The sequence below is a fragment of the Diaphorina citri genome, unplaced genomic scaffold (genome assembly GCF_000475195.1).
Source record: "Diaphorina citri unplaced genomic scaffold, Diaci psyllid genome assembly version 1.1 scaffold760, whole genome shotgun sequence".
Taxonomy (NCBI): Eukaryota; Metazoa; Arthropoda; class Insecta; order Hemiptera; family Psyllidae; genus Diaphorina; species Diaphorina citri.
The window spans coordinates 1-141,573 of NW_007378193.1; the positions used below are offsets into that span (position 1 = coordinate 1).

Sequence of the window (141,573 nt, forward strand, 5' to 3'; positions counted from 1 at the left end):
CTCATCAGGTCCGCCTGTCAGGTCTACCAGATACCTAATGAGCACACACACTGTTTACACTATCAGGTAGACCTGACAGGCGGACCTGATCAGGTGTACCTGTCAGGTCTGCCTGATAGTGAGTGGCTGGCCTTAGACTCGAGCCACCAACCACTAGGTATACTATTGAGGTTGATAAGCTAAGAAGCTGTAGTATGTAGTTATGTACTTGGTAATGTTTCTATACTCAGGATTTCCTTAAATCACCGATTTGTAGCTACAGAAGAATAAAATTAGGAGGTCACCCATTTGTGGCTTTTAGTGTCTGACCCGTGACCGCTACTCAGAAACCTACTTATTGAGGAGCACAGTGGATTTTGGTACATTTACAGATTTTACAGACAGCACCAAAGTTATCTAATACATAATTTCTGGTATACCTACCCACAACCGCAAACATAGCCTGCACAAATAGAGTAAACAGTACTAAATATCGGACTTCAAATGATGTCAAACTAAACATGGGTAGATAGAGCTATCTGTGGGTACTCAATACTCATATACATATTACAAAAAAAAATCATTTTAGCAACACTAAAACGGATAAATTCCATGGTCTAAAATCATATACCTAAACCAGTTTTTCAAAATCAATTCACTAAACAGACATGGAATTTAGTACCTATGTACTTTGGTTCTTAACTATACATATTATTATTATGGGTACTCACTACTCATATCATATGCAGCTCTCCTCATAATTCACAATATACATACACTACACATAAATACATAGGTATATGATTAAGCAAAATACCTATACTTGAATATCTTTCTTGTATATCAAATCACAGCACATGAGTGCAGTCAGAACAGAGCTAATATTGAATTACATATGCAGTCAAACAATACCAGGAGATGCAAAATTTCAGCTGAACACAAGCAAGCACTTGGTGTAGATGCAAAATTCAGTGGACTCTTGTTTACAGTTTGATGGTCACTTTCAAGATATCAAATTTATGTGAAAGCTCCTTCTAAGGCCGAAGCTTACCACGTTGGATTAAAGCGGGATTGCTTAAATGTATCTAGACTGGATTTGGAGATCGGTTGAATTCAACCAAAAGTTATCTCGACTTGGTAAGCCCTAGCCAGCCTAAAAATACTGGGCCACTAGGGAAATAATTAAGAAAGAAAGAGTACTTTATTTTCGATTGGATAGACCTTTCTTTGAACAAGGAAGCTTCCAAGTCAACCCTACTTACTTGAAGTAAGTTAAATAGTTCTTCAAATATCACCCAGCTACTACAGTAACTTTGAGTAAGATAGGTACCTCAAAATAAAAGGAAAGTAAAATAATAATCAGGGATCACTTTGCGATTCACAAAAAGTTACGAATGACAAACAATTCGAATTCTCTACCGCACAACCACTATCTCTCTATTCAACTATCTAGAACAGATAACAGCTAACAATATACATTCTGCTGGCTGGATCAGCTGTTTTGATTTCCTGCCATTCCACACAGGGACTAGAGTTAGGTCAAGGTCGAATCACTTGAACATGACTAATATTGTTCTGTGTGTTCAATGATTGATATTAATTCACTCCCTGGTACGTATATTCTGATAACAATAATAAGGTAGGTAAATTTGACGTGTATTAATATCGCTTAATTGCTTCGATAGAATGGACCATTTCATCAATCTTGGTGAGTTTGGACCGCATTTGGCTTCTTGTTAGCATAAAAGGTAAAATAATTCTTATATGATCCTGGGGATGAAAATAAAAAGAAAGAAAAAATGCTCCTCAAACAAAGCGAAAAACGACCAAAAACCTGGGTGCCCCTGAAATAACTTGAGAACACCAAAGAAATTTTCCAACCATTCTCTCCTCCAAGATCAAATTGCATCCATTGCATATAGACATTCTAAAGCCCTACAGCTTTTGCTGATGATATTGTTAACACCGGAGAGAGAGGGGTTCAAGAATTCCATCGGCAGACACATTACTAACATAACTGCTAAGAGATGTTGCTTCTACATGAGTATTATTATGACTAGCAGCAATATGTTGCGCGTACCTATGTATGCATCACGTCAGTAACCTTCCCCCAAGGCATTAAATTCGAGTTCAAGCTATCCAAGTCTTAATAAAGGAACAATGTACACCATATAGTATACAGGGTTCACCAGACAATTTGGTCAGTCAATGTCCACAGAAGATTCCCTGTTTTGGTGGTGTGGTGGTCAGTACGTTCGCCTAGTAATACAGGAGGGCGTGGCGTGGGTTCAATCCCAGCCGAGGAATGGAATTTTGTCCTTATAATTTGAGAATTTAACCACAATAATATTTAGTACATATGTATAAGATTCACCCCTTCTGCAGGTAAAAAGGGATTTCTGAACTCGAAGCGAAAGCACAGGCGATAAAAGAGGTTAGAGACTACCTCAGGTTCAAACTTTACGAGATTAACCAAACTGCAGACATCACAAAATACTTGTAGTTATAGTAAGATGCCTTTGAATATGCTCCCACTCAAAAGAGAAGAAGAAGGATAGACGATTTCTGAACTCCCTTCTAAATATTATTTGAATTAACTTATAGAACCCATCGATTGAGTGGTCCAGTATGAATGTACTCCAGTCGAGAATCAGAGTTATCTTGTCATAATAGACAAGCTCAGGGGCAAAATGGGGGGTTCGTGATAGTGGTTTGGGTTTGGACTACACACATCAACTCAGATTATGTCTCGTTACTTGAAGTACTGACGAAAACTACATTTATTACATACATAGGTCTAAACTAACTTCGTTTTTGATTGCTACAAGGGTGTACAAAAATGTTGACATCAAGGAAGGTTGGGTACAACTATCAGAAAAAGCGAAATTATTGTCAAAGGCAATCACTACCTCTACCATTCAATGAATTCGAGGTAGGCAGAAGTGTCAGACTGTCAGAGTATACGAAAGACCAAAAATGTCCCTTTGAGCCTTGTCTAAATCACAAAGCTAGGAAAATGACCTAATAATCAATTCCTTTGCATTGGTAAACATTTAAACAACAACAAATCACCTAGTCCCTTCTAGCTTTTTCAGAATTACCATACTTCTTGTGTTTTTAAGTCATCTGAGAGTCTATTAGAATGTGACGTTTTGTTATTTTTGTAGATGTACCTACCCGTACACGCAAAAGGTCGACAATGTTTTGTGAAATTCCATGACTTTCATAGGGAGAGGTCCCCCTGATTAATTTTCTCCATGAAGTCCTATATTAATAGTGAAGTTCCCGGACACGCATCCCAGGGTAAACCCAGGCCTGAATAAATTCCCCCTTACACCCTTTAGGAAAAGGAGAGGTGAAGGATATAGGATAGTGTCCAACTAAAAGCATTGATAAGAACAGTTAGCTGAAGAAAAGTTAGCTGATGCCTCAAGATAAGAAAACTTAAATTGACATGGAAAAAAGGTTTCCTAGTTCATTTAAGCATGAAGGGAGTACCCCCTCTTCCACACATGTATTGGAAAATAAACTAGGTCTCAAGGTTTTCACTGCTTTCTTTAAAGCAACCATGATAATTATACATTGCTATACAGAACTACCTACATATCGCATATTTCAAGTCAATGGAGGGGGTGATATCGAGTGAAGGCAAAAAAATGAAAGTGTCAGAAATGATATCCGTTCCACCAATGAGCATTGGCTTGTGAAATGAAATATAGTTATCTAATGGGACTAGTTACTACTATAATGACACTACTGTGATTCACTAGTGTCTCTATTCAAGCAAAGAGACCTCTTCTGTTCCCTAGGCCAAAGAACCAAGACGTTCATGAATCGTGACAAATACAAATAGGTATCCAAATTGTGCATCAAGGGACCGATTGTGACACACATGGATTTCTCATATAGAACAATGCAGGATACGCAGGAGTACAAGATCGAGTTGAAATCAGGGCCACACCTCGAAAATCTCGAGATCGGAACAAAATCACTTCAAAATAGCACAAACGAAGTTTTTAAACCAAGGGGATGTTTCATGGTCTAACTTTAAAGGTCTTATTGCAATGTTGTGGTCTAACAAGCAAAAAGTGTGGTCAAAAGGTAATACTGGGAATGAAATTTCTATCTGGAAAGGGATTCGAGCCTAGTCGAGAAATCCCATGATTTGCAGAAGTGTTCACTCTACAATATTTGGAAGAGGACAATTAAGTCGGGTAAAAGTATCATCAGAACTCCGAGCTCTTATCATAACGATAATTACCTCTATAATATGACAAGACCTACTACAGGACCTCAGTAACAGTACAGTTTACGTAACAATTCCTTGTCCTATCTCTCTATGCATTGAAATACTAATGCCATATTATATTTCAATATACACGACTCTGAGACTGGGGTTATTATTGTTGTTATCTTGCCCATTGTTTACATTTACCTAATGTATTCGAGTCAACAATGGTTTATAGAGCCGGAGCTGAGGTACATTTTTTCTACCTCATAAGGTACAAAATTTTCTTCCTATGGATCTGATGGGGGTTGCCCTGATTCAGATTCAGGGTCATATAACGAAGCTTTTGGCGAAGAGAAACCTTTGTTACTAATTTGTCCGAAGCATAGGTCCAATTTTCCTGAATCTCGTATTGATTGTCTACATTTTAGGTTACGAAGTATAGTTTTACCTTTGGTAGAATGCTGGACTACACTACATTTTACGGAACAAGGAACAGGCAAACCACTGGCTTCACAATACAGAGGTGTTGGTTAGGTTTTCAATATCAACTGTTCGGAGAGATACAGAATGTAGATAAATGTGCAAGTGCAATGTGGAACAACCGTCAGCAAACACTGCATTGCATTGGGAGAGGAAATAGAGGCGTGTGGAAACAGGGGCCTTGTGTTGGGAGAGAAGGATGCTAAGTTCCATTCTTTTTTTTTAAGAGGTTTGACAGAGGGAACTGTAACTGCTATGGTCTTATCGTCCCGAAATCGAAGAGAGAAGGAAGACAGGATAGTCATAGTCATGCCTCATGGCTGGATCTCGGATTCACTTTCTTCTGCTTGGCCTTCGGTGTGATTTATTTTGCTCGACTGTACCGCAGGTACGGTCGAACTTGGATAGTTCGGAACGCAGTTTTTTTTTTTAAGAGGTTTGACAGAGGGAACTGTAACTGCTATGGTCTTATCGTCCCGAAATCGAAGAGAGAAGGAAGACAGGATAGGAAAAAGCCAGCCGTTCCGAGAACGAACATTATCCCATCAGGATAAAATCCGCCCCGGGCGGAAATCGAACCCGCGCATACAAGGCAGACGCACTACCAACTAAGCTAACTAACTCAACCTTTGCTGTTTCTTTAGCAAGGAAATGTCAGGCTGGTATACTCCTTGTTTAACGTCCTCCAGTTAGTATTCTATTCTATAAAATGTTAGTTAAGCAATATACTGCCCTAGGTATTTCACGAAAAGTCCGCCACTGATCGAAGTTATTAATTTATAAATAGCGATTTTATAGCTTTAATAACAGTTATCAAGTTATAATTAGGTTCTTAGCTCGGCTACCTAATGACGAATACTAGTACCTAATAAAAGACTAGTATGTTTTGATACCCAACAGTTACCTAGATTGCTCATCATCCTCTATAAATGCAAAAAGCACGTACTTTTACGTCAGATAGCTTGTAAAAAAATCTTAAGTATCCCCAAAAATAGATTAACAACCCCACTTGAAATCGCAATGTCCAACTTCAATAATATGTACAACAACTTGGACATTAGCATGAATATAGGGGAAATCATAAAAAGATTAAAATGTAATATCTAGCTAGGTAGTCAGTACCTTGACTACATAGGTAATTTTAGTTATATTATAAGCTCCAAATTCACTTAATTGTATTTTACTGAATTGTATTGTAAACTATCCCATCTGGGATTTTTAATAAATAAATAAATAAATAAATTTTTTTCAAAACATTCCAAATCAAAACAAAAAGCCCTCAGGAGGTGCTGCCACCACAGTGGTGAAAATTGGTACTAATTATTTTTAAAAGCGGGATTTTGATTTAACCCAACAGAAATGTGTAACTCTTTTGAATGACAAGTATTGTACGAATGTGCACACGCCACCACAAGTAATATTACCGTCAAGGTAATCATGCCGATTTAGACTATGTTTTGTTGAGGTGGCCTTTGATGGGTAGGTTTTGGTTTTGCCTAGAATTCTCGAGACTTCATCTTTTTCTTTGTTTTTTTTATCTTTGCTGCTGGTTGCTCATAGCCTCCTCTGCACATTTACAATGGTTAACTATATCGTCAAGCCGGTCATCTGCATTTTGTAATAACCTCTGTTGTAGCTCTCTGTCCTTCAGTCCTAATATTATTCTCGACTTCACGATATTTTCTTCTTGCTCCCCAAACTCACAATCCTTGGCTAATCTCCGAAGTGTCGCATAGAAGTTCTGGAATGACTCATCATGTTTTTGATTGATTGAAAAAAATTGAACTGAGCCATGACGATGTACTTTTTAAGGCTCAAAGTGCTTTTCTAATGCTTCTAAAAGTTGCTCATGATTGGGATTCTGGCGACGAGGATGGGATTACAAAAACTCACCTGGATCACTTCAACTCACCTCACCTCAACAAAACAGACTAATTTGTTTTAATTAGGCCTTTTTGCTAGGAGATGAGTGTGTATTTACAATAGCTTGTTTGCTTTCCACATCCGTGAGATAGGCATAACACCCTCACAGTGTTGGAAGGATTGGGGGTTTGAAAACCCCTTGGACGCCCAGAAAGAATATCTGGATTTTTGCCCCTGCATTACACCATTTTTTTAATTATTTTCATGCATATCCACTTGCTACTTGCCCCAGACCATAAAGTGTCTTTCAACATAAAACTGTGGTCCAAGGGTCAGTAACCTAGGTACACTACTTGCTTACCCTACGTTACTATGTACTTGGGTAAATATAAATAATTGACATGTAGGTATAACAAATGAAACCAATATTATCAGGATAATAGTTATCTTTCAATGATTGCTAATAATTCTGGTTCACCATAGGGCAATGTTAACAGCAACAGGATTTTTCTACAAGAGGTTTGTTCCTTGCTGGCTCAACCAGAATTCTTGCTGACAATAAAACACTCATTTCCACCCATTTCCTAGTTTTGAAAATATGAACTGAATTCTATAGTTTCTCAGTACATTGTAAAGGTTCCCTATTCTTTAAGTTATCTGGTATTTACCTCAAATTATTATGTCCTTAGATACCTACCTGAGAAGAGTTGGTGACCTACCTTCCTTTCTGTTTCCACTTTTCCCTTGAGCTCGAAACAGGATAAAAGTTTATCTAATAGTCGGTTTGTTATCTTGGAGATCTTGTACCGGGGTCTTGGGCAAACTTCAAACAGTTCAAAGCGAAACACATAAGTACGTACAAACGTACATATATTCAAACAAAATACGAACAAGTCCTACAACGGTCAAAATACACATACACACATAACTGCAACTGCAATGGTCAAAACACGACACATGAAAATAACATCTAACAAATTCAAAAAACACATAGATTAGTGAAAGTAAAATCTGACTTACGTACGTCTACTTAAGTACCTATGTCCCCCCAAACATCAAAAGATAATGACTACTACAAAGTTCAATAGTCATTCACCCTGCCTCTTTTTTTATTATCTAAATATTTGGTCCGGCCAAGCTGATGAGATACAATTTGAGGACAGGTTGGACACCCCTGATGTAAGAATTTACTATGCGCGGTATCAAACAACCAAATAACCAGGATACCTTCGCACGAGCATTGTATTCCACCAAATTGTCTAATGTCTATGGTTCAGGAGAAAGCAAGTATAACAAAACATAGGAGAGAGAGAACCTAGGTATAATCCCAGGCAGTGATTTGATTGATTAAATTATTGTGCAACTGATTGAGACCAAACTGTGGCCGCTCTGTAAGATCGTACAATTACTCGGATCACAACACGCAGTCCTCCAAACCGATTAATGGTCTGTGCTTAGAAACCTGCCTGACAGATTAAATAAGTAATACTCGTATATAAGTACATGGATCTATGTATACGCGTGTCATTTCTTTGAAAAAAAAAAAAAACAACAACGAATACCTATACGAGAGTTGTTGTACAAAGACAATAAGATCTTTCATAGGGAGAGGTCCCCCCCTGATTAATTTTCTCCATGAAGTCCTATATTAATAGTGAAGTTCCCGGACACGCATCCCAGGGTAAATCCAGGCCTGAATGACTCTGTTACGATAAATTCCCCCTTACACCCTTTAGGGAAAGGAGAAGTAAGGGAGAGGGGGTGGTACCAAACTAAAAGCAATGATAGGAACAGTTAGCTGAAGAAAAGTTAGCTGATGGCTCAAGATAAGAAAACTTAAATTGACATGGAAAAAAGGTTTCCTAGTTCATTTAAGCATGAAGGGAGTACCCCCCTCTTCCACACATGTATTGGAAAATAAACTAGGTCTCAAGGTTTTCACTGCTTTCTTTAAAGTAACCATGATAATTATACATTGCTACACAGAACTACCTACATATCGCATATTTCAAGTCAATGGAGGGGGTGATATCGAGTGAAGGCAAAAAAATGAAAGTGTCAGAAATGATATCCGTTCCACCAATGAGCATTGGCTTGTGAAATGAAATATAGTTATCTAATGGGACTAGTTACTACTATAATGACACTACTGTGATTCACTAGTGTCTCTATTCAAGCAAAGAGACCTCTTCTGTTCCCCAGGCCAAAGAACCAAGACGTTCATGAATCGTGACAAATATAAACAGGTATCCAAATTGTGCATCAAGGAACCGATTGTGACACACATGAATTTCTCATATAGAACAATGCAGGATACGCAGGAGTATAAGATCGAGTTGAAATCAGAGCCACACCTCGAAAATCTCGAGATCGGAACAAAATCACTTCAAAATAGCACAAACGAAGTTTTTAAACCAAGGGGATGTTTCATGGTCTAACTTTAAAGGTCTTGTTGCAATGTTGTGGTCAAACAAGCAAAAAGTGTGGTCAAAAGGTAATACTGGGAATGAAATTTCTATCTGGAAAGGGATTCGAGCCTAGTCGAGAAATCCCATGATTTGCAGAAGTGTTCACTCTACAATATTTGGAAGAGGACAATTAAGTCGGGTAAAAGTATCATCAGAACTCCGAGCTCTTATCATAACGATAATTACCTCTATAATATGACAAGACCTACTACAGGACCTCAGTAACAGTACAGTTTACGTAACAATTCCTTGTCCTATCTCTCTATGCATTGAAATACTAATGCCATATTATATTTCAATATACACGACTCTGAGACTGGGGTTATTATTGTTGTTATCTTTCCCATTGTTTACATTTACCTAATGTATTTGAGTCAACAATGGTTTACAACCCATGGCGAGGTTTGGTTTAATGCAAATGGTTAATAGCCGAAAAAAAATATATTTTTATAATCACTCCGAGTAGGTTATAGTATGTTACACGTAAGTAACTGAATTGAAAAAAGTTAAGTTTGATGATTAAGGCTACACATAAGCAAAATACTTGTTAGAATTTGTTTTTAAACCAAGTGAGGTTTAGGATTCACTTGGGTCTGAACCTACTTACTTAATGCTTGATGATATTTTTTCTCACTTTAAGTAAGTGTATAAAAAACAACGGATTGGATTAACTTTTTAATGTTATCCAATCAATACAGGTAGGGACATACTGTATAAGAGGTAAATTATATTATTAGTTGAGTAGAAACACTTACCCTTCTATTCCTGATCAAGGCTGATCCTCGCCTCTTGGTCTCCCTATCCTTCACCGCCTTGTTGTGTCTCTTCTCATCACTACTCATGTCCCCATCATCAGTACTTTGGATGGATTTGCCCATCTCCAGCTCCAGTAGACTGTTCACAGATCCTTTCTCCGACATGGACAATACATCTCCTGATAACTCACTCTCACTAGCGACCATGTCATTCCTCAGAGCTTCATTACTTGACTCGGTGCTGACTTTGACTTCAGATACATCAATCAGACTCACTCTGAATGGTTCTGATTTCTTACAAACACTCATTGCACTCTCATCACTTGCACTTATTTGTGATTCCAGTTTAGCACGAATGTTCCTTACATTGCACCCTTGCTCAAGTGCTACAATATCAGTTGCAATGTTCTCAGCAAGATGCTTGCCATCAGTCTCTTCATTCGGTTTTCCATCCTGCGTCTCACTGGAGTCATCTTCATCCAAGAAGTTGTAAGTGGTATGATTGATTTCATTCAAAGACTCTGTCACTGTTTCTAAACTTTTCTTCCTTGTCGTTTCGTCAGGTTTGTTATCACTAGTCTCACTCCCTTGAGAGCCAAAGTTACTTTTCTTTGCCCATTTCTCTCGCTCGTATTTTGTTTTGAAACTCCCGTTATGTTGAAGTCTTGGGCTTTGTGTGGACTCTGTAGGGATCACGGGGACAGTATTATAGTGAGGTAGGCTCGTGGGCTCATGAGAGAAACTTCGTATTAAGTTATTGACACTATTGTTATTGTTACTAGTGTAATATTTTATATCATCCGAAGAGACAGACTTGATAATTTGTTTACTAGTTGGTTCAGTAGATACCCTGCTAATACCATCCAATGAAGTAGAACTAACCGAATGGCTTTTAGGAAACCCTTGAACTTGGTCCAAGACCTCTGCCTGATTGTCCAGAGATGATTTCGAGGAACTTATGCTCAATTTACTAGAGGAGTTATTCAGAGGAAGAGGGATACTAGAGGAGGAAACAGACAGAGAAATAGAAGATGTTTCATGATGTGCTACTGAGTTATCTGTAATACTATCCACAGAGTTGGTCATTTCATTGTCCACTACAAACCCATTGCCATCAGGACGTAGGTTCACATAGTCTGCTTCTTCTTCCTCTTCTTTCTTTTCATCCTGAACAGACGGGTTGGGAGCACAGGACTTTTGATAGGATTCATCATTGATACATATGATCCTTGTAGGGAATGATAAGTTCTGGTAAACTTCAATCACGGAGGCTTGCTCCTTGGTGACTTCATTGTCAGTAGGAATATTCTCATAGGATGGAATCACAGGGAATATTGTTCTCTTGGCAACTTTAGGTTTCTGTTTGATACTTGAGTTGTTGTCAATAGAGATTGCTCTATCCTTAACACTCACAAATCCACCTTTGTCATTGCCTTCCGAATAAGAACGAGTTTTCTCCATGGTGGGGTTAATATTTTCCACATTATTTCTATTTCCATTGCTAAGTTTCTTATACACTTCAACATAAGAGGCAGGAACATAGAATGGCTTACCACTGCTTCGAATCACTTGCCACCAATCTTTGTTGGTTTTCTTGATTAGGAAAAGTTTCTCTCCCTCCTGGATTCGAACATACTTGCCATCCTTAGTAGAATAATCAAAGTCATATAGAACTTTCAGAGTGACATCCTGTAGTTCCATGATGAAGTAAAGTCAGATTAAGCATTATTCCCTTCTCTGAAATCAGAATAACATTAAAAGAGAAAATAAGACAGGAGGAAAATAGAAGTGTTTCAAACTTTTAGAATAAAAAAATAAGTTAAGTAAGTAGGTATGTATATAAGATATAGATAGATATCAACCTTTCAACTAGAATGGTACATGGGTCCCTAGATAATTGGCTTTGGGCACATACCTACTTGAGTGTAAACTGAGCTGCTAAATAAGTAGTGTTGAATTTGGAATGCAATCAATCTATTTATTCAAGTACTTTAAGTACCTATCTAAAGTATGTATGGTTAAATTAAAATATCAGATTGGTATTTGTTATCGACCTACCCCATACTTACTTTAAAATAATAATGTCAATTAATTAATCAGGTTTAATTTCAAGATTCAAATACATGCTCTACATAAGTACCTAATTATTAATGTGTCAAGCATCTCATCTTTGAAAACCAGTTTGATGAAGTACAGTTTACTCATCAAGTGTATAGGTACCTAGGAGGTAAATACTAACAGCTTTGTATGTAAGCATGTACTATTATTATAAACAATGCTTCTTACTAATATAAAGCTTATGTAGGACAAAAATGACTTCATATGCCAAAATAATCACACTTTCTGTACAAAGATGTAATAAAAACATAAAAGGGACATACTACAGGATATGTTGACACAGACCCCATCAGTCTAATGTAGCAGTTGTTTCATTGCTATGAAATGAAAACAATTTTAATTTGGAAGTTTTTTTTTTTTTATAAAAAAAAAAAAACTTTTTTTTTTTTTTTTTTTTTTTTTTTTTTTAGAAATAGGCCCACATAATATAATCATGGTAAGTAAACGATGAAATTTCAGTACCTAAGGGGAAATCATCTTTTTGTACTTATATAAATGGTAGGTATAATTTTAACTTACTTATACCTACCAACTTAAAACAATATGAATAGGTGAGCAGCACTGAGTACCCCCAAGGGTACGGAATGTATGACTGAGATATTGGATATTGAAATTCTTTAGATTAGAGTACCTCTACTAATTCTAATGATAATGATTACAAGTACCTACCTATAACAAACTTATGGCCTAGACCTAGACCACAATCTGAATATAAATTTAGTTGAGACCAATCCCTAATTACTTACCTGAACTTTAACCAAAAACTTAAAATCAAACAATCGTACAGCCTAATTTTTTCATAATTTTAATTTTAACTAAGCCTAAACTCAGATGTCCTCACCATTAGACTATGATCAACCAATTCAACCATAGGTCTACAGTGTTATGATAAGCTCTGTGTGTAATTTTATTTTCCTCTCGCAATTTTCATGATAGTATTTTTGCCCCTGCATTGCACCATTTTTTTAATTATTTTCATGCATATCCACTTGCTACTTGGCCCAGACCATAAAGTGTCTTTCAACATAAAACTGTGGTCCAAGGGTCAGTAACCTAGGTACACTACTTGCTTACCCTACGTTACTATGTACTTGGGTAAATATAAATAATTGACATGTAGGTATAACAAATGAAACCAATATTATCAGGATAATAGTTATCTTTCAATGATTGCTAATAATTTTGGTTCACCATAGGGCAATGTTAACAGCAACAGAATTTTTCTACAAGAGGTTTGTTCCTTGCTGGCTCAACCAGAATTCTTGCTGACAATAAAACACTCATTTCCACCCATTTCCTAGTTTTCTGGTTCACCATAGGGCAATGTTAACAGCAACAGGATTTTTCTACAAGAGGTTTGTTCCTTGCTGGCTCAACCAGAATTCTTGCTGACAATAAAACACTCATTTCCACCCATTTCCTAGTTTTGAAAATATGGACTGAATTCTATAGTTTCTCAGTACATTGTAAAGGTTCCCTATTCTTTAAGTTATCTGGTATTTACCTCAAATTATTATGTCCTTAGATACCTACCTGAGAAGAGTTGGTGACCTACCTTCCTTTCTGTTTCCACTTTTCCCTTGAGCTCGAAACAGGATAACAATATTTTGATAACACACGGAAGAAGTTAATATTTAATTTAAAACACAGATAAAACGTAGGTAAAACACTGATATTTATCTTAATGAGTAATGAACAAATTAAAACGGAGAAGACGAAATAAAATAAAACTAAAACCAAATCCTCAGACCAAGAACCACAAACTTCTGTCAGTCCTAGCACTCCTAGCTCGTAGGAGGCCTTGCAGTGTTGCCTGACGACCTAAATTATTTCCCCCCATTTTTGTCCCACGAACGCGAAAAAATTCCCTTTGTTTTTGAAAAATCCCTGAATATCCGTTATCAGCTTATCAGCCTTGTCTAAAGTGTTCGGCTCAAAGTTCTCAAATTTCTGCTTATTCTCAAATACACATATAGTGGGTTCGATTCCAAAAAGATTTAATTAACCTACCTATGGCCCCTGAGTCTGATTTCTGTTTTCCAAATAGGTTATAGCTCCAGCATTTTTGTGGTGACATGATATCAATCTAACTAAAAACAAAGTATCATAAAGTATGTTATACCTTCCAAACATCAGTTACGGTACAGCAAGATTTTTTTTATGATCCAATGGACCACTCTTCAATTTAAAAGGGGGTAATGCCCTCAAAAAGGTTGGGAGCCACTGCACTTGAGCCATTCAATCGAAAAAAATCCCCCAATTTTCCCTCGACGAAATAAAATCCCCTGGATCTAGGGGGAAAATTTCTCATCTGGCAACACTGAGGCCTTGGATCCTTCACAGATGATAAGTGAATGAAAACAAATCAAGTTGATATTTCCACCGCTAGATTACAGCACCTGATGAGGATTCGATTTTCGAAGATCGAGAGAAGCGAAATCTGCGGAAGTGAAATAGATCAGTTGCGCTTACTCCAACGGAATTTTTATTTTTCTTCTACGACTTCTAGATCCCAAGATAAATCGATTTAAAAAAGGTAAATCGTGAACTTTGACGTCACGGCATACGCTCCCGTAGGCGATGACGTCACATCAAATGTCCCGAGCAAAGCTCCCTCGCAGGCAACGCATTAATGTGTTTGTGCGCATACGTTTCTGCGCAGTTCTTTCTGCTCCTCCGCTAGCGCGCTTGCATAGTGGCGCTACCTAACGGACGAAAAAAACAACTGCGTAAAGTCTGACGTCACACATATTTGAACTCTTTCATTAGAACGGAAAATAAAAATTGAATTTTCGACCTTTTACATTTATTTTTTTGGAGTTTTGACCTCATATTAGGATTCTTCCCAACTTTTTACAAGGGAATCAACCGTTTATTAATAATTTTTACTCATTTGCAACTGCTCCATTCTAATACTGAAAATTCCAATAGTGAAATTCTAATAAGAAACACTCTGCCGAAGTGAAATTCTAATACCTATAAGGCGGAACATAATCTAGTGGGAGAGGTGAAAGGAAAATAAAGCAAAGCTTCAAGAACTCGAAAAATGCATTTACATTATCGATTAGTAAACAGTACGAATAAGGGGGGGATGGTATCCAGCTGTAATAGGTACCAAATTAGCAGTGGCGGCGTTACAACACGTTCCACAAGCCCCCTCCCCACTAGTCGTTCCGAGAACGAACCCTATTTGTATAGGATTAATCCCCCCCTGGGCGGGAATCAAACCCGCAACCTTGTCCAAGCCAACTGGTCTGGCACTTGGGATTAAAAAAAAATGTTTGTTAGATAGAGGGAACTGTAACAAATAATGTCTCATCATCCCGAAAACGAAGAGAGAAAGAATACAGGATAAGGTTATGCTTCTTACTAATATAAAGCTTATGTCGGACAAAAATGACTTCATATGCCAAAATAATCACACTTTCTGTACAAAGATGTAGAAAAAATTCAAGGGACATACTACAGGATATGTTGACACAGACCCCATCAGTCTAATGTAGCAGTTGTTTCATTGCTATGAAATGAAAACAACAACTCAATGCTTCTTACTAATATAAAGCTCATGTAGGACAAAAATGACTTCATATGCCAAAATAATCACACTTTCTGTACGAAGATGTATAAAAACATACAAGGGACATACTACAGGATATGTTGACACAGACCCCATCAGTCTAATGTAGCAGTTGTTTCATTGCTATGAAATGAAAACAACAACTTAAACCATGAAATTTCAGTAAGGGGAAATCATCTTTTTGTATATAAATGGTAGATATAATTTAAACTTATATCTACCTACTTAAAACAATATGAATAGGTGAGCAGCACTGAGTACCCCCAAGGGTACGGAATGTATGACTGATATATTGGATATTGAAATTCTTTAGATTAGAATACCTCTACTAATTCGAATGATAATGATTACAAGTACCTACCTATAACAAACTTATGGCCTAGACCTAGACCACAATCTGAATATAAATTTAGTTGAGACCAATCCCTAATTACCTGAACTTTAACCAAAAACTTGAAATCAAACAATTGTACAGCCTAATTTTTTCATAATTTTAATTTTAACTAAGCCTAAACTCAGATTCCGGTCCTCACCATTAGACTATGATCAACCAATTCAACCATAGGTCTACAGTGTTGTGATAAGCTCTGTGTGTAATTTTATTTTCCTCTCGCAATTTTCATGATAGTATTTTTGCCCCTGCATTACACCATTTTTTTAATTATTTTCATGCATATCCACTTGCTACTTGCCCCAGACCATAAAGTGTCTTTCAACATAAAACTGTGGTCCAAGGGTCAGTAACCTAGGTACACTATTTGCTTACCCTACGTTACTATGAGGGACAGTATTATAGTGAGGTAAGCTCGTGGGCTCATGAGAGAAACTTCGTATTAAGTTATTGACACTATTGTTATTGTTACTAGTGTAATATTTTATATCATCCGAAGAGACAGACTTGATAATTTGTTTACTAGTTGGTTCAGTAGATACCCTGCTAATACCATCCAATGAAGTAGAACTAACCGAATGGCTTTTAGGAAACCCTTGAACTTGGTCCAAGACCTCTGCCTGATTGTCCAGAGATGATTTCGAGGAACTTATGCTCAATTTACTAGAGGAGTTATTCAGAGGAAGAGGGATACTAGAGGAGGAAACAGACAGAGAAATAGAAGATGTTTCATGATGTGCTACTGAGTTATCTGTAATACTATCCACAGAGTTGGTCATTTCATTGTCCACTACAAACCCATTGCCATCAGGACGTAGGTTCACATAGTCTGCTTCTTCTTCCTCTTCTTTCTTTTCATCCTGAACAGACGGGTTGGGAGCACAGGACTTTTGATAGGATTCATCATTGATACATATGATCCTTGTAGGGAATGATAAGTTCTGGTAAACTTCAATCACGGAGGCTTGCTCCTTGGTGACTTCATTGTCAGTAGGAATATTCTCATAGGATGGAATCACAGGGAATATTGTTCTCTTGGCAACTTTAGGTTTCTGTTTGATACTTGAGTTGTTGTCAATAGAGATTGCTCTATCCTTAACACTCACAAATCCACCTTTGTCATTGCCTTCCGAATAAGAACGAGTTTTCTCCATGGTGGGGTTAATATTTTCCACATTATTTCTATTTCCATTGCTAAGTTTCTTATACACTTCAACATAAGAGGCAGGAACATAGAATGGCTTACCACTGCTTCGAATCACTTGCCACCAATCTTTGTTGGTTTTCTTGATTAGGAAAAGTTTCTCTCCCTCCTGGATTCGAACATACTTGCCATCCTTAGTAGAATAATCAAAGTCATATAGAACTTTCAGAGTGACATCCTGTAGTTCCATGATGAAGTAAAGTCAGATTAAGCATTATTCCCTTCTCTGAAATCAGAATAACATTAAAAGAGAAAATAAGACAGGAGGAAAATAGAAGTGTTTCAAACTTTTAGAATAAAAAAATAAGTTAAGTAAGTAGGTATGTATATAAGATATAGATAGATATCAACCTTTCAACTAGAATGGTACATGGGACTCCTGTAGGCGATGACGTCACTTCAAATGTCCCGAGCAAAGCTCCCTCGCAGGTAAAGCATTAATGTGTTTGTGCGCATACGTTTCTGCGCAGTTCTTTCTGTTCCTCCGCTAGCGCGCTTGCATAGTGGCACTAACTAACGGACGAAAAAAACAACTGCGTAAAGTCTGACGTCACACATATTTGAACTCTTTCATTAGAACGGAAAATAAAAATTGAATTTTCGACCTTTTACATTTATTTTATTTTTTTGGAGTTTTGACCTCATATTAGGATTCTTCCCAACTTTTTACATAGGAATCGACCATTTATTAATAATTTTTACTCATTTGCAACTGTTCCATTCTAATACTGAAAATTCCAATAGTGAAATTCTAATAAGAAACACTCTGCCGAAGTGAAATTCTAATACCTATAAGGCGGAACATAATCTAGTGGGAGAGGTGAAAGGAAAATAAAGCAAAGCTTCAAGAACTCGAAAAATGCATTTACATTATCGATTAGTAAACAGTACGAATAAGGGGGGGATGGTATCCAGCTGTAATAGGTACCAAGTTAGCAGTGGCGGCGTTACAACACGTTCCACAAGTCCCCTCCACCCTCGTCGTTCCGAGAACGAACCCTATTTGTATAGGATTAATCCCCCCCCCCGGGCGGGAATCAAACCCGCAACCTTGTCCAAGCCAACTGGTCTGGCACTTGGGATAAAAAAAAAATGTTTGTTAGATAGAGGGAACTGTAACAAATAATGTCTCATCATCCCGAAAACGAAGAGAGAAAGAATACAGGATAAGGGAAAGTTAGCCGTTCCCAGAACGAACTGTTTAGGATGAAGTCAGAACCGGCGCGGGCGGAAATCGAAGTGACCTAGCGCTTAAAAGGCAGGTGCGCTACCGTCCAAGCCAACTAGGCTGGCACTAGTGAGTTTGTTTCGAATGCTGAAATTTATTTTAACCAAGTACCTAGGTAGTACCTAAATCTACGCCACTGGCCTATCTAGACCTTTTAGCAGCATGCTATTTACAGGGCTGAGTATTGCTGCAGTAGAAATCTAGTCAACAGACGATGTTTATTTTCAAGTTTTCGCTGTGGTTACCTCCAAACATACCTCACTTAACTCATCAGGGAAAAGATTTATTCAGTTTATTACTTTCTGCTTTTCTTCCTTGTCGTTTCGTCAGGTTTGTTATCACTCGTCTCACTCCCTTGAGAGCCAAAGTTACTTTTCTTTGCCCATTTCTCTCGCTCGTATTTTGTTTTGAAACTCCCGTTATGTTGAAGTCCTTACTTTCTATTTTTGTCATGGTGTAGACGTAAATGTACATTCGTGGGATTTAATTTGACTTTGCATAACACTTGGTTTTCCTAGATTGTTGTCCGTGTGGACTGCAATAATCTGTGATAATATGTGTAATATAGATAGGTAATTCGAATTCGACTGTGGAATAGGTATGTAGGTAATTTATAATGGATAGGTATACCTAGATTATTTATCAGTCAATTCCGCACTTTGATTGTGAGAAACAAAACATCTAAAACTGGGGAGAGTTGGGAAACTGTTTAGATAAAAGGTCGTAAGTGCCTCAATAATTGAAGAATCTTCTCTCCCTCTTAGGTTGTAGGAAAATGAAAAGTGGGGTCGATCATCATCGACCTTTCCTTATCAACCTCGACAACTTCGAGTCTCAAGAAGCTATCAACTCGCCCTATGTTCTCACTAGTCCACGGTCATTGAAAGCTTGTAAGAAAGCAGGAGTCAAGGTGGGTATCCTGAAGAGGCCAGCCATCCTCAGTGGTGAATTTATGCTTTTTAGGTGTTTCCCGGAAAAAGCTTGAAAAAAAAAAGAGGTTTGATGGAACTGTAACAGCTAAGGCTTTAGCGTCCCGATGGCGAAGAAAGAGGGAGACAGGATAGGAGAAAACCAGCTCTTCCGAAAACGAACCTTATCTGTTTAGGATAAAATCCGCCCCGCGCGGGAATCAAACCCGCGGCCTAGCGCTTACTAGGTAGACGCGCTATCAACCAAATTACTTTCTATTTTTGTCATGGTGTAGACGTAAATGTACATTCGTGGGATTTAATTTGACTTCACATAACACTTGGTTTTCCTAGATTGTTGTCCGTGTGGACTGCAATAATCTGTGATAATATGTGTAATATAGATAAGTAATTCGAATTCGACTGTGGAATAGGTATGTAGGTAATTTATAATGGATAGGTATACCTATAGATTATTCATCAGTCAATTCCGCACTTTGATTGTGAGAAACAAAACATCTAAAACTGGGGAGAGTTGGGAAACTGTTTAGATAAAAGCTCGTAAGTGCCTCAATAATTGAAGAAACTTCTCTCCCTCTTAGGTTGTAGGAAAATGAAAAGTGGGGTCGATCATCAACCTTTCCTTATCAACCTCGACAACTTCGAGTCTCAAGAAGCTATCAACTCGCCCTATGTTCTCACTAGTCCACGGTCGTTGAAAGCTTGTAAGAAAGCAGGAGTCAAGGTGGGTATCCTGAAGAGGCCAGCCATCCTCAGAGGTGAATTTATGCTTTTTAGGTTTTCCCCGGAAAAAGCTAGAAAAAACTTAAAAAAAGAACTGTAACTACTAAGGCCTTAGCGTCCCAATGGCAAAGAAAGAGGGAGACAGGATAGGAGAAAACCAGCTGTTCCGAAAACGAAACTTATCTGTTTAGGATAAAATCCGCCCCGCGCGGGAATCAAACCCGCGGCCTAGCGCTTACTAGGTAGACGCGCTATCAACCAAGCTAATTAGGGCAAAATTGTGATATAGGCATGTAAGCATTCTCGACACGCCTAGAATTGCCCCTTAGAGTCCACCCATATCGATGTACCAAAACATCAATAAATTATATATATATATATATATAAAAAAATTCCAAAGGCCCAACTTCTGAAACATTCTGTGCAGTCGCGTATATTATACTCTAGGTAGCTCCCTCAGATGTTGAAATTGGAAGGGCGGAACGCTACCTCGCTCCTCAATAACACTTATCAAACGGTTAAATACAAGTACATATTTGGACAGCATTAAGCAGAAAAGAACCACCCAAAAGGCAATTTCCGTCATGAAATATGGACGGTTCTTTTCTGCTAAATACTGTCCATTTAATATAATTCTACATACATATATTTCTCCTATGCTTTTCTACAGAAAGTGGCAAGTGCAAATAAGTTAGAAGAACTAAGGCATCAAGAAAGAATGGAGGAACTGCTTGAAGAAGATAAGTTTCTGAGGAGCCAGAAGATCAAGGAGTTACACGAAAGAGAGGACAGAGGAAAATGCGCGACGAGTTGAAGAACAAACAGACTCGCTTCCACTTCTTCCAAAGGAAATCCCCAGCCAGCAAATACATCCACAAGGGTAACAACGCCAAGCAAAGACCCCCTCCAGCCTCTATAGTGAAACATCGCGTCACCCTGACCACAGACAGCGATGAATCGAGAAATTCCCCTCTCCACTATGCGAAAAAATGCGCGACGAGTTGAAGAACAAACAGACACGCTTCCACTTCTTCCAAAGGAAATCCCCAGCCAGCAAATACATCCACAAGGGCAACAACGCCAAGCACAGACCCCCTCCAGCCTCTATAGTGAAACATCGCGTCACCCTGACCACAGACAGCGATGAATCGAGAAATTCCCCTCTCCACTATGCGACGGCAAACACAGGGTATACGGCTACGCCACCTCACAAGTATACGAGTACGCTAGAAGTTCCTATGGCGACTACCAGGCGTGACTACACTGAAAATTGCCCCCGAGGGGACCTGACGAAACCTGATGACTGCCGAAGAACGGAACCGGCCAAAGTGTTTGTGCGCCCTCCATCTTGCAACACAGTCAGTGCTTCGTCCCCAGAATGTTACAAACCAATGTCCTATTCTACTCCGGCGTTTAACCCGTCATATACAGTCCCTAGTGGCAGGTCGCCACTGTGTGAAAGAAAGTATAGTGATCCTGCTGTTCCAAATGCGACGAGGCATGAGCTTCGTCATATACAGTCCCTAGTGGCAGGTCGCCACTGTGTGAAAGAAAGTATAGTGATCCTGGGGTTCCAAATGCGACGAGGCATGAGCTTCTACCTTCCAAAGCCAGTGCACCGCGCTCGCTGCATTTTGCAGGTAAGTAGGTACCAAGTTGATGAGGATTTGGTGCTTTCCAAAAATCCCTTGAGCTAGCCTTCACTAGGTCACATTGAAACTTTAATTATAATACGAAGCACAATAAAAGCTGAGACTCATCGTCTTATCAACTTAAATCACGACTAAATTATCTATAACGAAATTTTACATTATTTACTTAAAAGCTGTAAAATTGTTATACCAGTTGCAAACGTAAGTGAAAAGCCATATGAACGGCATTTGATGTATTGCTTTCCAGTATGGATCGGGAACTCAAGAGCCAGCAGGCTAAACAAACAGTGCGGGAATTAGAAGAGGGACTGGAAACCTGGCAAGATCACGTGATGCTCTGTAAAATTGTTATACCAGTTGCAAACGTAAGTGAAAAGCCATATGAACGGCATTTGATGTATTGCTTTCCAGCATGGATCGGGAACTCAAGAGCCAGCAGGCTAAACAAACAGTGCGGGAATTAGAAGAGGGACTGGAAACCTGGCAAGATCACGTGATGCTTATGCAATGGGATGCTCTGAGACGGTCCGAAGCAAATGCTCAACTTCTATTGGCTAATAGACGACTGCGAGTGGAGTGTGAGAATAAGGAGCGCATGTTGCAACACTCCAGGAGATACAGGGAGTAAGCATAAGTACATAGTTCAATAGGAAGATAGATTAAGCATAAGTAGTTCAGTAGGAAGATGGATTAAGCATAAGTTCAATAGAAAGATAGATTAAGCATAAGTAGTCAAGTAAAATAAAGCACTAATGGGTCATCAAAGTTCCTTTGATTTTGAAGAGACAGTTGCGGAACAAAGAGACAAACTGAATTAAAGTACTGAACTCTGTCTTTGACTTAAACATCAACAGGAGAAAAGTGGACGAAGCCAGAAAGTTGCGAGGCATTATCGATGAAATACGAAACAAAGAAGATAAAATCAAACGCCTTCAACGGACCAGAGAAAGAGAGGTGACCGAGTGTCGATTGAGAGCTCACTCTGCTGCTGAGTTGAGGGAGCAAATAAGGTGCTCAAGTTTGCTCCCCAGTAGGAGAGGATAGTGTCCGAATAAGAGACGCCGAAAACCTTGAAATATCTGATCTTTTTTCCCTATCATCAACAGGAGAAAAGTGGACGAAGCCAGAAAGTTGCGAGGCATTATCGATGAAATAAGAAACAAAGAAGATAAAATTAAACGCCTTCAACGGACCAGAGAAAGAGAGGTGACCGAGTGTCGATTGAGAGCTCACTCTGCTGCTGAGTTGAGGGAGCAAATAAGGTAACTGCACATATCAGAACTAAAGTAGTTACTACCGGAACTATTGGAACTAAAAGAGAACGACCGGGGTTTCCAGTGTAAAAACGGCTTATTCGAAAGGGATTTCCTCTTTCAAAAGTAGCCTATGACAAATCTTAAGGTGTCTACACATAGTCGACGGCCGTCGATTGACGAGGTGAATCTGTGTTGTTGAGGCAGTGTACGGTTTCAGTCAATATCGATCGAGTCGATCGACGGCGTCGACTATGTGTGAACAGAGCTTAATATTTAAATTTTTCTATTACAGGAACACGTTAACCCCGGAAACATTCGACAGGAAAGTAAGCAGGGTTAACATGGAGCTCAGAGTTTCCAGTAGGCCTCCATCTGCCTCTCCCACTCTCATGCGATCTCACATCCGACTGGGTTGAAACCGTTAAACCGTGTATGAAAAAGAGAGCTTAGAGCATAACCTCAAGATCATGAAGCAAATATTGAAATTGTATGAACCAAAAATATGGCGGACCTTTTGGTGCAGAAGTTCTAAATTCAAATAACTCCAGATTTCAATTGACTTCTTTCTAAATAATAAAATAATAATAAATAAGCAAACCTGATTGGCTGATTTCAAAATTTTAAACCAATCAGATTGCATAATCAAGGAACTAAACCGGGTTTAAACTCTGATTGTGACTCAGTGTCCGTGTAACGAAACCATGAGAATTAATTCTAATTTGAATAAGAAGTAAAATTGTACTTTTAGTTCTCTGAAGTCAGCCATGTTTTTGGTTTCCAACAAAGGAGTATTACTAAAAATTACATTTTTTCCTTCCTATGGGATAAGGAAAGTAAATAGACCAATTATAATTATTTCCCTATTTAGTTAAAACAAAAACAGACTGTTCTCATTGAGATATACATAGGTGAAAGATACCGTGTACCTTTTTAATTACATTTAACACTTTGACTCCGTCCTGGGACTTTTCATTCAGGCTTGTTTCAGATTGGATCCTTCCTATGGGATAAGGGAAGTAAATAGACCAATTATAATTATTTCCCTATTTAGTTAAAACAAAAACAGACTGTTCTCATCGAGATATACACAGGTGAAAGATACCGTGTACCTTTTTAATTACATTTAACACTTTGACTCCGTCCTGGGACTTTTCATTCAGGCTTGTTTCAGATTGGAAGCGTAGACGCGCAACTTTCTCTTCGTTACTCTCTTCCTTTTCACTTTTTGTTGCAACTCCAACACCAATCAAAGTGGTAAAATTAAAATGATACACTTCTTTTTGTTTAATAATGCAATTAATTTAATAAAAATAAGAAATAGAAAAAATTAAAAAAAAGACCATAATTAAATAATAATAAAAAAAATCATATGAGAATATACAGTATGCAGTATAAATGGAAATGATAAACTGAAGAAGGGGGAGTGAGCTCTGTAATATACTGCGGTAATAACTATATGGCAAGAGGTATCTACACATTGAACCTGTCTCAAAAGTGGAGAAAGAATAAATCAATGGATTATCCATTTTGGTTAAGAGAGCATGTGAAGGCCGGGGCCACAATCGTTAAACTCTGTTTTAGTATAACTCTTGGACTAAGCAATCAGACTCCTTAATCCAAGAGTAACAAGTTCAAACTCTGATAAATGGGCTTGCGAGCCCATATAAATATCGGAATGATACATCCTAACTTTACCGTGGTATATTACAGAGCACTGTGTCCATGTCCTCCAATTTTTAAAACTACAGGACCGGGGAATTCTATAAAATACGAGGATCTTGAAAATTTTGACAATGGAGCAGTTGCAGTTGGGAAAATATTATTAATAAAAGGTCGATTCCTACGTAAAAAGTTGTGAAAAATCCAAATCTGAGGTCAAAACTCCGAAAAAGTAACTTTAAAATGTCGAAAATTCAATTTTCAACTGCCGTTCTAATGAAAAAGTTCAAAGAGTTGTGACGTCAGATTTCACGTCAAAATGCGCAGAAACGCTTGCGCACAAACAAACGAAGCGAGAGTCATGAATTATGACGTCATCGCCTACGGGAGCGTATGCCGTGACGTCAAACTTCACGATTTTTCGGTATTTTTTTAAATCCGATTTATCTCGGTATCTAGAAGCTGTAAAGAAAAAGAAAAATTCCGTTGGTCCTCCTCATTTTTCCTGCTCTATGACTTTGAAACATCACCCAAGTAAGCGCAACTGATCTATTGGAAAACCAAGTGAGGACATGAATCAAATGTGTACTTTTAGAAGAGATCAGGATTCGAAGACTTTCCTGAGCAAATTTCTCCATATATGTAGGTAGAATCTTCTTATAGGTAGAAGGATTGCGTAAACGGAAGCAAAAATATTTGATACTTTGCAAATTGTGGTACAATAATACTGACTTCGTTCTTATAAAGATACCAACAAGAATGCTTTTTAGCTTGAAATTGGTAGAATCAGAAAACAATATTACTTTCTGTTCAAATTATTAAACATAAATCTTATTTAAGGATGGATGCGGAAAATCAATGCATTTCTGGAGGTACAACCGTCAATCCTTGACTTAACAGATTGGTAAACCATTAAAATTGAAATCAATCTAACAAACAAAACAACAACGATTGATGCTATCGTGATTTGATGAACATATTGACTAAAAAATAACATGTTTGAAAAGAAATGATAAAAATTATTATTGTGTACATGTGAAGTTATTATGTAAAGTCTTTTGCTTTCGAATAATCAACAATTATAATGCGTTATATGCATACTTTCTTTTAAGACTAGGGGATTGTATTTCCCATTACAAAAAAAAAAAAAAAAAAAAAAAAAAAAACTCTTGAGGTAAATCGAGTAAAAGCTTAGTATTTTCCAATACCAAAAGAGAACTATCCTTTACAAACAACTTTGTATAACACAGTCTAATCTTTAAATTAATAACTTAAATCAGTGAAATATATGTTTATAAACAAGTAAATAAAGCTTACAATAGAAGGCAGTGTCTTGGCTTACGTGCAAAATCAGGCCCTATCCCGATTGGTTGAAAATGCTGATTATGACCAATCCAAAGGTCTTCATTGCTCGTAAGCAAAGTGCATGCCCAACAACATTTGACATGATATGATACACAAGGGTACTAACTTATATTCTACAGTCGAAATTCCTTAACAAAATAATTTATACTAGGTATTGTTTACCAGAACATTCACAAAACAATTTAAACTGTCGTTTATCAAACATTAATCTTCAAGGAAAAAGAAAAGGGCCTTTAGCTTTTCTTTCAATTTTTAGACTAACCTGACTTGATGAGACATTTATACCCTATCCTGAACCCTTTTTCTACGGTAGGTTCGATATATAATTCAATTCGAAGGTACGTATACATGCATCCCAATTGTCTTGACACTTATTTCGTCTAATACAAGCGAGTTACAAGCCGTTCTTTGTAGAGGAAGAAGGGAAGGAAGGAAGGAAGGTGTAATAATGGTTATCTATCGATACATCCCACCGAGCCAATTATCAAGCCTAACCTTCCCGGACAATGAATAGGTGGTCCGCTCGTCTTGTTCCATTTCAAGTCGACAGTATAAATAAATTACCATTTTTCCTATTTTCATTTGATGAGTATTCCCTCTGGTAGGCAACTCATGCAATTGAAGACGTTAGAAGGAATGTCAAACGTTCCCATATTTCAACCTCGAGACTTTTCTTCTAATCAGTTCTCACTTTCTTAGGGGAAGCATTGTGCACACTTCCATTGGCTGACTTGCCCGAGTCATCACTCACTTCCTCTCCACTCGAGGAGCTTCGTAGATCATCGCCCACCTAGAAAAGAGAGAAGAAAATCAGCTTTTGATATAGTCGACGGTCGATCGACGAGGTGAATCTATGTTGTCGAGGCAGTGTGGACGGTTTCAGTCGACATCGATCGACGGCCGTCGACTATGTGTGAACACAGCTTTAGGTATCATCAAATGGCATAGAACCTATTCCGTTTGATAAAAGAAAGTCAAAAATATTATGCAACTAGCCTCATGTTAGTCCATTTTTAGGTACTCTGAGGTTTTTCAAGTCTGCGCTTGCTGCACACAAGTCAACAATCATTTCAGCATTGAATAAGAGAAACGTTGGTGGTTTTACTCAACTTGTGCTTTACAAAACCGTTTTCTTTTGATTGTTTCATATAAAGTTAAAAATAATGAAGCTTGAAAGACTTTTTACAAGCATAAAAACAAGCCCAGTTGTAAATGCCTCATGTTAGTCCATTTTTAGGTACTCTGAGGTTTTTCAAGTCAACAATCATTTCGCTTGCACACAAGTCAACAATCATTTCAGCATTGAATAAGAGAAACGTTAGTGGTTTTACTCAACTTGTGCTTTACAAAAACGTTTTCTAGCCTAATTAGCTTGAAGGGCAGCGCGCTTACCTTGTAAGCGCTAGATCGCGGGGCCGATTCCCGCCCGGGGCAAGCGTTATCCTAAACAAATGAGGATCATCGTTCTCGAAATGGCTGGCTTTCTCCTATCCAGTCCTCCTCTCTTCGATTTAGGGACGTTACAGTTTCCTCTTATCAAACCTCTTCAGAAAAGAGAAAGAGATTACCGGTGCTGGGGTAAAGATACTCATGTCCTTAACGTAATCCCTAGCTAGCCCTTCCAGTAACAAGTTAAACGAATGGCTTGGCCAGTTAGAGTATTGAACCCTGTAGAGAGCCAGTTACCACATTATACAGTAAGTATGTATTTCTAGTGTTAGTTCGTAGATTCGTAGAAGCTTAACCTATCCTTTAGAGCTGTTTGTCCTACACCTAAGCCTCGGAATTGGGCATTATTTATACTAGGTATTGTTTACCAGAACATTCACAAAACAATTTAAACTGTCGTTTATCAAACATTAATCTTCAAGGAAAAAGAAAAGGGCCTTTAGCTTTTCTTTCAATTTTTAGACTAACCTGACTTGATGAGACATTTATACCCTATCCTGAACCCTTTTTCTACGGTAGGTTCGATATATAATTCAATTCCAAGGTACGTATACATGCATCCTAATTGTCTTGACACTTATTTCGTCTAATACAAGCGAGTTACAAGCCGTTTTTTGAGAGGAAGAAGGGAAGGAAGATGTAATAATGGTTATCTATCGATACATCCCACCGAGCCAATTATCAAGCCTAACCTTCCCGGACAATGAATAGGTGGTCCGCTCGTCTTGTTCCATTTCAAGTCGACAGTATAAATAAATTACCATTTTTCCTATTTTCATTTGATGAGTATTCCCTCTGGTAGGCAACTCATGCAATTGAAGACGTTAGAAGGAATGTCAAACGTTCCCATATTTCAACCTCGAGACTTTTCTTCTAATCAGTTCTCACTTTCTTAGGGGAAGCATTGTGCACACTTCCATTGGCTGACTTGCCCGAGTCATCACTTACTTCCTCTCCACTTGAGGAGCTTCGCAGATCATCGCCCACCTAGAAAAGAGAGAAGAAAATCAGCTTTTGATATAGTCGACGGTCGATCGACGAGGTGAATCTATGTTGTCGAGGCAGTGTGGACGGTTTCAGTCGACATCGATCGACGGCCGTCGACTATGTGTGAACACAGCTTTAGGTATCATCAAATGGCATAGAACCTATTCCGTTTGATAAAGGAAAGTCAAAAATATTATGCAACTAGCCTCATGTTAGTCCATTTTTAGGTACTCTGAGGTTTTTCAAGTCTGCACTTGCACACAAGTCAACAATCATTTCAGCATTGAATAAGAGAAACGTTAGTGGTTTTACTCAACTTGTGCTTTACAAAAACGTTTTCTTTTGATTGTTTCATATAAAGTTAAAAATAATGAAGCTTGAAAGACTTTTTACAAGCATAAAAACAAGCCCAGTTGTAAATTGCATGAAAGCAAGAATTAGAAGCATAAAGAACACTATCACAGCGAAAATTGTCACTCTGGGCATTAAAGAGAAAACCATTTCGTGAATTTTAAAGAACAACAAATTTGTTAAATCCTATACCCTTTGATTTGGGTATTTTAAAATAACAAAACTTTTCATAATAGATGTGTCAGTAAATTTGAATAAAATGAGGCAATTTGAAAGAAAAAACTACGGTTAATAGTAAATTGAACATTTTCTGGGCTTTACTTTGCATCGACCAACGTGACATGACATGGAATTGAAGCCAAAGACTAGATGATAGTAGTTCTTTATTTTGAGGTGATTGCCGCCCGAGGCGGATTTTATCCTGAATGGATAATATTGGTTCTAGGAGCGGCTGGCTTTCTCCTATCCTGTCTTCCTTCTCTCTTCGATTTCGGGACGATAAAACCTTGGCATGAGTTACAGTTCCCTCTATCAAACCTAAAAAAACCCCCTTTGAGGTTATCATTTGTTTTATTTCTTCGGAATCGGAGAACCAGAAACCATCCGTTTCTCCTATTTTGAAGAGACAGTTGCGGAACAAAGAGACAAACTGAATTAAAGTACTGAACTCTGTCTTTGACTTAAACATCAACAGGAGAAAAGTGGACGAAGCCAGAAAGTTGCGAGGCATTATCGATGAAATACGAAACAAAGAAGATAAAATCAAACGCCTTCAACGGACCAGAGAAAGAGAGGTGACCGAGTGTCGATTGAGAGCTCACTCTGCTGCTGAGTTGAGGGAGCAAATAAGGTAACTGCACATATCAGAACTAAAGTAGTTACTACCGGAACTATTGGAACTAAAAGAGAACGACCGGGGTTTCCAGTGTAAAAACGGCTTATTCGAAAGGGATTTCCTCTTTCAAAAGTAGCCTATGACAAATCTTAAGGTGTCTACACATAGTCGACGGCCGTCGATTGACGAGGTGAATCTGTGTTGTTGAGGCAGTGTACGGTTTCAGTCAATATCGATCGAGTCGATCGACGGCGTCGACTATGTGTGAACAGAGCTTAATATTTAAATTTTTCTATTACAGGAACACGTTAACCCCGGAAACATTCGACAGGAAAGTAAGCAGGGTTAACATGGAGCTCAGAGTTTCCAGTAGGCCTCCATCTGCCTCTCCCACTCTCATGCGATCTCACATCCGACTGGGTTGAAACCGTTAAACCGTGTATGAAAAAGAGAGCTTAGAGCATAACCTCAAGATCATGAAGCAAATATTGAAATTGTATGAACCAAAAATATGGCGGACCTTTTGGTGCAGAAGTTCTAAATTCAAATAACTCCAGATTTCAATTGACTTCTTTCTAAATAATAAAATAATAATAAATAAGCAAACCTGATTGGCTGATTTCAAAATTTTAAACGGCAAGGTAGGTATTCTTTGAAATCTCGGTACATATTGTCTTTCGTATGAAAATCTACGACTTTTGATATAAATATAACGTAGTACCTACCTAGGTAACTCAGGTTAGTCAGGTTAGCTTACCAACTTGGATTTGTTACAAAGCATCAACTTCGCACTTTTCAAAACATGTAATGCCCTTTTCCCCCCTAGAAGTGCGGTGTAGGTACAAGACACATGACTAACCTGCGGATTATCCAGAAGGGGAAGATATAGTTCCGAGTGAAGAGCCAGAGGAAGGTAAACGCTAGGAAGAGGATCTCACATGTCTTGTCGAACTTGGCATACTTGGCCATTTTGGCCGCCTGAAATAAGAAGAATAAAAAATTAATTACACATATACGTCCAAGGTTATTTTCACACAAAGAAAAGGTAAAAATTCTCTTCCAGTTGATCCAAACTGCATTCCTATCTCAGAATGATGTCCTATCTCACAATCCACATTAAATGACAGAGAAAGGATGCAAAATACTTCGTTTTCACTTGACTAGGAACACAAAGTGAGTATAACTCGATTTAAGTTTAACTCTCGGATTAAGCAACCATTTCAGTCAATCAGATTGGTTAATACGAAAGTTAAACTTGATCCGAGTTCAAATTCACTTTATGGCCCCCGCCGAAAATGGTTAGACTACAAAGGTAAAAGGACTTTTCAGTCCCAAGTTCCTAACTCCGCAGGATTAACAAGGTTTATTCTTTTCTAAAATAAAGCACCTACTAATATTATGAAATGGGTAATAGGATTATTTTCAATACAAGCGTATTACTCATCCAATCCTTCTTTTCCCCATTCATTAGGCATAGGCATTCTACATTCTGGGACACCTTGTACTCGTATACACATTCCTTTCGGCACTCATTGAAGTCATGTTTGATCAATAGAAAGCGTACAATGTTTCAATTGAAAATATTCATGTGAGTGTTCAAAATGAGGAAAGATGAACCTGTCTCAAAAGTGGAGAATAAATAAATCAATGGATTATCCATGTTGGTTAAGAGAGCATGTGAAGGCCGGGGCCACAATCGTTAAACTCTGTTTTAGTATAACTCTTGGACTAAGCAATCAGACTCCTTAAGGGCATAGGCATTCTACATTCTGGGACACCTTGTACTCGTATACACATTCCTTTGGGCACTCATTGAAGTCATGTTTGATCAATAGAAAGTGTACAATGTTTCAATTGAAAATATTCATGTGAGTGTTCAAAATGAGGAAAGAAAGAGATTCATAGGTAGATTCGTAAACGCTTAACCCAACTTTTAGAGCTGTTTGCCCCTACACCTGAGCCTCAGAATGAGCTTTCTGTGTACGCAATTAAGCTGGGGAAAGGGATAGTAAACCAAATGTGGCAAGGAAAAAAAGAAAGTGAAATGTTGAGATTGTGTTCAAAATGAGGAAAGAAAGAGATTCATGGGTAGATTCGTAAACGCTCAACCCAACTTTTAGAGCTGTTTGCCCCTACACCTGAGCCTCAGAATGAGCTTTTTGTGTACGCAATTAAGCTGGGGAAAGGGATAGTAAACCAAATGTGGCAAGGAAAAAAAGAAAGTGAAATGTTGAGATTTAAGCTTTCCAATTTAAATTCAATGAGATCATTAAGCTAGTTGCGTCAAAAGTTACTATCAAAATGCTTTCCCAACATAAAAAATCGTAAAAAAAGCATGGCTTCGTTCGTTGAATTAAATAAAATGTGAATGAACGCGATTCAATCTATGTTACTTCTACATAGATTCTTATCTTGAATCACGGTCATAAAAAATCGTAAAAAAAAGTATGGCTTCGTTCGTTGAATTAAATAAAATGTGAATGAACGCGATTCAATCTATGTTACTTCTACATAGATTCTTATCTTGAATCACGGTGGAAGTCATGAATTATGACGTCATCGCCTACGGGAGCGTATGCCGTGACGTCAAACTTCACGATTTTTTCGGTATTTTTTAAATCGATTTATCTCGGTATCTAGAAGCTGTAAAAGAAAAAGAAAAATTCCGTTGGTCCTCATTTTTCCTGCTCTATGACTTTGAAACATCACCCAAGTAAGCGCAACTGATCTATTTGAATCACGGCAGCAATGTGGCTTATGTTGAAATATTAATCAAATCTTCTCCTCGGTTGTGAAATACTACCGTTGATACCAGCGTCTTGATTGCCTGATAAGCCTCAACACAGCTGATAGTGGGACCCCTGATAATGTTAATCACTCTGGCGAGAAGGAAAAAGTGGAAGCAAGTACGGAGATATTCTAATGTGAGCCTTTATAACACAGAGAGAAATAAACACGAGGTAGATTTAATGAAGAACTCAACTAGTATGCAAGAAGGAAGTTTCAATAAAGAATAGAATAAATAATTGGAAAGCTTGGTTGAGAAGCATGGCATCCAGAAATAAACACGGGGTAGATTTAATGAAGAACTCAACTAGTATGCAAGAAGGAAGTTTCAATAAAGAATAGAATAAATAATTGGAAAGCTTGGTTGAGAAGTAGAGATGTTGTTTGGGATAAGGTATTTTTCATTAGCCGATCTTAAAAGGAAAATACAGGTTTTCTATGGGTTTTAGGAAATGGGAAATTCGAGAGTTGCTAATGTATAAGAAATTCAAATTTTCACTCCATGTGAGTATACATAATAATGTTCGTAAGATCGCGTCGTATCGCACCTTTACTTACTTACGTCAAATTATTATCTCTAGAATCGTTTCTTGTGGAGCAAAGAAATTTTGCTACTTTGGCCCTCTTTTCGTTATTTTTATGGGTTTTAGGAAATGGGAAATACGAGAGTTGCTAATGTGTAAGAAATTAAAATTTTCACTCCATGTGAGTATACATAATAATGTTCGTAAGATCTTGTCGTATCGCACCTTTACTTACTTACTTACTTACTTACTTACGTCAAATTATTATCTCTAGAATCGTTTCTTGTGGAGCAATGAAATTTTGCTACTTTGGCCCTCTTTTCGTTATTTTACAAATGACCTTTGTTATCATGTTTTATCAATTTCATTTTATTATTTTAAATGTACACTCGCACACATTACTGTAAAAACAAATTCGAGATAAATATTTCGTAAGTAGGTATAGGTTATCTCTGGGTTAACCTTGCATAATCAGTTTGGTAGCTACCTGTAAAATGCCCGAATTAAAATTCAAAAATTATTTAAATATTGTAAGTAGGTATGAAGGTATGTAACTCTGTTTGTAGGTGTTATGTTTATGAAATTTTGAGATTCAAAGAGAAAGTAGGTAGGGTCAAAATGAACAAACATTATCAGGGTAGTTGGGGGAATGGGGGATAATGAAACACAATTATTAAATAATAAAGACATACCCCTTCATTAATAATTTATTATACTTTCACAAGGGAGGAAAATAAGCAGCATAGAAAAAATTAACGAAAATGTAGATAGAAAATAAAGAAGAATGAAGATGGTCAAAGAAGTGATTGTATCAGGTAATGGGTACAAACAACTTTGTATAACACAGTCTAATCTTTAAATTAATAACTTAAATCAGTGAAATATATGTTTATAAACAAGTAAATAAAGCTTACAATAGAAGGCAGTGTCTTGGCTTACGTGCAAAATCAGGCCCTATCCCGATTGGTTGAAAATGCTGATTATGACCAATCCAAAGGTCTTCATTGCTCGTAAGCAAAGTGCATGCCCAACAACATTTGACATGATATGATACACAAGGGTACTAACTTATATTCTACAGTCGAAATTCCTTAACAAAATATTTTATACTAGGTATTGTTTACCAGAACATTCACAAAACAATTTAAACTGTCGTTTATCAAACATCAATGTTCAAGGAAAAAGAAAAGGGCCTTTAGCTTTTCTTTCAATTTTTAGACTAGCCTGACTTGATGAGACATTTATACCCTATCCTGAACCCTTTTTCTACGGTAGGTACGATATATAATTCAATTCCAAGGTACGTATACATGCATCCTAATTGTCTTGACACTTATTTCGTCTAATACAAGCGAGTTACAAGCCGGGGTCGGGCAGCACTTCCATCTCTTGGCATTTGTGCTCCTCCTGACTCACTTTTGATAATAAGAGAACTTCTTTCAAGTTACACTTAACAAAAGAAAGTGAGTGTTCAGATATCATTTTTCTGTGATAATAATAATTAAAATACTTACCTCAAGGAAAATGTCAGCACAGTCATGCACCAATAGCACCAGAGTTCCGATCCTGGTCAAGTTACAGATCCAGGAGAAGGATAGCAAACAGATGGTGCATATGTGATGAAGGAACATCTGCCAGAAGTCTTTCCTTTTGACATCAAAGAATTGGGAGACAGCCAGAGAGTAGTAGAAGGACAGCGAGATCATGTAGTACCACCACACATCACTTGGAACACTCTAGAATGAGGAAACAGTCATGATGTATTTTTATTCTAGCAAAAAGAAAAAAAATCCTTGAAGGCTGCAACTCCTTTGGCTACCTAGCATTTTTACACATTATGAAAAGATTGACATCAATCATCTATATCTAATTCAATCCTGGCTGCAGCTTCCTTTTGAATAATCAAATGAGAAATTTTGAAATAATAATGTGGCAAATAAATGTTGCCATTTTTAAAGGTGTAGATTTAAGGAGGTATTTCCTCAACCACATGTTTCTAGGTACAAAAATCTTTTGCAAGGCGAAGGACCATGCATTGACTAGAAGTTAAGGCCCTTAAAGAAAAAATTTATAATTTGTAAAATCAAAAAGGACCATTTTAAATTGAGCAGAACTTGGGTACCTACCTGATGAGGGTAATTGACCCAACATGTGTCCATATTCTGAAGGACCATGCATTGACTAGAAGTTAAGGCCCTTAAAGAAAAAAATTAGAAGTTGTAAAATCAAAAAGGACCATTTTAAATTGAGCAGAACTTGGGTACCTACCTGATGAGGGTAATTGACCCAACATGTGTCCATATTCCACAACCATTCCTTATCCCACAAGCAGACAAGTCCAAACCCAAATGAAAAGAAGTAGTAGATGCATCTCCAGCTATAAAAAGCAGTTTAAAATTTTCATTATAATTTATCTGACTAGATCAACATTGTTAAGAAACTAGTATTACAATCAGGGCAAAATAATAATAACAAAATAGATTCAGCAATACTAGACCTAATTGACAAGGTTTTTAGTTATGAGGGTTTTACCCTTCATTCAGTGAGCAGAGACAAACTACAAGCCTACTCACTTAAAGCCACCCAGCTTGAGTGCGGGTGCGGCTGAGAAAATTTAGCAGCTCATGACTGCTCAGATGTTCATGTTCACTCATCAAAATACCAACCATGCAAAAACTGCTTAACTTTCACCACTGGCTAAAGTAAATAAAAAATTAATCAAGTACCACAGTAACTATGTAGTTACATCACATCACTCAACATTTATCTCACCTGCTCTCACAAAATTTGACTAGAACTGAAGGTTTTCCTTGAGCCTTCATTAATCTCAACAGTTGTAAATTGCATGAAAGCAAGAATTAGAAGCATAAAGAACACTATCACAGCGAAAATTGTCACTCTGGGCATTAAAGAGAAAACCATTTCGTGAATTTTAAAGAACAACAAATTTGTTAAATCCTATACCCTTTGATTTGGGTATTTTAAAATAACAAAACTTTTCATAATAGATGTGTCAGTAAATTTGAATAAAATGAGGCAATTTGAAAGAAAAAACTACGGTTAATAGTAAATTGAACATTTTCTGGGCTTTACTTTGCATCGACCAACGTGACATGACATGGAATTGAAGCCAAAGACTAGATGATAGTAGTTCTTTATGCGACTAGGACTAATTTTCTAGAAAACAAAACAATTTTGACCCAAAATTAGCACTTTACTAAACAAAGGAGATACTACTATTGTATATACCTACACATCTACAGTATCCATTAATTATGTTTAACAAATATGTCCGCGGGCCGGGTATCGAAAAATGTACGGTTCGGTCGTTATTCGGGAGCCAAGTTCCGTTAATTGGTCATATCTTTAGGGCTTAATTTGGAAAGAGCTTTCCGGACGATAGTACCTTAGTAGGCGTTACAGTTCCCTCTATAAAATCATTCGAATCTTTAAAAACAAGGTAAATTTGTCCTGGGCCCCCAAGGCAAGCTTGTCCCTGGGCCCACAAGTCGAGCTTTCCTTCGTGTCATTTCGTGTGTACTCACCTCTCCAGCGTTGAAATATTGGACAGCAATCTTCATGATAAGCCTGGTCCAGAAGGAATAAAATGAGGCAATTTGAAAGAAAAAACTACGGTTAATAGTAAATTGAACATTTTCTGGGCTTTACTTTGCATCGACCAACGTGACATGACATGGAATTGAAGCCAAAGACTAGATGATAGTAGTTCTTTATGCGACTAGGACTAATTTTCTAGAAAACAAAACAATTTCGACCCAAAATTAGCACTTTACTAAACAAAGGAGATTCAAAGGACCGTTCTACTATTGTATATACCTACACATCTACAGTATCCATTAATTATGTTTAACAAATATGTTCGCGGGCCGAAAAATGTACGGTTCGGTCGTTATTCGGGAGCCAAGTTCCGTTAATTGGTCATATCTTTAGGGCTTAACTTGAAAAGAGCTTTCCGGACGATAAGACCTTAGTAGGCGTTACAGTTCCCTCTATAAAATCATTCGAATCTCTAAAAACAAGGTAAATTTGTTCTGGGGCCTACAAGGCAAGCTTTCGTCCCTGGGCCCACAAGGCAAGCTTTTGTCCCTGGCCCCACAAGGCAATCTAGTCCCTGGGCCAACAAGGTAAGCTTTAGTCCCTGGGCCCACAAGTCAAGCTTTCCTTCGTGTCATTTCGTGTGTACTCACCTCTCCAGCGTTGAAATATTGGACAGCAATCTTCATGATAAGCCTGGTCCAGAAGAGATGCAGAATGAAGAGCAGGATGAGAAGACCATTGAAGATGTAGTAGGCGGGGAACATTGTGTTGGCAATCTTGGGCGCATCCAGAGCGGTACTGGAGAGAGAAATAAAGAACTTTTTAAAACAGCCTGCCTAATTAGCTTGAAGGGTAGCGCGCTTACCTTGTAAGCGCTAGATCGCGGGGCCGATTACCGCCCGGGGCAAGCGTTATCCTGAACAAATGAGGATCATCGTTCTCGAAATGGCTGGCTTTCTCCTATCCAGTCCTCCTCTCTTCGATTTTGGGACATTACAGGAGGAATTTTAATTGTGTTAAGCATAAATGCTTGTCACAAATTTAATGTCGTTCCCTGCTTAATGCACTACGCTAAATTTTATGACTTGACTTGGACTCGAACCACCAACCTCCAGATACGAAGTCCACCGCGCTAACCACTGCACCACTGAGATTGGTTTGGGACGTTACAGTTTCCTCTTATCAAATCTCTTCAGAAAAGAGAAAGAGATTACCGGTGCTGGGGTAAAGATACTCATGTCCTTAACGTAATCCCTAGCTAGCCCTTCCAGTAACAAGTTAAACGAATGGCTTGGCCAGTTAGAGTATTGAACCCTGTAGAGAGCCAGTTACCACATTATACAGTAAGTATATATTTCTAGTGTTAGTTCGTAGAAGCTTAACCCATCCTTTAGAGCTGTTTGTCCTATACCTAAGCCTCGGACTGGGCCTCTTGTGTATGGAATTAAGCTGACCAATAGTCAATGACTAACCTGCGGATTATCCAGAAGGGGAAGATATAGTTCCGAGTGAAAAGCCAGAGGAAGGTAAACGCTAGGAAGAGGATCTCACATGTCTTGTCGAACTTGGCATACTTGGCCATTTTGGCCGCCTGAAATAAGAAGAATAAAAAATAAAATACACATATACGTCCAAGGTTATTTTCACACACAAAAAAGGTAAAAATTCTCTTCCAGTTGATCCAAACTGCATTCACTCGATGTCCTATCTCACAATCCACATTAAATGAGAGAATGGATGCAAAATACTTCGTTTTCACTTGACTAGGAACGTTAAGGCCGAGGGGGGGGGACAGATAACAAGAGCAGCAGCATTGAGCCTTCCATTTTAGTGAAGGCAGAGCTGGAAGAGACGAGTTCACCTCCACTGGTTGCCAGTAGGAGACGACGGAGAAGCTCTTCCACCCCGGTCAATCTGTCGCTGAGCAATCCGGAAGTACACAATGAATCTAAGGTAAGTCCAATAAAAGGATTATTAGATAGTCAAAAGAAACTTGGAAAGAAAGTGTGTTACAAACAGGAGCAAATTTACCAATACCAAATCAGCCGATTCTTATCAAATAAAATTATCTATATTAATCCGATGAGAAGGTCACCAATTAGCAGAAAATGATGTAGATATCTATTTTTCTTTTGATTTCAGTCGCCCGAAAATAGTCATAAACCTCTAAGAAAAAGTTCCTCTCTGGTCGAATCGTCGAGTGAAGAAGAAGTTATGCGATCTACCAGCGCTGAGAAAATCGCCACGCGACTCCAGCAAGAAATCGAAAACCAAGCCCTGTTCTATCGGAAGCGGAAATCACGTTACATGGATTACTACAACAGCAATACCATTGATGATGTGGAAGAGCAAAGGAAGTTGCAGGAGAAAGTGCAACAGCAAACAGCGCCCGAGAATTACGTGGTTATGCCTCATCGGAAACGCAGACCTGGCTTCCACAACTCCCCCGCCCAGAATCCACCCTTCATACCGTTCTCACCCTCCTACATTGATGAAATTTCGTTTAGGTGAGTCACGACTGCGGCCTATTTAGGTATTTGACTTTGGGAATTTTCTTCAAGGGAATCATAATATTATTATGACAAATCATATGTAATGAACTTTGATAAGAGGTGCTTTTGTCTATAACCTCATAATGTCCAGTAGCATTCTAATAGAACGTTCCTTTCTCTTTCACAGGCATTATCGTAGTCCTCATTTGTTAAGTTCCTCAAATCCGCCTTACCTGATGGACAATCCATCTAAAACCCCACCTCACCCGGGTGTTCTCTTACCAAATTCCGTAGAAGAAATAGTCGTCAAGTACCGTCCACCCAGCGAAGAAGGCTCTCCTATTCAGCGGCCTGCTTCCCCTCGCTATGGTGGCATAGGCAACAATGATGCACCCTGGGGACCATGGTCCTTATGTCAGACGGGAGGGGACTCCTCTACTCCAGGTAAGTTGTTGGATTTAGATTTTTCCGACTAGAAAAGTTTGTACGTCGAATAAGCCGAGATAAGCTTAAGCTCGACCCCACCTGAAAGTAGAACTGATGTATTGATGAGAAGTGTACCTCCCTAAGAAAGAGGATATAAAAAGAGCATTTGAATAAGTTTGTTCTTTTTCATGTTTCAGGTAACTTGAACAGTTTATCCGGACCAGGAGGGGGTCACACGAACCATGAGCATGAAGACACAAACAGTACAAATGAAGATATGATCAGCAAGTCTAGTTGCACGACTAGTAACAACGTCGGTAGTGCCAGGGAATATCGCTGTACGTATTGTGGCAAACAGTTCGGCATGAGTTGGAACTTGAAGACTCACCTTCGCGTTCACACGGGAGAGAAACCATTTGCCTGTCGTCTCTGTGTAGCAATGTTCAAACAGAAAGCTCATCTCCTCAAGCACCTCTGCTCTGTCCACCGCAATGTCATCTCTTCTGTGAACGATGATGGGAATAGTAGTCACTTCAATTGCTGCTTCTGTTCAATGACGTTTGAATCCTTACAGGACCTGATTCGTCATTTATCAGGACCTCACAATAATCTGCTACTCAGTAAAAACCTCAGTGCTGAGCCAGAATGACATTGGCTTCATGTCATGTGCTTCCAAGCTGTCCGAATAAAGCTGATCTTCTTGGTTTTAACATGTTGACCCCCTACCTTTATGACTTACAAATCAAAGTATAGGCACCCGATTGAATTAATTTTTGATCTCAAACTTTCAGTGCGTCATCTTTTCTTCTTGTAGTTTGTAGGTATCAGTGTATCACGTATTTACACATCCATCTCATTCTGACCGGAGTTTTTGGTAACCAAGTGATTGTTACTTACTTACGTCAAATTATTATCTCTAGAATCGTTTCTTGTGGAGCAAAGAAATTTTGCTACTTTGGCCCTCTTTTCGTTATTTTACAAATGACCTTTGTTATCATGTTTTATCAATTTCATTTTATTATTTTAAATGTACACTCGCACACATTACTGTAAAAACAAATTCGAGATAAATATTTCGTAAGTAGGTATAGGTTATCTCTGGGTTAACCTTGCATAATCAGTTTGGTAGCTACCTGTAAAATGCCCGAATGAAAATTCAAAAATTATTTAAATTGTAAGTAGGTATGTAACTCTGTTTGTAGGTGTTATGTTCATGAAATTTTGAGATTCAAAGAGAAAGTAGGAAGGGTCAAAATGATCAGACATTAGCAGGGTAGTTGGGGGAATGGGGGATAATGAAACACAATTACATAATAAATAATTTATTATACTTTCACAAGGGAGGAAAAAAAGCAGCATAGAAAAAATTAACGAAAATGTAGATAGAAAATAAAGAAGAATGAAGATGGTCAAAGAAGTGATTGTATCAGGTAATAGGTCGGGCATCACTTCCAACTCTTGGCATTTGTGCTCCTCCTGACTCACTTTTGATAAGAAGAAGACTTCTTTCAAGTTACACTTAACAAAAGAAAGTGAGTGTTCAAAAGAAAATCATTTTTCTGTGATAATAATAATTAAAATATTTACCTCAAGGAAAATGTCAGCACAGTCATGCACCAATAGCACCAGAGTTCCGATCCTGGTCAAGTTACAGATCCAGGAGAAGGATAGTTTTAAAACTCAATTCTGTACAGTTCTATTGGTAAGCTACTACAGGGAGCGAGATCAATTCTGGCTTCTTTGGATCAAGCGCACCGGCGCGAACGTCAAGAGTTCGAAGCGCACCGGCGCGAACGTCAAGAGTTCGAAGCGCCGCGCCGCTCGACTTAAATGAACAGTGGGGGAATAGATATATAAAAAAAAGTACACCTTATGTAGGTATGCTTGTATGCAGTACTTAGGTACCTACATAGATTAACAGCTTATGAATTTAGTAGAAGGAAATATCAAAATTTTATTGGCTGTCGACGTCGGGACCTGCCCTAAAACGTCAAGACATTAAAGATAAAAATAGAAAGTAAAAAAAAAAAAATCTCAAGAAGCAAGGATTGATCAGGGCTCTAAACTTTTGGGATCTGACAAATCCCACACTTTTGACGTGAAGTGTTTTTGATATCAGCTTTCTTAGAATCTAAATACACAACCTAAGACTAGTATCACAGACTTGAGAACATAGCATGTACATGTTTTAACATGTCAACCCCTTCCATCTTCCTTCAATAAGTTAACAATCACTTGGTTACCAAAAACTCCGGTCAGAATGAGATGGATGTGTAAATACCTACGTGATACCTACAAACTAGAAGAAGAAAAGATGACGCACTGAAAGTTTGAGATCAAAAATTAATTCAATCGGGTGCCTATACTTTGATTTGTAAGTCATAACGGTAGGGGGTCAACATGTTAAAACCAAAAAGATCAGCTTTATTCGGACAGCTTGGAAGCACATGACATGAAGCCAATGTCATTCTGGCTCAGCACTGAGGTTTTTACTGAGTAGCAGTGATACACTGATACCTACAAACTACAAGAAGAAAAGATGACGCACTGAAAGTTTGAGATCAAAAATTATTTCAATCGGATACCTATACTTTGATTTGTAAGTCATAATGGTAGGGGGTCAACATGTTAAAACCAAGAAGATCAGCTTTATTCGGACAGCTTGGAAGCACATGACATGAAGCCAATGTCATTCTGGCTCAGCACTGAGGTTTTTACTGAGTAGCAAGGTAGGGGGTCAACATGTTAAAACCAAGAAGATCAGCTTTATTTGGACAGCTTGGAAGCACATGACATGAAGCCAATGTCATTCTGGCTCAGCACTGAGGTTTTTACTGAGTAGCAGATTATTGTGAGGTCCTGATAAATGACGAATCAGGTCCTGTAAGGATTCAAACGTCATTGAACAGAAGCAGCAATTGAAGTGACTACTATTCCCATCATCGTTCACAGAAGAGATGACATTGCGGTGGACAGAGCAGAGGTGCTTGAGGAGATGAGCTTTCTGTTTGAACATTGCTACACAGAGACGACAGGCAAATGGTTTCTCTCCCGTGTGAACGCGAAGGTGAGTCTTCAAGTTCCAACTCATGCCGAACTGTTTGCCACAATACGTACAGCGATATTCCCTGGCACTACCGACGTTGTTACTAGTCGTGCAACTCGACTTGCTGATCATATCTTCATTTGTACTGTTTGTGTCTTCATGCTCATGGTTCGTGTGACCCCCTCCTGGTCCGGATAAACTGTTCAAGTTACCTGAAACATGAAAAAGAACAAACTTATTCAAATGCTCTTTTTATATCCTCTTTCTTAGGGAGGTACACTTCTCATCAATACATCAGTTCCATTTTCAGGTGGGGTCGAGCTTAATCTTATCTCGACTTATTCGACGTAGGTACAAACTTTTCTAGTCGGAAAAATCTAAATCCAACAACTTACCCGGAGTAGAGGAGTCCCCTCCCGTCTGACATAAGGACCATGGTCCCCAGGGTGCATCATTGTTGCCTATGCCGCCATAGCGAGGGGAAGCGGGCCGCTGAATAGGAGAGCCTTCTTCGCTGGGTGGACGGTACTTGACGACTATTTCTTCTACGGAATTTGGTAAGAGAACACCCGGGTCAATAAAATGAGGCAATTTGAAAGAAAAAACTACGGTTAATAGTAAATTGAACATTTTCTGGGCTTTACTTTGCATCGACCAACGTGACAACCAATACCTGAAACATGACACAATATGTAAGGAGAGTATGTAGATACAAAACTGCTACACTCAAGGTCTGTTTGACAATACCTATACATTTAAAAAGCATATGAGTTACTTGTGATAGATATCTTTCATCTATGGTTAACCTGGGGCATTCCTGATAAGTCCTCTCACTCCTCAAGGCATCAATCAGTAAAAACAGACAAGCAATAAACTATTTTCAAAATCAGGAAAGACTTGACGCTCGGTCCAGTCTAGTTGTTTAGCTAAAGCAGTGATGTCTTTGTGCTTCCATTTGGAGCTTTTTGAGTATGCGGTAGACAAGACTTCATTGTAAGGAGCTGCCTTCTTTTTAATATTCTTTATTCCTACTGAAGCACCAATGGGTGCAAACCAATACCTGAAACATGACACAATATGTAAGGAGAGTATGTAGATACAAAACTGCTACACTCAAGGTCTGTTTGACAATACCTATATATTTAAAAAGCATATGAGTTACTTGTGATAGATATCTTTCATCTATGGTTAATCTGGGGCATTCCTGATAAGTCCTCTCACTCCTCAAGGCATCAATCAGTAAAAACAGACAAGCAATAAACTATTTTCAAAATCAGGAAAAGAGTGAAATGTTTTCTAGAGTTGACAGATAATCTTGAGATCTTGTAGGCCTTGGACATGATTCCTGATGAGCAGAGGGGCACACTCAGGGTATTTTAGACAAGGTTTCAAAGTTTGTCTGACAAGGAAAATAATAGTAATGTTACATACCTACATTGCATAACATGGAAATAACCTAGAAATAAAGCACTTACTTTTCTAGGAAAAATCTGAGCAACAACATCCCCAAAGCCATCGGTAGAGGATAAAACAAATGCCGGTGATCTGCATATTGGATTTTATCATTGGGTTCCAGATCAGACCATGTAATGTTGGGTGGGAGCCAGATATTTGGATTCCAGAACCCATCCAGGACAGTTCTCACGATACCCATGTACCTAATAGGATGAAGAAACAAGACAAATAACACAGGGCACTGGGACTTCACTAGAGTATTTGTTAGATTCGCTTCAATAGCAAACACATTAGATTCGTAGAAAACACTTCAACATGACTTCATTGCACTTATTTCTAGAGAAAAGTAGATTGCCAACAATACTGAAGATACAATAAATTTTCCAAAGGAGGGTATCGAGTTAACCACCATAAGAGTAGGTAGGTAACTATCTACCAGGACGTATTAATAATAAATTATTATTGTCCATGGTAAGAACCGAACCAGAGTCTTAGGACAAAAGTTCGAAGGTAGGTAGGAATCCGGTTCAATTTCCACACTTTAACAACCTTACTCTGAAATTAAAACAGAGAAAAAAAAAGAAAATAAAAGAGTTCATTATTGATTAAATTTAAAATTTATACCATTTTTAATGTAGGTAAAAGAAGATGGAAATTTATAACAATTTAATATAAATTTTAGATTCTAGAAATAAAAATTAATACTGGCCTTCAATTTCTTAGGTAAAGGATCATTTTTTAAATGTAAAAAAAGGATAGCAAGACTAAATTAAAACCCACAAAATAGGTAGCATAACACTATTTATTTCTCCTAGTATCTATCTATTTAGATCCTAGAATATAAAAATATACAGCAAACTCAAGGCGATATCGAAAGGACAGAGTCAATTTAGAAACGAAATGAAAATGAGATATGAAAACTAGAGTATTTGTTAGATCAGTTAGATTCGCTTCAATAGCAAACACATTAGATTCGTAGAAAACACTTCAACATGACTTCATTGCACTTATTTCTAGAGAAAAGTAGAGTAAAAATGAGCTCACTCCTGATAAAAAGACCAAGAATCAAGCAATAATCAATCAAGATTCAAGAAATCAGAAGTGGGCGGAAAGGGAATGGGAAATTCAGATTCACCGGAAACCCGCAGCCGGAAACTTTCAAAGATAAACAAACATACTACGCGGCAACTCACATGTGTACTGCGTGTTGCGTTACACCGGAAACCCGCAGCCGGAAACTTTCAAAGATAAACAAACATACTACGCGGCAACTCACATGTGTACTGCGTGTTGCGTTACAATGGATGAGTTTTACGGCGTAATAAAGAAAGCCAAGGCTGTTGAATCGGCAGGTGCTACCTGCTGCTCGTAGGTAGCAAGGTAGGTATTCTTTGAAATCTCGGTACCTACCTACTTATTTTCGTATGAAAATCTACGACTTTTGATATAGGTATCGTAGTACCTACCTAGGTAACTCAGGTTAGCTTACCAAGTTGGATTTGTTACAAAGCATCAACTTCGCACTTTTCAAAACATGTAATGCCCTTTTCCCCCCTAGAAGTGCGGTGTAGGTACAAGACAGTCTAAAGTGAAAAATCTTTCGCGGAATGGACCACTTGGGTACCTACTTTGCCAACAATACTGAAGAAACAATAAATTAATTTTCCAAAGGAGGGTATCGAGTTAACCACCATAAGAGTAGGTAACTATCTACTATCTACCAGGACGTTTAATAATATTATTATTGTCCATGGTAAGAACCGAACCAGAGTCTTAGGACAAAAGTTCGGAGGTAGGTAGGAATCTGGTTCAATTTCCACACTTTAACAACCTTACTCTGAAATTAAAAGAGAGAAAAAAAGAAAATAAAAGAGTTCATTATTGATTAAATTTAAAATTTATACCATTTTTAATGTAGGTAAAAGAAGATGGAAATTTATAACAATTTAATATAAATTTTAGATTCTAGAAATAAAGATTAATACTGGCCTTCAATTTCTTAGGTAAAGGATCATTTTTTAAATGTAAAAAAAGGATAGCAAGACTAAATTAAAACCCACAAAATAGGTAGTATAACACTATTTATTTCTCCTAGTACCTACCTATTTAGATCCTAGAATATAAAAATATACAGCAAACTCAAGGCGATATCGAAAGGACAGAGTCAATTTAGAAACGAAATGAAAATGAACCTGAAGATAGTATAAAGTTTCATCGTTGTAATCACCCACATTTTATTCTCATCCCACCCGACATTGATAGATAATATTTTAGTTTTAGGAGAAGAGAGAGTGAGAGCCAATCAACTGACTGACATACATACGTAAAAATGGATTGGAGTAGAAAAGAGAGGGAAGTGAAACTGACCATTTGAGATCAAACAATACTTTTTCATCCGGACCCGTAGGTACCTCCTGAACTTGAAGGCAATGTGTTATAACCACTAGGACAGCATGCAAATAACTACTAGCACTAGCACTAGAACTAGAACTAGCACTTGGACAGCATGATGTGATGAGATTGACCAACATGAGAAATAACGGGAGGGGGTGGGGCTAAAATCTTAAATGTTATAAATCATTTGTTTATACTTTACAATATTACAATTTAAAACTCAATTCTGTACAATTCTATTGGTAAGCTACTGCAGGGAGCGAGATCAATTCTGGCTTCTTTGGATCAAGCGCGCCGGCGCGAACGTCAAGAGTTCGAAGCGCCGCGCCGCCCGACTTAAATGAACAGTGGGAGAATAGATATATAAAAAAAAAAGAAAAAAAGTACTACCTATGTAGGTATGCTTGTATGCAGTACTTAGGTACCTACATAGATTAACAGCTTATGAATTTAGTAGAAGAAAATATCGAAATTTTATTGGCTGTCGACGTCGGGACCTGCCCTAAAACGTCAAGACATTATAGTTAAAAATAGAAAGTAAAAAAAAATCTCAAGAAGCAAGGATTGATCAGGGCTCTAAACTTTTGGGATCTGACAAATCCCACACTTTTGACGTGAAGTGTTTTTCTCGCAAGGCTTGGGAGGACCCCATAGCTCCGAGTTGATCTCCAGTAGATCGAATAAATCAACGAGGTCGTTCATTTCGTTGGGCTGAAATCACAACAATGAGGAATCTTTTTAGAAAGGTAGATTTGAAATTTGCAGCTATCATTGATAAGAGCGTTGACTTGTGGGCCTGCTCAGGTGAAGTGTATTTTGGTGTCTGCGCACGTAAAAATTTTTAGAAGATCAAAAATGGACCAACATTTCGCAAGGCTTGGGAGGACCCCATAGCTCCGAGTTGATCTCCAGTAGATCGAATAAATCAACAAGGTCGTTCATTTCGTTGGGCTGAAATCACAACAATGAGGAATCTTTTTAGAATAGGTAGATTTGAAATTTGCAGCTATCATTGATAAAAGCGTTGACTTGTGGGCCTGCTCAGGTGAAGTGTATTTTGGTGTCTGCGCACGTAAAAATTTTTAGAAGATCAAAAATGGACCAACATTATTAAATAACGTTAGACTAGACCAGAGGTTATCTGATAATCTGATTTGGACATTTCTTCAAAGCAGTTCAGGTGTCATATTCCACCCATGGGACTTCAAAAACTTCAGAGGTCAAAATAAGAGTGAGGAAAGTCCAAGGCGAGCAGTTAAACTTTGGCAATTTCACAAGAGTGCGTTCTCTAAAGTGGGAAAGTGGGCCAAGTTCACTCGCATCAGGTTAGATAATACTATAGTGACATCTTCACCACTAGGCACCAGGCTCTAGGAACCTTGGCCTAGATAATGGAGATCGAATGTATTCGAGTCTGTCAATGTAAGGTGAGCCGATTTCACAAGTTCCTTTTATAATTTCATGTAAACAAGCTTGTGACACGTGTGCTGTTGCTTTTATATTAGGTTCGAGTCGTTTGAGAGACAGAGGGGAGACCTTGTGTTGAATTTCAATACATAATCAAAGAGTTGGATCAATCTTGATTATTGATCACAACATAATCAGACAAATACGTGGTTGTAACAATGCTAACAATAGAACTTCTTTTCTTTCTTTGAAAAGCAAGGCGTTATTAATACAATGCCTTCATATTATGCTGTCGCACGATTTCAGTGACCTTGTTCAGTTTAAGGGGTTTATACCTACATACATACAGTAATGTGGTTCAAGGAATTTTTGGTCCTGTCTTGGCATTTTTCAAAGAGATTGAGTCATTAGAATCTTTTCACGGAGGTAACACGGAGGGAAGTCGCTAAAGTTAAATTAGACTTACCGGAACCGACGCTTGACCCGTGTATAAGAAGTGCAAAATCGTTTTCATGTGGAACACTTTGATATCGGGGAACTGAATGTAGACTGGACTGCCCAAAGGAAATCTGGCCTCCTCTAGGAGCCTCTTGATCAGTGGACTAGCCGAGGCCAGCACCAATCGGTGAGCGTGTAAGATTTCGCCTCGCTCGCAGATCATGGAAATATCTGTACAGTTCTCAGAGTCGAACCATTGCCTCACTTCATCAGCGAGGCTGGGGTGGTGTAGCTTGTACTTCAAGGTCAGGTGACCCGGTGAGTTTTTATCACAGACTGACATTATACATCTGAAACAGACAAAGAAAAACGATTAGTACAGAGCTGATACCGGTGTGGGCCAGCTTAGAGGAGACTAAACATGTATTTAGCAAATTTCACACATATCCTAGGGAAAACAAACAAATTGGATACATAGGTAGATGCGTAATGGTTTTGGAGGTGATAAATGTGGTACAGTTTGCGGGGCAAAGCCCGCAGGTACCTACTCTACAGGCTCTATTTATACTTTATGGCCATTGCTTCTGTTTAAAGATAACTCTATCAGGTGTTTTAGCTTCTTGTAAACAAAACAACAGCATGACCCTCAGCAATCAAATGAAACGCAATTCCATTTCCATTTGTAATGGGAAATGCGGGGAAATAAAGGAAAAAACAAAGAAATGAGTGACGTAATTTGGAAGCGTATCGTGCTCATGAGTTGTGACTATCAAGGAACAAGGCTCCGGTAGCGATGAGATTCTAAGGCCAATTTTCAACTTGAAGGCTAGCGGAAATTACTTTGAGAGAGTACATACAGAATGACTCCACAGTCTACAGTAGTAAGTAAGTAAATATGGTGAACAGTAATATTTACAGCGTAGTCCGGATACTACCTACGTTGCGTCGTATCTATGGGATTACCAAACTGTGAGGGATAAGATTGTAAGATCTGAGGTAATGAAGACATTTGGGCCATATTTCCCACACAGATTGTGTAAAATGCTAGTATTTTTTATAAATATTTACAAACTTCGTCCACCGTTCCCCTTTCTTCCAACACTCATCAGGCGAGCGAACTTCAAGAGTTCGAAGCGCCGCGCCGCCTACATTAACACGAAATAGAGTTTCATGATTTTTCGGCATTTTTAATTCAATTTTTCTATAGTCCTCACAATACATAGGTAATGAGAAGGGTACCTAGTATTCGTACTTATCTACTGACTTTTGTATTATAAAATTAATTTTCGCCAACCCAGTATGTCTGATGTTTCCTTCCAGGTAAACACTGCTATCACCCATACTATCATCTTCACCTTACATGCATCAGTAAGGTATGATTAATTCATTGGTTATTTCATCCTTGACCAGTTGCCTTCACCTGTGGCCTATGGTCCCATGACTGTAGATGTAGAGGATGCATGCATTCCAATCTTGTGTACAATCTAATGATCAATGTCTTCTATAAATATGCACTTGTTCCTATTGTCTTTTGTTATTGACCGTGACCGTGCCACTTCTCTTTCCTTTTCCTTCATATAGTTCATACCTATACGCAATATACAGGAAAAGGAAGACAGTAGGTTCCTGTGGACTTGTGAAGTACCTAGAAGGACTTGTCAGTTAAATAGGGAAAACTGAGTGATATAAAATTAGATTTGAATGTAAGAAAAATTGTAGCATGTGTGACCCGACTCAAGAGTGACTCTGATGAATACCCATGTACCTGCCTATTCACGACTTTTCTTTGAAAATATGGAAAACCGAAGTCATACACATAAAAAATTAGCACCTGTTAGAATGTTAGATGAATGGGAAGATTGTACCTAAATTAATTTAGGTAGGTACCTATAGGTATGACGGAAATTATCACGTATAAATTTCATGTTAAGCACATTGCATAACTAATATAGATTCCAGGCAGCCATAAGAAAAATAATATAGGGGGAACTGTAACGACGGACGGCGACAGAGGTAGGTATTATCGTTCCGAAAGAGAGATGGACGACAGGATGGGAAAAAACCAGACGTTCCGAGAACGAACCTTATCTGTACTGTATAGGATGAAATTCGCCCCGGGCGAGAATTAAACCCGCGACCTAACGCCACAAAGTTTCCTTCAATGAGAGTTTTCTTTAGCAAGTTGGTTTCTTTTAGTTCCTCTCTTGACTTTGCTCGAACGTTGTTAGTTTTTCCATGAGGGTTTCTCAAGATTAAATCAAGGAACCAATTTTAAGAGTACCAACTACCTACATTTATTTGTGTAGGTACAATGACCTAAACATATCAAAATTACAAGTTTCGATGTCTATTCGACGATCTGAATTGATGAGAACAGCTATAAAATTACGGATCCAATTTTCTTGCGAACAATTGAATGTTATTTTGAATAAGAACATTGCTAGACTCAACAATTTCCTTATGAATAATCGAGAACGAACATACAGAGAGCTAAAGACGTTCTCTAAATCTTGAACAATAATCAACGTCCATTTTCCCTGATCGAAAATAAAACTGATTAATCCTCCATGATTCAGCGGAGGCACTGCGAAGAATGCAAGTGGTACCTACTCGTTCCAGTAGGTCTGAGGTAGAGGAAGTACCGAGTGAAGGTTTCACCTTGACCTTGGTTGGAGGATGCTTGCTGCTTGCTACTCAGTTTCATCACTACTTGCTTTGCCAAGGTCTCGCCAGGTCTCTCTTTAATTCACTTTCATTTTCATTGCGTCGAGAGTATACGCGCGAGTTTGTATGGCTATACTGGATGGTGTCACAGATCCAATACCTAAATGTAGGTACGTAGAGAACTTGTGGAACTGTGATCTACTGTATTGGGACTCTCAGATCCAATATTACAACTTGTGCGGAATCGTAATGGTAGTGCTCTATCTAGGTACTGTAGTTACTAACATAGGCGTATTTACTGGAACTTGGCCTGGACTGCGGTGAGCTAAGATGGGAAAGCTAGTAAGGGGATTACATCCAAGCATCAGCATAATTGAAGATGATGATGCTGATGATGATTATTTTTACTAACAAAAGATGAAATTGCCTTAGTTACCTAAGGCCTAAGGCATCTGTGGGAAAACTCGGATTCAAAAAACAGCTGAAATTCAAGCCCAATATCCAAAACCCCGACGGATGGTTATAGGTTCCTTTCACGCAGGATAGGTATGCGATGCGTGAGTCGTAAACAAGTGCCGCAGCCCAACAATCTCTGATCTCTTGGCCAAAATTTGGCCCTAAGAACCCCGGGGTTTATAAGTCCATGTTAAAGTTAATTTTGGCTTCTGCTTATCACAACACGTCCAAAATTTACTTACAAAAATTCCACAAAGAATCAGGGGGAACAAAAATGGCAAGTTTATTTTCTCGGGTTCTTTTTTCTCGAGTGTTTCATGGATCACACTATGTTCTCTATTTATTATTATGTCGGTACATATATCAATGTAGTAAGGCAGATTACCTGTCATTCTATCAGGTGACAAGGCTACATGTCATCTGGGAAAGCCTAAACAGGATAGATGGAGACCTGTTTCGCTTCCCGGGTCGCCCTGGAGATTTTCCCCGTTTGAATCTCATTATTTTACCTTGCCAGGGTAACGGAGCTTTGTTCGTCAATTTGGCCCGGTTTGAGGGTCCAATGGTTAAGGTAATCACAGAATTTAATTTCTATTGGCAGTTAACGATTTTTTTGGCCGTTAACGAAATGATCACAAAAATCTCCTGACAGTAATTTTATTACCAATTACCTCCTATAGATTAAATCTTTCTTGGTTCGACTGCTCATCTTGGTAATCCTAAATGATCCCAAAATTGGTCTGATTTTCATGAAATTTTCACTCATTTCCCGATTTGGAAAATTTGAACCAAGTCCAATATTTTCGCATTATTTTGCATAGGTTCCCTAAACATAGTGCAATAGAAAGCAAAAATATCAACACTAATAATGATAATAAAATTGTTATCTTATCTTGACTCCTTGATTCTTTCGCTCTCTTGTTCTCTCTTCCCATTTACTGTGGAGGCCATTGCTCACAATGTTTTTGCTTCTCATACGTGTTACATATTCATTACTAATACCTGTAAGTAAAAATACTGATAGTATGAAAGTAGATATAATTACTAGTTTATCAATGGAAATAGACTTGCTAGCACCCGATATCTTGACAATCACCTTGAAAACTTGAGAGCTCGGGAAAGCTTTTCATTGACACAGCTAGCACAGAGCTAATGTGTACTTATAGACTACAAGTACTTGTATTTATATAGATAGATACTAGAAGGTGGTATCTAGATAGGTAGGTAAGTAGGTATAGTAAAGCGGGTGATAAATTCGGAATCGATGTTAGAGAGAAAATAAATAATGTTCTATTGCTATTCTATACAATTTTATCAAAATAAATGTATGGGATTAAACTTTAAAGCTTTTACATTTTTCTGTTACATTGAAATACGCAATACTTTTAAATGCGGGATTTTTTTTTTTTTTTTACAATCAACCCTAATGCGTTACGTGTCTTGCTGGTGTGCTATTTTTGAAACTAAAATTTTAACCCCATTTTCATCTTATTGTGTTTCTCATTCGCAAACAAACAAAAAAGGAGAAAGGACCGGGACACAATACAGGGTTCGCGGGGAGGGACTTTTCCGCGTACGAATTTCCTACTTTTCAGCCCGGTGAAACTGGTTTCCTTTCTATTATCCCTAGATTCCTTTCTTTGACAGGAACAAAAGAAATGTGACGATCTTACATTATCTAGGAACTACTGAATTTCTTCCTTTTTAGTCCGTCCTTCCTTTATTATTACTAATAATAAAAGGTATAGTGGACGGACTATTGTATTCGCTTCGGTGTCGTTATAGGGAAAAAGTAGGTAAATGCGGAATTGCGGATGCCTACACCGTATTCTTTCAAAGTGCCAATGCGAAGTGCTACGCTCTCCCTATAGCGCGAACAGAGGATTCCATGACTGACAAATCCTTGAACCTCTGGATCCCCAAAGAAAGTAATCAAGTTTCAAAGGATCAGATACGCCAATAAATAAGACCAGAAACATAAACGCTAAAGTCAATCTCATAATGTCCCAAGTCCCAACCGCAATACAGGATACCTAAAAGATCAACCAAGTTACCACAGAGAACGAAAGGGCCCTCTCATGTGGAAGAGGAATTGGAAGACATAATAGAAGATAATACTGTGAAAGAAGATTATGCAATAGATATATGTAGATAGAGAATACCTACACAATAACGAAAGAAATGTCTGCTCCAGTCTCCAGTTCGAGTTCTCATAACAGACATGAAGAAATGGAGATTACACGTAATTATTTTACTATTTGATATTTCTAATTTCGACCGCGTGTAGGTAACTTGGGTAATTCCTGATGGATTTCCTACAGACTTTCTGAGCAGGGGTTTTCATAAGGATATCTTGGTACTCAACGGAACGTAGCGGTTAAATTGGGTGGGATATTACAGTAAAATACTATTATTCTATTTGGATTAGTAAGTTAGCTCTATTAAAGATAGGAAAGGTACGTACTCGTACTTATGTACTACTTGAAAACGTGCTAATTGACTCATCAGTCTGATATTTCTAATTTTGACCGCGTGTAGGTAACTTGGGTAATTCCTGATGGATTTCCTACAGACTTTCTGAGCAGGGGTTTTCATAAGGATATCTTGGTACTCAACGGAACGTAGCGGTTAAATTGGGTGGGGTATTACAGTAAAATACTATTATTCTACTTGGATTAGTAAGTTAGCTCTATTAAAGATAGGAAAGGTACGTACTCGTACTTATGTACTACTTGAAAACGTGCTAATTGACTCATCAAATTCATTTAGGATGAAATTGATTCAATTGACGAAAACGCGTGAGTAAATCTCAGAACACTCAATGGAAAACGATCCAGTGTCCTAAATAACTAGAAACGCACGCAACAGTGACCTAAATTCTGGCTCGATTACAAAACGGAGTGTGAATCAATTGGAAGGGAAACGTTTGATCAATGGGTTTCTGTTTCTACTGATAACGCTTACTACAAGGCCGAACGCCGATTTGTTACGAAAGCCCAGCAAGATAAGTCGGGACGAGAATAGATTCGACTGTACTGTAGTAGAGTGGGTGATTGTCACTACTCACTACAGCTACAATGCTTGGATAACTTCCTATTGTGAAATATGAAGGTACCCGTCACTTCATAGGGAAAAAGTAGGTAAATGCGGATGCCTACACCGTATTCTTTCAAAGTGCCAATGCGAAGTGCTACGCTCTCCCTATAGCGCGAACAAAGGATTCCATGACTGACAAATCCTTGAACCTCTGGATCCCCAAAGAAAGTAATCAAGTTTCAAAGGATCAGATACGCCAATAAATAAGCGCCTTGGAGATTTTCCCCGTTTGAATCTCATTATTTTACCTTGCCAGGGTAACGGAGCTTTGTTCGTCAATTTTGCCCGGTTTGAGGGTCCAATGGTTAAGGTAATCACAGAATTTAATTTCTATTGGCAGTTAACGATTTTTTTGGCCGTTAACGAAATGATCACAAAAATCTCTTGACAGTAATTTTATTACCAATTACCTCCTATAGATGAAATCTTTCTTGGTTCGATTGCTCATCTTGGTAATCCTAAATGATCCCAAAATTGGTCTGATTTTCATGAAATTTTTCACTCATTTCCCGATTTGGAAAATTTGAACCAAGTCCAATATTTTCGCATTATTTTGCATAGGTTCCCTAAACATAGTGCAATACTGACAGTAATTTTATTACCAATTACCTCCTATAGATTAAATCTTTCTTGGTTCGACTGCTCATCTTGGTAATCCTAAATGATCCCAAAATTGGTCTGATTTTCATGAAATTTTCACTCATTTCCCGATTTGGAAAATTTGAACCAAGTCCAATATTTTCGCATTATTTTGCATAGGTTCCCTAAACATAGTGCAATAGAAAGCAAAAATATCAACACTAATAATGATAATAAAATTGTTATCTTATCTTGACTCCTTGATTCTTTCGCTCTCTTGTTCTCTCTTCCCATTTACTGTGGAGGCCATTGCTCACAATGTTTTTGCTTCTCATACGTGTTACATATTCATTACTAATACCGGTAAGTAAAAATACTGATAGTATGAAAGTAGATATAATTACTAGTTTATCAATGGAAATAGTCTTGCTAGCACCCGATATCTTGACAATCACCTTGAAAACTTGAGAGCTCGGGAAAGCTTTTCATTGACACAGCTAGCACAGAGCTAATTGTAAGTAAAAATACTGATAGTATGAAAGTAGATATAATTACTAGTTTATCAATGGAAATAGACTTGCTAGCACCCGATATCTTGACAATCACCTTGAAAACTTGAGAGCTCGGGAAAGCTTTTCATTGACACAGCTAGCACAGAGCTAATGTGTACTTATAGACTACAAGTACTTGTATTTATATAGATAGATACTAGAAGGTGGTATCTAGATAGGTATGTAAGAAGGTATAGTAAAGCGAGTGATAAATTCGGAATCGACGTTAGAGAGAAAATAAATAATGTTTTATTGCTATTCTACACAATTTTATCAAAATAAATGTATGAGATTAAACTTTAAAGCTTTTACATTTTTCTGTTACATTGAAATACGCAATACTTTTAAATGCGGGATTTTTTTTTTTTTTTGATAGAGAATACCTACACAATAACGAAAGAAATGTCTGCTCCAGTCTCCAGTTCGAGTTCTCATAACAGACATGAAGAAATGGAGAATGGAGTGAGAGAGAGAGTGCCAACCAGAGCGAAGTAAGAAGCGAGAGGAGAGTTCAAAGCAACTTCTACCTCTGCATCCTTATGTTATATCACAATGATGTTTCCTGTGCTAATCCAGTTGAATGAATCCATGTAAGGGCTATAGTGGAGACGCCATATCACCAAATACAATAAAATGCAAGAGGCAGCCCTCTCTCTAGCTCTAGCTCTTAGCAGGATGCATTACCACATACGCGCGAGTTTGTATGGCTATACTGGATGGTGTCACAGATCCAATACCTAAATGTAGGTACGTAGAGAACTTGTGGAACTGTGATCTACTGTATTGGGACTCTCAGATCCAATATTACAACTTGTGCGGAATCGTAATGGTAGTGCTCTATCTAGGTACTGTAGTTACTAACATAGGCGTATTTACTGGAACTTGGCCTGGACTGCGGTGAGCTAAGATGGGAAAGCTAGTAAGGGGATTACATCCAAGCATCAGCATAATTGAAGATGATGATACTGATGATGATTATTTTTACTAACAAAAGATGAAATTGCCTTAGTTACCTAAGGCCTAAGGCATCTGAGGGAAAACTCGGATTCAAAAACAGCAGAAATTCGAGCCCAATATCCAAAACCCCGACGGATGGTTATAGGTTCCTTTCACGCAGGATAGGTATGCGATGCGTGAGTCGTAAACAAGTGCCGCGCTGATGATGATTATTTTTACTAACAAAAGATGAAATTGCCTTAGTTACCTAAGGCCTAAGGCATCTGTGGGAAAACTCGGATTCAAAAAACAGCTGAAATTCAAGCCCAATATCCAAAACCCCGACGGATGGTTATAGGTTCCTTTCACGCAGGATAGGTATGCGATGCGTGAGTCGTAAACAAGTGCCGCAGCCCAACAATCTCTGATCTCTTGGCCAAAATTTGGCCCTAAGAACCCCGGGGTTTATAAGTCCATGTTAAAGTTAATTTTGTCTTCTGGTTATCACAACACGTCCAAAATTTACCTACAAAAATTCCACAAAGAATCAGGGGGAACAAAAATGGCAAGTTTATTTTCTCGGGTTCGTTTTTCTCGAGTGTTTCATGGATCACACTATGTTCTCTATTTATTATTATGTCGGTACAAATATCAATGTAGTAAGGCAGATTACCTGTCATTCTATCAGGTGACAAGGCTACATGTCATCTGGGAAAGCCTAAACAGGATAGATGGAGCTTCTGCTTATCACAACACGTCCAAAATTTACTTACAAAAATTCCACAAAGAATCAGGGGGAACAAAAATGGCAAGTTTATTTTCTCGGGTTCTTTTTTCTCGAGTGTTTCATGGATCACACTATGTTCTCTATTTATTATTATGTCGGTACATATATCAATGTAGTAAGGCAGATTACCTGTCATTCTATCAGGTGACAAGGCTACATGTCATCTGGGAAAGCCTAAACAGGATAGATGGAGACCTGTTTCGCTTCCCGGTTTGCCTTGGAGATTTTCCCCGTTTGAATCTCATTATTTTACCTTGCCAGGGTAACGGAGCTTTGTTCGTCAATTTGGCCCGGTTTGAGGGTCCAATGGTTAAGGTAATCACAGAATTTAATTTCTATTGGCAGTTAACGATTTTTTTGGCCGTTAACGAAATGAATGACCTTGTTCAGTTTGGGAGGTTTATACCTACATATAGTAATGTGGTTCAAGGAATTTTTGGTCCTGTCTTGGCATTTTTCAAAGAGATTGAGTCATTAGAATCTTTTCACGGAGGTAACACGGAGGGAAGTCGCTAAAGTTAAATTAGACTTACCGGAACCGACGCTTGACCCGTGTATAAGAAGTGCAAAATCGTTTTCATGTGGAACACTTTGATATCGGGGAACTGAATGTAGACTGGACTGCCCAAAGGAAATCTGGCCTCCTCTAGGAGCCTCTTGATCAGTGGACTAGCCGAGGCCAGCACCAATCGGTGAGCGTGTAAGATTTCGCCTCGCTCGCAGATCATGGAAATATCTGTACAGTTCTCAGAGTCGAACCATTGCCTCACTTCATCAGCGAGGCTGGGGTGGTGTAGCTTGTACTTCAAGGTCAGGTGACCCGGTGAGTTTTTATCACAGACTGACATTATACATCTGAAACAGACAAAGAAAAACGATTAGTACAGAGCTGATACCGGTGTGGGCCAGCTTAGAGGAGACTAAACATGTATTTAGCAAATTTCACACATATCCTAGGGAAAACAAACAAATTGGATACATAGGTAGATGCGTAATGGTTTTGGAGGTGATAAATGTGGTACAGTTTGCGGGGCAAAGCCCGCAGGTACCTACTCTACAGGCTCTATTTATACTTTATGGCCATTGCTTCTGTTTAAAGATAACTCTATCAGGTGTTTTAGCTTCTTGTAAACAAAACAACAGCATGACCCTCAGCAATCAAATGAAACGCAATTCCATTTCCATTTGTAATGGGAAATGCGGGGAAATAAAGGAAAAAACAAAGAAATGAGTGACGTAATTTGGAAGCGTATCGTGCTCATGAGTTGTGACTATCAAGGAACAAGGCTCCGGTAGCGATGAGATTCTAAGGCCAATTTTCAACTTGAAGGCTAGCGGAAATTACTTTGAGAGAGTACATACAGAATGACTGCACAGTCTACAGTAGTAAGTAAATATGGTGAACAGTAATATTTACAGCGTAGTCCGGATACTACTTACGTTGCGTCGTATCTATGGGATTACCAAACTGTGAGGGATAAGATTGTAAGATCTGAGGTAATGAAGACATTTGGGCCATATTTCCCACACAGATTGTGTAAAATGCTAGTATTTTTTATAAATATTTACAAACTTCGTCCACCGTTCCCCTTTCTTCCAACACTCATCAGGCGAGCGAACTTCAAGAGTTCGAAGCGCCGCGCCGCCTACATTAACACGAAATAGAGTTTCATGATTTTTCGGCATTTTTAATTCAATTTTTCTAAATATATTACCATATGAAATTTTAGACGGTTTTGTTATGATTAGGTGGGTCTGTCTCTAAATCCAATGATAAGCTTTGGTAGGTGTCAGGTAGGTGCACTTTCTAATTTCTTTCATAATACCTATTCACATCATCCTTGTGTGTTGACAGTTTCTCAACTTCTCACTTTACCTACTTTACCAAAAATGTGACAAGGCAAATGATGAAAAAAAAATATTTCTTTCGTTAGGGATCCGAGTATTTACGATGGCTGACTGCGGTTCACACTGGCATATAAGCCACCCCCGCAGCACCTGTGACTCGTGGAGTCTCGGTCATTTAGGGGCCCCGCAGTAACATAGTTATCTGTCTAGGGAGGGATGATTTTATTTGGAAAATCCACTGACTACCTAACAGACCGCGGAATATGCGTTTTAAAGTCACTACACACGAAGAGTCCATTGGGATCTAGTCCATTGTCCCACAGATTGCTACAATATATTTAATAGGAATAGGACGTTCTAGAAATCAAGCAGAGTTATAGAACACGGGCTGTGTCCAGTACTGATTTCGCTCAAACAATAAGTACGATGGTATACCTACGTCCATTAATTTAGAAAGTGTTGGATATTGAAGCGGCAAGCTTTTGATATACATATAAAAAAGAAATTCGGACCTTTTTCCATTAACATTGGCTACAATTTTATAGGTGGCCACCTTCAGCAAGTATCTTTTGTAAATAAAATCACCTTCCGATTTTACTCGTAGGTATATCGATTTATCTAGGGCTGTCATCAAATTTCTCAATTCGACTTTAACAAAATAATCTTTTATTGACTGGTTCTTTTTATTGGCAAAAAGGATGCACATCAATTAAGCATTTCTTTGAGAATTTCTCCATGGAGTTTCCTGGGCAAGCTTTTGATATAAAAAAAGACATTTGGACCTTTTTCCATTAACATTGGCTACAATTTTATAGGTGCCTACCTTCAGCAAGTATCTTTTGTAAGTAAAATCACCTTCCGATTTTACACGTACATCGATTTATCTAGAGCTGTCATCAAATTTCTCAATTCGACTTTAACAAAACAATCTTTTATTGACTGGTTCTTTTTATTGGCAAAAAGGATGCACATCAATTAAGCATTTCTTTGAGAATTTCTCCATGGAGTTTCCTGATGACATTAACATTGACAGCTGGTTCCACTATTTTAACTACTGCTGCCCGTATCACTACTGTGTGCTAACATTACTGATAATACACATTAATAATTATGAGCACAAGAAATGGGAGAAATTTCTAAACAAATTATTTTTAAACAAAACGCTTTCTAAAAGATAACTATTACCATATGAAATTTTAGACGGTTTTGTTATGATTATAGGTGGGTCTGTCTCTAAATCCAATGATAAGCTTTGGTAGGTATCAGGTATCACTCAGGAACAGAGATGGGCAAAAATCTTGATTTATAATCGGATTTTTTTCTGACATCTTTTGCTACACTAGCCATTTGTCAGAAGATTTTCAGACAGGGCTAAAGTAGGACGGTGGAGAACCAAAAGAATCTTTTTCGCTGAAAAAATGATCCGGTGAAGGCAAACATGAACAGGGCACAGCGGTAATAGTAAACATCGGACATGAGAGTGCGTACCTACCAAAATAATATTTTTAGGTACGTACCTTCCTAAACGAGAAATGCCCAGCCATATTTATGCGTCTGAAATGCACTTTTCTGTTGGTTTTTAGTGAGTAGATTTTGTAGATTTCGGGTTTCTTTTCCCTTACAAAGTCGTAGGTAAATGTTTTATTTTTATCTTTAAACCAAGGTAAACTAAATCGTATAATAGTTGTAAAAGTAATCGGAGTGACAGTTTATAGAATTAGAGGACTAAAAATGGTGATAAAGAGGTAGGTAACTCCCAAAAACTGTTGATGTAAAGAAGTGTTACGATTCGACAGTCTCTAAATAAAGCATTAATACCTATCTCATCTAACTTGATATCTACCAGACCTAGGTGAGTGGTCAAGATGCTCTTTTGGGGGTAAATATGTGGTCGTGGGTTCGATCCCAGCCGAAGTATGAAATTTTGTCCTCAACATTAGGAATTTGACCACCAATCATAATTAAGTAATAGGTATGTAGTCTATGTAGGAGTAGCTCAAAATTGTTCGACAATTCGACCACAATAATAAAATTATGTAGGTAGGTAGGTACTTTGAGGTAAAGAGCCTCTTTAATCCTATTCGAGCTGTATAATTAGTTAATAAATTAGTAAGCACTACTGTTACAAGAGGTTGACAAGTGTAATTTACGTTGTTAACCTAGGAGCTCAAAAGAGAGCCGAGAGCAAAGAGCATAGAACTTTTTCCTTTCAGTTCTATGTGGTTTGAAGTCGGCGCTTCCCTCTACCTGCTCGATGCTCTATGCGCTATGCTCTCTTCTCCATTGTGTTTTTAGCCTAAAACAGCTTTTCTAATGCGGAATGGTGTTAAGAATCAGTCCAATCAGTTCTCAAATTACCTAATTGTGTTTCATCAAGAGACATCTAGAAGACCCCGTACTTATGAATATCCTCCCAATATTTTCCCATGGAAATCAAAAACTTCAAGTAAAGCTCAAAACTCAATATCCATCTTTGCGCCCTTTTTGAGTGAAACCTCTCAACTGTGGACCTTGCATAGAAAACTATGGAGAGATTGCAAGAAATAATGGAAGGGGATTGAATTTAAACGGCAAACGGCATTATCAGAGGACATCCCATTTAAATAAATGGCCAAGCAAGGAAGGGACTTTAATGAAAAGAAAACAAGGACTCAGGTAGCTCAGTTGGTTAAAATGGGTCATTTATTTTATTTTAGAAATAATTATTCCGTATATTTCTTGTTGACATTTTTTACGATGGTATACGTCCATTAATTTAGAAAGTGTTGGATATTGAAGCGGCAAGCTTTTGATATAAAAAAAGACATTTGGACCTTTTTCCATTAACATTGGCTACAATATTTTATAGGTGCCTACCTTCAGCAAGTATCTTTTGTAAATAAAATCACCTTCCGATTTTACTCGTACATCGATTTATCTAGAGCTGTCATCAAATTTCTCAATTCGACTTTAACAAAACAATCTTTTATTGACTGGTTCTTTTTATTGGCTAAGACGATTAGTACAGAGCTGATACCGGTGTGGGCCAGCTTAGAGGAGACTTAGCATGTATTTAGCAAATTTCACACATATCCTAAAGAAAACAAACAAATTGGGTACATATGTAGGTAGATGCGTAATGGTTTTGGATGTGGTACAGTTTGCGGGGCAAAGCCCGCAGGTACCTACTCTACAGGCTCTAAGTATACTTTATGGCCATTGCTTCTGTTTAAAGATAACTCTATCAGGTGTTTTAGCTTCTTGTAAACAAAACAACAGCATGACCCTCAGCAATCAAATGAAACGCAATTCCATTTCCATTTGTAATTGGAAATGCGGGGAAATAAAGGAAAAAACAAAGAAATGAGTGACGTAATTTGGAAGCGTACCGTGCTCATGAGTTGTGACTATCAAGGAACAAGGCTCCGGTAGCGATGAGATTCTAAGGCCAATTTTCAACTTGAAGGCTAGCGGAAATTACTTTGAGAGAGTACATACAGAATGACTGCACAGTCTACAGTAGTAAGTAAATATGGTGAACAGTAATATTTACAGCGTAGTCCGGATACTACTTACGTTGCGTCGTATCTATGGGATTACCAAACTGTGAGGGATAAGATTGTAAGATCTGAGGTAATGAAGACATTTGGGCCATATTTCCCACACAGATTGTGTAAAATGCTAGTATTTTTTATAAATATTTACAAACTTCGTCCACCGTTCCCCTTTCTTCCAACACTCATCAGGCGAGCGAACTTCAAGAGTTCGAAGCGCCGCGCCGCCTACATTAACACGAAATAGAGTTTCATGATTTTTCGGCATTTTTAATTCAATTTTTCTATAGTCCTCACAATACATAGGTAATGAGAAGGGTACCTAGTATTCGTACTTATCTACTGACTTTTGTATTATAAAATTAATTTTCGCCAACCCAGTATGTCTGATGTTTCCTTCCAGGTAAACACTGCTATCACCCATACTATCATCTTCACCTTACATGCATCAGTAAGGTATGATTAATTCATTGGTTATTTCATCCTTGACCAGTTGCCTTCACCTGTGGCCTATGGTCCCATGACTGTAGATGTAGAGGATGCATGCATTCCAATCTTGTGTACAATCTAATGATCAATGTCTTCTATAAATATGCACTTGTTCCTATTGTCTTTTGTTATTGACCGTGACCGTGCCACTTCTCTTTCCTTTTCCTTCATATAGTTCATACCTATACGCAATATACAGGAAAAGGAAGACAGTAGGTTCCTGTGGACTTGTGAAGTACCTAGAAGGACTTGTCAGTTAAATAGGGAAAACTGAGTGATATAAAATTAGATTTGAATGTAAGAAAAATTGTAGCATGTGTGACCCGACTCAAGAGTGACTCTGATGAATACCCATGTACCTGCCTATTCACGACTTTTCTTTGAAAATATGGAAAACCGAAGTCATACACATAAAAAATTAGCACCTGTTAGAATGTTAGATTGCCCCGACTCAAGAGTGACTCTGATCAATACCCATGAGCCTGCCTATTCACGAATTTTCTTTGAAAATATGGAAAACCGAAGTCATACACCATAAAAAATTAGCACCTGTTAGAATGTTAGATGAATGGGAAGATTGTACCCAAATTAATTTAGGTAGGTACCTACCTATAGGTATGACGGAAATTATCACGTATAAATTTTATGTTAAGCACATTGCATAACTAATATAGATTCCAGGCAGCCATAAGAAAAATAATATAGGGGGAACTTTAACGACGGACGGCGACAGAGGTATTATCGTTCCGAAAGAGAGATGGACGACAGGATGGGAAAAAACCAGACGTTCCGAGAACGAAACTTATCTGTACTGTATAGGATGAAATTCGCCCCGGGCGAGAATTAAACCCGCGACCTAACGCCACGAAGTTTCCTTCAATGAGAGTTTTCTTTAGCAAGTTGCTTTCTTTTAGTTCCTCTCTTGACTTTGCTCGAACGTTGTTAGTTTTTCATGAGGGTTTCTCAAGATTAAATCAAGGAACCAATTTTAAGAGTACCTACCAACTACCTACATAATTTATTTGTGTAGGTACAATGACCTAAACATATCATAATTACAAGTTTCGATGTCTATTCGACGATCTGAATTGACGAGAACAGCTATAAAATTACGGATCCAATTTTCTTGCAAACAATTGAATGTTATTTTGAATAAGAACATTGCTAGACTCAACAATTTCCTTATGAATAATCGAGAACGAACATACAGAGAGCTAATAAATCTTGAACAATAATCAACGTCCATTTTCCCTGTCGAAAATAAAACTGATTAATCCTCCATGATTCAGCGGAGGCACTGCGAAGAATGCAAGTGGTACCTACTCGTTCCAGTAGGTCTGAGCACTGGACATTATGAGGTTATAGACAAAAGCACCTCTTATCATTACATATGATTTGTCATAATAATATTATGATTCCCTTGAAGTACAAGCACTAAAATTCCCAAAGTCACCTAAATAGGCCGCAAGTCGTGACTCACCTAAACGAAATTTCATCAATGTAGGAGGGTGAGAACGGTATGAAGGGTGGATTCTGGGCGGGGGAGTTGTGAAAGCCAGGTCTGCGTTTCCGATGAGGCATAACCACGTAATTCTCGGGCGCTGTTTGCTGTTGCACTTTCTCCTGCAACTTCCTTTGCTTAGGTCTGAGGTAGAGGAAGTACCGAGTGAAGGTTTCACCTTGACCTTGGTTGGAGGATGCTTGCTGCTTGCTACTCAGTTTCATCACTACTTGCTTTGCCAAGGTCTCGCCAGGTCTCTCTTTAATTCACTTTCATTTTCATTGCGTCGAGAGTCGAGAGTATACGCGCGAGTTTGTATGGCTATACTGGATGGTGTCACAGATCCAATACCTATATGTAGGTACGTAGAGAACTTGTGGAACTGTGATCTACTGTATTGGGACTCTCAGATCCAATAATTATTACAACTTGTGTGGAATCGTAATGGTAGTGCTCTATCTAGGTACTGTAGTTAATAACATAGGCGTATTTACTGGAACTTGGCCTGGACTGCGGTGAGCTAAGATGGGAAAGCTAGTAAGGGGATTACATCCAAGCATCAGCAAACTGTTTGCCACAATACGTACAGCGATATTCCCTGGCACTACCGACGTTGTTACTAGTCGTGCAACTAGACTTGCTGATCATATCTTCATTTGTACTGTTTGTGTCTTCATGCTCATGGTTCGTGTGACCCCCTCCTGGTCCGGATAAACTGTTCAAGTTACCTGAAACATGAAAAAGAACAAACTTATTCAAATGCTCTTTTTATATCCTCTTTCTTAGGGAGGTACACTTCTCATCAATACATCAGTTCTACTTTCAGGTGGGGTCGAGCTTAAGCTTATCTCGGCTTATTCGACGTACAAACTTTTCTAGTCGGAAAAATCTAAATCCAACAACTTACCTGGAGTAGAGGAGTCCCCTCCCGTCTGACATAAGGACCATGGTCCCCAGGGTGCATCATTGTTGCCTATGCCACCATAGCGAGGGGAAGCAGGCCGCTGAATAGGAGAGCCTTCTTCGCTGGGTGGACGGTACTTGACGACTATTTCTTCTACGGAATTTGGTAAGAGAACACCCGGGTGAGGTGGGGTTTTAGATGGATTGTCCATCAGGTAAGGCGGATTTGAGGAACTTAACAAATGAGGACTACGATAATGCCTGTGAAAGAGAAAGGAACGTTCTATTAGAATGCTACTGGACATTATGAGGTTATAGACAAAAGCACCTCTTATCAAAGTTCATTACATATGATTTGTCATAATAATATTATGATTCCCTTGAAGAAAATTCCCAAAGTCAAATACCTAAATAGGCCGCAGTCGTGACTCACCTAAACGAAATTTCATCAATGTAGGAAGGTGAGAACGGTATGAAGGGTGGATTCTGGGCGGGGGAGTTGTGGAAGCCAGGTCTGCGTTTCCGATGAGGCATAACCACGTAATTCTCGGGCGCTGTTTGCTGTTGCACTTTCTCCTGCAACTTCCTTTGCTCTTCCACATCATCAATGGTATTGCTGTTGTAGTAATCCATGTAACGTGATTTCCGCTTCCGATAGAACAGGGCTTGATTTTCGATTTCTTGCTGGAGTCGCGTGGCGATTTTCTCAGCGCTGGTAGATCGCATTACTTCTTCTTCACTTGACGATTCGACCAGAGAGGAACTTTTTCTTAGAGGTTTATGACTATTTTCGGGCGACTGGAATCAAAAGACAAATAGATATCTACATCATTTTCTGCTAATTGGTGACCTTCTCATCGGATTAACATAGATAATTCTATTTGATAAGAATCGGCTGATTTGATATTGGTAAATTTTCTCCTGTTTGTAACACACTTTCTTTCCAAGTTTTTTTGACTATCTAATAATCCTTTTATTAAAACATTGGACTTACCTTAGATTCATTGTGTACTTCCGGATTGCTCAGCGACAGATTGACCGGGGTGGAAGAGCTTCTCCGTCGTCTCCTACTAGCGGTAATAGTAAACATCGGACATGAGAGTGCGTACCTACCAAAATAATATTTTTAGGTACGTACCTTCCTAAACGAGAAATGCCCACAGCGGTAATAGTAAACATCGGATATGAGAGTGCGTACTGCGTACCTACCAAAATAATATTTTTAGGTACGTACCTTCCTAAACGAGAAATGCCCAAGAGGCCACGGAACACCCTGTATAGATCAATACCCGCAATCATATTGATGGAGCATCTGAGTGTGTCAGTTTTCTACACAATCTTTTTTGATGATTGCACAATAGTGCAGCTGTCTCCAAAAACTGCACTCGGCTATAAAAACGTAGGTCTGAAAATGCAAGAGGCAGCCCTCTCTCTGCATTGTTTGAATTTCACATCCCCAGCTATGGGGAAAGTGTAGAAAAAATATTGAGGTAGGTACACAAAAACTATTTTTTTCATAGCTATAAAAAAAAGGTCTAACCCAAACTCTTAGATGTGAATCTCACTTTCATTATCTAAAAAAAAAAGGTTTTAAAATCCAGGGGTTGAATGTGCGCTTTCACTATTGCACAATTTTTGGTGTCTCATTTTAAAAGCTATTGTGTTAGGTGGGTACGTTGAACCTTTGTATGGATTCGGTTTTTGGTTCAGTCAACTAATATAAAAATGTAGATATCGTAAATTAACCTGCTTTGGTGGAATAATGGTCATGCCGCTCAACTGGAAATCAGGAGGGCGTGGGTTCAACTTCAATTACAGCTCAGTTATGCAATTTTCGTGGAGACGCATAATTTTACGCAACACAGTATTTCTAAAGATCAGTAAGTAGATTGTACCTATTCTGAAAGAGAAAAACAAAATTTTGTTAAAAATTCGATGCTGCTAAACCTTTGCTAAGAGCATTTGGTTGCTAAGAACACTCAACACAGTATTTCTAAAGATCAGTAAGTAGATAGTACCTATTCTGAAAGAGAAAAACAAAATTTTGTTAAAAATTCGATGCTGCTAAACCTTTGCTAAGAGCATTTGGTTGCTAAGAACACAGCATATTGATCAACATTGAAAATTTCTTGTGTTCTTAGTGGAGACGCCAGATCACCTCATAAAATAATACACAGTAGGTACTTCTATAGATAATATAGTAAAGGATATTGGTGGAGACGCCAAATCACACAGTACAATAAGTCACAATAATATTTGTAAAGGATAATAGTGGAGACGCCAAATCACCTCATGAAATAATACACAGAAATCTTCAATGGGTAAATTTAGTAAAGGATATTGGTAGAGACTGGAGACACCAAATCTTTCAGTACAATAAGGGCAGAAACACACTACTGTTACGTCAAGTGAGTCACCACACACAGTAGGTACGAAAAGTCACAATAATATTTGTAAAGGATAATAGTGGAGACGCCAAATCACCTCATGAAATAATACACAGAAATCTTCAATGGGTAAATTTAAGCAAAGGATATTGGTGGAGACGCCAAATCACACAGTACAATAAGTCACAATAATATTAATAATAGTGGAGACGCCAAATCACCTCATGAAATAATACACAGAAATCTTCAATGGGTAAATTTAATAAAGGATATTGGTAGTGGTAGAGACTGGAGAGCTGGAGACACCAAATCTCTCAGTACAATAAAGGCAGAAACACATTACTGTTACGTCAAGTGAGTCACACACAGTACGAAAAGTCACAATAATATTTGTAAAGGATAATAGTGGAGACGCCAGATCACCTCATCTCAGTACAATAAAGGCAGAAACACACTACTGTTACGTCAAGTGAGTCACACATAGTACGAAAAGTCACAATAATATTTGTAAAGGATAATAGTGGAGACGCCAGATCACCTCATAAAATAATACACAGAACTTCCATGAGTAAATTCAGTAAAGGATATTGGTGGAGACACAAAACACCAAATCTCTCAGTACAATTTATTGAGCTAGAAACATAGCTACTACTATTACGTCACGTGAGCTCACGTGACGTGATAGTAGTGTTTTTTCAAACTTAAGTCACAATATTATATTGGAGAACATGAATTATGGGTGACAAAATTTCCGTGAATAACGTTGGTAAAGGGCTATAAAGCTAGAAACATAGCTACTACTATTACGTCACGTGAGCTCACGTGACGTGATAGTAGTGTTTTTCAAACTTAAGTCACAATATTATATTGGAGAACATGAATTATGGGTGACAAAATTTCCGTGAATAACGTTGGTAAAGGGCTATATAGTAAAGGATATTGGTGGAGACACCAAACACTAAATCTCTCAGTACAATTAAGCTAGAAACATAGCTACTACTATTACGTCACGTGAGCTCACGTGACGTGAAAGTAGTGTTTTTTCAAACTTAAGTCAAAATATTATATTGGAGAACATGAATTATGGGTGACAATATTTCCGTGAATAACGTTGGTAAAGGGCAATAGTGGAGACGCCATATCACCAAATACAATAAAATGCAAGAGGCAGCCCTCTCTCTAGCTCTAGCTCTTAGCAGGATGCATTACCACTACTCTCTCTTGGTAAAATATCGTGTCCAACATTATACAATCACGTAATCACACGAATAGGCTTCTGCTGATGATTGTGTTCATTTCCCAAGTACGCACAGTAAGCAGAATATTTCCCTCGGTTAAACACAGTTACTATTTTATTTCTAAGAATCAAGTTATTATTTAGTTCTTTAGGAATGTCGTATTATTGCTTTATGGCTAGAGAAATGCGTCATATATCCAGATCCCATATGTCATTTCTACCTACACGTAATTATTTTACTATCTGATATTTCTAATTTCGACCGCGTGTAGGTAACTTGGGTAATTCCTGATGGATTTCCTACAGACTTTCTGAGCAGGGGTTTTCATAAGGATATCTTGGTACTCAACGGAACGTAGCGGTTAAATTGGGTGGGGTATTACAGTAAAATACTATTATTCTATTTGGATTAGTAAGTTAGCTCTATTAAAGATAGGAAAGGTACGTAGTCGTACTTATGTAACGTGCTAATTGACTCATCAAATTCATTTAGTATGAAATTGATTCAATTAATGAAAACGCGTGAGTAAATCTCAGAACACTCAATGGAAAACGAACCAGTGTCCTAAATAACTAGAAACGCACGCAACAGTGACCTAAATTCTGGCTCGATTACAAAACGGAGTGTGAATCAATTGGAAGGGAAATGCTCTCAAGATAGGTTTGATCTAAACCGAAGAAAATACGAACTTGAGTGAGATAAAGATTCTCTGAGCTAAGAAATAATTATACCTACTGTAGCCTTGTGATATATTGAAAATTCTTATTTAAGAAGCTCAAATTCCATTTAAGAAGCGAATTCTTTAAAAAATTCTACATTCTAGAACTTGAGTCCGCAATCAGAATTGGGCACTTATATGGAATCTTTGGTTCGAAAACTTTTTAAACTGGAGGGTTCAGTAGTTGACGAATTCAACGACAAACCATCAAGGCATTCTGAAATAAAGAAAGCAAAAATCATCTTCTATCTATTTAAAAATAATGCTGATTAGTTGACGAATTCAACGACAAACCATCAAGGCATTCTGAAATAAAGAAAGCAAAAATCATCTTCTATCTATTTAAAAATAATGCTGATATACAATTTTTGAGGGATCATGTCTTGTAGAAGTGTTGATGAAACCCATGCAGATTGTAGAGTTCCGGGATCATAAGTATATTATTTATCAATCCAAAAGTCATACCATAGGAAAAGTTTCAAAAAAATTGATAGCTATAAACAATTTTCATGGCCACATATAAGCCATACTTCCAAATCGATGCATGATATACACCTATATCACCACTAGACACCCAGACAGGAGATAGTCAGTCATGCTGATTTTCCTTGTTGATTCTCAATAAGTGTGCACCACTACCAATCCTGTCATAAACTAGTTTGTATTGAGAACTAGTAGACAGCAGTGTAAGTCATTCAATTTCCATCATATCAGTTAAACCATATTTGACCAAGTTTTCCAATGATTTTCTGTTTCTGCCCCTATCCTCTCATCCAAACTTCTTGAAACTTCTTTCTTATTGAAGTCTTGGAGCCCCACAGGTCTTAGCTCAGCAAAACTCATAAATAGGACATGAAAGGGTATTCTTCAAGGTTAAACTTGTGTGCGCAATTCTGCCAACCAGAGCGAAGTAAGAAGCGAGAGGAGAGTTCAAAGCAACTTCTACCTCTGCATCCTTATGTTATATCACATTCATCCAAACTTCTTGAAACTTCTTTCTTATTGAAGACTTGGAGCCCCACAGGTCTTAGCTCAGCAAAACTCATAAATAGGACATGAAAGGGTATTCTTCAAGGTTAAACTTGTGTGCGCAATTCACACGGAGAGTCTTTGTGTTCTGTTGGTTATTGTGGCCTAACCTTGAGAAGTCTTGTCTAAGTTTTTGTGCATAACAATTCATGGAGCTGCTAGTCACTTCTCTATGTTTCTCTATCGCGCTATCTTTCTTTTCTTTCTTCTTTCCTCTTGCTATAATATGTATAAAAACAGTCATTATCACAGGGGGGGCAGGCCAAACTTCAGGAGTGGCCTGGGTTGCAATCCCAATTACATATTATGTTCAATTGAAATAATAGAGGAAGGTTTATCTGATGACTCGCACTTTGTGCTCGGGCTTCGCGGTTTCGGTTTCGCTACTCGGAGATGCGTATACGGTTAAGCTGCGCGCTCCCGAGGCTTTGCAAGATCAGCTTAAAAACCAAAAGTATTCGCAGTACATTATATTATGATCACAAGTGCCAACCAGAGCGAAGTAAGAAGCGAGAGGAGAGTTCAAAGCAACTTCTACCTCTGCATCCTTATGTTATATCACAATGATGTTTCCTGTGCTAATCCAGTTGAATGAATCCATGTAACACCCGAAATAAAAACGTGAAACTTCTATCACGGATCCGAATATGAATAAAATCTCCAGTGTAGGAAGAAGGTAAGGTAGAGAAGGGTACACGTACACATGCAAACTTTACAACTTTACACCAAGAAAAGAAACATACCAATTGAGTAGGTAAGGAAGTAGGTACACCAAAAACATATAGGAAAGTACGGACACATTTGAAGTACCTAGAGTACCTTTGTTCTTTTTGGAAATCCAAATATAGGACTCCTGGCCACATAGCTACTACATAAGAGATCCAATAACACACTGCCACTTATTCCGTGATCCGTGTTGGCGTGCATGGAACAAATGATGATGAGGATATAAATATTTGATGATTGTATAATTTACACTTGTAGAAGGAGAGTATTTCGATTAGCAAGTGGCGAATGTAGCACAAACTGGTCCATTAAGTATTATTGGAAGTAGGAGAAATGAGAATGTTAAGACTGGCAAAGCGGTCATTGAGCTGCATTAGTCCATTCATCCTGTAGAATGCTGACATATGTATTACTTAACTTCGGAGATGATTAAGTTGTCTGACCAAAAAACTTCTTTCACCTGAAGACCTGAAGCAACTGATTATACAATTTGGTAATGCAGAACTTTAACGTGTTCCTTTAGTTCCATGGTTTGTCCGCTTAATATCCTTTAATGAGAGTTTGAGAAATAGGTTTTGAAGATTGGCAATTTGGCATAAAGGGCTGAAACTAAAACGTAGTTAAGTAATACTTAACTTCGGAGATGATTAAGTTGTCTGACCAAAAAACTTCTTTCACCTGAAGCAACTGATTATACAATTTGGTAATGCAGAACTTTAACGTGTTCCTTTAGTTCCATGGTTTGTCCGGTTAATATCCTTTAATGAGAGTTTGAGAAATAGGTTTTGAAGATTGGCAATTTGGCATAGAGGGCTGAAACTAAAACGTAGTTAAGTAAATATCAAACACTATAACAGTTCGACATGATCTACTCGTCATAGGATGTAATGCATTTCACAACATACCTATTACATGGATTGTCAATAAAAGAAAGTCTACCGGACAAATAAAAATCCGAACTTCCATCTCCTCTGAAAAAATGATCGACAACAGACGAGACGGGTTTAAACCAAATGGAAACCAAAAATCTCAAAACCTATTGATTACCTATTACATGGATTGTCAATAAAAGAAAGTCTACCGGACAAATAAAAATCGGAACTTCCATCTCCTCTGAAAAAATGATCGACAACAGACGAGACGGGTTTAAACCAAATGGAAACCAAAAATCTCAAAACCTATTGATCATTGTTCAAGCAATAGATTTCCAATATTTATGACATCTTCTGTCAAAATATTTGACTTTCTCTTATATTGGGCAAAAGGGTCTTCGTCCAAGTGAAAGGGGCCTTTGACAAAGTACCGCCCTTATCCCTCGGAGTTTCTACTTTGGCTTTCTCCATCCTTGAAACAATAGAAAGCAAGGAAGGGACTTTAATGAAAATAAAACAAGGACTCAGGTAGCTCAGTTGGTTAAAATGGGTCATTTATTTTATTTTAGAAATAATTATTCCTTCATATATTATTCCGTATATTTCTTGTTGACATTTTTTACGATGGTATACGTCCATTAATTTAGAAAGTGTTGGATATTGAAGCGGCAAGCTTTGAAACTTCAAAACTTACTTGTAGATTGGCGAGGGACGACCTTCCTCCATTGAAATCAGAAAAAAGAATGACTTTCAAAATATTTTTGGAAAAGTAAACAAACAGATCAAAGCACAAATATATCCTCTGGTGGTTTAAATTGAAATTTCAACAAAAATCAGCTGCACTTCGATATTAACTTCACATCAGTAAAAGCAATCCGTATGTCCACACGTGTGGACGTCGGGCGTCTATGACTACAAGCCTAAAAATATGTTTCTCTTGTGTCCTCTCTGTTAATCCTATGTAAGACCATGGCCTGTAACAAAAAGAAATTCTGTTTAACATATAAAAGCAAAGAGTGTGTCCACACGTGTGGACGTCGGGCGTTTATTACTACACAAGAAAATTTTCCTCGGGCGTCAGGAGGATAAATTAAATACCCTAATGGAGTTAGTCAGAACTATTTAACAATTGTGCTGTTCCAGGATATATCAGCATTTTCTAGTGACAATTTTGATGATCAGGTAGGTGCACTTTCTAATTTCTTTCATAATATTCACATCATCCTTGTGTGTTGACAGTTTCTCAACTTCTCACTTTAAAACCTACTTTAGCAAATGTGACAAGGCAAATGATGAAAAAATATTTCTTTCGTTAGGGATCCGAGTATTTACGATGGCTGACTGCGGTTCACACTGGCATATAACCCACCCCCGCAGCACCTGTGACTCGTGGAGTCTCGGTCATTTAGGGGCCCCGCAGGAACATAGTTATCTGTCTAGGGAGGGATGATTTTATTTGGAAAATCCACTGACTACCTAACAGCCCGCGGAATATGCGTTTTAAAGTCACTACACACGAAGAGTCCATTGTCCCACAGATTGCTAAACATATTTAATAGGAATAGGACGTTCTAGAAATCAAGCAGAGTTATAGAACACGGGCTGTGTCCAGTACTGATTTCGCTCAAACAATAAGATTTCAATTGGTTTCAGTACTTTCAGCCCATTTGAAATATTGAGCTAGTCGTTTGAATAGGCATCTCAAGATTGCACAATCGCCAATTTTCGAGGATTGTGCATTCAAATTCAAATGTCAGCAATGCCAGTACGAGGAGTGATAATTTTCTCTCTCTTTGGGGTGAATCCGGGAATTGAGCCTAATATATACAATATACAGACATTAACAAACTAATTATGTGTGTAGTACCTACTCACCAATTCTGACAAAAATGTTAATCCAAAATCCAATAAATTAAATCCATAGTATAATCCAGTGATGAAGAGCTGATAAATCCAGTAAATATCACTAGAAGAATACGCACAATAATCCAAAGATAACGCACACACTCAATTTAAATGATGACAAAACACAATGTGATGAAGTTTTATGATAGATCAAAAAATTTACTTTTAGTCTTGTGTTTCATAGTTGAAAAGTTATAGATAGAACATTCTTCACTGAAAAAAAAAGAAAAAAAAATAATAATAATGATATTTCAATTAAAATAGTAAAACTGAAAAATTATTATTATTTGAATTAAAAAGATCCAACATTATGATCAAGAGGAAAATATAGAAAACTATTGAGGTGAGCACTACCAAGACTTTTACTTGATTGAAGGAAATTTTTGTAAACAATAACACACTATTATAGGATAAAACGCAGTAGATACAAAAATTAAGGACACTTTTGATTTTAAATCACCTAGTGGCTGAGAAGGAACGCATGATTTTGATTCTGTGTTAACTGATAATGATAACGCGAAATTAGAACACGTCGATGCTGTAAACAAAGGCACGCACAATAAAGAAACACGTGAAAGCCAATAAAAATGAACTTTTAAATTTATATTTGCGTCTACGGTTTACTTGACAAAACGTTTCAAAAGGAAATCCACACTGATAATTTAGAAAAGTTTAGAATCACTTTTAAATCACTAAAATACTTAATAACTTTAAAAAGCCAAGAAATTGAGGAAACTTTAGAAAAAAAAATATTTATTTAATTTTTTTTATTATTATTATTATTATTATTTTTTTTTTACTGAGCACAATTTTTCATTATTATTTTGTTAAAAATCTTAAAAAATATTAACAATAAAAAGGAATATTTTAATACAAAATATATTGATTTATTTTCCTAAAGATCGCGCAATACCTTGAGTTAACATCGACTAGATTTCAGTACGCCTCATATCATACACAATTAAACAATAAAAAATGTAAACACTAAAAAAAATATTAAAAAAATAAAAGCAAGTAAATACTAAAAAATTCTCTTTTGATACAACAAGGAACAAGGACACAAAATTCCTCCTCCTCTCTCTCATACACACACACATTCTCCCTTCTCTTTCTCATCATTCTCGTTCTCTCTTGCACCCTAGGTTATCTATCTCTCTCTTAAAACAATTCTCTTTCACTTTATGGTTTTGGTTTGTATGCTCTCAAGATAAGTTTGATCTAAACCGAAGAAAATACGAACTTGAGTGAGATAAGATTCTCTGAGCTAAGAAATATACTGTAGCCTTGTGATATATTGAAAATTCTTATTTAAGAAGCTCAAATTCCATTTAAGAAGCGAATTCTTTAAAAAATTCTACATTCTAGAACTTGAGTCCGCAATCAGAATTGGGCACTTATATGGAATCTTTGGTTCGAAAACTTTTTAAACTGGAGGGTTCAGTAGTTGACGAATTCAACGACAAACCATCAAGGCATTCTGAAATAAAGAAAGCAAAAATCATCTTCTATCTATTTAAAAATAATGCTGATATACAATTTTTGAGGGATCATGTCTTGTAGAAGTGTTGATGAAACCCATGCAGATTGTAGAGTTCCGGGATCATAAGTATATTATTTATCAATCCAAAAGTCATACCATAGGAAAAGTTTCAAAAAAATTGATAGCTATAAACAATTTTCATGGCCACATATAAGCCATACTTCCAAATCGATGCATGATATACACCTATATCACCACTAGACACCCAGACAGGAGATAGTCAGTCATGCTGATTTTCCTTGTTGATTCTCAATAAGTGTGCACCACTACCAATCCTGTCATAAACTAGTTTGTATTGAGAACTAGTAGACAGCAGTGTAAGTCATTCAATTTCCATCATATCAGTTAAACCATATTTGACCAAGTTTTCCAATGATTTTCTGTTTCTGCCCCTATCCTTTCATCCAAACTTCTTGAAACTTCTTTCTTATTGAAGACTTGGAGCCCCACAGGTCTTAGCTCAGCAAAACTCATAAATAGGACATGAAAGGGTATTCTTCAAGGTTAAACTTGTGTGCGCAATTCACACGGAGAGTCTTTGTGTTCTGTTGGTTATTGTGGCCTAACCTTGAGAAGTCTTGTCTAAGTTTTTGTGCATAACAATTCATGGAGCTGCTAGTCACTTCTCTATGTTTCTCTATCGCGCTATCTTTCTTTTCTTTCTTCTTTCCTCTTGCTATAATATGTATAAAAACAGTCATTATCACAGGGGGGGCAGGCCAAACTTCAGGAGTGGCCTGGGTTGCAATCCCAATTACATATTATGTTCAATTGAAATAATAGAGGAAGGTTTATCTGATGACTCGCACTTTGTGCTCGGGCTTCGCGGTTTCGGTTTCGCTACTCGGAGATGCGTATACGGTTAAGCTGCGCGCTCCCGAGGCTTTGCAAGATCAGCTTAAAAACCAAAAGTATTCGCAGTACATTATATTATGATCACAGGAAAGATGAACGAAGAACCCCATTGAAACTGAAAACCAAAGCACGAAACATGTTTGAACATTTGGAGGAATCAGTATTGACATGGATGTGCAATTTTCCGTACCGCACAAGGGTCATCGCAATTTGATCAGCAAAACAGCTGTGCGAAAATTGCCAAAATACCCACGGAAAAAACAGACAGGGGATTGGGGACTTGTCTCATGTCGTGCCTGATGAAGAGCTTGTAATGATTCGCTCTATCTTCTGCGTTCACCTTGACTACACACAACTTCATCTTTTCAATTTGGCCACACCAACTTCCAGAGGTTTCGAGGAAGTCTGCAAAATCTTCAATTCAAAACAAAGAGCGAGAGAGTTCCTTCAATGTCTCAAGTAAAGCTTAGATAAGTTGACTACCTCTATGCCTAAATGTTTGCTGATGATATCCATGAAGTTTGTTGAAGTTGAGGTGAACATCTGCTAATTAGTCGTTAAAAAATACTTAGATAACTATGTACCCCTATACCATTAAAGTAAGCATGTGCATCCTGTTTGTGTTATTATTATCTCAACATTTATCTACCTTTGACCTTATATCATAACATCTGCTAATTAGTCGTTAAAAAATACGCAGATAAATATGTACCCCTATACCATTAAAGTAAGCATGTGCATCCTGTTTGTGTTATTATTATCTCAACATTTATCTACCTTTGACCTTATATCAATAAAGTAAGCATGTGCATCCTGTTTGTGTTATTATTATCTCAACATTTATCTACCTTTGACCTTATATCATCATTGGGCATCAGAAGGAAATTATAAGAAAAGAAAATGTCAATTTAAGAAAATCAAAAGTAATCCTTATAGTGCTAAACACAGATACCCACATTTCATTCTAAGACAAGCAGTTTAAAAAGCTTTCTAGAAATAAGTTTAACTAAGACACAGGACCAACAATAATGACAAGTATTTTTAGCATACGTTATTTGATTCTTAGGGCTACATTTGTAAGAAAAGAAATGTCAATTTAAGAAAATCAAAAGTAATCCTTATAGTGCTAAACACAGATACCCACATTTCATTCTAAGCAAGCAGTTTAGAAAGCATTCTAGAAATAAGTTTAACTAAGACACAGGACCAACAATAATGACAAGTATTTTTAGCATACGTTATTTGATTCTTAGGGCTACATTTAAATAATTCTGTAACAATCATTGGTAGGTATAAATATTGTTAAAAAAAGTAACAATGACCATGTAACATATTAAATTTTTATTGCTAGATAGGTACTTACTATTATAGGGTTGAAGTTGAAACTAATTATTGATTGGAATGCTGTATGCTACCGTTGCTACTATTATAGCTACCACTTTAACCAAATACGATATAGGGTTGAAGTTGAAACTAATTATTGATTGGAATGCTGTATGCTACCGTTGCTACTATTATAGCTACCACTTTAACCAAATACGAGGGTTGAAGTTGAAACTAATAAAATTATTGATTGGAATGCTGTATGCTACCGTTGCTACTATTATAGCTACCACTTTAACCAAATACGACTAATACCTCTGACATTGTTTACAATTCTATCTAAAAGTTTTTAAGGCCAAACATGAATGTGAAATGGAGATTAAAATAGTCTTGAGAGCTAACTGGAGGACCTTGTACAACTTTTCTGAGCGTCAGACTGAACTAAAAGCAGTTGAAGCATTGAAACATTATGAAATGTTTTAAATGTCATTTTACAAGGTAGAATGCGTTACTTTCACTATCTTATCAAGGGTTCTGGTATTTTCTTATTTTTCGTCCAAAATTATATTTCAAAGTTAACAGTGAATCTCTGGTGAATTGGTGATAATATCACGAAGAACAAAGCAACACAATAAATTATAAGGACATTAGAAGACATTGCCAGAAGAAGTTTAATATTTGATGAATAGATGAACAGCCCCATGATGGTCGATTTCATAGGGAGTTTCATGGCCAATATTGATGAACATATTTATTACCTATTGCCCATGATTATAACACCTATTATTAAGTATAACGGATTAAACCTAGATTAAACCGTAAACACTAAACATAATGGGTTAAATTAAAATGTTTGTGTATTGTATCTGTAAACACAAGAAATTCACTTTTGCTTTTAGTAAATTTATTTGCATCTTTTTTCTTTCTTATTATTCTTGTTTGTTTTTTTTTTTTTTTTTTTTTTTTTTTTTTTCAATCGTAAATTAGGTAGGTTTTTGAATGTAGGTGATGTTTTCAGCGAATTTCATCAATCAGTGAATACCAAACTGATGATACATCAGTGTCCAAAAAATTTGAACTCGTATCTGACCTATTTTTCAGATGAAGAATTGTAGATATGTGCGTAGATTCTTTTTAATCAAATAGGTTCATCACAGCTACCTATTTTACTTTGTCTAGTCTTGCTTTGTTGGATAGCTATGTATCTTACCTATAGAATATCTCATATCTCTCAAAGTAGTTGTTTTCCCTACAAAAAAATTACTCAAACAGTTTTGTGAGCTAAGTATGGTCGTATTACCAATGAGATATTATTATCAGATGTTTCTACGATAACTCCTATGAGAGTCCTATTTTAGGTTCCGGGAGTGTACAATGTACAATTCCACGTGTGTGCCTTTATCAAGGAGTATGAAGTAATTCATTGTTCGCGTTGACCTTGGAATTATGAGCATTCAAGGTCGTTGTGATTACTGTTTGACCTATCCGCTTTTGTTTTTGTTTTTTGGGGACTGTTATAAAAGAACTACGACCTCTTCGGTACCATATAAGACGAAATGACAATTGTATTCTACATAATGCGTGTTTGTTCCTCTTTTCTGTCCTCCTCTTCTGGTTTTCTTCCTGATTTCCCATCAACATTAGTGAAAATAAAACACTGACCAAACTAATTTAATACATATGCCACAAATACCTAATTCCCTTGTGTGTAAAGAAGTGAGTTGAAATTTGGTTATTTGAAAAATCAATGCATAATTGCATATTAACATCACACCTGACTATAGTTTTTATACAGAGTAGATATTTAGTAGGCATCTCAAGATTGCACAATCGCCAATTTTCGATGATTGTGCATTCAAATTCAAATGTCAGCAATGCCAGTACGAGGAGTGATAATTTTCTCCCTCTTGGGGTGAATCCGGGAATTGAGCCTAATATATACAATATACAGACATTAACAAACTAATTATGTGTGTAGTACCTACTCACCAATTCTTTTACTTTGACTACACTTGCTTTATGGGATAGCTATCTTACCTATAGGATATCTCATATCTCTAAAAGTTATTGTTTTCCCTAAAAAAAATTATTCAAACAATTTTGTGAGCTACGTATACGTATTTCGTATGAGATATACGAGTAGTTTTTTCCAAGACGACACTTATGAGGGTCATTATTTGGGTTCCGGAGTGTACAATTCCACGTGTGTGCTTTTATCAAGGAGTATGAAGTAATTCATTGTTCGCGTTGACCTTGGAATTATGAGCATTCAAGGTCGTTGTGATTGTTGTTTGACCTATCTGCTTTTGTTTTTGTTTTTTGGGGACTGTTATAAAAGAACTACAACCTCTTCGGTACCATATAGGACGAAATGACAATTGTATTCTACATAATGCGTGTTTGTTCCTCTTTTCTATCCTCCTCTTCTGGTTTTCTTCCTGATTTCCGATCAACATTACTAAAAATAAAACACTGACCAAACTAATTTAATACAAATGCCACAGATACCTAATTCTCTTGTGTGTAAAGAAGTGAGTTGAAATTTGGTTATTTGAAAAATCAATGCATAATTGCATATTAACATCACACCTGACTATAGTTTTTATACAGAGTAGATATTTAAATATCTTCTTAGGTACTTGGTCTATCTTAATATCTGAAATTTCGATCTTTTCTTTTGATATTTTGGAGACCAGAAGAGGATTGATTTGGCAAATGACAATATTAAGTTCTCAACTGTTGTTAATTAATCCGTGACCTAAATGTCCTAAATGATGTGTATAGGTATCCAAGTGCCACAGTTTCTATAGAAAGGAAAAGTAAACCTCCGTACCAAATTCACCTGGCTATTATACATTTAGGTGAAGGTCAGAATTTGGGTCCGTAATATTTTTTAGCCTTTGTGCAAATGTCATTGGTGTAAAAGTCTCCTATAGGTTTAAACGGAATATAGGTAACAGTTTACACTTTTGTTTTTCAGTTTCTTTCAAAATTTGCAACAGTGTTTGTTGTTAGTATTGTCCTAATTTCACCTGTTTCTAAAGGTACCTCTATTTATTTGATTAAACGATTATAGAATAACACAATGTACAAAGGGACGTCACCTGTTTACGTTGACGATAAAGTGTCACCTCATTTCTTTCTGTGGATTTTCTATCTTTCTTTGTACAAATCTCAAGTTAATTTATTGAACTTAATTAATGTGAGTCACTAAGGCTTGAATTTAACCAAAAATCTCAATTCCTTTAGAATTCTAGTTAGATACCTACATAAGAATACCTATAACATACATGCTTACGTTGAAAATGCATACTTTGTTACTCACCTACAACTTACTTTTGACGTCTTAAAAATAGGTACTTAAATATGTTTAGCTCCATGAGTCACTGTCAATGAGGAAAATCTGGTTTTAACAAGGAGTAAAAAGTAAAAAAGTAATAAAAAATCAAAAGTTGCCAATAAAGTTGATAGATCAGAATAGATTAGTCTGAAACTTTGCACGAAATACAAAACAATACCCAAGTTACATCAATTTACACCGTGAAGTATGATTAAAGTTTCCCTACCAAGGTCTCCTCTAGCTTGTAAACCAAAATAAATGGATTTTCGGTGAACCGCAAACGAGAGAAGAAAAACATAGCGGATGCGTTCACTAAAGGAATTGAAGAAAAGAAGGCCATCGTAGTCATTCAGATTAGAGTCTGATTGTTACAAGGCGAGGAAAAGTGAAAATTCGTGTTATTTAAAATCAAATCCGTACAAGGCTGTTTTTGGAAACCTATAATGATTTTTACCTTGCTGAACATTGTTGTGAAGTATGATGTTTCTATTGTGGGTGATTTCTACGAGCAAGGTTTGCGCCAAGGTTCAGAACATCACATCTCACGTCAGCTACTGGTGAGAGAGAAATATTATATCCTCACCTTGGAAAATACAGGAAGGAAGGGAAACTGCAGCGTTCTTTGAAATATTAAATCGGACAATCTGGATTTAAGGATTCCTCAGATTTGGATTGATTTTAAGGATTCCACAGATAAGAGATAGGATTGATTCACAGATAAGAGATTCGTACATGTGATGGATAAATACCCTATCTCGTTTTAACTCGTTCAAGTTGTAGTAAATGAAAAATAAGTATAGAAAATGACGTACCACTGTTATTCAATGCTACATCCAGACACACATTTTTGGCATACCGAATAGCCGAATACCAATACTTGGCTGACATCTTCTAGACATGGTACCTATCGGCATTGATAAACTCATTAGGAACGTAAATAGAAACAAGCACAGATTATCAGCTATAGTTCAAATATTTGTCTAGCAACCATTTCGAGGAGACATTCTCAGAAAAATTCCGATTTTGAAATGAGTTTCCTCGAAATTTTCTTGTTTTCACTTATAGGTAGATATTTGTCTTACTTACGTCTAAGTGGCACTTTCGCCTGCATAAGTCTGAATTTTATTTTTCCAAGTCAACAGGAATAGGTATCCAAGTACCCCAGTGTTCTATAGAAAGGAAAAGTAAACCTCCGTACCAAATTCACCTGGCTATTATACATTTAGGTGAAGGTCAGAATTTGGGTCCGTAATATTTTTTAGCCTTTGTGCAAATGTCATTAGTGTAAAAGTCTCCTATAGGTTTAAACGGAATATAGGTAACAACATACACTTTTGTTTTTCAGTTTCTTTCAAAATTTGCAACAGTGTTTGTTGTTAGTATTGTCCTAATTTCACCTGTTTCTAAAGGTACCTACTTACACTTTTGTTTTTCAGTTTCTTTCAAAATTTGTAACAGTGTTTGTTGTTAGTATTGTCCTAATTTCACCTGTTTCTAAAGGTACCTCTATTTATTTGATTAAACGATTATAGAATAACACAATGTACAAAGGGACGTCACCTGTTTACGTTGACGATAAAGTGTCACCTCATTTCTTTCTGTGGATTTTCTATCTTTCTTTGTACAAATCTCAAGTTAATTTATTGAACTTAATTAATGTGAGTCACTAAGGCTTGAATTTAACCAAAAATCTCAATTCCTTTAGAATTCTAGTTAGATACCTACATAAGAATACCTAAGTACAAAGAGACGTCACCTGTTTACGTTGACGATAAAGTGTCACCTTATTTCTTTCTGTGGATTTTCTGTCTTTCTTTGTACAAATCCCAAGTTAATTTATTGAACTTAATTAATGTGGGTCACTAAGGCTTGAATTTAACCAAAAATCTCAATTCCTTTAGAATTCTAGTTAGATACCTACATATAATAGTAATACCTATAACATACATGCTTACGTTGAAAATGCATACTTGGTTACTCACCTACAACTTACTTTTGACGTCTTAAAAATAGGCACTTAAATATGTTTAGCTCCATGAGTCACTGTCAATGAGGAAAATCTGGTTTTAACCAGGAGTAAAAAGTAAAAAAGTAATAAAAAATCAAAAGTTGCCAATAAAGTTGATAGATCAGAATAGATTAGTCTGAAACTTTGCACGAGAACCAGGAGTAAAAAGTAATAAAAAATCAAAAGTTGCCAATAAAGTTGATAGATCAGAATAGATTAGTCTGAAACTTTGCACGAAATACAAAACAATACCCAAGTTACATCAATTTACACCGTGAAGTATGATTAAAGTTTCCCTACCAAGGTCTCCTCTAGCTTGTAAACCAAAATAAATGGATTTTCGGTGAACCGCAAACGAGAGAAGGAAAACATAGCGGATGCGTTCACTAAAGGAGTTGAAGAAAAGAAGGCCATTGTAGTAATTCAGATTAGAGTCTGATTGTTACAAGGCGAGGAAAAGTGAAAATTCGTGTTATTTAAAATCAAATCCGTACAAGGCTGTTTTTGGACTTGTAAACCAAAATAAATGGATTTTCGGTGAACCGCAAACGAGAGAAGGAAAACATAGCGGATGCGTTCACTAAAGGAATTGAAGAAAAGAAGGCCATTGTAGTCATTCAGATTAGAGTCTGATTGTTACAAGGCGAGGAAAAGTGAAAATTCGTGTTATTTAAAATCAAATCCGTACAAGGCTGTTTTTGGAAACCTATAATGATTTTTACCTTGCTGAACATTGTTGTGAAGTATGATGTTTCTATTGTGGGTGATTTCTACGAGCAAGGTTTGCGCCAAGGTTCAGAACATCACATCTCACGTCAGCTACTGGTGAGAGAGAAATATTATATCCTCACCTTGGAAAATACAGGAAGGAAGGGAAACTGCAGCGTTCTTTGAAATATTAAATCGGACAATCTGGATTTAAGGATTCCTCAGATTTGGATTGATTTTAAGGATTCCACAGATAAGAGATTTAAGGATTCCACAGATAAGAGATTCGTACATGTGATGGATAAATACCCTACCTCGTTTTGACTCGTTCAAGTTGTAGTAAATGAAAAATAAGTATAGAAAATGACGTACCACTGTTATTCAATGCTACATCCAGACACACATTTTTGGTTGACTCGTTCAAGTTGTAGTAAATGAAAAATAAGTATATTATATAGAAAATGACGTACCACTGTTATTCAATGCTACATCCAGACACACATTTTTGGCATACCGAATACCAATATCTACTTGGCTGACATCTTCTAGACATGGTACCTATCGGCATTGATAAACTCATTAGGGACGTAAATACATAGAAACAAGCACAGATTATCAGCTGTAGTTCAAATATTTGTCTAGCAACCATTTCGAGGAGACATTCTCAGAAAAATTCCAATTTTGAAATGAGTTTCCTCGAAATTTTCTTCTTTTCACTTATACCTAGGTAGATATTTGTCTTACTTACGTCTAAGTGGCACTTTCGCCTGCATAAGTCTGAATTTTATTTTTCCAAGTCAACAGGAATAGGTACATAACTACATACGTATGCGTATTACCTACTGAGAGAGATCTCATGGATTAAAGATGTCTTTGATTATAAATAGGTACTCTTGTTATATAATGGCTTCTCATAATAATGGCAATTTCAACTACAATATTGATACCTGCGAAAAGATTTAGATAATTTATAAAAAGTTTAAAAAAATACCTACGCGTATTACCTGCTGAGAGAGATCTCATGGATTAAAGATGTCTTTGATTATAAATAGGTACTCTTGTTATATGTATAATGGCTTCTCATAATAATGGCAATTTCAACTACAATATTGATACCTGCGAAAAGATTTAGATAATTTATAAAAAGTTTAAAAATGTTGCAGCTCAACTGATAACATTGCTACAAGATTATGAAATATTTTGTTATCTTATATGAGACTACATACAGTTGGGGCGAAGGCTGTATGAATCCCACTCAAATTTGAGACAAACAAATTCGTTATTTCTTTTTATTAAACTTTAATACCCGAGTCACCAAAAGACAAAATTCAATAGTCGTGAAAAAGTTACTTAGTAGGTACCACTTTATTTTTTTGGGCTGGACAATCTGGATTATTTGGTTTGGAATCTGTGTGTCAATAGGTTGGTAATGAACTGATTGCAGTGGTTTGAGTCCGAACTAGACCACAGGAATGGAATATTAGGTATTTTAGGTAGCTTACCTATTTTTCAATTCTGCCATGTGTAGTCATACTTACCAACATAAAAAGCTCATAGTATTTTCGATTTTCTGATCTATTTAGGGCCCAAGTGCACACTTGTTTTAACCTAAACATGGAACTGAACGGAACATGGACATTTGTGAAGAAGAACAAAAAATGCAAAATAAATATCTGAGATCTGAATGTTGTCCCCGTTGTTAACATGAGATTTTATTTCTTCTGTCCATTTTATTATTTGGAATAGATACGAGCATTAAATTTATGACAAGGTGAAAGAAATATAGTAACGATATTACAATACCGTTTTTCAATATATTATCTAAGTATGTCACTTATTATGTTGCTTTTGATTTAATCTGTCTATGTTCATAATATTATTGTCATGTCGTCTGGTTATGTTTCTCCAAAGCTTTTTGAGTTCATATCCTTGGGAGCTACATATCTATCTCCCTACTGACGTGACGGTACATGGGTATTTTCCCCATTAAAATACTCTAAATCGTGCCAAAGGACGGGCAAAACCAGCTAGTCCTTAATTTATTTTACCCATTTCGAGAGGAAAATCTCTCTATTTCCTTTATCTAGTCCCAATTTTCGTTATCTCCATGCCTACTGTGATATGAGGACATAACAAATGAGGTTTCCAGTTCAAGACCACGGAGAAAAATTGTGAAATTTGTATGTGAGTGTTTGTTATCTTATTAATGTGTCATAACATCAGTGAGAAATTGTACTCGATCCCTCTGCCACGTGTTTTTAGGGTGTCCATGAAAATCGATCCTGGGCAGTAACATCTGTGGACCTTGCTTTAGGTTCGATTGACCATCACTTTGTCTGTGCTGTAGCATACCCAAACTGTTACCTAAAGCATAGGCACCTATTATAGAGGTATGTTATCTTTGTTTGTGGTACTCTTTTGATTTTTTTTTGTTCATTTCCCGCCATTACAGCTGTATATTTTGTCGTAGACTAACTATTACATATACGTACGTACAATGTTCATCCAATATCCGACGGAGTATAAGAGAGACTAATTTTCCCAATATCTGTACCTAGAAAACCCTCAGGAAACTGCCTTCGTAGACTTCTCGACTTATTATACATTTATAGGTAGGTAATAACAATAATCTAATAACTGTTCCACAAAAAACATAGCGGATGCGTTCACTAAAGGAATTGAAGAAAAGAAGGCCATCGTAGTCATTCAGATTAGAGTCTGATTGTTACAAGGCGAGGAAAAGTGAAAATTCGTGTTATTTAAAATCAAATCCGTACAAGGCTGTTGATACCTAATTCTCTTGTGTGTAAAGAAGTGAGTTGAAATTTGCTTATTTGAAAAATCAATGCAAAATATGCATAATTGCATATTAACATCACACCTTACTATGTATAGTTTTTACCTATACAGAGTAGATATTTAAATATCTTCTTAGGTACTTGGTCTGTCTTAATATCTGAAATTTCGATCTTTTCTTTTGATATTTTGGAGACCAGAAGAGGATTGATTTGGCAAATGACAATATTAAGTTCTCAACTGTTGTTAATTAATCCGTGACCTAAATGTCCTAAATGATGTGTATAGGTATCCAAGTGCCACAGTTTCTATAGAAAGGAAAAGTAAACCTCCGTACCAAATTCACCTGGCTATTATACATTTAGGTGAAGGTCAGAATTTGGGTCCGTAATATTTTTTAGCCTTTGTGCAAATGTCATTGGTGTAAAAGTCTCCTATAGGTTTAAACGGAATATAGGTAACAGTTTACACTTTTGTTTTTCAGTTTCTTTCAAAATTTGCAACAGTGTTTGTTGTTAGTATTGTCCTAATTTCACCTGTTTCTAAAGGTACCTTTATGAATATAATGATATTATACGCTTTGTATGGACATTCGTCACAACTAAAAAAGTTTGTTAATAGATTTATACCTACCTACCTAGATCAACAGAAATTAATTAGTAGATAATGCTAAGAGAATAATTATTATACACCGCTAAATCCACATAGGGTCCATTGCAGTTTACCTAGCTGTGAAAAGCTCGAAGACAAACGATTTTGAAATTCATAAGTAAATTATGCTACTCACCACTTTTATAACTCTACGTCACTGTATTGATCCGAACCATTCATACTTTGAAAAGTAAAAGTAATAAAACTATTCATGGTGACTGCGGCCTCCATCTTCTGATAAACACGTGATGCTGGAATTGCTGAGGTCCTCCGTGGGGTGAAACTTTGAGAAATTTCAAGTAGGGTGTCAGGAGTAGTCGTCTCACCAAATCGAAAAGGTTATACTGTGCTCTCTGCTGTCAAATGTTTCAGGTTTTCATTCATGATCCATTCATTAAAGGTCACTGAAAATGGTTTTTCGCTTGATATATTCGTCTGTTTGTATGTCTTTTCCAGCCATTGTTCAAAATCTTCGTCAAATCATTTCAAAATCTCGTTAACGTTAACCTTTTTCTACTTTCAAACGTCAGCGTCAGTAAGTCAGCATTTAAAATCTACTTCTAAATTTACGTTTTAGCTCAAATTTACATTTACGTAGGTATGTAGGGGAAATCCTGAAAACCTTTTTCTACTTTCAAACGTCATCGTCAGTAAGTCAGCATTTAAAATCTACTTCTAAATTTACGTTTTAGCTCAAATTTACATTTACGTAGGTATGTAGGGGAAATCCTGACCTTTTTCTACTTTCAAACGTCATCGTCAGTAAGTCAGCATTTAAAATCTACTTTAAATTTACGTTTTAGCTCAAATTTACATTTACGTAGGTATGTAGGGGAAATTCTGACAGCCTACTTAAAATGTCTTTGTCTTAATTTACACTATTCAATATTTCAAACAAGTCAAACACGTCTATTGCCTCCAATGGAGCTTATTATAAGACTTGAAATATTTATGAAATGACCCAATAATCTGATAGAGATTGATTCTGTACAGGTTTTAACCTTTCCAAAGACAGGAAGTAGATTTAGAACTCGCATTAACGTCTCGTTTACCAGCCTTAAATTTGAATAATTTATTATGATTATTTATGACGATTTATTATTGGTACGAATACAGGCATTTTCCCCAAATACGTAATGTAAAATAGATAAAGCTAAAGTCTTAATTTACACTATTCAATATTTCAAACAAGTCAAACACGTCTATTGCCTCCAATGGAGCTTATTATAAGACTTGAAATATTTATGAAATGACCCAATAATCTGATAGAGATTGATTCTGTACAGGTTTTAACCTTTCCAAAGACAGGAAGTAGATTTAGAACTCGCATTAACGTCTCGTTTACCAGCCTTAAATTTGAATAATTTATTTATTATGATTATTTATGACGATTTATTATTGGTACGAATACAGGCATTTTCCCCAAATACGTAATGTAAAATAGATAAAGCTAAATGACAGCTGTTTCATTGCTATAAAAGTTATAATGAAACACCAAAGAGAGCAAACTGACGATGAAACACTTTTTGCTACTCCTACGATTTTTCTTTCGATGTTTCGATACACCATTCAGGCTTTATTCCATGTTTATTATACAATGTTCTAGAAAGGTGCATTGTACAGTGATTTCATTGCTAAATACAAATTTGCGGTTTTCATTATCAAAAATATTGTGAAAGTAAAAAGTTCTCAGTGAACATTTCCTATCTTACAAATAGTCATTTGACCAACAGAGAGTCCTACATCCAACTAATGGTGCAGGCAACAAACTACAATGTATCTAAGCGTGATTATCTAATTGATCTACTAGGTTAGGCTTTATTCCATGTTTATTATACAATGTTCTAAAAAGGTGCATTGTACAGTGATTTCATTGCTAAATACAAACTTGCGGTTTTCATTATCAAAAATATTGTGAAAGTAAAAAGTTCTCAGTGAACATTTCCTATCTTACAAATAGTCATTGGACCAACAGAGAGTCCTACATCCAACTAATGGTGCAGGCAACAAACTACAATGTATCTAAGCGTGATTATCTAATTGATCTACTAGGTTCTACATCCAACTAATGGTGCAGGCAACAAACTACAATGTATCTAAGCGTGATTATCTAATTGATCTACTAGGTGCCAATGAAGCAGTACAACAGCTTTCATTTCACTCCCACGGTGTCCGAGCTTGAAGTTATGAGAGTTTTTGGAAACCGTGTTAAGAAACGTCTTTCCTAAAAGGACTGTGCTAATAACTCAGCTTTTAAATTGATTAGGAATACGGAAAGAAAAAGAAAGAAGAGTTAATATTATTAGTGGATGTGTCAAAACTACCAAATATAGGTACGTATTCCAATAAAAGATATTGGAATAATGATTTTTAAACCGAATGTGTGTTAAGTATGAATGTCCGTCAGAAATGTCTTTCCTAAAAGGACTTTGCTAATAACTCAACTTCTAAATTGATTAGGAATACGGAAAGAAAAAGAAAGAAGAGGTAATATTATTAGTGGATGTGTCAAAACTACCAAATATAGGTACGTATTCCAATAAAAGATATTGGAATAATGATTTTTAAACCGAATGAATCAAGAAATATCCTAAACCGTCTGACACGTTTGAACTTTCTGCACACCGTATAGTTCTGGTACGTGGAAAGATGTTTGGTTGGCCAATAAGCCGGAGGTAGAGAATTGCTGCTCGATTGAGTACTAGGTCTGAGAGCTGGGAGACCTAACAATACTCGACATAACACCTGATACACTTCCTTGTCCTGTTTCATAATCCTTTCTTTTACACATGCCACACTTTCACTACATTCGTGTCGTCTGCTATCCGACATTCTGGACGCTGAAGATGTCTACTGAGAGTGGGTGGGGTAGTAGAAATTGGTAGACACATCCACTTTTGAAGAAAATATGACTTGTTCGTAAAAGATTTTCACTGATTATTATTAAGATGTCTACTGCGAGTGGGTGGGGTAGTAGAAATGGGTAGACACATCCACTTTTGAAGAAAATATGACTTGTTCGTAAAAGATTTTCACTGATTATTATTAGTAAAAAATCTGTTATCTGAAACAACTAATGGAATAAGTGGCATTCCAAAGAACAATCGGAATATTATTTCATTATTGTATATAGACACATAGAGCAGTGACTTCTTGAATAAGCTAAGGTGTATTTAGGTGATGTACGAGTAACTACTTAGATAAGTGATACCTCAGGAACAAAGAGTACATAACTACTCAATGGATTTTTCCACTAAACTTATAGTCATATCCCTATTCATTCAACTTTGCTTACTAGAGTTACTAAGCTAACCCTCTGATATTGGAACTGTTTTCCTTTCAATTGGAACACGTCTTGGTTTTAAACTAATGGAATAAGTGGCATTCCAAAGAACAATCGGAATATTATTTCATTATTGTATAGACACATAGAGCAGTGACTTCTTGAAGGTGTATTTAGGTGATGTACGAGTAACTACTTAGATAAGTGATACCTTAGGAACAAAGAGTACATAGCTACTCAATGGATTTTTCCACTTATAGTCATATCCCCATTCATTCAACTTTGCTTACTAGAGTTACTAAGCTAACCCTCTGATATTGGAACTGTTTTCCTTTCAATTGGAACACGTCTTGGTTTTATTGCTTGTCCATAATCAAAGATGTTCTATGCTGTTCTTGGGATAGCCATAATAAAATAGCCACTTTGTCTATTTATAGCATTGAGAGAAATATTCATCGTTTTGTTTTAGAGATCTCAGATAAATTGCTGTAAGGTCACTCTCGACTGAGAAAGAAGTCGTAACCATGAAAACAGAACGCATGTGAAGCAATATGCCCTAGAACAGAGAGAATATAAGAAGGACTTAGAAATTAACATCAAACATTGACACAGAAACCTAACAATCGTACGACTAACGCGAGGCGAGGACATGTCAAGAACCATACAACATAGAACATACAAGACTTGGACAGACCTATCAAAAACTATCTAAACATCTAAAGTGAATAGGTACGTTTCAACTGATGATATCTGAACATGTCAAGACTTGGACAGACCTATCAAAAACTATCTAAACATCTAAAGTGAATAGGTACGTTTCAACTGATGATATCTGAACATGTTTTCATTGTGATTTTCAATAGGTAGGTCAAACTTTTTTGCCTTTAGATAGAATACCTAATGTGTAAGGGCGAAGGCTGTATGAATCCCACTCAAATTTGAGACAAACAAATTCGTTATTTCTTTTTAAACTTTAATACCCGAGTCACCAAAAGACAAAATTCAATAGTCGTGAAAAAGTTACTCAGTACCACTTTATTTTTTTTTGGGCTGGACAATCTGGATTATTTGGTTTGGAATCTGTGTGTCAATAGGTTGGTAATGAACTGATTGCAGTGGTTTGAGTTACTCAGTACCACTTTATTTTTTTTTTGGGCTGGACAATCTGGATTATTTGGTTTGGAATCTGTGTGTCAATAGGTTGGTAATGAACTGATTGCAGTGGTTTGAGTCCGAACTAGACCACAGGAATGGAATATTAGGTATTTTAGGTAGGTAGCTTACCTATGTTTCAATTCTGCCATGTGTAGTCATACTTACCAACATAAAAAGCTCATAGTATTTTCGATTTTCTGATCTATTTAGGGTCCAAGTGCACACTTGTTTTAACCTCGTGTAGTCATACTTACCAACATAAAAAGCTCATAGTATTTTCGATTTTCTGATCTATTTAGGGTCCAAGTGCACACTTGTTTTAACCTTAGATTGAATACTAAACTAGATTCTAGATTGGTGTGTAGCTACTCGTATTATGAGGTAGGTATAGGTACTTACACTATACCTACTCTTACTAGAGGCAAAACTTTAGAATTAAGTATTAGGTACAGGTATGTATTTTCAGGAGATTGGAGAGTTTTCGCAAAAGTTTTCGTTTCACAAACTTCAAGATAAATACCAACGATTCTGTGCTGAAATAAGCATAGCATAATGATGTGTAGTCATACTTACCAACATAAAAAGCTCATAGTATTTTCGATTTTCTGATCTATTTAGGGCCCAAGTGCACACTTGTTTTAACCTAAACATGGAACTGAACGGAACATGGACATTTGTGAAGAAGAACAAAAAATGCAAAATAAATATCTGAGATCTGAATGTTGTCCCCGTTGTTAACATGAGATTTTATTTCTTCTGTCCATTTTATTATTTGGAATAGATAGGTACGAGCATTAAATTTATGACAAGGTGAAAGAAATATAGTAACGATATTACAATACCGTTTTTCAATATATTATCTAAGTATGTCACTTATTATGTTGCTTTTGATTTAATCTGTCTATGTTCAGAATATTGTCATGTCGTCTGGTTATGTTTCTCCAAAGCTTTTTGAGTTCATATCCTTGGGAGCTACATATCTATCTCCCTACTGACGTGACGGTACATGGGTATTTTCCCCATTAAAATACTCTAAATCGTGCCAAAGGACGGGCAAAACCAGCTAGTCCTTAATTTATTTTACCCATTTCGAGAGGAAAATCTCTCTATTTCCTTTATCTAGTCCCAATTTTCGTTATCTCCATGCCTACTGTGATATGAGGACATAACAAATGAGGTTTCCAGTTCAAGACCACGGAGAAAAATTGTGAAATTTGTATGTGAGTGTTTGTTATCTTATTAATGTGTCATAACATCAGTGAGAAATTGTACTCGATCCCTCTGCCACGTGTTTTTAGGGTGTCCATGAAAATCGATCCTGGGCAGTAACATCTGTGGACCTTGCTTTAGGTTCGATTGACCATCACTTTGTCTGTGCTGTAGCATACCCAAACTGTTACCTAAAGCATAGGCACCTATTATAGACGTATGTTATCTTTGTTTGTGGTACTCTTTTGATTTTTTTTGTTCATTTCCCGCCATTACAGCTGTATATTTTGTCGTAGACTAACTATTACATATACAATGTTCATCCAATATCCGACGGAGTATAAGAGAGACTAATTTTCCCAATATCTGTACCTAGGAAACCCTCAGGAAACTGCCTTCGTAGACTTCTCGACTTATTATACATTTATAGGTAGGTAATAACAATAATCTAATAACTGTTCCACAGAGAGAACGTACTTTGCAACTGTCTCATTATCATAGATTGTGGTACGTAACTGTTCGCTATATCTGAATAACATTAAAACCCACCACGAGATTTGAACAAAGCTTTCCTCTCACCTCTTAACAGTAAAAGTCTCTGCGTCCTTTAAGATTGACCTCTGCAATTTAACTTTCTGTTTCCACCATAATATACTTGGCTGACATTACGTAACCAATATCTTTCTCTGGGTCTCTCTCCCTTCCTTTCTCTTTCCACTCCCTTCTGTGATATTACCTTCAATCAATGTTAGAGTGCCACCTCACAGTGAAGGAGGGTTCTTTTTAGATCATCAGCATTATGAATATAATGATATTATATGCTTTGTATGGACATTCGCCATTGGAACAAGAAGGTTTAGCCATGTTCTACCTTAGGTGGGCCACTCACGACAGGTTTTTATGTTTCAAAGTTAACATTGAATCTCTGGTGAATTGGTGATAATATCACAAAGAACAAAGCAACACAATAAAAGTATAAGGACAAATTATGTTTCAAAGTTAACATTGAATCTCTGGTGAATTGGTGATAATATCACAAAGAACAAAGCAACACAATAAAAGTATAAGGACATTAGAAGACATTGCCAGAAGAAGTTTAATATTTGATGAATAGATCAACAGCCCCCTGATGGTCGATTTCATAGGGAGTTTCATGGCCAATATTGATGAACATATTTATTACCTATTGCCCATGATTATAACACCTATTATTAATTGAGGAGTACAGTGTATAAGATCGTCTGTTGTCAACGGTGGAAAATGCAGTGACTGGTGAGTTTCAACAACTAAAAAAAGTTTGTTAATAGATTTATACCTACCTAGATCAACAGAAATTAATTAGTGGATAATGCTAAGAGAATAATTATTATACACCGCTAAATCCACATAGGGTCCATTGCAGTTTACCTAGCTGTGAAAAGCTCGAAGACAAAAACATAATGGGTTAAATTAAAATGTTCGTTTATTGTATCTGTAAACATAAGAAATCCACTTTTACTTTTAGTAAATTTATTTGCACCTTTTTTCTTTCTTATTATTCTTGTTTGTTTTTGTTAATCGTAAATTAGGTAGGTAGGTAGGTTTTTCAATGTAGGTGATGTTTTCAGCGAATTTCGTCAAACAGTGAATACGAAAATGATAACATAATGGGTTAAATTAAAATGTTCGTTTATTGTATCTGTAAATACAAGAAATCCACTTTTACTTTTAGTAAATTTATTTGCACCTTTTTTCTTTCTTATTATTCTTGTTTGTTTCTGTTAATCGTAAATTAGGTAGGTAGGTAGGTTTTTCAATGTAGGTGATGTTTTCAGCGAATTTCGTCAAACAGTGAATACGAAAATGACGATACATTAATGTACAAAAAATTTCAACTCATGCATTTGACCTATTTTCAGATGTGGAATAGTAGATACGCAGTTAGGTTCTTTTTATAAAATAGCTTTATCAAAGCTATACATACCTATTTTACTTTGACTACACTTGCTTTATGGGATAGTTATCTTGCCTATAGGATATCTCATATCTCTAAAAGTTATTGCTTTCCCTAAAAAAAATATCCAAACAATTTTGTGAGCTACGTATACGAATTTCGTATGAGATATACGAGTAGTTTTTTCTAAGACGACACTTATGAGGGTCATTATTTGGGTTCCGAAGTGTACAATTCCACGTGTGTGTACTTTTATCAAGTAGTATGAAGTAATTCATTGTTCGCGATGACCTTGGAATTATTAGCATTCAAGGTCGTTGTGATTATTGTTTGACCTATCTGCTTTTGTTTTTGTTTTTTGGGGACTGTTATAAAAGAACTACGACCTCTTCGGTACCATATAGGACGATATGACAATTGTATTCTACATAATGCGTGTTTGTTCCTCTTTTCTGTCCTCCTCTTCTGGTTTTCTTCCTGATTTCCCATCAACATTAGATATAATATTATATGCTTTGTATGGACATTCGCCATTGGAACAAGAAGGTTTAGCCATGTTCTACCTTAGGTGGGCCACTCACGACAGGTTTTGCACCATGGTTTTACCTGACAGGCCTATCATGCAAAACCTATCTTGAATGGCCGGGACTATTCAAATTGTCCTGATCCCTAACCTCGTGAGGAGTACAGTGTATAAGATCGTCTGTTGTCAAGGGTGGAAATTGCAGTGACTGGTGAGTTTCAACAACTAAAAAAAGTTTGTTAATAGATTTATACCTACCTACCTAGATCAACAGAAATTAATTATTAGTAGATAATGCTAAGAGAATATTATACACCGCTAAATCCACATAGTGTCCATTGCAGTTTACCTAGCTGTGAAAAGCTCGAAGACAAACGATTTTGAAATTCATAAGTAAATTATGCTACTTACCACTTTTATAATAGAAGTTTCAGAAATAGCTACACAACGCAAAGGACGTACATCAGTGGAAATACTTACTCCGATTTTTCGCTGATTTAGTGCGGACTGCGGACCAAAACTTCGCAATTTAGGATACCTATTTACCTATACCTATCACCTATCATATACGCTTGGTTATTTTCAAAACCTAAAATAAACAGTTGACCCAAAGTTAGATGGCCATGGTACTTTTCATTGAAGCAAGTTTGGATTTGGGAATTGGTTGTTTGGGACAACTTTAGGGAAGGGGGAAACGTCTGTGCTATAGACTTCCTGAAAAGTCACATTTCACGCCATTTAACATGAAAAATATTCTAGGTAATAACAGAAAACGATATTACTTTTCTCAATAGTTCAACAAACACGACCTACCCCTTTACAATAATTGACGGAGTAAAAAATCCATTAAAATACGAAATAATGGTGGAAAAAATGGCAAACGCATTTCACCCTGTGAAATCACACAAAAATATTTGCAATAAAAAATGAGACTTCAATTGTTCACCATGTCACACAAGGGTTCACAATAGATTTTGCTTGAAAGTTGAAACTTTAAAAAAAGAAATAATTCACCATGTTTTTTAACAAAATGAAATTTGCACTAAGCCTGGTGACCCTTTTTTGGGAAAAAAATATTTTTATGGCTCGCAAAATGAGGAGAAATATTTAACCCTTAGTTATTAGGTATAAAGTATAGACCCAACTTGGTGTGGGTAAGTACATTATTTTTTTAGGTTCATAATCTGAGCTAGATTTTTTTTTTAATCAGTTAAAAAGTCAGAACTTTTTGTATATTGTTCAAATGATGATTTCCATCGGAAATTAACACTCGGTACCTACTTGTCTTTGAATTTACCTATCTATGGATTCCTCCCTTGAACCCGGAGAAATTTCCCAAAATGCTGAAACTGTCACAAGCTTGGTAGAAACCTTCAGGGTTAAACATGACATGTGTGAAAAGAAGAACATAAAAAATATAATAAATAGATATGTTGGTGAAATTGCTTTTTTCTCTCTAAAAAATAAATAAATTGGTGATCCATCCCCTTCCTTGATATATTAATGGAAAATACATAAAGGATATAAAATGATAGGAAGAAATTCAATATAAAAAAGACCCTTTTTTATGTTTTCATTAGGTTTACGTTAGAAAGCATTTGAATTGGAACGTTGAAATATAAGAAGGAACAAGATGTGCGGAAATCATTCCCAACGTGAAATCAAGCGTTTCAGGTAACCATTCCATCCAGCTTTATGTTTTCAATCCATCGTTATATTATCATCAATCACTGATCTGAGATGGGCATCACATTTAGAAGTTTCAGAAATAGCTACACAACGCAAAGGACGTACATCAGTGGAAATGGAAATACTTACTCCGATTTTTCGCTGATTTAGTGCGGACTGCGGACCAAAACTTCGCAATTTAGGATACCTATTTACCTATACCTATCATATACGCTTGGTTATTTTCAAAACCTAAAATAAACAGTTGACCCAAAGTTAGATGGCCATGGTACTTTTCATTGAAGCAACCTCTAAAAAATGTTTTGATATAACATTAAAATACGCCCAAGACGCCCACAAACTAATAATGATGGAGAATGGAGTAACATTTACTCTATAATGGCAGAGAAAAAGAGAACGTAACATTTACTTTTCTTTACTCATTGACATTATAAAACATAAGCACTTACAAGAAGTAGATATGTTTCTCAACTTTGAGAATTTAGAAAGGTAAAGTTTACATGGATATACTCTCGCAACACTGCTGGATGAACTAGATCTTAGAGTAATAGGAAAGAATATTAGTGTCAATGAAAGATATTATGTCACAATACCGAGTTATGTCAAACAAAATAAACACTCTCTTTGGAACGAACAAAAAATCTTGCCAAGTACAAACCTACAAACTAACATCAATACCGTTGAAATGTTAAAAGATTCAATAATATATCTTTAATAGACCTACTGGTCATTCACAATAAGCAATAGAGTGAAAGTGACACATCCACTATCTAAAAAGCGAATTTGTTACAATACGTAGGTACACTATCTAATATTTTTTCATACGCATTCCAGAAATTAGAAAACTAGGTATATACCTAATGTATTTTTGTGTCGTATCATAAATTATTTCAGAAACAGTCAGCGGCAACCATACCAACAAAGAAATCGTCACTGGTCATTCACAAGAAGCAATAGAGTGAAAGTGACACATCCACCATCTAAAAAGCGAATTTGTTACAATAGGTAGGTACACTATCTAATATTTTTTCATATACGCATTCCAGAAATTAGAACACTAGGTATATACCTACCTAATGTATTTTAAATTATTTAAATTATTTCAGAAACAGTCAGCGGAAACCATACCAACAAAGAAATCGTCAGGGAATTTATCTATTCATCAGTCTTCAGATAGGAAGGAATGATGATGGATCTCGGCTGAAACCGTACACTGCTTCGACAACATAGATTCACCTCGTCGATCGACGGCCGTCAACTGTGTGTGGACACAGCTTTAGAGTTTGATTATTAGTATTGAAAGTAATGCATCATTTGTCCTAAATGTGAGGACTAGGCGATCTTCAACACGGCTCCACAGTCACCTACTTGGTATTAGAATTGGAAAGGAGGTCGCGGACTGTGCAGCCTTAAATTGCTGTAAGGTCACTCTCGACTGAGAAAGAAGTCGTAACCATGAAAACAGAACGCATGTGAAGCAATATGCCCTAGAACAGAGAGAATATAAGAAGGACTTAGAAATTAACATCAAACATTGACACAGAAACCTAACAATCGTACGACTAACGCGAGGCGAGGACATGTCAAGAACCATACGAGACTTGGACAGACCTATCAAAAACTATCTAAACATCTAAAGTGAATAGGTACGTTTCAACTGATGATATCTGAACATGTTTGAGACTTGGACAGACCTATCAAAAACTATCTAAACATCTAAAGTGAATACATTGCAACTGATGATATCTGAACATGTTTTCATTGTGATTTTCAATAGGTAGGTCAAACTTTTTTGCCTTTAGATAGAATACCTAATGTGCTACTGAAGGTGTGTAGATTGAATACTAAACTAAATTCTAGATTGGTGTGTACCTCGTATTGTAAGGTATAGGTACCTACACTATACCTACTCTTATTAGAGGCAAAACTTTAGTATTAAGTATTAGGTTGTTAGAACACTTTAATAAATAAAAATAAAAAAAGTATTAGGTACCTAGGTATAGGTATGTATTTTCAGGGGATTGGAGAGTTTTCGCAAAAGTTTTCGTTTCACAAACTTCAAGATAAATACCAACGATTCTGTGCTGAAATAAGCATAGCATAATGAGAAATATGGTAAGGATTTAAGAAGATTTAGCAGCAAAGTATCAGTTGAAACAATAATTCCAAGTGTAAATGAGACCTGAAATGAAATGTGTGTCGTGAGTGTGTTAGTACACTCTCGGTATCTCGGTAACATCTTACATTACAATCTCTTATCTTATGTACTTCTTACATCAAAGCGTGGAGTTTATATCCATCAGGCCCTTCACCAAAGAAGTATCATCTTGGACCTGTTATGGATATGGTCCTAGTTTGTCTTATTGTAAATTTGTTGGTCGAAAAAATGGGAATATGCCTAATACCTACCAAAGTGTTTACAAGATTTAACTCTTGGAAGGTTGGGTCTAATTTTGATGAAATTTGGCAGACATTTTGATTTTTGGCACACAATCATTTTGATTGCGGGATTAGTGTTAGACGGGGGTCGAGATTTTTACGATTGTACGAGTGGCAAAGACAATGAAAAGTATAAATTAGCTACTAGCAAGCTTTGTACCTAACTCTTGTGGCATACCGTGTGTGAAAAGGATTGTGAAGGGGGGGGGGTGGTGACCATGAAGATTCAACATAAGGGTACTTTGAACATAACGTAAAGAGCAAACTAAAGAGAACAAAAGTACACACCATCTAAAACGAATGATAATTTCTATATTGATATCCATCAGTATTCTTCAATAAATCGTGCCTGTTCCGGTATTAGTTTAGATCAACCAAAATGATATAATAGTTAAAATGTATAAAATGAAGTACCAGTTAGGAGTTAGGTAATAGTAAAAGTGAAACGTTCCCTAATTATTATACAAGTAATAGTATCTATTAGAGTATCTAGTAATAGTTCACATCAGAATACACAGTGCCCATGCTCAGGATTCAACACAGTTAGTATGGTACCTTCTATTATCATCATTCTATAACATTATACCTGAGTACTCTGAGTAGTTATCTACTTAGATTATTCAACATGAGAAACTGAACTACATTACGTTTGGATTTGGGAATTGGTTGTTTGGGACAACTTTAGGGAAGGGGGAAACGTCTGTGCTATAGACTTCCTGAAAAGTCACATTTCACGCCATTTAACATGAAAAATATTCTAGGTAATAACAGAAAACGATATTACTTTTCTCAATAGTTCAACAAACACGACCTACCCCTTTACAATAATTGACGGAGTAAAAAATCCATTAAAATACGAAATAATGGTGGAAAAAATGGCAAACGCATTTCACCCTGTGAAATCACACAAAAATATTTGCAATAAAAAATGAGACTTCAATTGTTCACCATGTCACACAAGGGTTCACAATAGATTTTGCTTGAAAGTTGAAACTTTAAAAAAAGAAATAATTCACCATGTTTTTTAACAAAATGAAATTTGCACTAAGCCTGGTGACCCTTTTTTGGGAAAAAAATATTTTTATGGCTCGCAAAATGAGGAGAAATATTTAACCCTTAGTTATTAGGTATAAAGTATAGACCCAACTTGGTGTGGGTAAGTACATTATTTTTTTAGGTTCATAATCTGAGCTAGATTTTTTTTTTTTAATCAGTTAAAAAGTCAGAACTTTTTGTATATTGTTCAAATGATGATTTCCATCGGAAATTAACACTCGGTACCTACTTGTCTTTGAATTTACCTATCTATGGATTCCTCCCTTGAACCCGGAGAAATTTCCCAAAATGCTGAAACTGTCACAAGCTTGGTAGAAACCTTCAGGGTTAAACATGACATGTGTGAAAAGAAGAACATAAAAAATATAATAAATAGATATGTTGGTGAAATTGCTTTTTTCTCTCTAAAAAATAAATAAATTGGTGATCCATCCCCTTCCTTGATATATTAATGGAAAATACATAAAGGATATAAAATGATAGGAAGAAATTCAATATAAAAAAGACCCTTTTTTATGTTTTCATTAGGTTTACGTTAGAAAGCATTTGAATTGGAACGTTGAAATATAAGAAGGAACAAGATGTGCGGAAATCATTCCCAACGTGAAATCAAGCGTTTCAGGTAACCATTCCATCCAGCTTTATGTTTTCAATCCATCGTTATATTATCATCAATCACTGATCTGAGATGGGCATCACATATAGAAGTTTCTACGTTTAGTTAATTAGCTCACATTGAAATGCTAAATAGAGTAAATAGTGACTAGAGATGACAGAGGCTGCGCAAACTACAGGATGCTTTGGAAAATCGCGGAGCTGACGTCAATTAACTGTTTGGAAAACGAGAGAAAATTTTCAGCCGTTAAGCATTCAAGAAGGAAAACCGCTCATGGACTCTGGAACATATCTACCGTGACAACCTTGCTAATGTATCTCCCCGGTAGTAAATACAGGTGATGCCAGTTCGATCTTGAGATTAGAAAACTGATTACCTGCTGAATCGACTATCGTTTATTTAAAGTGACAACTGTAAGGCCTGATCGGTTATGCTAAAGTGATCTGTGGTTTGAGTAAGGACGGCACCTAGCGCGAGGTTAGGTAAGAGAAAATTCAAGAACCTTCACAACAAGGATTTGTTTAGCGCGAGGTTAGGTTAAACGTAAGAGAAAATTCAAGAACCTTCACAACAAGGATTTGTTGACAGTTTCCTGTTTGAAGATCCCAAGCTTAGATACTCGTACCTGGAAAGGACGGCACCTAGCGCGAGGCTAGGTTAGACGTAAGAGAAAATTCAAGAACCTTCACAACAAGGATTTGTTGACAGTTTCCTGTTTGAAGATCCCAAGCTTAGATACTCGTACCTGGATAATTATCCTAATGAAACAAGAGGAGCGTTTCACTTGTACATAGTTAAAGACAGTAGCCTCAATATTATCAACATTGAAGGAAATCCCTGAGAACCACACATAACAATTAGGTACTATGACAATAATTCGATCAATAGATACTCCTAATTAACTACAATGCTTGTAACTATACCGGCTATTGTCTCGCATTGTCGATAGTGTGTTAGGATCTCTTTCTTTTATAGAATCCTTTAACTAAGTAGGTCTAGGTAGGTATTCTCAATATTGTCAAAATTGAAGGAAATCCCTGAGAACCACACATAACGATTACTATGACAATAATTCGATCAACAGATACTCGTAATTAACTACAATGCTTGTAACCATACCGGCTATTGTCTCGCATTGTCGATAGTGTTTTAGGATCTCTTTCTTTTATAGAATCCTTTAACTAAGTAGGTCTAGGTATTAGGTATGTTCTTTAAAGTTTGAAACGTCCTTCAGCTTTAGACAAGTCATAATCATGACCATTCAGTTTGGGGTTTTTGGTCAATTTTCTTCTCGCCTATGGGGATATATTGGCTATATAGTTTGCTCACACAAACATAGTTTTGAGTTATGAGCCTGTTAATTTATAATTTATCTTCTACCCATAATACTGTGCAGTGTAGGTACACCTATCTAGCATTATTATAATTATATTGTTGTCATGTTGTGGCCACAGTTGAAGACCAAAGTATGTGTGATGTATGGGCGATAGAAATCGTCAGGGAATTTATCTATTCATCAGTCTTCAGATATTAGGAAGGAATGATGATGGATCTCGGCTGAAACCGTACACTGCTTCGACAACATAGATTCACCTCGTCGATCGACGGCCGTCAACTGTGTGTGGACACAGCTTTAGAGTTAGATTATTAGTATTGAAAGTAATGCATCATTTGTGCTGAATGTGAGGACTAGGCGATCTTCAACACGGCTCCACAGTCACCTACTTGGTATTAGAATTGGAAAGGAGGTCGCGGACTGTGCAGCCTGCAGAAAAACAATTTAACTTTGCCTTCGTATTTCATGAACATTTGTGACTTTTTGTCAAAAGTATGCCTACTATTTATCCAATCTGCTATTGGTCTGCCATAAAATTACGTTCAGAATTTCATAGGTAATTCGTTTTGGTTAAGAAAGTTTGTCACTTATGTAACACTTGCATGCGTTTAGGTTATTCGGGCAGCGTGATAGAGCCAGAGTTCCTGTCCATTTTGTTTTACATCAGCTGTTGTAATGGTCAAGTAAAATAAGAAATATGATGCTAATTTATTTCCAACGCAAAGTTGCCGATGATTTAGCACACCAAGGTGTGTTCTTCGATCAGAATTCAGACTTTGCGCTCCTACTAAAAATATGCCAGAGCACCCCAGAGTGCCTCCTCTTGGGTGAGAACTGAAAATTGCGCACCTCATCTACTTCTTGTAAAGTTACAGATAGATGCCTAACTACCTTGGCACTTGATAGGTAAGATATGGGTATACGGTCTCCTAATCAAGATGTCGCGAGTTCAAATCCCAGTCAAGTCTTGGGATTTTATTCTCAATTATTTGTAGAGCTTTCTGCTGTTCTAAAAGGGACTCTTTAGATCTATTTATGTTGTAGTATACGTATAGTTTTTATTTCTCTATTTTTATACCTCCTTCTACTGCTTTTCTTCTTCTCCTTCTCCTCCTCCTTCTTCACTTTTATCGATACAAAGCATTTAGATAATTATGTCATAACAACAGTTTCCCACCGCAAATAATGTTCTTACGAGTATATCACTGTAATGACTGTAATAATTTTCGTGAATCGTAACACACGGAAGGACACAAAAATACTCGTATATGATTCTTATTCTAAGGTTTTCATACGGAAACACTAATCAACTTACGTGGAAATCGTAAGTAGGTATAACACTATAACTGCAAGTAAATAAGGTTATAAATGAGTTTTGTATAAAATATTTATACATACCTATATTACCTATGTAAATAAATAAATTTTATTGTAAGTATATGTAATATTGTTCAAAGAAAATTAGAATTCAGGTGAATGGGTTTTACCTGCTGAAAGGTCTTGTCACAAGATCTGAATTGAAAATTGGATTTGCATAAGATAGAAAGGAATGAGAGTAAATTGTTTTATTTAAACAATCAAATAACTAAAAATAACAAAATAATCATACAATTACAATATTCATTTATTCATTGACAACGGAATAAAATAACCTGGTATTAGGTGTCGTTTTAGATTAAATTTGTAATTTAGAGTCTGTGTTCTAGAAATTCTAGAAAATGAAAGTTTTTAATTAATAGACAATCGTATTACCTGCATAGCTGCATACCTACATAATTATGTAGGTAATTTGAGCTGAAATAACAAACACCTATTAGGTTTAGGAATACCTACCTCCCTGAGTTAATAGTATTCATTTATTCATTGACAACGGAATAAAATAACCTGGTAGGTGTCGTTTTAGATTAAATTTGTAATTTAGAGTCTGTGTTCTAGAAATTCTAGAAAATGAAAGTTTTTAATCAATAGACAATCGTATTACCTGCATACCTACATAATTATGTAGGTAATTTGAGCTGAAATAACAAACACCTATTAGGTTTAGGAATACCTACCTCCCTGAGTTAATAGGCAAGTCCGTAGGTATGAAGGTGAGATGACATCATCAGGTGAAGAACGTCAATATAAAGACGCACACGTGTAGATACTAAACTGATGCGTCTGTGAAAACATCTTAATAGCACCTACTTTACCATCATGAGAACTTGTTTCATTGGCTAGTTTTCATTTCTATATACAGGTACCTTCTAAAGTAAGCAATTTGAAAATCTAACAAACATTAAAATAGATTTTGCTTCATTATTATCACTAGCATTATTCTAACTATTAACCTTGAAGCATATGATTTTCCTCTCTGCATGAGTTGCAGCTAAATATAACTTTCATTATAACTTGCTTTCTCAAATATGAAGGAGCTTTGACCAATGACGCGGATTGTTATATTCTCAATATGTGCCTTATGGAACCTAAAAGTTCACCAAAAGAAGGTAGATATACAAACCGTAAACACCAACAAACGGAATATAAGAAATTGGTTTTGGTCATAACAACAGACACCTTCCTGAATCTTCATGAACAATTGAACATCTCTTGTAAGGTGCCTTTGGGCTTTGGGTGACTACAAGGACTAAAATACATAAATGATAGAATGACTGGGATTTTCGAAAATCCAAATTTTACTATGTATTTCCAGTACAAAATAGTTGATTTTATCTCGTTTTTAAGTGAGACATTAAAAATTGGTTTTGGTTATAACAATAGACACCTTCCTGAATCTTCATGAACTTCTCTTGTAAGGTGCCTTGTGGGTGACTACAAGGACTAAAATACATAAATGATAGATGAAATGACTGGGATTTTCGAAAATCCAAATTTTACTATGTATTTCCAGTACAAAATAGTTGATTTTATCTCGTTTTTAAGTGAGACATTCGAAAGTAGATATACAAACCGTAAACACCAACAAACGGAATATGAGAAATTGGTTTTGGTTATAACAATAGACACCTTCCTGAATCTTCATGAACTTCTCTTGTAAGGTGCCTTTGGGTGACTACAAGGACTAAAATACATAAATGATAAAATGACTGGGATTTTCGAAAATCCAAATTTTACTATGTATTTCCAGTACAAAATAGTTGATTTTATCTCGTTTTTAAGTGAGACATTAATCGTTTTAGAAGTAATTCTATAATCTGAACACAATTTTACCCTAAAATGCTGATTAAGTAGATCTAGTATTACAACTGTTTCATATAAAACCTTTGAGGAAGCTTTGAGCTTCTCCTGATCAGCGAAGATGATAAAATAGAGATGCCTTGAGAAGACCAGATTCTACCTTGAAGAATCACTAAGTAAAATTTATCGACTGACTCTAAACAATTAGCTGTAGAATTTAATAGCATTCTCACTTACGTTTAGTTAATTAGCTCACATTGAAATGCTAAATAGTGACTAGAGATGACAGAGGCTGCGCAAACTACAGGATGCTTTGGAAAATCGCGGAGCTGACGTCAATTAACTGTTTGGAAAACGAAAGAAAATTTTCAGCCGTTAAGCATTCAAGAAGGAAAACCACTCATGGACTCTGGAACATATCTACCGTGACAACCTTGCTAATGTATCTCCCCGGTAGTAAATACAGGTGATGCCAGTTCGATCTTGAGATTAGAAAACTGATTACCTGCTGAATCGACTATCGTTTATTTAAAGTGACAACTGTAAGGCCTGATCGGTTATGCTAAAGTGATCTGTGGTTTGAGTAAGGACGGCTGATATCAACCCAATCGGTAGGTTCAGAGTCCAAAGACACACATATTTACGTCCCGGACACGATCCGTCTCCGAGCTTTAATGAAATAACCGTGTCAGGACGGAAATGGACCGTATTAGGAACGTATGACTGTGGCCGCTCCGGAGGCGAATGGGTAGATGTATCGATCTCACGACGACTGAAGTGACGAAATGTCGCTGCGGAAGACTAGAAATCTGATCAAATTTATCAGCAGAAGACATCTCGTCTTCAAAACCGTGAAGAGAACCGCGACCTAATTTTGAAGAAGAAAAAAGCATTACTCGTAACCCTGTAAGCCTGTATGAAACACCATGTACCCTATAAAATGTATATATAGGTAGGTATATTATGTACCTACATCTCCCTCTAATAGGTAGGTAAGTACATGGCAACTTCGCGTGGATTATATATAGAAAATCTTGGATCATTCCTATTATTACCTACCATGTATATATACCTTCTCCTATCATTACTTTACATTGTTCAAACAAAACACCGTAGCCTTGACATGCTCTTCCACTTCACCATGAATCTTCAATATCTATGGGCGATAGAGAGAATGCCAGTGGATGATGTTCACAGTATGCCACGCACAAAATTAATGAGATAATGAGTCTGTTTATAGTTTCTCACCTTGGTGGCTCAACATAGTGACAAGTGGTGATGCAAGAGAAGGACTTTTGCCTTTCACTTGTTATGTTGGCACAGATGTAAATTGATCCTACACACGAGTACCAACTTGGAATAACGAGGGGGCGCGGCTTATGGTTTCAAATTTAATTAGAATACATTATGCTTGTTGTTTTTATGCTGACCAGATCGATCTAAAACAGTGCCTTGAGAATTTTATCCTTTTGTTTTCAAAGTTAACTGGCTCTGAGGTCGCGGCTTTCAAGTTCAGGGATTGGTGGGTCGAAGCCATGAAATGGTGTGTAATGGACTTTATGATTCGTGATTCGTAGGTATAATTAAGACGGTATGGACATCATAATTGTATATGTAGGAATGGAAATCAATATCTTCACGATCTAATATGTGTACCTGTTTCTACCGACTTATGTTGACAGGCACTTTGGGCTTCAAAACAAGCGTAGATTCATTCCTTTTGGCCCAACATTAAAGTTAAATTGTAAATCTATTGGTTATACCTTCAAAATTGGACATTTTTGTAGTCCCCTTGTAGCATCAACAACAATTTGTAGGTCGAATCTCTAATAAAACACTGCATCACTCTCTTGCTTTTTCTCCAAGTTTAATAACAAACTTACTTTAGACTACCCAGACGATAGACCAAGTTAGTGCTTACATCATAAGATTCATATAGAATGATGAAAACCCTACCTAGCCCCTGTGCATATTAGCTCGCAACACTTGATAAAAGATAAAAGGAGGGTAGTTTAAATTAGCATAAATCATTTCGCTTGAATAAATATTTGCACATACCAAAGAGGTAAAAATAAAGGAGGAGGAGGAGGAGGAGAAGGAAGAAAGCATTGCATAGGGTATCTGTTACCTGTGTCAAAACTTTTATGTCCCATGTCCCTCTTTTATTCAAAGTATCAGAGTCTGGAATTCTGGACTGCTCTCAACTTTCAACCAGAATCTTTTCATTTTAAAGGTTCGAGGACTTTTTTTTGTAAGAAGCATGTATCATTGTACCAACCTATAACTTCTTGACTGAAAATAATAGGTACATATGTATTAGGTATACTTACTTGTTTATTTATTCATGAATTTGTTTGTTGTATGATTTCATTGAGTAGATAATTTTACATCGACTGTGTTGTTGGTTATTTTTATTTTTCAAATAAGTAGATAGGTATGTAGGTAATATTTATAATACCAAATAGCCAAATACCCATTTTATTTTGCAAATTATGTACCTATAGGTATTTTATGAGATATGTATAGGTACGAGTAGGTAGGTACTCACCTAATATATTGGAAGTTGAGAATATTGCTTCACTATGTAAGTGCCTTTACGTTCTTTTCCTTATCAATTAATTCTTAATGAAAGTAATCATTTGTAATAATTTATCACTCAATAAAGTCAAAGATACTCTGCACGATTTTGATCTGGGATTATCTATACTATCAAATTCGACGATCAGTAATTAATTTTATAACCCGAGGAACTATTTTTGCTAAACCTAAAATGCTAGGAGATATTTTTTCATGGGTAAAATTAAAAAACCCTGCCCCAACACTCTTGTTGTTAAGTACCTACTTGTCCGTGTTGTTAAGTTGTTATGCATCGAATTAAACAACCGCAGGCGATATAATATTCCATCTCAATCCACCAATCCTTCGAAATAGTAGAAGCTTGATAAAGATACCCCCAAATACCTCTAATAATATGAATAGCTTAAGAAGCAGACAGGACCAACCCTATCATTTGTAGGTACTTAAGTTCAAAACTGTAACGCCTTGTTTTTCAAACAGTTCTAAATTAGTTCTAAAGTTTGGCTTCCTTTAGCATATACGAGTATTATTAATATCTACCTATGTGTTATTGTGTTGCATCTTATTTTCTGCAGCGTATCAGGAAAATTCTCCCTGGATAATGGATACAAAAATGTTATTCCCACTAAGTATATATCTTCCCATACATAAAGTAACTACATATCTATTATTTATTTAACAAATTCATTCGAAAATGAGATATTTATTAGAACCTTTTGATTTTTCTTTTCTCTCAGGTAACACGGGCACAGGTATTTATACCTATAACTAAACTACCAAATTTGTTATTGTCATTTGATTAACACACTGTCAACAGAAACCCCTTTTCACCTTTGAAATTTGAATGTGAGGTACGAGTGAGTGACCCTAAATTGTTATGAATTGGAAATGAGTTATGCTAATGTTCATAAATTATATTGATAGATCTTATATCTATTTATTATTAACCTATCAGCTTCACCCCTTTCTCTTTTTCCAGGTCGGAATCAGGCACACTTTTACCTTTGCGCATATCAATGAAGTGTGAATAATTCAAAGTAAACAGGCCCCAGGGTCCGGAGATTTCACAAGGGATAATGGGATAGGGGGCCCTCATAACAGCCCTTGGATCCCTTTCTCTTTCTTTATCTCTTTCGAAATGAGATAGTACCAAATTTTAATCAATTTAAATTATGAGCATGTTCTTACGAGTACCTAATACTGTATATTATGTGTACCTACGTGATTTTGACATCTCCACCATTTCTGTAATTTTGACATCTCCACTGATTTTAGCGGATGTGCCAAAGCTACATATCTATCTCTTTCTCTGGTTGCTTGAAAATTAACACTATCCAATTTTAAGGAGCCATCATTTACCTCTTGGACCTTCTATAGTTTGCAAGTTGCAATCCAACTTTTAGATTTAGACTGCTGCTGGAGTAAAGGGACTATTTGACTATTTAATCCTATTCGAGCAGGATGAACAACGTAGGTATGTATATTCTATACTATACTATACTATACTATACTATTCTACCTATGAACACCTTATCCAGTGGAAAAATGGGTCTTTCTTGATTCCATCAACCTTTGCCTTCTATCCCTCTTTAACATCCCTCTTTAACATCTCTCTTTAACGTCCCTCTTTAACATCTCTCTTTAACATCCTTCCTGATTATTCAATCTTCAAAATCCTTTCTTTTGAAAGCGCGCGTGAGACAATAGGTCTTTCAACAATAAGACTCGTGCGTTTATTGATCTCATTGAAGATGGGTTATTGATACGTTTATCTTCTTGCAGCATCCTAAACAGGTTCCGCACTCCTTTGATATTTAAATGATCATCAGACACACGACACAAAGGTATTGTCGAAATGTTTCGTGTTAAATGAACTCTTGAGTGGGTACTGGACTACTGGGTAGACAGCCACAAGATCAGGTTAATGTTTGAGAACTTTTTCTGTCACCTAAGTTTCATAGCTTTCATTATGAGTCCAAATTCATACCTAAATAAATTATTATGGAATTCAATGTCTCAGCTGGAACCGAACCGCGGCCGCTTGTCTACCAGGCAAGCGTCTCTTGATCATTCGGCTACTGGTCAAGAATATCATGCAAATGTAAAAATTTGACAGTAAGTTAAATATAAATAAAAAGTGGGAGAAAAAGGATATGAAAATACCTACCGGTATGTTGTGTTTGTGTTAGGATACAAACAAACAGTAATGACTTAATGACTAATGACAAATGTCAGCCCATTGCTTAACCTCGCAAAGGTCTTAACAATACTCCTGTTGGTTCTGGATCTAGAAAGACATTCTCACGGTAGATAGGAAAACTTGGTGATGACAACTTCATTATAATAATGACTTTATTCAGGAAAATCGTACCTAATTGTTTTTCCTGAATATAATTTCTCGTGTGTCTAATAATAACATATAGCTCACTCAGATCTTTATGTACGGGGTGACCACTAAAGCAGTTCTATCTAGAAATATGAGTATTTTGAAAGCTGCAAAAACATATGTGTAATTTCTCGTGTGTCTAATAATAACATATAGCTCAGAGCTCACTCAGATCTTTATGTACGGGGTGACCACTAAAGCAGTTCTATCTAGAAATATGAGTATTTTGAAAGCTGCAAAAACATATGTTCCAAGGTCCAAAGTCCTCGGGATATTAACCCAGTCGGTAGGTTCAGAGTCTAAAGACACACATATTTACGTCCCGAACACGATCCATCTCCGAGCTTTAATGAAATAACCGTGTCAGGACGGAAACGGACCGTATTAGGAACGTATGACTGTGGCCGCTCCGGAGGCGAATGCGTAGATGTATCGATCTCACGACGACTGAAGTGACGAAATGTCGCTTCGAGATGTTAAAATAGTCGTGTAATTCAGCTCTAGGCTCTAGGGGGGCACTTACTTTTGTTTCTGCTAGGACAAATAGAACCATACATGACCAAATTATTTCCAAACTGCTAGTTTTATTTTCTAGGATCTCTTTTCATGTAGATCAGTTTGTACTTTCTAGGAAGTAATATTTGAAAATAGCATTTTTACGTAACTATGGGATACGTAGCGTAGTTTTGACATCTCCACTAATATTTAGTGGATGGGTCACAATTTCTAATTAACTACATACTTGGATTTTTCTTCAATTTGAGGACCGATAATTATTGATATCCGTCCAGAATAACCTTACACATTGGGATTTTTGAATGGACTGGAATCACTTACTTTTGTTTCTGCTGAATTCTACCTAGGACAAATAGAACCATGTATGACCAAATTATTTCCAAACTGCTAGTTTTATTTTCTAGGATCTCTTTTCATGTAGATCAGTTTGTACTTTCTAGTAAGTAATATTTGAAAATAGCATTTTTACGTAACTATGAGATACGTAGCGTAGTTTTGACATCTCCACTAATATTTAGTGGATGGGTCACAATTTCTAATTAACTACATAGGTACTTGGATTTTTCTTCAATTTGAGGACCGATAATTATTGATATCCGTCCAGAATAACCTTACACGTTGGGATTTTTGAATGGACTGGAATTCCCATTCATATCCAGTGGGAGACATATTTCTACAATTCCTGCTCCACGATGCGAGCTTTGTAATCATGTGTTGATTATCTGTTTGGCAATAATTAGCCAATTAGATTATTCTAGCCGAGTCAAGCGCGCTGAGTCGAGTAATAATTCAAAATTGTAATGTATCTTACAATTTCTAACCTTGAAATATCAAGAGCTTTTAGCTTGTACCATTTTGCAATGTATCTTACAATTTCTAACCTTGAAATATCAAGAGCTTTTAGCTTGTACCATCTATCATCAGCGCTGCCTGGGCAACTTTCAGAAGTGAGTTACAACACCTTTTACTTCTCACTTCCTTGTTATGCTTGCAAAAATATAATACCTACATTGGGCACAATACGCGGTGATCGGAACTCTAAGGTATCATCAGGGTACTAGCTCAGCTGGGAAAATGAAAACAATTGAACAAAGCACTGTGGAAGGATTATTAAGGTTCCAAGCTCTGACCTCAAGGCTCAAGTTGATTTACACTTCCTGGAACGGAATCTCTCAAGACCATCTTCATCAAGTACCTACCTTAATATCATACCTACCTCTATCTAGGTGCTGCATAGGCATAGATAACAACTAACCTACTGGTTTAGAGGAAAATTACTAATTCATACTAAGTAACTTACCAGAAATACAATTTAAAGGAGTCTTTGCCTTCGTATTTCATGAACATTTGTGACTTTTTGTCAAAAGTATGCCTACTATTTATCCAATCTGCTATATTATTATTGGTCTGCCATAAAATTACGTTCAGAATTTCATAGGTAATTCGTTTTGGTTAAGAAAGTTTGTCACTTATGTAACACTTGCATGCAAACGGAATCTCTCAAGACCATCTTCATCAAGTACCTACCTTAATATCATACCTACCTCTATCTAGGTGCTGCATCGATAACAACTTACCTACTGGTTTAGAGGAAAATTACTAATTCATACTAAGTAACTTACCAGAAATACAATTATTTAAAGGAGTCTTTGCCTTCGTAATATTTCATGAACATTTGTGACTTTTTGTCAAAAGTATGCCTACTATTTATCCAATCTACTATATTATTATTGGTCTGCCAAAAAATTACGTTCAGAATTTCATAGGTAATTCGTTTTGATTAAGAAAGTTTGTCACTTATGTAACACTTGCATGCGTTTAGGTTTTTCGGGCAGCGTGATAGAGCCAGAGTTCCTGTCCATTTTGTTTTACATCAGCTGTTGCAATGGTCAAGTAAAATAAGAAATATGATGCTAATTTATTTCCAACGCAAAGTTGCCGATGATTTAGCACACCAAGGTGTGTTCTGCGATCAGAATTCAGACTTTGCGCTCCTACTGAAAATATGCCAGAGCACCCCAGAGTGCCTCCTCTTGGGTGAGAACTGAAAATTGCGCACCACATCTACTTTTTGTAAAGTTACAGATAGATGCCTAACTGCCTTGGCACTTGATAGGTAAGATATGGGTATACGGTCTCCTAATCAAGAGGTCGCGAGTTCAAATCCCAGCCAAGTCTTGGGATTTTATTCTCAATTATTTGTAGAGCTTTCTGCTGTTCTAAAAGGGACTCTTTAGATCTATTTATGTTGTAGTACGTATACGTATAGTTTTTATTTCTCTATTTTTTATACCTCCTTCTACTGATGCTTTTCTTCTTCTCCTTCTCCTCCTCCTTCTTCACTTTTATCGATACAAAGCATTTAGATATGTCATAACAACAGTTTCCTACCGCAAATAATGTTCTTACGAGTATATCACTGTAATGACTGTAATAATTTTCGTGAATCGTCGTAACACACGGAAGGACACAAAAATACTCGTACCTATATGATTCTTATTCTAAGGTTTTTATACGGAAACACTAATCAACTTACGTGGAAATCGCAAGTAGGTATAACACTATAACTGCAAGTAAATGAGGTTATAAATGAGTTTGTATAAAATATTTATACATACCTATATTACCTACATATATTAATAAATAAATTTTATTGTAAGTATGTAATATTGTTCAAAGAGCTAGGAGATATTTTTTCATGGGTAAAATTAAAAAACCCTGCCCCAACACTCTTGTTGTTAAGTACCTACTTGTCCGTGTTGTTAAGTTGTTATGCATCGAATTAAACAACCGCAGGCGATATAATATTCCATCTCAATCCACCAATCCTTCGAAATAGTAGAAGCTTGATAAAGATACCCCCAAATACCTCTAATAATATGAATAGCTTAAGAAGCAGACAGGACCAACCCTATCATTTGTAGGTACTTAAGTTCAAAACTGTAACGCCTTGTTTTTCAAACAGTTCTAAATTAGTTCTAAAGTCTGGCTTCCTTTAGCATATACGAGTATTATTAATATCTACCTATGTGTTATTGTGTTGCATCTTATTTTCTGCAGCGTATCAGGAAAATTCTCCCTGGATAATGGATACAAAAATGTTATTCCCACTAAAGTACTTAAGTTCAAAACTGTAACGCCTTGTTTTTCAAACAGTTCTAAATTAGTTCTAAAGTTTGGCTTCCTTTAGCATATACGAGTATTATTAATATCTACCTCATATGTGTTATTGTGTTGCATCTTATTTTCTGCAGCGTATCAGGAAAATTCTCCCTGGATAATGGATACAAAAATGTTATTCCCACTAAGTATATATCTTCCCATACATAAAGTAACTACATATCTATTATTTATTTAACAAATTCATTCGAAAATGAGATATTTATTAGAACCTTTTGATTTTTCTTTTCTCTCAGGTAACACGGGCACAGGTATTTATACCTATAACTAAACTACCAAATTTGTTATTGTCATTTGATTAACACACTGTCAACAGAAACCCCTTTTCACCTTTGAAATTTGAATGTGAGGTACGAGTGAGTGACCCTAAATTGTTATGAATTGGAAATGAGTTATGCTAATGTTCATAAATTATATTGATAGATCTTATATCTATTTATTATTAACCTATCAGCTTCACCCCTTTCTCTTTTTCCAGGTCGGAATCAGGCACACTTTTACCTTTGCGCATATCAATGAAGTGTGAATAATTCAAAGTAAACAGGCCCCAGGGTCCGGAGATTTCACAAGGGATAATGGGATAGGGGGCCCTCATAACAGCCCTTGGATCCCTTTCTCTTTCTTTATCTCTTTCGAAATGAGATAGTACCAAATTTTAATCAATTTAAATTATTAGCATACGTGATTTTGACATCTCCACCATTTCTGTAATTTTGACATCTCCACTGATTTTAGCGGATGTGCCAAAGCTATCTATCTCTTTCTTTGGTTGCTTAAAAATTAACACTATCCAATTTTAAGGAGCCATCATTTACCTCTTGGACCTTCTATAGTTTGCAAGTTGCAATCCAACTTTTAGATTTAGACTGCTGCTGGAGTGAAGGGACTATTTGACTATTAATTTAATCCTATTCGAGCAGGATGAACAAGGTAGGTATGTATATTCTATACTATTCTACCTATGAACACCTTATCCAGTGGAAAAATGGGTCCTTCTTGATTCCATCAACCTTTGCCTTCTATCCCTCTTTAACATCCTTCCTGATTATTCAATCTTCAAAATCCTTTCTTTTGAAAGCGCGCGTGAGCCAATAGGTCTTTCAACAATAAGACTCGTGCGTTTATTGATATCATTGAAGATGGGTTATTGATACGTTTATCTTCTTGCAGCATCCTAAACAGGTTCCGCACTCCTTTGATATTTAAATGATCAGACACTTAACCCTGTAAGCCTGTATGAAACACCATGTACCCTATAAAATATATCTATAGGTAGGTATATTATGTACCTACATCTCCCTCTAATAGGTAGGTAAGTACATGGCAACTTCGCGTGGATTATAGCATAAAGAAAATCTTGGATCATTCCTATTATTACCTACCATCTACCATGTACCTTCTCCTATCATTACTTTACATTGTTCAAACAAAACACCGTAGCCTTGACATGCTCTTCCACTTCACCATGAATCTTCAATATCAGCGGTTCTCGACGTTTTTTCGCCTGCTTACCCTCTGAGGTCCCGGATTAAATCTCACATGCCCCCGCCACCATCATAATGAGTACCGGGTACACATACCTAGGCTGATGTGTACCGTATCTACTGAGTTTTAAACACACCCTTTTGAAAAAACGAAGTTCCTTGAGGTTAAAATTCAGTACTTTTACTGCACTGATAACCCATCAAAATTCAAAATTTGCATTTGTCCGCCATTACACATTTTTTTTCCGCGTACCCCCGTAAGGTCTCTCACTTACCCCCATGGGTACGCGTACCCCCGGTTGAGAATCGCTGCTTCAATTCAATGTTGTATGCAAAATCTCAGCTGCCCCGATAGTGCTGTCGGTATAATTAGGTACTACCTAGGTACCCATCAGAACAAGGAATACACAAGTAGGTAAATAAGTACAGGTAGGTATAGGCAGTAATTACAAGCCGTACTATGTCCATTATGATGGCATTAGTATTCTTATTTCTCAGTGGAGGAACTTTAGTTTTATTTGACATTTTGGTCTGACATCCCAAGATGAATTTTGACCTGTTACTATAAAAAAAGAATAACAAATAACCTATGATAGTAGCCAAAGTCCCATCAGGTACTTCCATACCCATCTGTTACTGGTAGGCCCAGGTGTTCAGCCACATATCTATTGGTGTCATCTCTATAAGCTAAGTAGGTAAGTTTGACTATCCATTCAAAAAGCTTAATCGAAAGATGAAAATAAAAGACCACATCCCGGAGATCAGCAACTAATATAAGACTAGATCCCGGAGATGTTAAGCAACAACCTGCCTGATCAGTACAAAGAAAGGTGACCAACTACATATTGCAAGTAGTACTAGCTATTTTTGACACACTTGATGACCCTTAAGTACCTAGTATGGTATAAAGTTGCGTCTTCATTACAGACTCGTACACTCGGATTAATATATTTTTTATACTATTAATTTTCTTCCCCACTGATGAAGTATATTAATTTATCAAGGCTCCTTGGATTTTTCAAAGAAAATTTTAGAAGAAGAAGAAGAAGAAGAAGGAGAAGAAGAAGAAGAAGAAGAAAAAGGAGGAGGAGAGAGAGAGAGCCTTCTTTATTTATATTACGTGGACAGGCTTTACACTCCTCTTTATATCCAATGAATGGTTTATATTGAGCTAAAAGTATAACAAAGATGTACCTTTAATATATGGCTACAACCTACATAGGTACCTATTACTTACAGAAATCATCACACTTGTAAATAATACCTTCTCCGCACTCTCATGAAGCTCTGTAGTTTTGGCATCTCCACTAATACACCAACCTTCTTAGTGGATGTGCCACATTTCTCTCAAGTTCATTTTCCAACGGATGGCTGTTTGACCACCCTGTATTTCGACAGATGCTATTGGCAAGACACCCTGTAGATTTATTGAAGGTCAACCTAACTTCACAGTGAAGTGAAAGGTACGTAGAGGTTTCTGCCTATATTCCTATAAGATATAAGATGGCAGAGGTACTGCTAACGCTTACCCCGTGAGGTCCCGGATGTATTCTCACATGCCCCCGCCACCATCATAATGAGTACCGGGTACACATACCTAGGCTGATCTGTACCGTATCTATACTGAGTTTTAAACTCACCCTTTTGAAAAAACGCAGTTCCTTGAGCCCATCAAAATTCAAAATTTGCATTTGTCCGCCATTACACTTTTTTTTCCGCATACCCCCGTAAGGTCTCTCACTTACCCCCATGGGTACGCGTACCCCCGGTTGAGAATCACTGCTTCAATTCAATGTTGTATGCAAAATCTCAGCTGCCCCGATAGTGCTGTCGGTATAATTAGGTACTACCTAGGTACCCATCAGAACAAGGAATACACAAGTAGGTAAATAAGTACAGGTAGGTATAGGCAGTAATTACAAGCCGTACTATGTCCATTATGATGGCATTAGTATTCTTATTTCTCAGTAGAGGAACTAAGAATGTAAGTTTGACTAGGTACTTATTCAAAAAGCTTAATTGAAGAATGAAAATACACCGATCAGCAACTAATATAAGACCACAGATGCCGGAGAAGTTAAGCCTGAAAGGAAAGCGAAGAATGATAAGATAAATTTTACTTCTATGGCTAATTATCTACATATGACATGGATGTTATACATCACAGCATGCTTCAATATAATAATAGATGGTACTCCTTGGTATTTATTCACACTCTCATGAAGCTCTGTAGTTTTGGCATCTCCACTAATACACCAACCTTCTTAGTGGATGTGCCACATTTCTCTCAAGTTCATTTTCGACCTATACGTGTAGACACACCTTTAGACCACCACAAAATAGAGGTACTTTATACCTAATACTACCTATAGGTATGCGGGTGTATAATAATTGTATAGTCTAGCTTCCCCTTTAGAAAATCTCATGACGCCAGTGTACTAAATATGTACCCAATCTATACCCAACTATAGGTATGTGTAAGTATATAGGTGCATAGGTATTTGTACGGTGTATTTACAATCGAAAAATATCGAAATACAGTTAGTAGAACCCCGATTTTATGAACTAATTGGGACCAAGGGTACTTCATAAAATCGGGGTTACATTAGAAAACAGAGAAAAGATAGCAAATTTTCGACAGCAAATGCTTATGTATTTGATTTTTTTTGTCCTTTTAGTGACATATGATTTAACTAAAAGGACAAAATATGTTCATATTAGCATTGTTTACAATTTATGTGAGGGTTTATATAAAAATCGGAAATTTTTGTTTGCATTATCAGAAAAAAAATCTGATTTTCGAGTAAAAAATAAAGAGAATGATCGGATTTTTGAAAAACATTTAATCTACAAATTACATTCGAAAAAGTCAAAATCTGCGTATGCATGCCTTGCATGTATACCTCTAAGTAAACTAATGCCCTAGTTTCTTAAATCAAAACGGTAAATCTGATGAGTCTCTAATTCTAACAGATAGCAAACTGAAACAAAGAGTAAACAAGAAGGGTTTTTGATATTTGGCCAACATCTGATTCTGTTACCAGTAGTTATAGGTAGGTGGGTAGTTGTGACTCTAAAAAGGTGTGTCCAAACATAGTCGAACGGCCATCGATCGACGAGGTGAATCTCTGTTGTCGAGGCAGTGTGGACGGTTCAGTCGACATCGATCAACGGCCGGTTGTCGATGTTGTGGACACACCTTAAAACGTCATATAGGATTATAGGTACTTAAAATAAAATGATGAGTTCGTATTGCACTTGGGTTAGTATTTCGTAACTTTAGAATCCGGAAGACCCTGTATGCAAAAGAAGGGAAATAGGTATAGGTACATTTCTCTTAATATATAAAATAAAAACTTAAAATAAAATGATGAGTTCGTATTGCACTTGGGTTAGTATTAATTTCGTAACTTTAGAATCCGGAAGACCCTGTATGCAAAAGAAGGGAAATAGGTATAGGTACATTTCTCTTAATATATAAAATAAAAAACAAGAAAAAAGAACTAAACAACGGTTTTTTATAAACCTTCAAAATCTACCGAGATTTTCTCTTTTGAATTACCTTACACAAATCTGTCCTGAATCAGGAATTGAGGACAATACAGGAACAGGAGGAGTCCTCTCCCTCTCTTTCTCTCACCTTCTGAATGGGTAACGTATTTCTTTCATCTCTCTCTTCTGAACACTTTCTTTATCACACATTCTTTCTCTATCTCGCCATCTTTTGTATTTCAAGCAAGAGCTCAATGAATGAATGATTGAATATTATTCATCTGAGGTTTACAAAAGTGGGCTTTGGACCATCCAAGAACAACATTAAGTAATTAACCCCCCCCCCTCCTCGATTTTGTTACATTCTTTCGGCCAGTGACGTATCTGATTACGTGATTATAATCAAGTCAACAAAATAGGAAGAAGGGACTGGGGAGGACAAACAGAGCAAAAGAACAGTAGGAGCAGGTACCTACGTTATGTAGTTCTGTTATTTCAGGAACTGTTGAAACTTTATTGCCAGGAGAATTCGTGTATCACAAATCATTCTTTCGGCCAGTGACGTATCTGATTACGTGATTATAATCAAGTCAACAAAATAGGAAGAAGGGACTGGGGAGAACAAACAGAGCAAAAGCACAGTAGGAGCAGGTACCTACGTTATGTAGTTCTGTTATTTCAGGAACTGTTGAAACTTTATTGCCAGGAGAATTCGTGTATCACAAAGACTCAAAAGCGGGTCGCCATCGCTATGTGGAAACCAGTCAGTCATTAACGAATAAGAACTGCTCATTCAGAATCCACTAAACAGAAAACTAGAGTTAGTTATTGTCAGTCATACTCGTACATAAAACACGACACTGATTTCTGGGTTTCAGAGAGACATCGTTTCAGAAGAGTAGGCAAGTAGTTTTCTTTTTCCACCCCCTCAATTCTACGTTCAACCGGATTGAAAAAAGAAAGTGTCAAAATGTGAAAACTACCTATTATGTACAGGACGATTTATAATAATAATAATTTCGTTATATACAAACTACAAAACTAACGGATAAGTACAGAATGAAGTTTTACATTATCAAACGAAAGATGGTCATTTTTCCTTTTGGCTCAAAGAGTCGAAATCAAGCCGGTGTGCATGTACTATTACGATTCGATTTTGTTGAAATCAGCAAAATGTCATCTTGAGATGAGTCATCTTATCTCATCCTCTATCACGTTTTTCATGAGATTATGCACGTGCGTGCGTTGGTTAAAAAACGCCTAACGTAAATCATATTTAAGTATGCAATGTGCATTGCATTTTGATTTTAGTAGAAACGGCGCATGATTATGCAATACGCATTGTATTGGAAATTGAAATGTAAACAAGAGCCGAAGTCCGAAGTTACAAGTTAGCAAAATCTACAAAGATGCAGGAAACCAAATTTCTGACTCTGTCCAATTCTCCAATTTGTCCAAAACTTCCAAAAAGGCTTAAATAGGCGAAATTAATTACCTATTAACTTTTATTAAAAGCTGTCCTGAGTGAGTGTGAGTAATAGAATTAGTTGTTCAATTCCTACGGAAAATAGGCTCTTGTATAGATACCCTTGTATTGAAGAAAGAAGATCCACTTCTGCTATCTCCGGTTCTCCATCAAGTGAACCAAGTCAGGTAGTTCAGGTACCCTCCCGGATAGGCTCATTCATTTGTCCAGTGTGTCTTGTAAGGTATGAACACACCCTCAACCTCGTGATCAAACACTCTTCATCATGTGGCATGAAGCCAGGAAGCAAGAGAAGAAAATACGAGGGTTGATGGTTGACTACAAGAGACGTGCCGAGAGACGAAGAGACTACTATGAGAAGATCAGAGCAGACCCAACACAGTTCATACAGATTCATGGCAGACCTTGTAAGATCCATCTGGACCCATCGGTGGCTTTGGCGGCTGACAGTCCATCCACCATGATGTCTTGGCAAGGTGATAGGGATATCATGATAGACAGGTAGGTATGAAAACACTTGAAAATGGGTTTCACATTCACACTTATCAATAGTAAATTAATCCTGGTAATACTTGGGTTTGGGATGGCAAGATGATGTTGAATATGGCTATGGGCCCATCATTTAACACTTTGACTGCCACAGCTGCAATGTACATGTGTTTACAGGATGCCACAACCAATCTTACCAGTGTTATGTCCATGTAACACTGGCATTACCAGCACCAGTGATCCGTGTAAATATTGCCCAGTAAACACATACGCCAAACTAACATAAAAAATAAATAAATATACCTAGTCCATATAACGAGACAAATCTGTTGTGATTTTAGTCATACAACAAAGAAGGAAAGAGGGAAAAATTCCCTCTTTGTAAAATTTGAATTTGTTTTCTATAAGTCTCAGGAAAAAGTTCTTTATATCCCTAGATTGCTAGAAGCCTTGAGAAGCCATTCCAGCAATCAAAAATCTTATTGGTGATTCGTTGAAGTAACACCAAGGGCTCCAATGGTGTTACCTTGATGTAACATGGTTTTCCATTATCACACAAAAAAAGGTGTTACTGTGGTGTAACACCGGTGGTAAAAGTGTTAAGCACTAAAAAAATATTGTACCTACTGATGGTGAAATGTATATAATAACTTTTCCTGTTTGAAAAGAGTGTGATTTATGTGGTGATCTCTTTAAACTCATCTGATTAAAGACATTTTAGAGCACAGGTAACAAGTCCTAATATATCCTTACATATTCAACCCCACCCTTTTATTTAATAGGATTGTTGAAAATACATAGGGCCAAGTATTGAGGTATTCTATTAATAAATCAATTTCTTCTAATAGGTTTGATGTGCGAGCGCATCTGGATTTCATCCCTGAGGTAAAACATACAGAAGTTGAATTGACTGAGGAAGAGTCACAAGAAGAAAGATTTCAGAATTATGAGCGGTACCGAATCTTGGTCCAAAATGATTTCCTTGGCATCCCAGAGGATAAATTCTTTGCACAGTTAGCTTTGGAGGAACAGTATGGTCCAGTGACTAAAAATGAAATCAGTGTAGAAGGAAAGAAAAAGTCCCAGTTGAATGCTGCCATTGGCTTCAAGTAAGTTGAGCATTGAGATGTAGTTCCAAGCTAACACCTTCAAGTGGACTAGTTTTTTCTAAGGTCCTAAGGAAGGTGGAGAGAGAGAGAAGAGGATGGATGAATCATACTATCACATACTTAATGATGAATAAATGAAGTATTTCTAAACTGTTGCCATAGTGGACACCCACCCTATAGGGGCAGTGTTGAAAAAGTACAAAAAAAAAAAAAAAAAAAAAAACCAATAAAACTCATACCCGAACCTACAAGTATACTGCAGATTTACTAAAAGAAGTGTTGTTTACTCGTATTTACCATTTTACCTACCTATTTTTAATTCAATGAGCATTATTGATATCAATGTCCTTATCTTCCATACAGAAATATTTCATGAGTTTATTACATCTTTTCTTAGAAGGTTCGAATGTTATTTGTGAACTTACCAATTATTCCATCAAATATGAGAGACACAGTAACACACAGCTCTCCCCAACCAAAACTTATATGCGTTGATTTTAGGTCTTTAGATGGTTTGGTGATCATGAACATTGATACACCTACTACTACTAGTATCACAAAGCAATATTTCTTGAGCGAGTACCTCTGCTTGCCAAAGATTACACTGAAAATCATCACAGGGATTGGTTTGATTGATTTGCCGAGGACTTGTGTGGGGTAACTAATCCAGGCCAAGGATTTGTTAGCCAGGAACATTGACATAAACGTACAAAAGGCGGTTATAGCATAGTATTTAGTAGCCGTAGTGTCCTCATCCTTCTTGAATACTGTGCAGAGCAACACATGAGCATAGGTGTAGTTCACAATGACTTGCACGAAAACGAAGATGAAAATGTAAGAAAAGTGTTCGGCGTGTGTCCCATAGGATCCTTTCAGAAGTTGCTCCGAGAACACGCCACTCAGAAGATACGAACAACAGATACCTAGAGCATAGATTAGAAAATGCAAAGTGGTCTTCCTCAGCAAAAAGGAACTCCCATCGGCCGCAGTCATGAGAAAAGAAGGTGGGTCTGTCATCTTTACACAAATCATATCATTTCCCAGTAGGAGTGCTTCATCTACGACCTGGCTCTTGTCAAAGTTCTCCTGATCTGTTTTATTATTACAAATGTTCTCCTGATCTGGTTCATTATTACAACTCTTTATTCTGCAGTCATGAGAAAAGAAGGTGGGTCTGTCATCTTTACACAAATCATATCATTTGCCAGTAGGAGTGCTTCATCCACGACCTGGCTCTTGTCAAAGTTCTCCTGATCTGTTTTATTATTACAAATGTTCTCCTGATCTGGTTCATTATTACAACTCTTTAGTCCATCCACTGGCTCCAGGCTTATGTCCCTCTTGGGTACACTACTGTGATGCATCTTACTTCCATTTTCTAAAATCATGCTTACGTGTTTCTTATGATTAGGTTCCAGTAATGGAATACCATCTAAAGTGCCGCTGTTTATGTTATCATTAAGATTGTCCTTATTTACATCTTGGCAAATGGTTTACATCTTGGCAAATAAGCTGATGTTTAACTTCTCCAATGTTGGGGGGATCGGAAACAACAAAAGTATCATTTTGTTCATTGTCCTTCTCAAAAGATTGATTCAAATAAGATTCTTGGCCTGTGTTCATTTTTATCGAATTAACAATGTTTTATGTTTCAGATATGTTTCGTTGGATGGATTTTTACTTCATGTCTTTGTTTACTAATCAGTGAGTGGTAATTACGTAGTATTCTCAATGCATCGCACAATGACCATTATATTGAATATTTACCAATATTTATTAATTTTCATAGGCTCTAGGTTTTATTTATCTTAAAAAGAACTAGAGGTGTGTAATTTTCTATCAATACTTCTTGGTTACTTATAGGTAGTATAGGTAAGTATGTATATATATATTTGAACTTGTGGAAACTAAGTACTATTAGGTACTCTTTAAAAAACACTACAATATGTCGTCACTTAAATGTGTTTAAAATACCCACAAGAACGTAACTTTTTACTCAGATTAAAGTTATCACGAATATAAAATCAGTATTTTGTTTATCGGTAAGAGGTTCAAGTTAGGATATAAACTGACTTTGGTAAATTATGGAAAGAAAATCGCACTATAGAACACAAATTATAAACAAGAGGATTACATAAAAGGCTCAAAAGCAAATTATAACAGAGCTCTCTATAGTGACCGATTGAAACACATGTTTCTCGACGACTAATAATTTTGATAATATTAATAAAATCATGAGATAAGACAAAAGTAACGGATGCTTCAAAAGTTCTTACAACGGCAAGGCAGAGTAGGCACACGGAGTACAGTAGGCTTGTGTGAATGAAATGATTTATGTGACTATGACTGTGTAACATAAATAAAATACCCTTTTTTGTTTCAGAATTCCTATAGCTCATTACTTTCGATGGTTCCTGTGTTTGCGATCATTCCAGTGACAGCTTATTCTTGCATGATCATCACTGCAATCATCTCCAGTATCAAAAGTAGGTACATGATTTATGTGACTATGATTGTTTAACATAAATACAATACCCTTTTTTTGTTTCAGAGTTCCTATAGCTCATTACTTTTGATGGTTCCTGTGTTTGCGATCATTCCAGTGACAGCTTATTCTTGCATGATCATCACTGCAATCATCTCCAGTATCAAAAGTAGGTACCTACCTCCTAAAAAAAGCATCAAAAAAATTTGATACCTACAGTATACATTTCGTAAAACCTAATTTGAGTCGAACCCGGAAATTTTATTTTATGCCGGAGGTTACCTACTGATCATTCGGCTACTGGTCAAGAATATCATGCAAATGTAAAAATTTGACAGTAAGTTAAATATAAATAAGAAGTGGGAGAAAAAGGATATGAAAATACCCATCGTTATGTTGTGTTTGTGTTAGGATGCAAATAAACAGTAATGACTTAATGGCTAATGACAAATGTCAGCCCATTGCCTAGCAAAGGTCTTAACAATACTCCTGTTGGTTCTGGATCTAGAAAGACATTCTCACGGTAGATAGGAAAACTTGGTGATGACAACTTCATATTTTGTTATCTGGTTATCGGACATTTTATCGAAAAGTGCATACAATAAGACCATATTTGGATTTCCTATGATGTAAAGGTGGCGTTCCGATCCTAGCTGCCGGGCAGCGCGACCCGGCAGCGCTGCCGAGCTGTGCGACCGCTGCCTACTGCTTCCTATGTATTCTTAACCAAATTCAATGGTATTTCTATAACACATTATTTATATTTATAATGGGATTCAAAGTCTTTTTTGCATGTTTCCAAAACTCTCTCAGAAACTAGCTTTTGATTTATTAGCAAAAAAATCTCACCTCAAATCTGAAATGTGCAAAAGAAAAGATAAATTTCTTTTCATTTCACAAAAAAAGAGGGGAGAAGTTGATGTGTTTTTGTCTGCAAGAAGAAAGGACTAGCCCCGATATGGTTGAACCTTTCTTTGAGGGTTTTTTTTAGTATTTTATATTATACAAGGTGTCGTAAAATACCTTTAAAGATAAATAATTCCAGGTATAGGTAGGTACATGATAATAAGAAGTCTGGCTGAGGGACTATAAACAGAGAGTAGATCAGCGTCAGCTAGGGGACTATAAACAGGGAGAAGACTAGCCCAAATTTCCTCACGCTATATCAATAGCGAAGGTTAATTGAGTGCGAAGGGCATCCCACTCGGAAAATTTTGTTTAGCCAAAACCAGTTGGCCTCAAAGTGATCACTCTAAAGCTGATTGAGAGGCCAACGACAAACGCCGACCTGCCTCAAAGCGATCACTCTTAAGCTGATTGAGAGGCCAACGACAAACGCCGACCCCATCTGAACATGGGAGAAGAAGAAGAAGAAGAAGAAGAAGAAGAAGAAGAAGAAGAAGAAGAAGAAGAAGAAGAAGAAGATAGGTAGGTAGGTAGGTAGGTAGGTAGGTAGGTAGGTAGGTAGGTACATAATAGGGTAATGTGATGTAGTTAAGTATCTACTTATGTATGTTCGGCTGGCTTCTAGTATTTATAGCTGGCCACATTGATCTCACCCAGCCTGAGTGGCGTTAGTTCTCAAGTTAGTTACGTGATTGCCCAGCAGGCAGCAGGTCACTCGTTTAGATACCATTTTAACCTTACAAGTCGTTCTTTAAAGATAAATAATTCCAGGTCTATAGGTAGGTACTATTAGGGTAATGTGATGTAGTTATGTATCTACTTATGTTCGGCTGGCTTCTAGTATTTACAGCTGGCCACATTGATCTCACCCAGCCAGAGTGGCGTTAGTTCTCAAGTTAGTTACGTGATTGCCCAGCAGGCAGCAGGTCACTCGTTTAGATACCATTTTAACCTTACAAGTCGTGATCAATCACAAAAGAAACATTATTAAAATTATTTATTTTTTATATCAATAATAAATAATTATAAACATGTTTGTTTTCTCTTGTAGGTGACTCACAACTTGTTGAGTGATTATTTTATCATTTTCTCCAATCTCTAGGTAAATAAAACAAAGTATAGAAATGACGCCGAAGAGATTCAACTGAAAATGATAAGGATGGATAAGGTGATTGATAGTATCAATAAGGATAGAAACCATTTATTTAATTTTCATTATATTTTTATCGTGAGTGATTATTTTATCATTTTCTCCAATCTCTAGGTAAATAAAACAAAGTATAGAAATGACGCCGAAAATCAACTGAAAATGATAAGGATGGATAAGGTGATTGATAGTATCAATAAGGATAGAAACCATTTATTTAATTTTCATTATATTTTTATCTATGTGGCGCAAACACGTAACTTACTGACTCACTCCCATCAATTGATATCTATTTCTCTAAGAATAAGTATAGATAATATCCTGGTCAACATTAAGTCGGCCATGGACCTTTCATTTTGATAACAAAAAGAAAAAATAATGGTCTGTCTATACTTTAAATAAAACATTGTGAGTAGGTATGTATAAAATAAAATATTTTTTATAAAATAAAATATTATTTTTTTTTAATTTAATAATCGATAGGTAGGTAATATTATAAAACATTTAGGTTACCTACTGATGTCAGTAAAATTGCCCAAAATTCCCGCTTTTGTATTCTAATTGTTTCCATCAAGTGGTCCATACGCCCAGCTCCCATATTTGGCCACATGGCCGTTGTAGATTTTACAATGACTAGAATTTGAATTAAAGTAGGGCAAAATGTCCGAGACAGATTCAAATTGATCCTAGTTTGCGGGTTCGCGCCGGATTTTACCCTGAACGGATAAGGTTCGTTCTCGGAACGAATGGCTTTCTCCTATCCTTTCGTCCTTCTCTCTTCCCTTTCGGGACGATAAGACCATAGCAGCTACAATTCCCTCTATCAAAGCTCTAAAAAAAAACCTCGTCAATCAACGACGTGAAGCTTTGATGTCGAGGCAGTGTGGACGGTTCAGTCGACATCGACCGGCCTATGTGTGGACTGGACACACCTTTAGGCCACCACAAAATAGAGGTACTTTATAGTACCTATTACCTATAGGTATGCGGGTGTATAATAACTGTATAGTATAGCTTCCCCTTTAGAAAATCTCATGATACGCCAGTGTACTAAATAGGTATGTACCTACCTACCTATCTATACCCAACTACAGGTAGGTATGTGTAAGTATATAGGTGCATATTTATTTTGTACGGTGTATTTACAATCGAAAAATATCGAAATACAGTAGAACCCCGATTTTATGAACAATTACCTACCTAGTTCATGAAATCGGAATTGCATATAAAAGTTCATAAAATCGGGGTTACATTAGAAAACAGAGAAAACATAGCAAATTTTCGACAGCAAATGCTTATTTATTGATTTTTTGACCTTTTAGTGACATATAATTTAACTAAAAGGACAAAATATGTTCATATTAGCATTATTGTTTAAAATTTATGTGAGGGTTTATAGGTGCTTACCTATATAAAAATCGGAAATTTTTGTTTGCATTATCAGAAAAAAATTCTGATTTTCGAGTAAAAAATAAAGAGAAAGATCGGATTTTCGAGTTCATATAACCGAGGTTTATAAAATCGGGGTTCTACTGTACTTACGAGTACAAATTTGTAGTCCACTGTAGGAACCGGCAGGTACCTATCTCGCATACAAACTACAAAACTAACGGATAAGTAGTACAGAATGGAGTTTTACATTATCAAACGAAAGATGGTCATTATTCCTTTTGGCTCAAAGAGTCGAAATCAAGCCGGTGTGCATGTACTATTACGATTGGATTTCTCGTTACATTCCCTGTTGGAGTAGTATGTATCGAGCAATAGTCCTAAGAACACAAGACAAGTAGCCACCTATCTCGCCATCTTTTGTATTTCAAGCAAGAGCTCAATGAATGAATGATTGAATTATTCATCTGAGGTTTACAAAAGTGGGCTTTGGACCATCCAAGAACAACATTAAGTAATTAACCCCCCCCCCTCCTTTCTCGATTTTGTTGAAATCAGCAAAATGTCATCTTATCTCATCCTCTATCACGTTTTTCATGAGATTATGCATGTGCGTGCGTTGGTTAAAAAACGCCTAACCTAAATCATATGTAAGTATGCAATGTGCATTGCATTTCGATTTTAGTAGAAACGGCGCATGATTATGCAATACGCATTGTATTGGAAATGTAAAGTGTAAACAAGAGCCGAAGTTAGCAAAATCTACAAAGAATACAAAGATGCAGGAAACCAAATTTCTGATTTTGTATTTTTGTCCAAGTACCAAGTCCGAAACTTCCAAAAAGCAAAAAGGCTAAAATAGGCGAAATTAATTATTAACTTTTATTAAAAGCTGCCCTGAGTGAGTGTGAGTAATAGAATTACCTAGTTGTTCAAATCCTACGGCTCTTGTATAGATACCCATGCATTGAAGAAAGAAGATCCACTTCTGCTATCTCCAATTCTCCATCAAGTGAACCAAGTCATGTAGTTCAGGTACCCTCCCGGATAAGCTCATTCATTTGTCCAGTGTGTCTTGTGGGGTATGAACACACCCTCAACCTCGTGATCGAACACTCTTCATCATGTGGCATGAAGCCAGGAAGCAAGAGAAGAAAATACGAGGGTTGATGGTCGACTACAAGAGACGTGCCGAGAGACGAAGAGACTACTATGAGAAGATCAGAGCAGACCCGACACAGTTCATACAGATTCATGGCAGACCTTGTAAGATCCATCTGGATCCATCGGTGGCTTTGGCAGCTGACAGTCCATCCACCATGATGTCTTGGCAAGGTGATAGGGATATCATGATAGACAGGTAGGTATGGAAACACTTGAAAATGGGTTTCACATTCACACTTATCAATAGTAAATTAATCCTGGTAATACTTGGGTTGGGGATGGCAAGATGATGTTGAATATGGCTATGGGCCCATCATTTAACACTTTGACGCCACAGCTGCAATGTACATGTGTTTACAGGATGCCACAACCAATCTTACCGGTGTTATGTCCATGTAACACTGGCACTGCCAGCACTGGTGATCCGTGTAAATATTGCCCAGTAACATGAAAAATAAATAAATATACCTAGTCCATATAACAAGCTAAATCTGTTGTGATTTTAGTCATACAACAAAGAGGGAAAGCGGGAAAAATTTCCTCTTTGTAAAATTTGAATTTCTTTTTTTCTATAAGTCTCAGGAAAAAGTTCTTTATATCCCTAAATAGCTAGAAGTCTTGAGAAGCCATTCCAGCAATCAAAAATCTTATTGGTGATACATTGAAGTAACACCAAGGGCTCCAACGGTGTTACCTTGATGTAACACGGTTTTCCATTATCACACAAAAAAGGTGTAACACTTTGGTGTAACACTGGTAATAAATGTGTTAAGCACTAAAAAAAATATTGTACCTACTGATGGTGAAATGTATAAAATAACTTTCCTGTTTGAAAAGAGTGTGATTTATGTGGTGATCTGATTAAACTCATCTGATTAAAGACATTTTAGAGCACAGGTAACAAGTCTAATATATCCTTACATATTCAACCCTACCCTTTTATTTAATATGATTGTTGAAAATACATAGGGCCAAGTATTGAGGTATTCTATCAATAAATCAATTTGTTCTAACAGGTTTGATGTGCGAGCTCATCTGGATTTCATCCCTGAGGTAAAACATACAGAAGTTGAATTGACTGAGGAAGAGTCACAAGAAGAAAGATTTCAGAATTATGAGCCACTTTTCCTTTCCTTCTTCTTTGTTTTGTTAAATAGGTAGGTAAATACTTACCCCTAAGGCTGACTTGATATTTCCTCCATCTACATTTGAATGTTTGTCAAAGAAATTGAACCTCCTCCACTGAAACAATTAATCAAGGTGAGTTTGTCAATTACTTAACAAGACATTTATGATGTATCTACATTCTACATATCAACCACTCCCTGCTAAAATTGGGCAGCTTCCTCCTTATCACTGTTTAGTCAAGAATACTTGAACAAAATTCAATCTTGTATTTTGTTTGACTCTCCCAGTTCTCTCTCTACTAGATGAAGCTTGTGGAGTTTCTAAATCAGCTTGCAGGACTCGTTTTGATCTCCCTGAGAATAAAGTAAATAAGGACAAGTAAAATATTAGTTTTATGTATATCACACACGCGCACGAGTGTGTAAGAACTAAGAGCGATAACAATCAAAAGTAGATGGATGTCTTTTAAATAAAGTAAATTCGAGACGTTTAATTTTCATTTATATGTATAGAAAAAGTTCATGAACACTTACCTCGTGTATTTAGCGTCTTGTCATTAGCATCAGTTAAGGCAAGGGTCAATCTGTTGAAAACTCCACGTCCAAAATATTCAGCCACAACTCCGAATGGATCATCTGATTTGTCTAAATCACTATGGAATACTTCATTGAGTGTCTTGCTAGGCTCCTGTGATTGTATAACATTGAGGATATGTTTATTCTTAGGAAGACAAGCAGGGCACTCCTTATCACTTTCTGAGAAGCTCTGGAAGCAATGTTTGTGAAACGAATGCTGACATAGGAAATGGACAGAAGGCAACTCCAGCTGTTCGTTACATACAAGCACCAGATATACTACTCTTTAAACTTTTACCTTGGCAGGCGGGACAGAGTATTTCTACTGTAGGAAACATTGAATCATACCTACTGTTAATTTATTGCCATGGGATAAATGTATGTTACTACATGACTGTAAAAGATTAAAATTGGTGTTAGAAAACGTCGGCGTCGTGTAGTCCATTGGTTATAATTTGAGTAACATGAGTATTGTTTTACAGGTATGGAGAGCAATGACTACTTCAGCTACCTCACTCGTGACATGGAGGAGGCTGAGAACCTCCGCCTTGCCAAAGAAGAAGAGGAAGAGAAAGCCTTGTTCTCTGGTCGCAAATCAAGACGAGAGAGGAGAGCATTCCGAGAGAAAGCAATGCAAGGTCGCCGGTCAAGTCCTCTCAGTTTTGCTACGCGCGTTAGCCCCACCTATGGTATTTCCAAAGAGAAGGAAATCATCAACATCTTGCCAAGGAAGAAGAGGAAGAGAAAGCCTTGTTCTCTGGTCGCAAATCAAGACGAGAGAGGAGAGCATTCCGAGAGAAAGCGATGCAAGGTCGCCGGTCAAGTCCTCTCAGTTTTGCTACGCGCGTTAGCCCCACCTATGGTATTTCCAAAGAGAAGGAAATCATCAACAGTTTGTCCAAATCAAAATCCCGCTCTCCTTCGCCAATAAATTCGGGGAAGATCATGTACATTACCAGCTTTGGAGGTGCAGAGGAGGAACCTGCACAAAGCTCTACCAAGTCTACTGTTGTCAGTAAAGATGGGAAATCCAGGGATTCTAGAAGCAAACGATCAAGATCTTCCTCTCGACACAGGAGTAACTCTAGACATAGGAGCAGTTCTAGACACAGGAGTAGTTCTAGACATAGGAGCAGTTCTAAACGATACAACTCTTCTAGTTCCAGACGAAAGTCGTACAATTCGAAATCTAGATCCAGAACCAGGAGTCCGCATTCTAGAAGGTAATAAATAGTCTATTGTGCTCACCATAAGTGGTCAGAGAAAGGATATTAAGATAATTATTAAGTTTTGTTTTATTCTCTGGGATGATGCATATCTTTCTGGTAGTCTGGCAAGTGAGCTTTAAAATTTCCTGTAAATAATAGCAGATACATATTATGTATATAAATTTGCACGGCTTCAATCTTGGTATAACAGTTGAGAAGCAAGGTCGTGTGTTGAGCATTAGCCACACCATTTCCAGCTTTATGTAAGGCAGCCAGGTATTCTGTCAACTTCTCTATGTGTTGTGAATCCAAGAACTTGCGGATAACATAGGAGGGTTCCAGTTTACCAATAGTTTTGATATATTGTCTGATAGCACCATAGAGATCACCCTTAGCATACAGGTGGTCACCATACTGACGAAATATCTCCACCAAGCTGTCCTTGTCATAATGATTACTCTTAGCAATGTTAATAGCGACGTCATACAAATTCTTCTTGAATAATAAACTTAGTTTGGACTGGAGATCTTTCTCATTGAGCTGATGGAGGTTATAATCATCTCTTTATCACTCGTGATAGGTATCTCTTGATAAGAATCCATTGATCCATTCCACAATCGCACCACAAACGCACAATCCAGTCAATCCACATATCCACAACTAAAATCATATCTGTGAAGTTAGCACAAACAAATAATCAAACCACATCTGTGAAGTTAGCAATATTTTTTCAATTTTAATAGACAGTGTTGCCAGCTGACGAATAGTTTTTTGAAAGAGGTTTTTTTAGAAAACCTCTTGATTTTTCGCTTTTCCAAAAAGCAAAAGTTGCAAAAGAAAAGTTAGAAAAGCCGAAGTTGGGAAAGAGAAAGCTAGGAAGAAATTCTAGTTATTCTAGAAAAGCTTCAAAAAGGGTTAAAAGTTAAATAAAAACTGGAGTGAAAGAGCCAATAGTGTTATGGTACACAAATCCTTCTGTTGAGATTACCTGTGCTTGCTATAACACTCATCACTCATCAGTTCATTTACCTCTCAGAAGTGTTTCTTATCAGACTTTGTGAAATGTGGTTGCTATAAGTTTGTGAGACTTGGTGATTGAAATGATGAGCCATATCATCAAGAGTTGTAGAAATTTACAAAGACCACTGTATGCTCATTTGTTGAACCAAACAGTGTGCTATCGGTCATTCCATTTGAGCCCTTATAAATCAAGCCATCAGCAAGTACCTTCCGGTAAGTTTTAAAACCAATCAAAGCAGTTGCTTCAAAAGCCCTTTATCCTATAACTCGAATTCAACAGTATGGACAGCAATTCATTTCTGGATCAGTATATTTGCTGAAACCAGTGGAGGCATATTTTTAACATACAGTGTTCATATGCAGCATCAACCCATGTAAACCAGCTTCAAAAATAAACCCAAGTCCATACGCAGTTAATGTTGGTAAACTTCCTAGCACTGAGGGTGTGTTTATGTACTGGGCTGAGATGAGCTTGCACGAGGTGAGATAGGATATTGTTTCTACAGTTTTGCATTGGAGTGGTAACTTAACCAAGGATAGCGTGGGATTGTTGGGCATTTTTTCTAACCCTCTGTCCCGGCGGCAATTTTAAAAATTTATTTTATATTTATTTTTGTTTGCTTTGTAATTGGCTTGTTTGTAATATCTAATTTCAATGAAAGGTATAATATAAACGTGCAAACTAGAGATAAAAAGTAAAAAATGAATTCAGATTGTACGCATTGTAGAAAAAAAAATCAAAATTTCAAATTTCCCGCCAACTTTACACGCTCATGAAGGCTCTGTGTTAAGTTACCACATCATTTTCCACACGCGATAGCGACGTCATACAAATTCTTCTTGAATAATAAACTTAGTTTGGACTGGAGATCTTTCTCATTGAGCTGATGGAGGTTATAATCATTGGAGAGAAGGAACAGCGAGCCCCACTCTGCTACAGCGCCTACGAGAGGTGCATGCACGGCAGAGTATACAATGAACTTGTTATCAATATCAAGCACGGTCACTGTATGCCCTCCTGGTACATTACTTCCTGTACCACTAGGTCTAACATGAGAGACACTGTTCTTTATATCATGAGCTACTATTACAAGATAGGATCGAAACCACTGGAGAAATTCCTTGGTTCCATCCACTGCAAAGCAGGGTCCTCTCCCCTCAGTCGTGAAGCAATAGATAGCTTTGTCTTCCGGTGCTTTAGCATCTTTCACCTCCTTGGCAATCATGAATTGGCTATCACTTGCCTCTGTCATCACAGAGCAACGCTTTGTACAACCAAAGCTTTCCAGTTGAGTCATTGTGTCTGTCTCTGATAAAGTATACAACTGGACATTCGATGTTGTCGCTACAAATAGGAAACTCTTCTTGTTTTGGACACGGAAAGCAAGCCCTGTGATTGGCTGATTTCCCCCTTTGAGAACTTTCTGTTTGCTACTTTTATCCCGACCTTGGCTTCAATGGCCTCCCCTTGCAGATGTTCCTATCAACAATCCTATTTTATTATTTTACTTTTCCCTCCTTCCAGGTTAAAGCGATCCAGAAGCAAATCGAAAAGTCCAAAGAAACCAGTTGATTCCTCCCAGCACCAAAACCAATCTAGTGTCTTGGTTCATGTCTGGCAAAAGCATATTAGAAGGCTTGTAGTCAGTACATAATCTTTTGAGTAGCTCACTTGTTTCTTGAGGGACATGTTCCAGTAAAGTTTTTCCATAACGTTTAATATTAGCCTCTGCCTCGTAGAAGGAGAGCTTGCCAATATATTGTAGAGCCTATGTCTTGGTTCATGTCTGGCAAAAGCATATTAGAAGGCTTGTAGTCAGTACATAATCTCTTGAGTAGCTCACTTGTTTCTTGTGGGACATGTTCCAGTAAAGTTTTTCCATAACGTTTAATATTAGCCTCTGCCTCGTAGAAGGAGAGCTTGCCAATATATTGGTGTTAGACTGTTAGAAAACGTCGGCGTCGTGTAGTCCATTGGTTATAGTTTGAGTAACATGAGTATTGTTTTACAGGTATGGAGAGCAATGACTACTTCAGCTACCTCACTCGTGACATGGAGGAGGCTGAGAACCGGTTTTTCCGTAACGTTTAATATTAGCCTCTGCCTCGTAGAAGGAGAGCTTGCCAATATATTGCAGAGCCTCTAGATATTTGCCATGATCTTCTATTTGTATCTTGAGATACCAGGTATGCTTCCTATGTTTCTCTGCTAGAAGTAGAGCGTCCTCTGAGGAGGACTGACGGTCAGAGTGATGTTTTGCCGACTTTTAAAAATAATGAAATGAAAACTAAATAATAGAATAATTGTTTCTGTAAGTAGCGCTTACTAAGTTAAGTACGTATGATAGTATGGTACGTAATGTATAATTTACCACCTACTTATGTACTTTGTAGATTGAAAGTTTTCCAACATACCTAGCCCCTCGGAGAATAGGTCCGAATTTTATTTTCCAGTCTACTCTTGAACCGATTGCATCACTTTCTCATTACATAGTTTAGTTTGCTTATAGGTAAATACTAGCAAGTAAAAAAGCTCTCCTCTTATCCTAATTCCATGAATTCTACCCAGTATGAACAACGTGACATCCCTGATACTAAACAATGATATTTTTCTGTCCGGATTGGCGGAATACTGATAATCTCAATATACAGGGTGGTTGCGTGTTTGCAAACCTTCGCCCCTCTTTTGGTAATCACATAGAAACTAGAAACAGATGGTAAAGAACTGATCATACCCGCTTCTTTATTTACCTCAGAAGTACATTCACATTAGTTACCACGACGGATTATTACATACTCACACACAAAAAGCCCAAACTGAGCATACTCACACTCAAAAAGCCCAAACTGAGGCTTAGGTGTAGGGGCTGGTCAGCCCCAAAGGACGGGTTGAGCTTCTACGAATCTACCACGACGGATTTGTGATTGTTCGATACACATTCTTTTACATCCATGCCTATCCGGGAACTGAAAAGTTTGGTCAACAACATTTCCGTCCTGGCCATGAATCGAACCCAGCACCTCCGAGTCGAGAGTCGCTTTAACCACTCAGTTACAGGGTTGGGCTTAATCAGACATTTCTAGAATCTTCTCTCTCTTCAACTTACTTACATGGTAATTTATTTTTCCATTTTATTATTATTAAATTCATTGGGTATTTGCCTTTCAAGTGGTTACTCTGGTTACTCATTAAAAAAAAAATCCCTCAACTATTGATGTCTTACCTCTAAAAATGCCATGACTAATTATTACTGTCTCAATGATGATTTGAGTTTTTGAGTTTGTACAGTTTACTGGAACTTGTTGCTATTACCTGCAATTGAAAACCAAGGATAAATGAAGTCAGAAGACAAAATTGTTGTGTCAAACAATAACCTAATAACTATGTATTTACTGGGGCCTTTAAAGCACTCTTTTTATTAAGGACTTTTCTCTTATAATCCAATTATATTTTCCTGGCATAATTTGTACCAGGCTTGGTGCACATGAACAATGGCAACCATAGACCATGGACCCTGGCCTAGACCTTAGACCATTAATCCCCCTGTTGAGACCATTGACCGTCTCAACAGGGTGTCCACAATAAAGCCTGCTTCACTTGAAAATTTTGAGCTTCAAATGTTATCAAAAAAGAATACAAAACCATCAACCATTGCAGAATAACTACTAAGCTCAATTTCTTCATTTTCTGCAAGGGTTAGTATGGTACTATGGTTGGAGCAATGGTCAGGGCTCTGTTTATTAGAGTGGTTTATTTATTTCCCTTGGGTTGGGACTAGGCTATGGTCGATGTTCAGTTCTCTGTACTGTAGATGCCTACATCTACCTACTTATAAGCTTAGAACTTACCTTCTCATTGGAACTCCTTGACATGACTCAAAAGTTATCTGGATTTTTTTTTTTTTTTGTAGTTTACCTCAGTAAACACAAAAGTTTGGGCTGGGAATAAGGAGAGGGGTACAGAATGAAACGTATCTTTACCCTGGGTTGAGGCTTTTCACTTTTCCTTTCCTTCTTCTTTGTTTTGTTAAATAGGTAAATACTTACCCCTAAGGCTGACTTGATATTTCCTCCATCTATATTTGAATGTTTGTCAAAGAAATTGAACCTCCTCCACTGAAACAATTAATCAGGGTGAGTTTGTCAATTACTTAACAAGACATTTATGATGTATCTACATTCTACATATCAACCACTCCCTGCTAAAATTAGGCAGCTTCCTCCTTATCACTGTTTAGTCAAGAATACTTGAACAAAATTCAATCTTGTATTTTGTTTGACTCTCCCAGTTCTCTCTCTATCTGCTCTTGGTGCCAAAGCCACCTTGTCCTTTCACATGGGAGGGAATTTTAGTAACATTTAGATTATGTAAATAGAATAAACCATTTTATCAAAATATTTTTTCAACCTGTGTTGGTTACTGAAAGTTTACTCCTATCCGCTTATTGTATCTTCCCCTTCCATCTTATCTCCACTATTTGCTTGTAAATACTATGTAGATTTTAAATATTGTAAATCATATAGATTAAATATTTCTTTTTCAATTGAAATTATAGAAAATAAAATGAGTTCACGTTCAAGATTTTGAACTTTGAATATACTTGCTAGTTTCTTGTGAAGTTTCAATGTAATATCGGTAGGTAGGTAGAAAAAGAAGATATATTTAGGCAGTAAAAAATAAATATTTTAATGAAATAGATATAATTTAAAATAATACATTACTCTGAACTTTTTTTTATAAAGTTATCAATAGAGAGAAAAGTAATAGAAGTAACAGTATAAAGCACGAAACATCACTAAAGCAAATAAAATGATGTAGTTGCAAATGGGCCAAAAAATGATAAATTATATTAGACTTATACATATAAGGGGATCATTATTTTATGTGTAAAATTATGCAAAAGAGCTCAATTTTAAATGATAGGATAGTAACGTTCAGATTCCTTTGGGTATTCACGATTTGTACTAAGTGTGCTTTCACCTCTAACAGATTTCGTGTAATTTATGTGCTGGGTTAATTAGTGTTTCAAGCAACACAACACCAAATATTTTTCCAATAACATATTTTCAAGTAGGTCTCATATGATTCTATAAAATCGCCAGAGTCTTTAACAGATTTCGTGTAATTTATGTGCTGGGTTAACATTAGTGTTTCAAGCAACACAACACCAAATATTTTTCCAATAACATATTTTCAAGTAGGTCTCATATGATTCTATAAAATCGCCAGAGAATGAACACTCCATGCTGACATGGTACGTGTATCACGAGAAAGGGTTCAAGGATTCATCATAGGCGTCAGAACTAAAAGGATTCTTGCTTTCATCGTATTCTTCCTCAAAGGGATTAGTACTTGCTGGTTTGGTGTTAGTAGGAACAGAGCTTGACTTGGGAATATTTGACGTAGCTTTTGTTCTGCTAGATGAAGCTTGTGAAGTTTCTAAATCAGCTTGCAGGACTCGTTTTGATCTCCCTGAGAATAAAGTAAATAAGGACAAGTAATATTAGTTTTATGTATATCACACACACACGAGTGTTAAGAACTAAGAGCGATAACAATCAAAAGTAGATGGATGTCTTTTAAATAAAGTAAATTCGATACGTTTAATTTTCATTTATATGTATAGAAAAAGTTCATAAACACTTACCTCGTGTATTTAGCGTCTTGTCATTAGCATCAGTTAAGGCAAGGGTCAATCTGTTGAAAACTCCACGTCCAAAATATTCAAGAATGGCCTATCTCAGCCCAGTACATAAACACACCCTGAATCAGTACAATGAGTTTACTGTGTTCAAACAAGTTGAATGGTATTTGATCATGTTTGAAGGTGGTCTACACAGATTGACACACCAATGTGTTGGAAATCTGGAAAATTATTCAGAAGCTACAAAATGAAAAAGAAAGCTCTTTTTTATGTATAAAGTAACACAATAATAACAATGGCCAATGGCCACTGCTCATTTCAGACTGTTCCTTTTGGTAACAACTTTCCATTGATGTGACTTCTGAACAAGTACCTAGTACCAAAACCAATAATAAATTTGTCAATTGTTATATTATGAACCCTGACTGTTTTTCACAGAGCACATGTATTAAACATGATGGTCAAAATTTCTCTTCTATGTGCCATTATTTAGCTTCTAATTATCTCTACAGGGTGAAAATGGAAAACATTATTAAAAGCCTAGGGTAGATTTCCTGAGGTCATTTCCAACAAAAAACAAGCAAGATAGGAAAAAAAAGTTATACCTAGAATGTTTTTTGTTGGAAATTACCTCAGAAATCTACCCTAGGCTTCTGGTAACGTTTTTTGTGTTCACCCTGTATAAAACTCACCCAGAAAGAAGGAAATAATAATTATAGAAACAAATTTAAATCATGGAAGGAAAAATAATAATAATAAAATAAAAAATAAATAAATAAAAAAAAATGAAATTTTCCCTTTGTTCAAAATATTTGAATTTTCTAGATGTAGGTACTTACCTACCTACATGTTTCCATGCAACCCTGTATGCAAGGACTACTCTTTGATGCTTAATTTGACAAATCAGTTGACATGGAGTGTGATCATTTCATGGCCTATGTTCAATAAACTGTGAACTGAGTATTTAGCTCAAGGAAAGTCTACTGTTACTGTCTGCTCATTTGGCTTATACTTACCTTCCTTCATTTTCTTTGTTCATTTTACTTCACACGGTATATATCTCCATATTACATTATTGTTTTTGAGGGGGTGTAGGTATTGGTCATGATTTCTTCTTGTAATTTTCAGGTGGTAAAGGTGGCACTAAGTTAAGTACGTATGATAGTATGGTACGTAATGTATAATTTACCACCTACTTATGTACTTTGTCGATTGAAAGTTTTCCAACATACCTAGCCCCTCGGAGAATAGGTCCGAATTTTATTTTCCAGTCTACTCTTGAACCGATTGCATCACTTTCTCATTACATATTTAGTTTAGTTTGCTTATAGGTAGACTAGCAAGTAAAAAAGCTCTCCTCTTATCTTAATTCCATGAATTCTACCCAGTATGAACAACGTGACATCCCTGATACTAAACAATGATATTTTTCTGTCCGGATTGGCGGAATACTGATAATCTCAATATACAGGGTGGTTGCGTGTTTGCAAACCTTCGCCCCTCTTTTGGTAATCACATAGAAACTAGAAACAGATGGTAAAGAACTGATCATACCCGCTTCTTTATTTACCTCAGAAGTACATTCACATTAGTTACCACGACGGATTATTACATACTCACACACAAAAAGCCCAAACTGAGCATACTCACACTCAAAAAGCCCAAACTGAGGCTTAGGTGTAGGGGCTGGTCAGCCCCAAAGGACGGGTTGAGCTTCTACGAATCTACCACGACGGATTTGTGATTGTTCGATACACATTCTTTGAGTATCATTCAAATTTGAACAAATTACATGTTGTAATATCCTACAGATAGCAAATGATTTCGACACTCAATTAGAATTGCGTTGGGAAAATGAAAACTCTCCTAAGGTTTCTCGAAAGCTTGTATCCGACCCTTGCACGTCTCTCCCACTACCCAGGCACTGTTGTAGTAGGGTTTCAGGTTCGTGTCTTAGATATAACTTAAACTAGTATTTTCCTTCTCTTTCAAATCCTCAAAATCACCCCTGGTTTTTTTTTTTTTTTTTAATCAGAATCCTGTGTTAACTCGTAATATGTCTGTCCTTTGCACATGATAAATATATCAGATAGATTTTTATCCCTGCACGTTTTTATCTTTAGCTCATGGAATAAATTCACGTGTGTGAGGTACCTACACTACCTACATTTCATTTCAACATCAGTAAAAGTGGAATTTTAATTGTGTTAAGCATATTTAAATGCTCGTCACAAACATCGTTCCCCGATTATTTCACCTAGATAAATTTCATGACATGACTTGGACTCGAACCACCAACCTCCAG

At 36.8% G+C, this 141,573-nt stretch overlaps 7 protein-coding genes and 2 long non-coding RNA genes across 9 annotated transcripts; 5 read left to right on the forward strand and 4 right to left on the reverse strand.

The window, feature by feature from the left end:
• Positions 1 to 9,702: 9,702 nt before the first annotated feature.
• On the reverse strand, positions 9,703 to 13,667 carry LOC103511864. Its single transcript, XM_026825494.1, has 2 exons — positions 13,450 to 13,667; positions 9,703 to 11,513 (listed from the first exon to the last, which is right to left on the reverse strand). Exon 2 carries the CDS (start codon positions 11,475 to 11,477, stop codon positions 9,747 to 9,749), a length of 1,731 nt encoding a protein of 576 aa, XP_026681295.1. The 5' UTR covers positions 11,478 to 11,513; positions 13,450 to 13,667; the 3' UTR covers positions 9,703 to 9,746.
• Positions 13,668 to 20,935: 7,268 nt separating this feature from the next.
• On the forward strand, positions 20,936 to 21,594 carry LOC113468523. Its single transcript, XM_026825488.1, has 2 exons — positions 20,936 to 21,390; positions 21,480 to 21,594. The coding sequence occupies exons 1-2, from the start codon at positions 20,936 to 20,938 to the stop codon at positions 21,592 to 21,594; spliced, it is 570 nt and encodes a 189-aa protein (XP_026681289.1).
• Positions 21,595 to 22,010: 416 nt separating this feature from the next.
• LOC113468524 (mediator of RNA polymerase II transcription subunit 12-like) lies at positions 22,011 to 23,385 on the forward strand. Its single transcript, XM_026825489.1, has 3 exons — positions 22,011 to 22,222; positions 22,453 to 22,608; positions 23,147 to 23,385. Exons 1-3 carry the CDS (start codon positions 22,011 to 22,013, stop codon positions 23,268 to 23,270), a joined length of 492 nt encoding a protein of 163 aa, XP_026681290.1. The 3' UTR covers positions 23,271 to 23,385.
• A 2,271-nt stretch (positions 23,386 to 25,656) lies between these two features.
• On the forward strand, positions 25,657 to 28,315 carry LOC113468526. Its single transcript, XR_003392250.1, has 2 exons — positions 25,657 to 26,029; positions 27,685 to 28,315. It is a non-coding gene; the product is annotated as an uncharacterized LOC113468526 (long non-coding RNA).
• Positions 28,316 to 30,322: 2,007 nt separating this feature from the next.
• On the reverse strand, positions 30,323 to 37,706 carry LOC103511866 (ceramide synthase 6). Its single transcript, XM_026825490.1, has 5 exons — positions 37,702 to 37,706; positions 37,020 to 37,167; positions 34,938 to 34,973; positions 34,326 to 34,547; positions 30,323 to 30,478 (listed from the first exon to the last, which is right to left on the reverse strand). The coding sequence occupies exons 1-5, from the start codon at positions 37,704 to 37,706 to the stop codon at positions 30,323 to 30,325; spliced, it is 567 nt and encodes a 188-aa protein (XP_026681291.1).
• Positions 37,707 to 37,920: 214 nt separating this feature from the next.
• Positions 37,921 to 39,967, forward strand: LOC103511863 (transcription factor Ken-like). The gene is made up of 5 exons (XM_008476604.3): positions 37,921 to 37,927; positions 38,165 to 38,322; positions 38,512 to 38,876; positions 39,049 to 39,305; positions 39,485 to 39,967. Exons 1-5 carry the CDS (start codon positions 37,921 to 37,923, stop codon positions 39,934 to 39,936), a joined length of 1,239 nt encoding a protein of 412 aa, XP_008474826.2. The 3' UTR covers positions 39,937 to 39,967.
• Positions 39,968 to 42,062: 2,095 nt separating this feature from the next.
• On the reverse strand, positions 42,063 to 66,460 carry LOC103511868 (transcription factor Ken-like). The gene is made up of 5 exons (XM_026825491.1): positions 66,365 to 66,460; positions 65,804 to 66,168; positions 65,549 to 65,631; positions 42,729 to 42,902; positions 42,063 to 42,545 (listed from the first exon to the last, which is right to left on the reverse strand). The coding sequence occupies exons 1-5, from the start codon at positions 66,458 to 66,460 to the stop codon at positions 42,094 to 42,096; spliced, it is 1,170 nt and encodes a 389-aa protein (XP_026681292.1). The 3' UTR covers positions 42,063 to 42,093.
• A 54,462-nt stretch (positions 66,461 to 120,922) lies between these two features.
• Positions 120,923 to 135,651, forward strand: LOC103511869 (CLK4-associating serine/arginine rich protein). Its single transcript, XM_026825493.1, has 11 exons — positions 120,923 to 121,504; positions 122,341 to 122,602; positions 124,985 to 125,087; positions 125,205 to 125,255; positions 129,666 to 129,888; positions 130,709 to 130,745; positions 131,546 to 131,647; positions 131,865 to 132,084; positions 132,270 to 132,618; positions 135,149 to 135,259; positions 135,636 to 135,651. The coding sequence occupies exons 1-11, from the start codon at positions 121,269 to 121,271 to the stop codon at positions 135,649 to 135,651; spliced, it is 1,710 nt and encodes a 569-aa protein (XP_026681294.1). The 5' UTR covers positions 120,923 to 121,268.
• Positions 135,652 to 138,757: 3,106 nt separating this feature from the next.
• LOC113468527 lies at positions 138,758 to 139,358 on the reverse strand. Its single transcript, XR_003392251.1, has 2 exons — positions 139,272 to 139,358; positions 138,758 to 139,096 (listed from the first exon to the last, which is right to left on the reverse strand). It is a non-coding gene; the product is annotated as an uncharacterized LOC113468527 (long non-coding RNA).
• Between the last annotated feature and the right edge of the window lie 2,215 nt (positions 139,359 to 141,573).

What these genes read in the sequence shown, in the direction of transcription:
- LOC103511868 (XM_026825491.1), bottom strand. Translation starts at nt 66,460, where the DNA reads ATGTTTACTATTACCGCTAGTAGGAGACGACGGAGAAGCTCTTCCACC. An exon ending in AAGTACACAATGAATCTAAG is followed by an intron (nt 66,169 to 66,364) that starts GTAAGTCCAATG and finishes TTTTGATTCCAG; the next exon opens with TCGCCCGAAAATAGTCATAA. An exon ending in TAAAACCCCACCTCACCCGG is followed by an intron (nt 42,903 to 65,548) that starts GTGTTCTCTTAC and finishes TTATTGACCCGG; the next exon opens with GTGTTCTCTTACCAAATTCC.
- LOC103511866 (XM_026825490.1), bottom strand. An exon ending in AATATTTCAACGCTGGAGAG is followed by an intron (nt 34,974 to 37,019) that starts GTGAGTACACAC and finishes ATGGTCCTTCAG; the next exon opens with AATATGGACACATGTTGGGT. An exon ending in GGGTCAATTACCCTCATCAG is followed by an intron (nt 34,548 to 34,937) that starts GTAGGTACCCAA and finishes TCCTCATTCTAG; the next exon opens with AGTGTTCCAAGTGATGTGTG.
- LOC103511869 (XM_026825493.1), top strand. Translation starts at nt 121,269, where the DNA reads ATGTGGCATGAAGCCAGGAAGCAAGAGAAGAAAATACGAGGGTTGATG. An exon ending in AGGGATATCATGATAGACAG is followed by an intron (nt 121,505 to 122,340) that starts GTAGGTATGAAA and finishes TTCTTCTAATAG; the next exon opens with GTTTGATGTGCGAGCGCATC. An exon ending in ATCTGGATTTCATCCCTGAG is followed by an intron (nt 130,746 to 131,545) that starts GTAAAACATACA and finishes GTTTATTCTTAG; the next exon opens with GAAGACAAGCAGGGCACTCC.
- LOC103511863 (XM_008476604.3), top strand. An exon ending in AAGTACACAATGAATCTAAG is followed by an intron (nt 38,323 to 38,511) that starts GTAAGTCCAATA and finishes TTTTGATTTCAG; the next exon opens with TCGCCCGAAAATAGTCATAA. An exon ending in ATTGATGAAATTTCGTTTAG is followed by an intron (nt 38,877 to 39,048) that starts GTGAGTCACGAC and finishes TCTCTTTCACAG; the next exon opens with GCATTATCGTAGTCCTCATT.
- LOC103511864 (XM_026825494.1), bottom strand. Translation starts at nt 11,477, where the DNA reads ATGGAACTACAGGATGTCACTCTGAAAGTTCTATATGACTTTGATTAT.
- LOC113468523 (XM_026825488.1), top strand. Translation starts at nt 20,936, where the DNA reads ATGCGCGACGAGTTGAAGAACAAACAGACACGCTTCCACTTCTTCCAA. An exon ending in TATACAGTCCCTAGTGGCAG is followed by an intron (nt 21,391 to 21,479) that starts GTCGCCACTGTG and finishes CCCTAGTGGCAG; the next exon opens with GTCGCCACTGTGTGAAAGAA.
- LOC113468524 (XM_026825489.1), top strand. Translation starts at nt 22,011, where the DNA reads ATGGATCGGGAACTCAAGAGCCAGCAGGCTAAACAAACAGTGCGGGAA. An exon ending in CACTCCAGGAGATACAGGGA is followed by an intron (nt 22,223 to 22,452) that starts GTAAGCATAAGT and finishes AAACATCAACAG; the next exon opens with GAGAAAAGTGGACGAAGCCA. An exon ending in GAGTTGAGGGAGCAAATAAG is followed by an intron (nt 22,609 to 23,146) that starts GTGCTCAAGTTT and finishes TTTCTATTACAG; the next exon opens with GAACACGTTAACCCCGGAAA.